This window comes from Trichosurus vulpecula, chromosome 7 (assembly GCF_011100635.1).
Source record: "Trichosurus vulpecula isolate mTriVul1 chromosome 7, mTriVul1.pri, whole genome shotgun sequence".
Taxonomy (NCBI): Eukaryota; Metazoa; Chordata; class Mammalia; order Diprotodontia; family Phalangeridae; genus Trichosurus; species Trichosurus vulpecula.
Genome location: NC_050579.1, coordinates 32,382,114 through 32,499,894, shown reverse-complemented (window position 1 = coordinate 32,499,894; position 117,781 = coordinate 32,382,114). Strand labels below are relative to the sequence as shown.

Here is a 117,781-nt window from a genome sequence, read left to right as displayed (position 1 = left end):
CTTGGGCAAGTCACCTAACCCCAATTGCCCTGCCTTCCCCTCCCCAAAATCCTTCATAATGGGAGTGATCTGGAGAACCTGGTGTCTTTCTGTGGGGCATTTACTATGGCCGCCAGCCACAATTCTTGATTGACTTGGATCAAAGATGACTGGCTATAGATTTAGTAAGAGCTGCCCATTCATTGGGGGTGAAAAGAGAATCTAAGAGGAAAAACATCTCATTTGGAATGTATCCAGTGCTTTCTGTCCTTTGAACTTCCAGTAAGGGGAGAGGAGGGAATTTCTCTCCCTTTCCCCCAGTAGCAATGATGGCCAGACACATACTTGCCCTAAGGAAGTCATCATTCCCTGACCACAGACCAGCAATCATTTCCTGCTCTGGCATAACTTCATGTTGGAGTGGTTGGCTCAGGTGTTAGCTGCCCAGCACACACACACACACACCCCAGAAGAATGCTTCAGCTAAGAAAGCCTGTGCCCATGATGGCCAGGAGATATGGCCCTTGTGAACTGTGACACTGTGTTCCTGAAGGGAATATCAGGTGCCCTTGGTATCTGTTCAGTGGGTCCCACAAAGTTGTCTTTAACTCCCTGGAGAATATAATGAGGGTGATGACTTGTTGCTTTGTGGATTTCTGCATTTGTTAACTCATGCCTTTGGGTTCTTTTGTGTCCTGAGCATTTTTAGTGGTGGAAGAAATAAACTGACTGTCTTGTAACTGACATCTCTATTGTAGACTGAGGACCTTTTTGAAGGACTCTGTTATCCACATGGTAGAGAGAGCCTGGATGTGAGCCAAATTTTGTTTCAGAGATGTCCCTAGAATTACTCCAGTGGGAAGACAATGAGCAGACATTTAAGTAAAGCCTGAACCCTCCTGAGGTGGTCAGGCCCCCGCGGGATGCACTCAGATCACTGGAGTCCAGAGCAGAGCCCTTGTGGGAGATGGTACTAGGCCCCATAGCGACGTGAGTGTCAGTTATCATTATTCCCTTGTTATCGTTGGCATTTTTATTGTTTTATTTGTTTGTTATTAATTACCTTGAACATGCTTCCTCCCCGGATCTCTCAGAGGACTTTGGTTTTCATCACTCTAGCACATCATTTGTTGACACTGGCCTCCAAAGACACTCCATCTCTGGACTCCTGGTGTGAACTACCCCATGGCTACAATGCTCTCCCTCCTCATCTCCATCTCCTGGCTCCCCTGGCTTCCTTCCAGTCCCAGCCAAAATCCCACCTTCTAGATTGGGAAACCTTTCCCAATCATTCTTAATCACAATTGATTCTGCATGTAGCTTGTTTTTTGGGCAGCTAGGTGGCACAGTGGATAGAGTGCCAGGCCTGAAGTCAGAAAGACTCATCTTCCTGAGTTCAAATCTAGCCTCGGACACTTATTAGCTGTGTGACCCTGGGCAAGTCACTTAATCTTGTTTGCTCAGTTTGCTCATTTGTAAAATAAGCTGGAGAAGGAAATGGCATACCACTCTAGTATCTTTGCCAAGAAAACCCCAAATAGGTTCACAGAGTCAGACACAACTGAAAATGACAGAACAACAAGTTTGTTTATGCTTAGTGGTTTGTATTTCATCTCCTCCATGAGCTCCTTGAGAGCAGAGACTATCTTTTGCCTTTCTTTGTATCCCCAGCCCCTTAGCACAGTGGATGGTAGGGACATAATAAATGTTTAGTGACTGAGCAAGTAAAATTGTGTGTCCTGATTATCTGTGTTGGCATCTTTTCTCATTAGCAAACTAAGCTTCCTGAGGGCAGGCCTAAAGTTTTATCTACATTTTGTATCTTCCCCAGCACGGGCCTTGGCAGGCAGTTGGAGCTTAACAAATGTTTATTGAGCAAATGTTTCTATGCCTCTTACTCAACCATTTCCCCAGATTCATTGTGTCTTACTTTCTGTTCCAATCTTTTTCTTTCTCTGAGATTTCATCATCTTGGGATGTTAATGAGGCCAAAATCATAAGTACAAGCCCTGCAGGGGCCAGTTAATTTTGTTCTTTTCCCTAGAAATGTGCAATTATTCTTAAGGGAATTGTTATGAAAAGTAGGAAAGGCTGAGCATAGCCTACATCCACAAATCTCCTACATCTCTCCCCTTCACCCCACTCACAGGATTACTCCCAAAGTGCACGATCACTCCCCCAGTTCAGGCCCTCATCCCTTCTCACCTCAGATGACTGAAATAGCTCCCTTATTGGTCTCTCTGCCAGAAGACTTGCCCTGCTTTCAACCATCCTCACATGGTCACCAAAGTGCTGGCCTGTTCATGCCACTTCCTTGTTCCCTATCACCTCTAGGAGCAAATGTAAACACCAGTTTGGGGCTTTAAAGCCCTTCTAACTTGGCCTCAACCTACCATTCAAGCATTATTATACATTATCCCCTTTGTGCCTCTACAGTTTGATGAAACTGTCCTTCTTACTGCTCCCTATATCTAATCCCCACATTTCCCACCTCCTTGTCTTTACACTAACTGTTCCAGATGCCTAGGATGCATTCCCTTTTCAGCTTTGCCTCTTAGAATTTCTATTTTTCTTCAACACAGGCCAAGATCCACTTTCTCTGTGATGCCTTTCTTGTCTCCTCCCCCAACTGCCAGGTCCCTCCTCCCAATTACTTTGTGTCTTTTTTGTATATTTGTAAATGCCTTATAATATATTTGTCTACATGTTGTTCCCTCTGATAGAATGTAAACTCCTCGAGGGCAGGGGCTGTTTCATTGGCCTTTATTTCCTTAGCTCCTGGCACAGGGCCTGGTATATGGTAGGTGAGTAATAAAGGCTTGTCGATTAATTCAACTCAAAGACAGTTAGCAGTGGCTTAGCTGAGTTCTCTTTCTCTTTTATTTTCCCAACCTCCCACTGATCTCCTTGGTTTATTTTTCAAGGGGAAGAGGAACAAACATTTGTTGAACACCTATCATGTGCCAGATACTGTGCTAAGTGATTTTTTAAATTAAATTTATTTATTTTTAGTTTTCAACATTCACTTCCACAAGATTTTGAGTTTTAAATTTTCTCCCCCTTCCTCCCCTTCCCCCTCCCCAAGACAGCATGCAATCTGCTATAGGCTCTACATACACATTCATATTAAACATATTTTCACATTAGTCATGTTGTAAAGAAGAATTAGAACCAATGGGAGGAACCACGAGAAAGAAGAAACAAAACAAAACAAAAAAAGAGAGCAAATAGTCTGCTTCGATCTGCATTCAGACTCCATAGTTCTTTCTCTGGATGTGGATAGCATTTTCCATCATGAGTCTTTTGGAGTTGTCTTAGATCATTGTATTGCTGAGAAGAGCCAAGTCTATCAAAGCTGGTCATCACACACTGTGGCTGTTACTGTGTACAATGTTCTCCTGGTTCTGCTTACTTCACTCAGCATCAGTTCATATACATCTTCCCAGGTTTTTCTGAAGTTGTACTAAGTGTTTTAAAAATCTTTCATTTAATCTTCACAAACAACTGTGGGAGATATATGTGATTATTATGCTCATTTTACATTTGAGAAAATTGAGGTAGACAGAAATTAAGTGACTTGCCCAGGGTCACACAGCTAGTTAGTGTCTGAGACCACATTTGAACTCAGGTCTTCTGACTCCAGGCCCAGCACACTCACCTAGCTAGCTGTCTCTTTTGATGCTGTTTACACCTGTCTATGTTCCACCATTCTTTTTTCCCTTTTTCTCTCTGTCTGCTTATTTCTATCTTTAAATCCATGTTTCTTTTTCCATCTACCTTCCTTTATTTTTAAAAAAATTACCAATTAATAACTTTTATTTCTCTTTTTAAATCTCAGAAATCATTTCCCGATATACTCCCCTACCATAAAAATCTCCCTTGTAACAAAGAAAAATTCAATGATTGTGTCATTGAATAATCCTCATAGTCTATACCCACAGTCCCTCACTTCTACAATGACCCAACTGGCCATTGGCAATTAATTCAAGTTACTTGTTTCTTTATTTCATTCTTTCTAAATCTTTTCTATTTATCTTTTGCTCTGAAACTGTTTTCTCATCTATAAAATGGGTGTGATAATAGCTACAGTGGTATGTACTTTGTAGTTTTCTTGTGAGATTGCCCCTGCCATTTGTTACTGTTTCACTCTCAGGCTCCCTCTCCCTGTTAAGGTTTGTCTCCTAGTGTGTCTCTCAGACGCTGACTCTGCTCTTTTCTCTCTCTCTCTCTCTCTCTCTCTCTCTCTCTCTCTGTCTCTCTCTCTCTCTCTCTCTCTCTCTCTCTCTCTCTCTCTCTCTCTCTCTCTCTGTCTCTCTCTCTCTCTCAGTGTTTTTTTTTTTTATTTTTTCACTAGTTCTCTCTCAGTGACCTAGTTTATGGAGCTGTGTTCTTAGGAAGCCTCAGCTCTGCCTGGCCCCTAACTTCTCTCCCTCTGCTTCTTCATTAGAGAGGTCATGCTCCCTTCCCTCCTGCTGCCAGCCTGGCCTCTCTTACACTCTCACTTCTCACCTACAGTAAAATTACCAGTCATCCCCGCCCCATGTTTAGTCTGCCCGTTGTCTGGCATGGAAGTTGAGAAGTAGCCAAAGAAAGGCAAGATACTCAGACTAATAACACTGGTGCTGGACAGAGCCTTAGGAACCATCTACTCTCCACCCCGGTCATTTTATTGAGGAAACTCAAGCCCAGAAAAGGAAGTGACCAATCTAAAGTCAAACAGTTGATCGGTGGCAAAGTCCAAATCGAATCCGGGTCTTTTGCTAACCAACCCGTAGAGCTCTTTCCATTACACTGCCCTGCCTCTTGCTAGCCTAAGCTACTGCCTCAGCCTTCTCAGCCCCAAAGAGCTGCTGGGACTTTGGCAGAGGCAAGAATCCAAAGAGCCAGGACTGGGAAGACAGGGGGATGTCTGGAGCCCTGGGCAGGGCACAGGTCACATACAGTCACTTAGATGTAGAGCTGGCAAGGATCCTAGAAGCCAATTAGTCCAACCCCTAATTCATACAAATGAATAAAGAGAAGAGAAATGATAGTACTGAGAAATGGAATGGGGCTTCAGATCAAAATCCCATGATCTTGCCACCAGATTATAAATAGGCTTGGAGTAGGTAGGGCATTGGGCACAGCCTTGGAAGTAGCAATGGGAATAGTCCAATCAGGGAAAGGAAGTCTTCCCAATCACCTCTAGTAAGTCTGCTAAACTGCTTTTGGTATTGTTGTTCAGTTGTTTCAGTCGTGTCCAACTCCCCACAGCCCCATTTGGGGTTTTCTTGGCAGAGATACTAGAGTGGTTTACCATTTCCTTTTCAGCTCATTTGACAGATGAGGAAACAGAGGCAAACAGGGTAAAGTGACTCGCCCAGGGTCACACAGCCAGTAAGAATTGAGGCCAGATTTGAACTAAGGAAGATGAGTTTTCCCGATTTCAGGGCTGTTGAGCTATCCACTGTGCTAAACTGTGTTAACCCTTAAAGCACTGCTCATGAGTCCTGAGGCTTGATTCTCTGAGGAGGCCCAGACCACATCACATGGGATCCTAACTCTAGAGTCGGGAGGGCCCTGAGAGGCCATCTAGCCCGACTCCTTCATTTGATAGATGAGGAAACAGACTCAGGGACTTACTCAAGGTCAAATACTTATTACCCAAGGCCATAAGTGTCAACCCTTCCCCATTCTTGAGTCCCAACATATCGAGGGGATGACCCTGTGTGTGTGTGTGTAATGGAATGCCCAGATGCATATATACCCACATTCACATACATTCATCCCCTTCCCCCCCCACTTCCCCCCCACACACAAATGCACACACGCACATTACCGAGGCATATCCTTCCAAGCAACACATTTAAAGAATGAATGACAAAAGCATGTATTACACTCACCCCAAAACAATGACCCTCGGTTTCAAAGGCTTTAAGGTTTACAAAGCTCTTTCCTCACAACCACTCTGGAGGATACAAAGTAGTACAAAATTATCATCCCCCTTCTTCCCGATGAGGAAACTGAGTCTCAGAGAGGTTAGTTGACTTGCCCAGGGTCACACAGCTTGGATGTATATAAGTCAGGAATTGAACACAAATCTTCTGACTCAAAGGCCAAAACTCTCACCCATACAGCCATAAGTATGTGTGCCCAGATTGAGAGGCTGGTTTGGCTTTATATGTAGATGAAATAGGTAATCACCTACCTAAGGTAGGATTTGTCATGGGGTGTAAAGGAGGAGGGGACAAGGCCTCTTATTTCCCTCCAAGTAATCTTCATATCACTGTTCCCTTTGAGGAACTGTGTCTGGGTCAGGCTGGGTCATTGTATTGCTTCCTCACATCTCCCTTTTTTTTTCTGATTGGCTGCTTATCTGGGTTGATAAAGAGCCCAAAGTTCCAGTTCTGATGATGGGCTGAGCTGAGGAGCAGGGAAATCTGCAGGGGAAGAGGAGTTTTCTTTCTCTGAGTTTCTTTCACTTAATCCTGCTCTGACCCAGACCCCAACTTCTCCTCTCACTAAAGACTGAAGGACATGTTTGAGTTTGAGTTTTTGTTCTTTCTCTGGATATCTTCTGGTTTTTACCTAACCTCCATTTCCTAATAAATTCTGCCTCCATCCTAAAGCAAAGATCCCCCCAAAAGGGGGAGAGGGGTGAGCCATTGAGCAAATCCAGCCCCCACGCTGACCAATGCCAGCAGCGTGCTCCATGTTTCATCCACACAGTCCTCCCCACCCCCATTCTCATATCACTTTTTCACACCCAGCCTTGGCCATTCCAATCTTGGCATTCATTCTGGGTGGTGGTCTTCTTCCCATTTCCTCATCATTGGGCATATGGGTTCCCTGTTCTGCTGACTTCATTTGCATCCATCCATAGAAGTCTTAGGCTTCTTTGCATTCATTGGATTCATTTTTTTCTTACAGCACAGTCTATGACATTCATATCCCACAATTTCTTTCACCATTCCATATTTGATGGGCATCTGCTTTATTTTCAGTGCTTTGCGATTACAAAAGGTGCCCTATTTCAGGTAATAGGGGACCTTTCTTTCTGTCTTTGCCCTCCTTTGGGCATATGGCTGACAATGAGATCACTGAGTCAAAGGATGTGGACATTGTGGTCATTTTCTTAGTGGAATCTTTTTAAGGTTTGCAAAACACTTTATTTTTTAATTTTGAATTTAACAAACACCAAATAAAGTGAATGTTTTTATTTATCGAGTGGGACAGAAGAAGAGGATTGTACACGATACTACAAGTCAGCATCATGTAGAGATTGCTTTTCCTTTCAAAGCTGTCCTGCTTGGGTGGGATTCTTTCTGACCTTACTTTTATTCCCTTCTACTCATCTAAACGAGTGTTCCAACGGCCTCTTTCCTTTCTTTTCCTTTTTTTCCTTTCTCTCTCTCTTTTTTTTTTTTTTTTTTTTTTGCCATTTTATCCCCCCCTGGTCTTCCCAGCTGCCTCATAAGATTTTTTTGAAAAATAAAACCCGACTCTTGCAGCAAATATACACAGTCAGGAGAAACAGATCCCCACACTGGCCATGTCCAAAACTATGTGTTTCATTCTGTATCTTGAGCACGTCACACTTTCTTGGTGTCATTCCACTGGAAATTGCTTTCCACAATGGCTGGACCAGTTCCCAGCTTTCCATTTGGTGGGTTCTTTACACATGGGCATTCTTAGGGTCATCTCCACCACAGAGCCATAGCTCAGAAAAGAACAGGGATAGCTGAGGAACAGCTTCTCAGGTCTCGGATTGTCCCCTTCCTGACTCCCTGGTGTCCCTGAAGTTAGACACCCAATTCCCCAGCAATCTCCCTGACTGCCACCCAATCTTCTTTAGAGCATAACTGGCCTAGGGCAGATGGTAGGCTTTTACAATTAAGAGACTAAACCTAGAAGAATGGAAGAATCTTGAAGGCCGGCGCTGATTGGTTTCTGTCTTTATATTCTAGGCTTTTCATGAGTAGGGGGTTTAGTCAACCAGTCAACAAGTACTCTTTAAGCAATCACTGTGTGCCAGGTTGGAGATACACCGAAAGTCAAAAATATGGCGCCTGGCCTTGAGTTCACATTCTAATAGGCAAGAGTACATGCAAAGAAGTGTGTGGACGCAAGACATATAGCAATAATGGGAAATGATCTCTGAGAGGAGGCACCAGCATTGAAGATGTGGAAGTGAGGAAGGTGAGCATTGTGGGGGTGGGGCAGGGAGATAGGGATGGAACAGAGCCAGGGAAAAGGCACAGTTGGGGGGAGAGGGGATGGATTGTTGAGGTTTAATAAGATTTTTTTGAATTGAATCCAGAAAGATCAAAAACAGCCTTTGTAGATTATTAATTTACCCCTCCCCCCTACTATGAGCAAGGAGTGTACAAAGTTAAGAAATGAATAATAGGAGGTATTCCCATTTGTAACTCCCTCCATTCAAAGAAAGACCCAAAAGGATTATGGTCAGAGCTATGCTGGTAAATGTTTAACAACCAGGATTATGGTCAGGGATCTACTGGTAAATGTTTAACATTCAGGTTGGGGGAGAGAGTGGTAGGGTCTCCTTTGAAACTTAATCTGAATTAGTAACATTTTCTCCATTACTTTCTGAAGTCTAGACTGTCAACGAAGCAAGAAATCAAGCCCCATTTGAAGTCTGCAGATTTTCAAGATGCAAATACATTGAAAATTTAACAACCAGCTCTCCCAAACCAGTCCAATTTGGCTCTAGCACACACCCTAGGCTTGGATAAGGGAAGCTCACTCCTTTCGTGGTCTTGAGCAAATCACTTCCCCTTTTGACCCTCAGTATTCCCCTATGGAAAATGGGAGGCTTGGAACAGATGATCTCTCAAGTAACTACAGAGTCTAAACCTATGATCCTACTATCTAGGCTCTAGGCAAACTGGCCTACAGGTGTTCCCTGAACTTGGCATGAACTCTCTCTCCCTCTCTCTTTCCCATCCTTCCCCCTCAGGGCAGCTACTTTCCCATGCTTGGAATTCACTCCTTATTTACTTCTGCCTCTGGGAAAGCCGAGCCTCTTCCAAAGTTCAGCCAACATTTACTGTTCTGTCCTTTCAGTCATGTCCAACTCCTTGTGACCCCATTTGGGGTTTTCTTGGCAAAGATACTGGAGTGGTTTGCCATTTCCTTCTCCAGCGTATTTTACAGAAGAGGAAACTGAGGCAAACAGGGTACTGTGACTTGCCCAGGGTCACACAGCTAGTAAGTGTCTGAAACCAAATTTGAACTCAGGAAGAAGAGTCTTCCTGACTCTAGGCCCTGCATGCTATCCACAGCATCACTTAATGGCCAGTACCTTACTGCCTCAAATGATACCTCCATTTACCTCTTTATCCATTTACATACGTATTAGGGAGGTGCACCTCCAGCAGAACATCGTCTTGGTAGATCTAGCACAATGCCTTGCACACAGTAGGCATTTAATGAATGTTTGTTAGATTAGATTGGATGTAGTCTAGTCCCCTCATTTTGACAGATAAGGAAATTTCTGCTTAAAAAATTGTTGTGAGGTTGTCTCAAGTCTATTAAAACCCATTCTTTTGGCTTGGGAAGCTTTTCAGGTTTCCAAAGTGTCCTATTCGGGGAGGCCTTGGGGAGCGACTGGAGAAAACCCTCAGGCATCTTACCCATCTTTGAGGGGCAGTGTGGTACATTGGACACTGCTTCCTTTGGAACTGAGGACCTGGATACAATTCCTGCTATGGACCCTCCGAACTGTGTGATGAGGACCAAGACATAGGAACAGACATTTAAAGGCCAGAAGGGACCTTAGCAGCTCAATGCTCTCATTTTACAGATGAAAAAAGCAAGAGCCCAGGGAGGTTGGGATGGGTCCAAGGTCACACAGGGAGCCAGCAGGTGGGGAGGGATTCTGTCTCCAGGCCCCTGGGTCTTTCCACCACAGCCCCCTCCCATGTCCCTTGAGAGTTCTCTAATCTACTAAAGGGAGCTAATTACACCCTAAGTGCCTACTTCACAGGGTTGGGAGGATCAAAGGAGAGCACGTAAGCAAAGCTAGAAAGGGCCACCCAAAGGGCGGCTATCATCAAAGCATATCTACCAAGAGGCATGAAGCAATGTGGCCTAGTGGATAAAGCATCGGACTGGGTGGCAGGAAGACCTGGGTTCCAGTCCTATTGCTAATCCTTACGTGACCCTGGGCAAGTCCTTGGGCATCTGGGGCCTCTAAATTACAAGTAGATTGTCTGTATTGGCAGTATTCTTGTGTGTTCTTGTGATATCTCAGTCAGGGATGCTTAACTTTTTGTGTGCCATGGCCCCCTGTTCGCAGGCTGGTAAATTCTGTGGACCCCTCTCAGAATCATCTTCTTTTTTGTTGTTGAGTCATTTCTCAGTCATGTCTGACTCTCCGTGACTCCATTTGGGATTTTCTTGGCAGAGATACCAGAGGGGTTTGTCATTTCCTTCTCCAGTTCATTTTACAGATGAGGAAACTGAGGCAAACAGGGTTAAGTGACCTGCCCAGCATCACGTAGCTAGAAAGAGTCTGAGGCTGGATTTGCACTCAGAAAGACAGTCTTCCTGACTCCAGGCTCAACACTCTCTCCATTGTGCTACCTAAATACATGATTACAAAAACCAAAAGTTAGGGAAAATGAAGCATTTTCCCCATCCCACTTCATAGATCCCCCTGAAATCTATTCTTAGACCTCTTGGGGGTGCGTGGGCCCCAGGTTAAGAACCCCTGATCTACACCAAGGGCAACAATACCTAAAGGCATGAGGAGGGGAGAGGCAGAAAAGAGAGATGGGTGGTCTTCCCCCACCCATTCCCCCATTTTGTGATGACCTGGCTTTGGTCAGAGGACAGCAGAGTGGGGATTGTGACCAGAAGGGAATGGGAGCTCCTTATCGAATCAAGTCTCTCCGGTGCTTTCTGAAGCTCCTCTTGGGCTGGAGAGGAGGCCCACGTGGCCCTAGGAAGAGCCAGGGAGGTGGGGAGTGGAGAGCGGCCCTCGCTCAGTCCTTCAATTGCAATCTGAGCCACCGATTCACGGAGCTGACAAGCTAGTTGGCCACAAGAGGTACCACACAGAGGCAGACACTAGTACCAGAGGCCACAGAGGCAGGTTTATTGGTGACAATTATCTAGCCACATGGTGGGGGTGGGGTGTCAGCATGCCATGGGGAGACAGAGCCACAGGCCACAGGGGATCTGAGTCAGACTATGTACCTGGGGAGAGCAGCAGCAGGTCTTCACAGGCATTTATGCAGGAGAGCTGCCACCCACTCCGAGGGTTCAGTTTCTAGGAATCAGCCCAGAATTATGTGTCCCTAGGGCTGAGGGCAATGCTGGCCTTCTGGAGACCCAATGGGCAGAACCCCAGCCCAGTCCAAACCTGCCTTCGCAGACTATTGCTGGCAGTCTCCTTCCACAATATACTGCCACACCTCCATCTCTAGGCCCTGACCTTCTCAGTCTTGCCTTGCTCACTCACTTGTCCATCTGAAGAAGTAAGTTAAACAGGACACTCTTCTGAGTTCAGCTCTTATCCTAAGGCATACACATGTGGACACGTACATGTATGTTCACATGTGGATGACATACACAAGCCCACTACTTGCTCACCTTCCCCCGGAGTGGGAATGAGACCGACCAGACAGCTCCTGGCATCCCATCTCCCCCCAGTGCCTTGGCTGGTCTCTCCAAGAGCTGACACCCCTTTGGGGACAGGTGTGCTCCCCCATCTCTACCTGCCTGCACATCTGCCCATGCCCTCTACCGCATCCTATCCTGACTTGCAGATGTGGGTTCTTTCCTGGTTTCCACAATTTTCGTCTTCCTGTTCTCATGCTTCCCCAGGTCCTTCTCCAATGTCTCATCACGGTGGGACAGAGACCCAGGGCAAGCCAAGGCTATGCCGGTAGAGCCCTGGCCCTTACCAGTTCTACTAGGCTGGAAAGATGGCTTTGAATACAGACCCAGTGCTAGACAGGGTGAGGGTCTGCCCAAGGACAGCCTGATGGACTTGAGCCCAGAGAGGTTCATTACCAAACCATTAGCCACTCAACAAGGACATTGTGGCCACAACCATTCCTGAAGACTCTCTGCTAAGGGGGAGGGGGATCTGAGTCACTGTCTAAGTGTACCCAGAACACCCTGGGACAAAGACCCAAAGTCACTGCTTCTCTGCCAGGGTCTGTCCTGGCTGAAGTGCCTCCTGCAGGACAGGGCCAGGCCTAGGGCTCCCTTCAGAATCCTCACTGGGCCACCCTCATTGCTAGAAGCATAATATATAACAACACATAGAGATTTCACAACAACCCTGTGAAGCCGGTACTACAGGTAATGCTATTTCACAGATAAGGAAACAAAGTGTTCAGAGGCTAAGTGACCCACTCAGGACCAGCTCCAGGCACTTTCTCTGGCTGTCCTCACTGCTGGCATGCCTTCCTTCCTCATCTCTGCCTACACATGTCCCTGGCCCCAAATCCAACCCCACCTTGTAGTGGAAGCCTTTCCCCACCCCTTCTCTTTCCAGGGCCTTCATGCCTCCTCCTGCACACAGCCTGTTTGTACACAATTTCGCACATTGTCTCCCCCATTAGTGAGTTCTGGGGAGCAGGGCCTGCCTTTTGCCTTTCTTTGTACTTCCGGCTCTTAGCACAACTCGGACACAGAGTAGGTGCTTAATATGTTTTTTGGCTGACAGCTCATGTCAAAAATAGTTTGTTTTTTGTTTTTTTTTTTTTTTGCTTTTTTGGCAGGGCAGTTGGGGTTAAGTGACTTGCCCAAGGTCACACAGCTAGTACATGCATCAAGTGTCTGAGGCCAGATTTGAACTCAGGTCCTCCTCACTCCAGGACCAGTGCTCTACTCACTGAGCCACCTAGCTGCCCCTCATGTCAAAAATAGGCATCAAAACCAGGGACTCTCTCCATTCCCATTCCCCTTGGACTGTATTCTATTGCTTCTCAATGAATCACAAAGAGCTTTTGATGATGCTAATGCTGGAAAGAGGGAGGCCCGTGAGGAAGAGGCAAAGGAGAGAGAAAGCAATTGTTTCATGAGTACCTAGAACTGTCCTGCCACTGTTTAAAGGTTCTGACAACATCCTGGATAGTGGGCTGGAAATCAAGGCCACCCTGATTATAATGGGCACAAGAAGGAGGCCCCTACAAAAGAAAAGGCTTGAAGAGGAAGCGGGGTTTTGTGGAGAGAGGCCCAGACTCGGAGGCAGTTAGGACTGGGTTTAAATCCCACCTGGGACACTAGTTGAGGGATCATGGGAGAAACACTAAGCCTCCATCTCTTCTGCTTCTGCAAGATGGAGATCATGCTTTTTGTGACCTCACTGGGTTGTTGCTCAGGCTCCTGAGAGAAAAATTTGAAGCTGGGGAGATAAAGAAATGGCCTCAGAGCCTGAAAGATCTGGCCCCCAGTGCCATCCTTTGACACAAACTGACCCTCGGCAGGTCCTTCGACATCTCAGTGGGCCCTGGTGATCTGTTAACACTAGGGAACTCAGGAGTGCTGATCAGCCCGGGTTCAGGGAGACCCCTCTTCAGGCCCCCAAATGGACAGCACTTTGTAAACTTTAAGGTGCTATGTATTTCCTCCAGTTATCAGAGTTGGGAGTCCAGTCTCATGCCTCACAGCTTAACAAATTTAAAAGTAACTGGGAGGGAGAAAACCAATGTGCAGCTGTGGACAAACCCACCTGCTTGCTTCTTTTTTTTCTATCCCACAGAAACCTGATGATGGGGTAGCAGGTCAGGGCCAGAGTGGGCCTTAACTGCTCAGGGCCTGTTTCCTGTGGCTTCCCCCAGCCTCCCTAGGACACTGACCACTTTCTCTCTTCCAGAATTACAGTCCCTCCCACCTCCCAGGTGACCAGGAAGATCGATGTTCCCTCTGGCCCCCCCGCCTTCACAGACCTTCTCTCTGCTTCAGGATTGATGCCAGGCCTGCCCCACCTAAGAGGAAGAGCCCCTGGTCACAGTGTAATAGCCCTATGGTGGGGGGGGGGTTGGGGGGGGGAGCTGGCTTGGGCACAACCCAAGTCACTGGCAAACAGGATTAGGAATCACAGGGACTTCACTCCCTGTCCTGGTTACATCCTTCCTGAGGCTGCTGCAGCTTCCTGTTCCAGAAGCCTTGACCTTGGGCTTCAGAGAAAGAGGAAGGGAAGCCCTAGGAGATGTTCACTGATTCTCTGTTGATCTGAACTGCCCTGAGGAGGGGTAGGGGAACTAGGGCCTGGGGTGAAGGGAGAAGTTGTTCCCGGGCATATGAGAAGCAAAGGAAGCTCGGTGGAGACCCCCGAGAGGAGCTCGATGCAGACTGTCCAACCTGAAAGATCAGTGCAGAGCTGGACCTGGTTCCTTCAGAGGGGCAGAGGATAGTTACCAGTTGAGTGGAAGTCACCTTTGCCACCCTCTGAAAGGCTCCCTGCATTGCTCTGTGAGGGCCTGACCCCCAGCTGTCCACTTGCCTGAAGCTTGGCCCTGTCAGTGCCTCCTCTCTGACCCAGCTCCCAAAGGCCCCCAGCAGTCTCGGCCCCTGGCCTGACTCCCAGTTCAAACACTAATGGTTCTCTGCTGGGTTTCCATCATTTTTTAAACCAATCAATAAGCATTTAACCAGCGCCTGCCCATTAGGTGCCAGGCAGGCACTGGGCCCACAAAGAACTCATACTACCCCATATACCCTCCTCAGTATCAAAGCAGCAGCACCTAACCTTGAAGGAGACTCAAGAACTATGTGCCTCTGGTCAGTCAGTCAATATGCACTTAGTAAGCATCCTACTAAGTGTCAGGCACTGTGCTAAGTGCTGGTCAAGCTCCGCAGCTTCTAAGCCTCAATTTGCACATCTATAAAATAGGGAAGGCAGTACTCATAGGACCTACCTCACAGGGCCCTGGTAAAGTAAATGCTTTCTAATCCTTAAGGCTGTATAGAACGACCAGCTGGCAGGAGAGCAAGAAGCTTCTAAGTTAAATTTTAATACAATGAACCCATGGTCTCTATCACTATACAGTTGAAACCAACAGAGAACAGTAAATACCTACTAAGCATATAGGCACTGTGCTGGGGATACTCAGAGAGAACACAGACTCTGCTCTCAAAAAATACAATTTAATCTAATTTGGGGGACGACTACATAAACACCCACAACACCAAGGGGCAATAATATAAGTACAAAGGACAGGTCCAAGCAAAGGTTAATTAGAAACATGAGGGAGAAAAGATAAATTTCACAGGGCAGGGGTAAGGGAGTGGGGTGGGGGAAGATGATGTCAGGGAAAGTTTCATAGAAGAAGTGGCATCTCAATTGGGCCTTGAAGGAAGGACATCAATGGTTAGATAAAAGTATTGGGGGGAGTGCAAGGCAAGGGTTCATTTCAGGTATGGGGGTTGATATGAGCAAAAGAACAGAGATGGGAGACAGTTAGTTGGGAATAGGGAAAGGCCTGGCAGGTAGAAACATGTATGAGATAAAGCTCAAAAAGATGCAACTGTTTGTGGAGTTGTGAGCTGATTCAACCATTCTGGAGAACAATTTGGAACTATGCCCAAAGGGCTGGAAAACTATGCATACCCTTTGACCCAGCAATACCACTTCTAGGGTGGTATCCCAAAGAGAGCAAAGGAAAAGGATGTATGTGTACAAAAATATTTACAGCAGCTCTTTTCGTGGGGGCAGAGAATTGGAAATTCAGGGGATGCCCATCAATCGGGGAATGGCTGAGTGGTGGTATATGAATGTAATGAAATACTATTGTGCTATAAGAAATGATGAGCAGGGAATCAGGATAGGCAAAGAAGAAACCAAGTTACTACTCTCCTGTCAGACTGGCTAACATAACAAAACAGGAAAATGATAAATGCTGGAGAGGATATGGGAAAATTGGAACACTGTTACATTGTTGGTGGAGTTGTAAACTGATCCAGCCATTCTGGAGAACAATTTGGAACTATGCCCAAAGGTCTATAAAAATGTTATATCCTTTGACTCAGCAATACCACTTCTAGGGATATATCCCAAAGAGATCATACAAGGGGAAAAGGAACCCGTACATACAAAAATATTTATAGAATATATTTATATTTGTGGTGGCAAAGAATTGGAAATCAAGGGGATGCCCATCAATTGGGGAATGGCTAAACAAATTGTGGTTATGAATGTAATGGAATACTATTGTGCCATAAGAAATGCGGAGCAGATGGACTTCCTTATAACCTGAAAAGTCTTATATGAACTGATGCTGAGTCAGGGGAGCAGAACAGGAGAACATTATACACAATTACAGACGCACGGTACCTGTAAGGACTAACTTTGATAGACTTGGCCTCTCTCATCAACGCAAGGTTCAAAGACAGACCCAAAAGACTCATGATGGAAAAAGCTATGCACATCCAGAGTATTAGGGAATCTGAATGCAGATTGAGGCAAACTATTTGCTCTCTTTTTTCCTTCTTTTTTGGTTTCCTTTCTTCTTTCTCATGATTCATTCCATTGGTTATAATCCTTCTTTACAACTGGACTATTACGTAAATAAGTTTAATTTGAAGATATATGTAGAACCTTTATCGGATTATGTAGTCTTGGTGGTGAGGAGGAAGGAGAGGGAGGAAAATTTGGAAACCAAAAACTTAGAGTGTTGTGAACTAAAAAAATAATTTATTTTTTTAAAAAATGAGCAGACCAACTTCAGAAAAACCTGGAAAGACATATATGAACTGATGCAGAGTGAAATGAGCAGAACCAGGAGAACACTGTACACAGTAACAGCCACAGTGTGTGATGACTGCCTTTGATAGACTCAGCTCTTCTGAGTAATGCAATGATCTAAGACAATTCTAAAGGACTCATGATGAAAATTGCTATCCAACTCCAGAGAAAGAACTGAATTAGTTTGAATACAGATTGAAACATACTTTTTTAAAATTTCATTTTTCTTGGGTTGTTGTAGTTTAGTTGGTTTTCTTTCTCAATGTGGCTAAATAGTGATGGAGTCTGAATGCAGATCAAAGCATAACTTTTTTCACTTTTGTTTTTCATGTTTCTTCTGTTTTTGTCTGTCTTCTTTCACAACATGACTAATATGAAAATATGTTTTGCATGATTGCACATGCATAACCTGTAACAAATTGCTTGCTGTCTCAGAGAAGGGTGAGGAGAGTAAGGGAAAGAACTTGGAACTCGTTAATTTTAAAAAATTAATGTTAAAAATTGTCTTTACATTTAATTGAGAAAAAATTTAAAAGAAAAAAAATTTATGTCGGTACAAGTTAGATTGTGGAGATCTTTGAACGCCACAACCAGTTTATATTTTATTTGGTAGACAACAGGGAGCCATCCATGATTCTCTCTGAGTAGCAGCATCTGGAAATGATTTCAGAGTCCACTGAGTCTAACCACCTCGCTTTACACCTGAGGAAACTAAGGCCCAAGGAGGTTGGTTGATCTGGCCAAGGTCATGAAGGTACTATGTGGGACAGCTAGGATTTGAATCCAGACCCTCAGATTCTTCTACTCAGCAGTGAGTCATGATGGTGCATTTGGGAGGTTCCTTGGGAAATGGTGTGGAGCTTGGATTAGAAAAGGGATAGACTGAAGCCAGAAAGACCAACTTGAGCCTGATGGGGGGAGGGGAAGTTTGAAGTGGAAGGGCCTGATTCAAGAGATACTGTGGAGGTATGAATGAATGAATGCAGTAGATAGAGACCCAGGCCTGGAGTCAGAAAGACCTGAGTTCAAATGTGACCTTAGACACTTAATAGCTGTATGACCCTAGGCAAGTCACTTCACCCGGTTTGCCTCAGTTTCCTCATCTGTAAAACGAGCTACAGAAGGAAATGGCAAACCCCTCCAGTATCTTTGCCAAGAAAACCCCAGATGGGGTCACGAAGAGTCGGACATGGCTGAAAAAAGGCTGAACAACAAAAACAGTTTAGCAGACCCTACCCCCTCACTAGAGCTGAACGACAACAATGAAGGAGTGATAGGGCTTAGGAACAGACTGGGTGTGAGGGGAGAGAAAAAAGAGGTAAGGTTAACTCAAGGTTCTGGAAAGGATTTGTTTGTTTTCAGGAGGATGAGTTGGATCTTGGACGTGTAACTTTAAGGTGCTGGTGAAACACCCAAGTGGAGATATCCATAAGGGAACTGGAAATACCAGCACAAAGGTCCAAGGAGAGTCTAAGACTAGAAATCTCCCAAACACTTGTGCAGAAGTCAGAGTTGGGGCACAAGTGGGAAAGAAAACGGTAACACAGGAGGGCCTAGGACAGAACCTTGAGAAACGTTCACCCTTAAGGGTCCAGAGAGAACTTAGCAAAAAGATGGGGGAGGAATGGTCAGAGAAGTGGGAGAAGCGTGAGAGCAGGCAGTACCACAGAAAGCCGATCACGGGGAGACGGTGTTCACAGTATCAGATGCCACAGAGGTCAAGAAGGATGAGGATGGAAAAAGGACTTTGGCTACAGAAATAAGGTTATGAGGGATCTGGCAGTCAACTAGTTCAGGTGGGGGGATGGAAAGGGAATTATAAGGATCTGAAGAATAAGGCTCCTGGAGACTTTACTTTCTAGGAGGCTGGCAGGTAGTAGAGAGGTGAGGGCCTATGGGTGCAGAGCCAAACATACATTTTCTGACAAGGCCAATGTGTTGATTTGTTTTGCTACACTGTACTTAATTGCTACAAGGAAGGATCCAACTGAGGGATATGGTATCCCTGGGAAATGAAAGTGAGGCCTATTTTTAAAAAGCATCCACAAAACATTGGGTTTTGGGGTTTTTTGCTTTTTTTGCAAGGGTTAGATGAACTGGGAGAATAGGGAGGCATTTCAAGGGTTGAATTTGGTTCCTCGGTCTCATAATCTTTAAAGATTCCATGAAATGGGGCAGCTATGTGGCACAGTGAGTAGAGCACTGGCCCTAGAGTCAGGAGGACCTGAGTTCAAATCCGACCTCAGACGCTTGACACACTTACTAGCTGTGTGACCTTGGGTAAGTCACTTAACCCCAATTGCCCTGCCTTCCCCACTCCAAAGAAACAAAGATTCCATAAAACGCCAACAAAACACACAAGGCATATGCAGGCACTTGGTGCCAACAAGGTCCCAGGAACTTAGAAATTCCATAACAATATTTTGCAAGTCAAAAATCCATACTACAGCCTAACAAAGGCTCTCCCTTTTGCAAGACCTCATTCAGAATAAAGTTTCATTTAAAAAATAAATGGAACTGCTTTGGAAAATGGGAGGGGGGTGTATGCAGTAATTACAAGGCATATGAATACATCCAATTTGACTTTGTTATAGGGGAGACCATCCTTTCTCCTTCTTGAACCAATGTCATGGCTGGCCGAGCTGTAGCCACCAGCAGACTCCACACATGAGCACTTAGGATTGGTTTTTATTATTGTTAGATGGTGAGACGCTAACGGCCAGGCAGGCGGCTGAGCACACAATCAGAAACCCAGAGCCAGAAGGGACCCTCAAAGCCATCTGGTCTAACCCCTCACTGTAGGGACAAAGACCAAAAAAAACACACAAAAAGACCGGAGGCTCAGATGACTGATTTCACCAATGACATTCACATTAATCAATAGCAAAGGCAGGATTCAAACCCGCTTCCTCTAGGTCCAAATCCAACACTATTTCCACCATACCAGGACATAAGAACAGGGTCCCTGGTAACAGTCTAAGGTGGTAGGTGGCTCTTGCTATCTTGGGTAAAGTCCTGAGCACGTCAAATCCTGTGACTCATCTATATTGGATCTCAGAGCAAGTGGGTGAATGTTGGCATCATGGTCTCGCCTCCACCCTGATGGGCAATACATTCCCACTTGTTGTAAACACTTGGATGGTGCAGTGGTTAGAAACCTGGACTTGGAGTCTGGTTGGCCTGAGTTCAAATTTTACCTCTTACCCTTTCTAGCTGTTTGACCCTGGACAAGTCACTTAAAAACCTCTTTTGTTCCTCAGTTTACTCATCCGTAAAATGAGAAGCAGGGGTTGACCTTCCCAGTTCCTAAGCTCCCTTCTGGCTCCCTGAATCCACAATCCCATGACTCTTAGAGAGGCCCTCTGTTTTTCTGAAATGTACTGTTGGGTTACTTTTTTTTTCTCCCCTATCCCCGCCCCCCCCCCCAGGCCCCCTTCCTCCCCCCTTGCCCTTAACCACAACAAAGTTCCTCAAGTCCTAGCTCGGCTTCCTCCCCAGCCCTTCACCTTCTGATTCCAGACCTGCATTCTTGTTCCTGTAGTCAGACATCCAGAAGGGAGTCTGGAATTTATCTAGTCCAACTACCTCTTTTCCTACGGATGGAAGAAAAAAAAGAAGAATGCAGCCCGGAGAACCGAGTGATTGAAGTGGCGCAGCTAATTAAAGACAGAGCTGGGATTAGATCCTGGCTCTTCTGACTTCCCCAGGCTGGTGCTTCTGTCTGCTCTTGCTCACTGTTTCTCAAGTTTCTAGGCCTAGACCATAGATCCAAGATGCATTTAACTCAGAAGTCATCCCCGGTCCTTCTGATCAACAATGGAAACCCATCAGGGAAGAAAGACAAACCTAAGTGTACTACTTCCCTGCAGTCCTCGAGGACCTGAGGGGATCCCAGGCTTGCATGGGCTGCCAAAAGTGAGCCTAGGATGGCCCAGTTCTGACCCTGCTCCATTGGCTTCGCTTCATGCTGGGCTAGGCTTGGGCCTGTAGCCAAGGGAGCCACTATCTGTATCTGGCCTCCACCCCTTCCAGTGAGGCAGGGGTGTGTGGGGTGGGAAGGCAGGGCTGGGGCAATGCCTGGCAGGTGCTCTGGATAAGCACCAAGAGGTAGAGGGGACACTGGAATCTGTGGTCATCCAAGAAGGAATCAAGCAATCTGAGATTTCAAATTTTCTGTACCAAGTCCCAAACTGGCATATGCAAACACAAATTTCCTTGACTACAAGGAAGATGGATTTATTGCTTTATAATAAAAAAAAAGTTTGAGAAAACTTTAAAATAAGACAAAAAAAAAATCCCAAGCCCATACCACTTTTAGACCTACTAGGAAGCCTCAAGAAATAGTCCTTTTAAAAACAGGTAGCAACTGACGGGTGCGGCAGGCGCACACACGGAAGCCACATCCTGGGCCAGAGCCCCAAGGGCAGCACCTGTTTCCCACTGCCCAGCTGGAGCAGGGATAGAAGGGAACAGCTAGGCCAAGAGGGGCCCCTGCATTCCATAAAGGGCCAGGACAACTTTGGAAAGCCTAACGCCAGGGGGCGCCGTAGATCTGCAGCTGCATCACTCCATCTCACACAAACCAGCCCAGGGGCTCTGGTCCTGAACACACACACCCAGGCACACACTCACATAATTCCAAAATCCAAACACACGATTCTTCCCCCCCTCCCCCAAAGAGTCTGGGAGTCCAACAGGCCCCCTCCCTTCATTCTCTTCCCCTACCCCCCCAAATGCCCCCCATTCTGCAAATGGACCCTGCCCAGGGCTGCCCAGTGAGGCCCCACCCACCCAACTGCCCTCTAAGGCCAAGGGTCAGGCTCCGGGGCTCCCTGTGAGGTCTTGCCTCGTGTCCCCTGACCTTTGCCCCAGTCTCAGAGCAAGGCCATTCCCTCTGTCCTGGCCAGCAGGGACACAGCAAGATGCAGGTGACAGGGGTCCCCCATGCACAGGATAGCAGAGACTCTGCAGGGCGGGGATGTGGGACAAGAGCAGAATCACAAGGGAGTTAGCACCAACAATGACAAGAGGGCCCTTCCTTCCTCAGACAGCTTTCGTGGGTGATGGCCATCCCGGGTGCCACCAGGCCAGGAGGTGTGTATCTGGGTCCATGTGGAGCGGACAGGCCTCAAAAGCCTCATCGTGGGTAGACAGTGTGCCAGCATGCAGCAGACGCAGCAGCTGGCCTGACTCACGGGGGGGGGGGGGGCATGGAGGATGGCCCCCTTCCTAAAATTTGGTGAATGAGGCGTTACCCAAGAACTCAGGAAAGGGGGCCCACTAGGCATCCGAGTTTGGTGCCAACCCCACAGTATCGTCCTGGTCAGTCCGTTGTGGCAGAAAGCAGAGAGCCACCAGACCGGTCCTCCGGGAGCACAGAGATGGAGCTGGGAGGTGGGCAGAGGGTAGTACCAGCCTCATGGGGATGTAGCTCCTAAGCAGCTCTGGCCAGAAAGACCAGGAAGGCCCACCCTAACAAGGATGAGGCAGTCAGTCTAGTACCAGGGGCTGCTGTCTCAGGCCCTCAGCATCCATCCCATCTCATCCCAGCTCCTGGTGAGGGCCCAAGGGCCTGAGCTGCAAACACAGCTGTTGAATCCCAAGAATGTCAGGGTGGACAGGGGCAGAGGCAGGGTGATGTGGGATGTATGCTCCGGCCAGGCCGGGGGGTGGGGGGGTCAAAGGCAGCCATGGTCAGAGTTGGGGAGGAGCTGTAGAGTGAAGCGTGGGGGGTGCCACAGGCAGCCACCGCCTACACAAAGGCTTCCTGATTGGGGGTGCCATTGATCTTAAGGAAGAGTTTCTCGTCCTCCCTCTTCTGGTCCAGCTGCCTCTGCAGCTGTCGCCGGTAGAAGATCAGGTAAAGAGGCAAGCAGAAGCCCAGCAGGCTCAGCCCGAGGAGGCCCATGTTGACCTGGGGAGGAATGAGGGGGAGAGTGAGTCTCCCAAAGGAGGGGATGGGTGGAGGGGGGAGGGGAGAGGGTTCTCAGGTACCCAGGGACTTCCTAGGCCTAAGGCTGCCTGAAGCCTTCCTCCCTTCCCCTTCTGGAAAGCAGAGAGAAGGGAAGGAAGAAGCCAAGAAAGGAAGTTGCTCTCCCAGCAGAAAAAGCCAAGCTCAACAGACAAGCAAGGAGGAGAGAACACAGACCCTGGAATCCAAAGAGTTGGATTCAAATTCCACCTCGGACGTTTGCTACATGTGACCTTGGTCAAGTCACTGGGCCTCGGACTAGCAGAGGTTTCTAACCTGGGTCCTGTGAACTCGTCATTTTTGACCCAGTGATCACTGTATTCCAATCTAACTGGTTGCCTTTGTGGTCCTATGTGTGTTACTGAATGCATTAAAAAAGTTGTTTCTGAGCAGGGGCCAATAGGCCCCACCAGATGGCACCAACATGGTTCTGAACCTCGGGCTGGAGGCCTTGGTGGTTCCTTCTAACCCAAAGCTGCTGGTAAATGTTTAACGCCCAGTTCTCCAGAAAATCCTCATCCGTTTTGTCTGCATTCTTTGAACCTTCTCCATCACCTTCTTATACCAAGATAATCCACAAAACAAACCAAGCCCCGCTTTGTGACATCTATCAAATCCCACGGTGTAAATCCCCAGCTGAAAATTTAACAATGGCCCTCCCAAGCCTGCATGCTGAGCTAGCCCCAGCACACCCCTGCTTCCAAGCTGGAAAAACCTTCAGATCCCGCCCAGCAGAGCCTCTCCATCTTTATGGACGAGGAATGGGGGCTCAGTGAGGACAAATGACTTGCCCAAGGTCCTGTGGAATAAGCAACAAGGAAGGGTTTGATTCCAGATCCTCTTGTTCCAAAACCAGTGCCCTATTCACTGGACCACCCTGCACCGGCACCCGCACTGTCTCAAAATGCTAGCCTCCCCCACCTTCTAAATGGCTTCGAGGGAGAGTGCTGATGTCATGTCGGCCTGGGAGGTGGCAGCTCCCTGCCCCGCCCTGGCCACATGAGCCTTCCTGGTCCAGCCTCCACTTACCCAAAACGGGTCTCCCTGAAGGGGCCCCATCATTGCCACAAACAGAGGCTGCTGCAGGAGAGCAAAGAGCGCGCTGATCAGGGACTGAAGGCCCGTCAAGCTGCCAAACTGGGTGGAGGGGTACCTGCCCAAAGCAAACCAGAATCCTGTCAGTGAGGGCTGGCCTCCCCTCAGGACAGAGGTCATGACCCTCAAAGGCTGTGAGTTCAACACCCTCATTTTATAGAAGAAACCGAGGCAAACAAGGTCACAGCTACTAAATGCCTCAGGTGGGATTTGAACTCAGGTCTTTCTAACTCCCAGACCCCTCTCTCCTCATTTCACCCCCTTGCAGACTCTTAGGCAAAGGCTCTGTAGCCTAGTCCCATCAGATGCAGTCCCCTCCTCGGAGCCTCTGAGAGAAGGCTCAGGACCAAATAAAGGAGGGGCCTGTCCTCCTTGACGGGATGGGGAAGGGTCCCCAGAGAGCAGCACCCCCCCATCACATCCTGCTGAGTCTCCGAGGTCTGGCCTCTTTGAGTTCTAAACTGGGCACTGCCAGGGGTGGATTCAGGGTGTGTGCCCGTGTGTGTGTGTCTGCACGTGTGTGCACATGCAAGAGTATGTGTATGTACATGCGCATAAGTGTGTGAGAGTGTGTGTGTGTGTGTGTGCGCGCGCGCGCGTGCGTGTGTGTGCGTGCGAGCGCGCTCGCCTGCTTGAGCACCTGCTCAGCATACTCCCATCACAGCCCTTGGTCCCTGGGGACATAAACAGCCAGCCCAGAGGCTGAGCAGTGAGTGTATATGTGGTGTGTGTGTGGGGGGGGGGGGGGGGGGGGGGGGGGGGGACTCTGGGGACTGGCAGATCCTGCTGAAAAGGATTTCATAACACCGAGGCTCCCGGAAAACAAGCCGAGGAGCGTGTCTGAGCTGTGGCCTAGTGTTCCCGGAGCCTGAGTCCAAGGAAAGGTTGTGTAATCACAGACCCACGGTGATACTGCCAGGCTCAGATGTGAGCCCCGGGCAGCAGCTGCCTCGCCAAGACTCAGCCACCGTGATGGGCGGCCCTGGGCTCGGTCCTGTCTCAGGGGGCCCCCTCATGCCCACACATACATATATATCCTCCCCAGTACCCCACCACATACCACCCCCACCCACCCACCCACAGTATCCACACACCCCAAATACACATATACTGTGCCCCACCTACCCCTCCCACACATATACAAACACATACACACATAAACATACACCACTCCACATCATCCGCACACCCACACACCACCAGACACACATCATACATGTATACCCTAAGAACAGGACAAACTGGGAGTAAGCCACCATAGTCCCCAGAGGCCAGGGCCCATGACAAGCAGATAAAGATCCTAAGAGTCTGGGGCTAAGCAAGGCTCGGGCCACAGAGCAGGGGGTCAATCTGGGCTCCAAATGGATGGCGTCACTTCTTGGAGGGCTATGGGGCCTTTTCCAGCTGGGGCCTGACATGGCTTCTGGCTCCAGGATGCTGAGCTCTCTGGGCAGCCTGGGAGAGGGTTTCTGGATGTACTCTGTATTCAATTATCCATACTGCAGCAGCCAAGCTGAGTCTTTAAAACTCCCCCAGCTTGTGGGGAAGGCCTGGTGCACTGGGCCTCCCCTCTCATGCTCCCAGGAGGCTTCCTGTGACCCTCCCCTTCCTCATTCTGGGTCAGCCCTGAGGCGGATGGCCATGGAACGTGCTGCAGTCACGGGCCCTAGGCAGATGTCATGACCTTGTTCGCAGGCCTGGCTCAGGAGCATCTAACTCTCCTTCAAATCACCTTTCCCACCGATTTTACTGCTGGTCACTCCGCTTTCTGGGGCAAAACAAACATATCTCAAAGGAAGCCAGGCCTATCTATGGGGGAAAGTCACAGGCTGGCCCTGAAGGACTCTTGACTTCACCCTGACCCTCTGTCCCTTTAGTCTCAGCAAGCACCAACTCACACAGCAGCATAGAGACCCCCGACGGCAGAGTGGATGAAGCCCCGAACGATTGTGTGCAGGATGAAGGACAGAATCTGCAGAAAAAGCAGAAGGTGAGTGTCCATGGACGGTCTGGTCTCTCTGCTCTCCTCAGACAGCCTGGTCCCTCTGCTATCCTTGGACAGCAGGACCAGAACCTTCCCTGGGCATCTCACACACGGTGGGCCCAAGCAATCAGGTAGCATTTATGAAGTGCCTACTACATGCCAGACACTGGGGGATACCAATACAAACAGCTAAACTGTCCCCATTCACAAGGACCCCGAACAGAACTCCACTTCTGTCCCCACAAATATGTCGTTTGTCAAAAATAATGGTATCCCTCTGCCCCACCCCATCCCACCCCCCTGCCAGGTTCACAACCTTGGATGCTTCCTGGATTCTTTTCTTTCCCTTGGAGCTCACATCCAGTGCCTGACTACCTCTGGCATCTGCCCCCGCCCCACTTTAGGTCCTCGCTGCCTTCTGCCCAAGAGGTTCAAACAGCCTCCTAACTGGCTCCCCAGCCTCCAGTCTCCTCCTCCAATCTGTCCTTCACACAGCTGCCAGAGGTCTGATGGTCTCTCCTCATTGGCTTTAGCATGAAGTTGAGATGTCTCTGTTCAGAGCTTAAATTGTCTTTCCAAAGTGAGCTCACAAAATCAACATTCTCACCAAGTGACCCACTTGTGGCTCCCTGAATGCAACACACCATCTATCTCCCTCTTACATGCCTTTGCCCAGGCTGTGCCTGGAGACAGCCGCAGGATATTCTCCCTCCCCCCATCTGGCTTTCTTCAAGGGAGCAGCGGCAGCTGGGGTGAGTGTCGGACAGTGGCAGAGTAGATAGGGACTGACCCTGGAGCCTCTGACCTAGCTGGCTGGCCTTACCTCCAAGAGCCCCCCAGGAAACCCCTAAAGTTCTAACAGATGCCTTGGTTAACGAATAAGCATTGTCATTACAATTAAGCTGACAATTTGCTTCAGTGGACGAAGTTTCCATATTGGGAGTTACTGAGGATGGTGAAATCACCTAGAATGCCGCCCCTCCAAGTTAAATAAAATAAAACAGAGCGAGACATCAAATCCCTGAACTACTTCTAAACTGCGTGTTGTAAGGATCAAATCAACTAATTATTTAAGTGCCTACTATGTTCCAGCAGGCAAAGTGCCTACTATGTTCAGATATACAGGCAAAAGGGAGAAGAGTCCGTGCCTTCAAGAAGCTCCCATTCCACCATGGGACACATGCAGATGAGATCACTGATGTGACAGCCCAGGGCAAACTGCTGAGGATCAGATGGGTGGGAATGATTGGGAATCAGGCCCTCTCCAGGTGCCCACCCCCTGCCTGCTCTGCCCCCAGTCTTGGGAAGATCCTGGCTGGGGCTGCCCCCGCCCCCGCCTGCTCTGCCCCACTGGTCAGCCCCACACGGGCCCAGTATGCTGGCCAGTTCTTGTTGACGATTGCCCAGGGGCCTCTTCCATTCGAGAGCTTTGTTTGTAAAGGCTAAGCATTCAGAAGCTTTCTTTGCACACAGCCAGCAGGCCCACATCTAGTCCAGTAGCCAGGACCTGTTCCCAGGAATGTGGGTGCTAGAGGTGCCAAGCTCAGTCTGCCCTTTGTCATGCTGAATAAATCCAAATAACACACACACACACACACACACACACACACACACCTGCCCAAATGCGCAGTTTCTGCCATCACTGCCCTGATCCTTAGGAATCATAGCCTGACGAGCTGCATCCTCAGGAGGTAACACCCCACCGATGACAAATGTTACTGAGACAACAGAGCCAAAGAGGGGACCAGAGAGCCCTGGGCACAGCCACAAGGGCCCAGAGTATGGGGCTCGGCCCCACCTGCCTCCCTCTGTTGGCCACTCTGTAAACTCGGGAGTTTACCCAGAACGAGCCAGTCCCTTCTCCCCTGTCTCCTACGTTTGCTCTCTCGTGCAGGGTGAGAGAAGTGTCACCCTCCTGGCCCCCTGGTCTGCCACCTCACCGTTCTCCCTGGCTCCTCACATCATCCCTTCTTCTGCTACCCACCCACCAGGCCTCACTGTCCAGTCCCTTCTCTCCACACAACAACCTTCTAACGAAGTCTCCCCACCGCACTTCACCCTCCACTCGGCAGCCAAAGTGATCTTCTTAAAGCCCAGGTCCGACAATGTCACTGCTCTGCTCAATAACCTGCAGGGGCTCCCTATTCCTTCTAGGATCACAACAAACCCCTCTGCCAGTGAAATCCTCTTGCAGCCTGGCTCCGACCACATCCATCCTCATCACTCACTCTATAATCTAAACACAAATCCAGCCTTCCCCACTGTTCTTACACATACCATTCTATCTCCAGTCTCTGGGCCTTTGCACCAGCTGTGCAACCCTCATGTCTACAATGTATTCCTTCCTTACTTCTTAGAATTCCTAGTTTCCTTCCAAGCTCAGCTCAAACCTGATCCCCAAAGTGGTCAGTTCTTCCCCGTCTTGTATTCATTATCTACCCAGTACCATAGCAGGATGTCCCAAACCTCTTAGTGTGGCTTAAGCCTGCTCAAACCCGCACTAAGATATTTGGGACACCCTGGATGTTTATACATATACATGTGGTCTGCCCCTCCTAGAGGCAGGGCCTGTTTAATTTATGTCTTTGTACCTTCGGTGCCCAGCATAGGGCCTGGCAAATAGTAGGCACTTAATAAATGCTTGTTGATTGACTGGAATCCTTCTGACCCAGGACAATCACTAACTCCAAAGTTAGACGTTACTTCTCAGCACGCCCCCAGCCCTGGCCCTGACCACCCGCCATTACTGAAATGTTCTCAGCACAGAGCTGCTTTCTCTCTCCCTTTCCTTTTTATCTTTTACGACAAGGGATGGTTTGGGGAGGGGAGGGGAAGGACAGATTTAGAAATTAAGGTGGTACAAAGCCTAAATATATCAATAATTGCTTTTCGAAGAACAGAACATCGTCAGAGCATAGGAAGGACGACGTTCTGTCCAGCTCCTTCCCACCCCGGGAGCCAAACACTCTCAAGCACCACGGTAGGAGCAGAACCAGAAAGACTCCCTTGGGTAATGGAGTTGACCAGGCCTCTCCTGCTGCCCCAGTGGCCCAGGACAGGAGGGCAGCAGCTGCACACCTGCCCTCTGTGGCCATATCATGGAGGTCAGAGGGGCCTTTCTGGACCCTCAAATCCAAAAGCCTGGGCAGACCCCTTAGGAGTAGCAGCCTCATGCAGTGGCTGGACAGCCCCATGCTGGGAGAGGGCCAATGTGGTTCCAGAACCCCTCTGTCCTTTCCCATCCCCTCCACCCTGCTGAGTCTCCACTTAGGTCATCAACCACCTCCTCCTACCTGCAGAGGCAGATTGTGAATGAGACACGTGATTCCAAACCCCAACAGCAGGAGGTTCGTAAACGCAAAAGCCCTCATGGCATTGGTGATCTTCTGAATCTGGCGATCTCGCTTCTTCTTCTTCTCCCCTCTGCAGAGAAGCACAAATACAGACATAGGTGCCAGGGGCTGCTACTGTGGGTAGGGGATCCTCCTGATGTAGGCTCAGTGCTAACACTGCCTACTTGGGACCGACAGGTACCATAGTAGGAAATGAGAATCACGCCTGCTTCAGGGGGTCCCTCTGGGCTGAGCCATCACGGAGGATATGCCAAGCTCCACCCTCTGGCATGGCCTCTCAGACACTCACACGGGAAGAGCTCTGAGGAATGGAGAACAACTACATACTATGAACTGGGGAATCACTGGCTCAAAGAAGATTTAGATTTGCAAGGAACCTTCAGGATCATCTGGTTTGACCTTTCTTTTTACAGATGAGGAAACTGAGGTTCATAAGGTTGAGGGACTCGTCTAAGGTCACCCTGATGGTAAGTGGGCCAGGATTCAAACCCAGGTCTTCTGACTCCAAATCCATTTCTTTTCTCACTTGCTAGCTCCCAGGGAGGGTGTGGGGAGGGAAAGGAGAGGCTGGATCATGGGTGGAGAGGTGGGAAGAACAATGGCAGGGAACAAGGACAAGCTATGGATAATCCCAACACCATTGATCTTAACCTCTTCTAGGCCTTCTGGGAAGCTATGAAGAAAGAGCATCACTAAACAGCTGGCATTTCCCATTTTTCCATTAATTTTCTTCTGTTGTTGGTGCCCGGAGGGGAAAGAGCTTTGAATTTGGAATCAGAGGACTTGAGTTCAAATCCCAGCTCTCACTATCTCTGTGACCCTGAACAAATGGGTCTGCCTCTCTGGGCCCCTCAGTTTTGATTTCTAAAGGTCCCTTTCAGCTCTAACCTCGTAACTCTAAGGAGGAGCCAACTAGCTAGTGAGGAGGAAGAAGGACAGGAAGGGTCTCTGACAGTGAGCCAGCAGGATATTCCAGGTAGGACCACTGAGTCTGCTGGAATGAACTTCCTGCATATGTCATCAGGCATGCCCCGATGGGGGCCCGCTCCAGGGTATGGCTAGCTCTAAACAGGTTTCACATCCTCCCCGACCCCACAAGCCTCCAGTTCTCCCACAGTCCACATACTGGTCACCATCTTTCTCCTCGGCCTCTTCAGAGCCATCGTCACATTCCTTCAGCCTCCAGTCCATGATGTATCCAATGACAGGGGCCGTCAGGAGGCAGAGCAGCTGGAGCCCACCAAAGATGGATGTGTAAAGACCCACTAGGGAGAAAGACAGCCCCTATTAAAAAAGCTACCTCCTACATGATGGCCTTAGGGACACTGGGCTGGGCAGAGTCACTGGTGGCTAGCCTGCCTCAGATGTGACTTGTCATTGCAGGGAAATCCAGATGTTTCTGCTATCAGGGCTATGCAATTTTCTACTCCCAAGCCCCTAGAAAGACAAGATGCCTTAACTACTTATGCTAAGAACCCTAGAGAGACAATCCAACTTTCAAATGAACTACAAAATGCTTATCTCCCAGACAATGAAAAAAGCCAACAAATTAGTGATGAGTAACTGCCATCTGAATATCAGCTTTCCACTCACTGCCTGCAGAAACTTCAGAGAATCTCCTTCTTTCCTTCTGTGGAAAGAGTGGACTGGCCTAGGTGATCTGGAACATCTTTTCTGGCTCCAAATCCCACGACCTTATAAGCAAAATTCCTTTTTTCTTTAATTAAATAAATGTTTATGCTCAAAAAAAGCAGCAAAGTCCTCCCCCAGTTTTCATCGACAGGCCACAGCACATCCTAACAAGACTCATTGGGCATCTCTGTTGGCTTTGCCAAACTGCTTTATTCTTTGTGACAAGGGATGGCTCTCCTCTTCAGGGAGTGACAGGAAGGTGAGAAGTTTGGAAATGCAGGTGATTTAAAAACAAAAGACATCAACGCAAATGCAAATTTTAAAATGAAAAAAAGATTGCACATCCAGAACGCTACCAGAGACAGGCAAGTCACAGGGACTCCAAGTTAACATGTTGGGCCTGCCACGTGTTGAAAATGGCCACTTTAGCTGCCTGCCCTTGGTTTTTGTTTGGTTTTTCCCCCGCACTGGCCTAGCCAAGGGTGGGCAGGGAAGACAGGTAAGAGCCAGAGAAAGATTTTGAACATGGCGGACTTTTTTGATGAAGAGATGTCAAGGAGGAAGGAAAGGGTAGAAAGCCATCCCACTTACCTGTAGCCATCACTGCATCAAGGGAGCAAAGGGAGAAATGCAGAAAGGAAAGGCGTTAGAAGCAGAAATCTCAGCTTACAAGAGAGGGGTAGAGACAATCAGCCTGGGGCTTGGCAATGCCATGCTGTGCTTCAGGACCTGACCCATAGACAGCTCCCTGTGGGAGCAGCGGAGAGTCATCTGATCTCCAAACAGGCCACAGCGGAGTTGGGGGTACGTGTACTGGCAGGGAGCAATACGGTCATTTCTCCTCTTTCCCAAGCTGCTGCTGATGTAGCCATGTGAGGCCAGGCTCCTACGTCATCCATGTGCTGGTGAATCAGTACAGTGGCTAAGACTAGGATGGGGAAGCAACCAGGGGAAGTGAGAATGGGGGCCACCTCAATCAGAAGATTGCTCTAAGGCCGGCTTAGTCACCCAGAAATGAGAGGCAGGGAACGGAGGAGGAGGAAGAAGAGGAAACAGCTCTAAAAACAAGGCGTCTGCCAGAGCAGGGCCTTCCTCAAACAGAAAGGGGCCTCTGCACATCCCTGGCTCAATCATCTTGAAAGTGCCACGTCCTAGAAATGGGATTTCAATACAAGGCAGAGAAATTCATATGAGAAATGAGAGAAAAACCAGTCGACCTAAGCTGAACTCTCATTAAGTGGCCCCAAACAACAGCTGATGAAGCACACTCTTTTCTCATTAACAAGGTGATGGGCTATGGGTACAGAATGGTGCATATGGTCAGGTAAGGTTGTTTTGGTTAACTGTACAAGGGGGAGGAGAGGAACTTGTTTCCCCGCAGTGGTGCCATGATATTTAAAAAAAAAAGGCATTTCCCCCACCCCTGGGGTGGGGGGAACCTTTAAGAAAACAAAAAATAAAATAAAATAAAACAGTGGCCTATCAACCATCTCCCATCTCATTCCATTAAAGAGATAGAGTTTATACTTTCTGAAGGGGAAAAAGGTAAACTTCCCTGGGGCCTTGAAACAGCTCTCAGCATTTCTAGTGAAAAGCTCAGAAGTAGGAGTCAGAAGCCAAGGGTTCTAGTCCAGGCACTGCCCCAGAAAGCTGTGTGACCTCAGCTGACCCCTCCCTCACCCACTCTGAGAGGCATGGGCCAGATGAGCTCCAGGGCCCTTTTCAGGTCTAAGAAAATAAAAACCTGTGGATCCCTTTAAATGCCCAGCCCAGTTTCCCTCTGCAGAGGAGAATACAGTTCTAGCAGCTCAGATCAATCAAAGCAATGGGCAGGACCCCAAGATCATAGATTTAGAGCCAGAAGGGACCACGGAGTGTCATTTCTAAGATGAGAAAGCAGAGGCCTGGGCAGGTAAAGTGATCTGCCCAGGGTCACACAGCTAATAAGCATCTGGGGCAGGATTTGAACACAGGTCTTCCTGACCCCAGGCCCAGAGCTCTAACCACTGTGCTACCTGTTGCCTCTACCTTGTGGCGTACCTTGGAGAAGAATCCTAACACAGAAATCACCCCCCCTCCCCGAGTCTCCCTGCACATGCCCATCCACCACATTCAGTGTGGGCCAGGTTGTGTCCACTGGGATTTCTTTATGGAGTGCACACCTCTGAACAGCTGCAGCAGACCTCATGTGCTATTCTGTGAAAGCAGGCCTTGGGGTCTGCACATTTAGTTCTGTAAGCCTCGGCTAACAAGTCCTGACTGGACCTGGGCCTCATCTGTTACCTAGTTCAGGACCTTCACACACAAGGCAAACAGCAGCAGCAATTCCTAAGCTTTGGCCAAGGGATCCTAGGATGGGCAGGCCCTCAGGACACAAGGCTGGACAGCAGCAGGCACAGCTGGAGCTGCCAGGACCCGGGGAGTGAGATCTCCCTCTGGGAGCTTCCACCTCCTGCTTCCTTAGGGAATGTCTCAGTGCTGATGTCCAACTTGGCACCTCTGCTAAGGATGAGGCCCAGGGGGCCACTTTCCTCCTGGCCCCTAATAAACCAACCATCCCTTCCCTACTGGAAGGAAGAGAGAAAGGGGGGCAGGTGGAGAGAAGGCAGAGTGACGGAGAAAGAGAAAGAGACAAAGACAGAGAAAAAATGTGAAAGAAAAAAGAGGGGGAGAGAGAAAAAAAGAGAAAAAAGCAAGGGAAAGAAAGAAAGGAAGAGAGAGAGAAAGCAGAAATCTCCCACTTGCACCCACCCCTCAGCACACTTTCCTAACTCTAGGCAGGACAGAACCTGACAGGCTGGATTTGATGAGCTGGGGCCCCCTGCCATTCAAACACTCCCCTGGATTTCAACCACTCGATGCCTTGCTGGTGGGAGCCAGCAAAAAGGATTCCAGGTGGTCAGCAGAGCCTGTCTGACAACAGCAGGTCAGGAGGCGCCCCTCCCACAGCGTGGGCCATGCCCACCCCTGCCTCTGTGAGTGATGAGACAGCGGAACGGGTGCCACCCCCAGGCATGTGGAGGTCGGTTGGGGTGGGGCTGGGACAGTGGGCGACATTTCCCTGAGGCCCACCTGCATCCTGGCTGCCGCCGGCAAGGAACTTGAGGATGTTGTTCATGGCACCCATGTAGAAGATGAGTCGGAGCTGAGTGACGCACATGGTGACCAGGCTGAGCAGGAGGATGGGGCTGAACAGGCTGTGTATGAAGGAGGGGGCTGCTGCAGAGAAGCACAGACAAGGTCAGATAGGAGGCTACCCAGGGCCCATCACTGCCCTGACGGGGTTGGAGGGAGGAACCACATGGACCAAGCCCCCAGGAAGACGGCAGGGCAGGGTGGGGCGGGTCAGCCTCCTCCCTAAGGAATGCCAATGCATCTGTGGCTTCTGTGTCCTACGTACAAAAGGAGCTTCACAAGTGCTTGCCAGACCAGCTTCTACAGCTAAAGTTAAAGCTCTGGATTCACTGCCCCCCCCTCCCCAGAGGCTTAAAGAAATGGGGCCTGGGGACCAGGAAGAGCCCAATGGGTGTCCTGCTCAGAGGAAAAGCAGGAACAAGGACGTGTGACCATAAGAGACCTGCAGAGGAGATTTGTGGATCCATTTCCAGGAAACTCAGCCACAGTAACATGGTCTGGCCCTGAAGTTTCACCCACACAGGGACTTCCCAGCAGGGAAGCTCCCTCCACACATCCAGATTGGCCACTTGTCTATCCCAGCAGTTCCGGGTCACCTGGTCACAATCAGAGGAAGGACTTGGATCTAGGCCTTCCTGGCTCCCAAGCCAGAGCACTGAGAACTACACTACCCTGCCTCTTTTGCAGTGGGAGTCAGGAGACCCGATTCTAGCTCTATGTGTCCTTGAGCAAATCTCTGGCCCTCTCTGGGCCTCTGCTCCTGTCTGCCCTGCCTTTTTCTGTTGCCCAGGTAGCCATGCCCTGGGCCTGGGTGGCTCAGTACCTGCATTATCTGGCTGACACTTCACCTCCAGGTCGATGGTGGACAGACAGAGCTTGTTGCCCTCCTGCAGGGCTGCTTGCTCCTTGGTCTGCTTCATGGAGCTGCCCACGCTGAGGCGCCGGCCCACTGTAGTCACCTGCTTGTAGAACTGCTTCCCGGTGATCTTGTGGTCAAAGCCCAGCCAGCTGAACTTGATCTTCACTCTGTGCAGGGCCAGCGGGGAGGGGATCAGCCCCACCAAGGGGGCCCCCGGCCCCAAGCCTAACACCCACCCAGTACCCACAGGAAGAGCTGAGCAGGCCCCCTCCAGCACCACTCACGTGTAGTCCATGTCCTCCGGTCCTGGGAAAGGCTCCAGGGGCCAGTTTAAGAAGCAATTCAGGAAAACGAGCCCAGCACAGCCAGCCCAAACAACCAGGATGATGATGAAGGAGACCCCAAAGTCATAGATCACCTGAAAGAAACATGACAGCCACAATGTGGTACGGTGGGTAATGTGCTGGCCTTGAAATCAGGAAGACCAGCTTCAAACCCTGCTGTGTGACCCTGGGCCGAGTGACAGCCTCTCAACCACAGTCTCCCCATCTGTAAGATGGGGGCTTCCAAATCTAGAACCACGATTCGGTGACTGGAGCAGAGAAAGCCGCTGAAGGTGCCAGGTAAATGAAAGGGACAGAATGAGAGAGGTGGCAAGAACCTGAGAGACCAGCCAGACTGACAGAGAGAAGCCCCATCTCTGCAGCCAGAGGTGCAAGCCTGCTCCAGGGTTGACAGCCTGGGTGACTGTGCTTGGCCTAGACACTGCTCCTTCTGAGCCTCAGTTTCCTCCTCTGTAATATCAGGGACTTGGGCCCATGACATTGAAGGACTAATGCCTCTGGCCCCCAGAGCAGGAGCCCAAGGAACCTGGAGGGGTGGGTGGGCACTTCCTGCTCCGTTGGGTTCACCTGGACCTGGCTGCTGGGCTCAGGGCTAGGGCCTTGCCCCTCTGGGACACTTGGGATTCCAAACCACCAAGACTCAACTGAGTCAAGGACAAGGTGGCAGAGAGGGGCCAGAAGCCTGAGAAGCCCCCTTCTCCCCATCCTAACTTCTCTGTCCACTTTCTCCTCCATTTTGAAAGAGGGAGGGGTTTTGGTTGCTCCTGCCAAGGAGGCAGGAACAGAGGCGGGGAGAGCTGGGCCGAAGAGGGGCCCTACATGGTCTGGTGTTTGTTTGGGATTGTTTGGTTTGGGGTTTTTTTGCTCCCTGACTAGGGATGATTGAGAAGCATTCAAACTCCTGCTCATGGGGGAAACAACTGGACCAGAGGGCTGAGGATGCCCCTGGAGCTTAACCTCAAGCTGGGACTTTACACCAACATGAGCACCAGGAGAGAAGAGATCCACGGCTGGCACCCTCAGACTCACAGCAAAACCATGGCACCCAGTAATGTGGTGTCACACTTCTCATCCCCCACACAGATCATGGTTATTCCAGCCCTTGCTATGCCAGTCATGTTCAGAAGGATGATTAAATCCTGCCTCTTGCCACTTAAAGCTGTGTGACCCTGGGTAGGTTACCAGACTTCTCTGAGCCTCCATTTTCTCCTCTATAAAATGAAGATAATACCCATAATACCTGCCTCAGAAGGCTCTCGTGAGGCTCAGTCATGCCCGTCTGTTCCCAGGTGTGTCCTGTTGGGCCAGGGCCAGCCCAGCCCAAGGCCTGCTGTTATTTATTTCCTTCTGCAGGGGCCACGGGAGGGGAGCCAAGAGCACACATGCTTGGGCACACCCCCTGCCACGACCCACGCTCCCAGGGATCCCAGGGTGAAGCCTCACCTTGACTGCTGGAAAAGTCACCGCAGAAGAAGCATAAGAGCCGATCATTAGAGCGATGAACGTGGACCGAAGGTCACCAAACATGTTGGGCAGCTGGAAAACAGAAGTCGAGCCACGGTTAGGAGGCAAAGCAAGGCGCAGGCAGGGGGAAGGAGGATCTCCTCCGGAAGGAGAAGGGGGTGGCCACCATCTCGCCCCATGTCTGAGGACTGGACCCCAGGACAGAAAAGCAGCACGAATGCCATGAGAGAAGCCCAAAGGACAAGGAATCAGGAGAGCTGGGTTCAAATCCTGGCTTTGATACCTACTACTTGTGTGACTTAACTTCTCTGGGCCTCAGCTTCTTCATCTGGAAAATGGGGCCCAGTGGTCCTTTTGCACTGCCTACCTCACAAGCCTGTTGCAAAGAAAACTCTTTGTAGACCCAAATGTACTGCGTCCATCTACACTGTCCTAAATGAAGCTAACCCAAGACATGAATCACCCATTGGGAACTGACTCGGGCAGTTGGGGGCCCATGGGCTCTCAAGGCCACATGCTGATCTCTCCCCTCTAAGTACCCGGGAGGCAGGACCTTGGGACCTAGACCTTTATCAAGCCATACCAGATCTCGAAGTACACCAACGGAGGGCTGGAGGCCTCTCCTCAAAGGCAGCTAGCTCATGGGAATGAATTTAATATTTATTTGGGCAGGACAGAGAATAAATGGAAGTCAAGAGGGAAGGAAAATTAATACAGATGGCAAAATTATAAAGAGCAAACTTGGCCCCAAAGGAGAGACGAGAAAAGGTATCCCTCCCCCTCTTCTTGTCCCCCAGTGGGGGGGTTCACCTGGACCTGGCTGCTGGGCTCGGGGTGGGGACTTGCCCCCTCTGGGAGACTCCCACCCAGTTACCCAGCTAGGAAGTGGGCACCAGGCATGGGCAGCTCCCATCTCACTCTCCTCTACCTCCCTCCCTCTCTACCCACACTCTCCTCTCTCCTCCCATGGGGGGGGGGGGGGGGGGGGGGGGGGGGGGGAAGCGTCCTAGGTCTGCTGAACTGCTTCCCCCTCCCCCCACTCCCATTCTTATAAGAGATGGCTTACTGGGGGTGCAACCGGAGAGATCTTGGGAAATGCAGAAAACTAAAAGATGGTATTGAGATTGTTTTAAAGATGACGGGGGAAGGCCTGGAGCTGAGATTTCACTGGGGGATTTCATTTTCCGATGAGGAAATGCCTTCTGCTAATGGAGGCCCATCTTTTCTCTTCCATTTAGCCTGAAAAGAGATGTCTGGAGCGCTGAGAAGTTGTCAGTCAACAAACACTGAAGCCCCTACTATGTGCCAAGAACTGTGCTTAGTCTTGGGGATACAAAGAAAGGCCCCCAGTATGTATCAGAGACAGGACTTGAACCCAGAACTTCTGGGAGAAGGAAAAGACGGAGACGTACAAAAATATTTGTAGAAGCATTTTTTTTGTACCAAATAAGTGGAAACTAAGGAGGCGCCCATCAATTTGGGAACGGCTCAACCAGCTGTTATGAATGTCACAAAATATCATTGTGCTGTAAGAAGTGACAAAAGCGATGGATTCAGAGAAAACTGCAAAGACTTCTATGAACTGAGGCAGAGAGAAATGAAAATAATTAGGAAGATAATTTATATGATAATCACAAGAATAGAATGGAAAATAACTGAAAGACTTCCTAACTCATTAACTCAATGACCATGTCTGCCTTCTCCCTCCAGACTCAGGGCCCTGGGGTGCATAATGAGAGCGAGTGGAAGTGTTTTCTTTAACATACTTATCTGTTACAAGGCAGGATCTCCATTTGGGTTGGGGAGTGAGCTAATGGGAAGTGACAGATAGGGGAAAACAAGAAATAAGGAGCAATAAAATGTTTTTAAAAATACACTGAAGAAAATAAAACGTTCTGAAAGGGCAATGTTGTTACTACCTTGTTAAATCTGATACATACTTCTAAAGGCCAAACTGTAAGTCACAGCTTCCTGTAATTGTTTTTTATTCTTTTCATTTTGGAATGTTTGTGTTGACAATTAGGTTCAAATAAAAAATAATTTTATTAAAAGTGGGGAAGGGCCTCAAATTTGGAAAAATTAGGAACCACCTGCCAAGACCACAGGAAAAAAACTGCTTTCGATTACGGTCCAGCAGAAGGTCTTTGGAGACAGCAATGTCAGCATTTCACAATCCCACAAAGGCTTCCTGAGGATCATGGTCAGCTTCCCCTCTTGATTTGTAAAAGCAAGATGGGAAAATTTTCTCACTACCCAGAATGATTCACCCTCGGAGTTAACTTCAAGATCAGGCTGGCTCAGAGTTTTCCCAAAAAAATCGTCACTGAGACACATGGATAGGCAGGTCTCCCTTCTCCCACAGGGTACAGGCCCAGCCAGATGCACAACAAGAGAGTGGAGACTGGGACTTGTTCCAAGGTGCTGACATTGGTAGGGGCACACTTCTCCTATTCGGTGGTCCTGATACTAGCTTAAAAAACAGCACCTTTAGGACATTCATCATACTTACATAAACCTGGAGAGAAAAGCCTTCCAGGTTCAACAGCTTGGGGTTTGATGGGTATCGTCAAAGAGAGGGGGGCAGGAGGAATTCCTACCCCCTCCTCTATATAAATCCATGCTCTGCTCTGGCTGATCTTCTGTTCTACCACGTGTCCACCCTCATCCTGGCACAGGAAACAAGGAAACCTGGCATCTGCACATCCCCCTCCCCCAGCACAACCACACATGGATGCCCTCCCTTCTGCATCTTGGCTGAGAAGCTGGCCAAGTGCACTGGGACCAAGTGGTGCCATCCTGTTTTTGAGTCAGGCTCTAAGCTGTTGTTACTTTAATACTGAACTTGGGACCCACAGGCCTGCTCGTGGGTTAATCCCTCCAGCCACAGGGCCCAGGTCTGCAGCTCCATCACCAGGGCTTTCAATAACCACCTCAGAGTTCAGAGATGAGCTCTGAATGTCTAGAAGGGGAGAGCAGCTCTGGGTACAGGATGCTGTTATGAAAATGAGAATAAAGAGAGGAATCGAGGAGGAGATCTGGAATCCAGCTGAGCAGCAGGATGACCAGCCAGACGTGTACCCACAGCCGGATGGCCACAGCCTGTGGCACAGCATCAAGCTCCAAGGGTTTCCTATCACATGTCAGGGGTTCAAGCTGTGCCACATGGCCGGAGGAAGAAATGGACTCTCTAGGCTTCTTTTTATACCCAGTAAGCTAGGAGCTAGGAAGACCTGGGTTCAAATCCTGCTTCTGCCCCATCCATGCTGGCTGTGTGACTCTGGGCAGCTCCCAAAGATGATCTAATGCACAGAAAGTGCCCCCTTACATTGGCAGAGGAAGTCCCCTCACCTGGGAGTTTCCTATGCTGGTGTCATCACATGTCCAGCCTGGCCCTGCCCTCCCACATCCATAGTAACCAAAGGGTCTCTCCCCCAATGACTGAATGGCCCAACAACTGCCGCAGCGGGGCCCAGCACAGGCCCATCCCAAGAACAGTCATGCCATAGGAGTAGCTGGGCCTCCTGCACACAGTCTTGGCCTTCACCCCACAAGGGGCTGGAGAAAAGGGGAGACAGGCCCTAGGACAGAGGTTCCCCCAATGCTGTAGCCGGCAGCCAGCCCATTACTCCAAGACCAGTCACCACAGGGAGGAAGCAGCCCTCTGCCTCCCTATGTGGCAGTCACAGCTCAGGCCAAGGCCGACTCAACCTGAACCCAGGATTCAAATTACCACTGGAGCTGTGCCCTAAGTGAGGGAAGCCTCAGGCCCGCTACTTGACCTCTTCAATCTTTATCCAGCATCTGAGTAAGACCAGAGCAGGACAGGCACCCTTGGAGGGAAGCGCGCACGCGTGCGTGCGTGCGTCCCCCCTAGCACAGCCTCCTCCTCTGTCTCTTGATTCTGTACCTCAAAGGGGGGAGCGGGCTGCATCATCCAACCAACCAGAAAGCAGAGTAATGTATGTCATCAAAAAACATATGGGAGCAAGAAGCCAGGGGCTTATTGCACAGTCAGACAAAAGGACCACCAGTGGATATCCCACAGGCACCACCTGCATTCCTCCTTGGAGGCACAGGATCCGGGTTCAAATCCCACCCCTGACGGCGAGTCTCTCAATCTCCCTGGCCTCACCTTCATCTGTAAGGATTAGGGGGCAGGGCTGGGTGGTGGCCTCCGAGGCCCCTTCCAGCTGTATAGCTATGATGCCACGAATCTGTGTGACCTTAGGAAAGTCCTTGGCCCTTAATTTCCTCATCTATACAATGAGGAATTAGGACCAGCTGCCTCTGAGGCCCTTCCAGCCCCAGATCTAGGGGCATCTACACTCCTGGGGCAAAGGATTTGCAGCTGATGTCCACTGTGTCGAAACTTTCTGGCTGCCCCCAAGGCTCCCCTCCCACATTCTGATGATGCCTTCTCAAAGAACTGGACACAGAGGTGATTCCCCCCAATTTACTGGACCCCAGGCCAGCTTGGTGGAATCTGATCACTTTCCTTGCTTTGAAACCAACTCTGGCTTCTTTCGCTCTTCACTAAATCTCTGTTTAAAAAATAATTCTCAATTATAAACCCACTAGCCACAACAAAGAAAAAGGATCAAAGCAGCCTTGAGGCCAGTCCGTATAATCACGCAGAGCCTCGGCCACTCATCCTTGTTCGTCAGCCTCTTTGCCCTCCCTGACAGCTGTGTCCTATCCACTCCAGGCCTTCCCTGTTGTTCTGCTTCTCACCTAGAAGGCTCTCTGGCCTGGCCCTCCCTTAGTGAAGACTCCCCTCCTCTGGGAGGCATTCAGTACAACTCTTAGGCACCTAGTAGTGCTAAGCCCTGGGGTAAAGAGTCCCTGCCTTCAAGGAGCTTACAGTCTATGGGCATATTAGGGAAAGGAGAGGGACAGAGACTGAGCCTGTAAGTCCTCAGGTCCAGGAAAAACCCAGATGAGAAAACTCTCTGCCAACGCAGGGCAGCATCTTAAGAGGAAGCTGGAGCCCCTGGGACTAAGGATAGATTTCAGGGGGCTGGTGAACTTGGAAGAGAAAAAACATGACAGCCTTATTTTCACTAACCTCTAGCTAAAATTATTTCCTTTGAGTATGAATTTAAAAAGTAAACAACAACCCCCACCACTTCTTCTAAGAAAGACTTCAGTAGCCCCCCACATGGCACAAAAAAGGCCAAGAACCCCCATGATCTCATGAGCGCGTGGGCCACTGGGGCACTGAGAGGTTAGGTTCACACAGCCGGGATGTGTCAGAGGGGAACCTGAATGCAGGACTCCTCAGCTCTGAGATCAGCTCCCTATTCATGAGGCAACACTGACTCTCCTCAATCTATACATAATGTACAGAGTAAAGATGTGTCTTCCCAAAATGGGGCCCCATAGCAACACACTGGCCTTCATGTCTCCTTGAGCCACTTTAGGGCCATACTGGTTGGGGGTGGGTCTGCACACATCTTGTCTGGTGGTCATGTATCCATCTCTTCCCCCATCCAGACTCTAAACCAAGGGCCTAGAAGCCACCATGTAGCCCTCTAAGTCCTCAAGGGAAACCATTTCACTGAATTCTTTTCCTCACTGGCCTAGGCTCCCTGAGGGCAGACCTACACCCCTTTCCTCTTGTCCTCCCTAGGACAAGCATGACTTGAGGTCCTGACAGAAGATGCTGACCAGCTAAGAGCCCAAGCCATTGTGACTGGAGCCTAGAGAGGCTTCATCTGCCTGCTGGGACATCAGAGGCTGGGCTGGGCCTCACAGACACACAAGGAACCCACTCAGCGGGAGCAGCTTCCTGATTGTTTAAGATCCCCACATCCAGACTTGTAGCTCTGTCAGGGTCTTTAGTGACTCCCCAGAGCCATCAGGCCCAGGTCAGCTTCAGGCCCAGGTCAGCAGGCTTGGCCAGAGGTGACTCAGCCCAGCTTTCCACACTCTCCCCACCCCTCCTCCTGCCTCAGCGCCCACCCTCCCAGGGACTGGCTGTTCTGATCCCCGGCTCTGCTCACACTGGAATGCCGCTGACTCACTCCCTTGCAGGCAGCTTCTGGAGAGCCGTAAACAGGCACAGGCAGCCTGACCTTCTCGGAGGGAAATAAACAGCCAGCCTGGCCCCTCTCCCGGCATCTCTGCAAACGCTCAGAACAAGTTCCATTCCAGAAAGGCCCCAGCCCCTCCTCCTGGCAGTCCTAGGTCCTACAATCCCAGAGGGCCGCTGGGCACCTGAGGAGAGGCAAAGAGACCGGCTAGGAACTCCTGAGTGAGTAAACTCTCTCTGCCAATGCAGGCCGGCACCTTCCATGCAGCATAGAGCCTTGAAGAGCGGCCTAGAGCATGGGGAGGCCAGTGACTTGCTCAGGGTCACACAGCCAGAAGGTGTCAAAGACGGGATTTGAGCCCTGGCCTTCCCAAAGCCTATGCCAGCTCTCTGTCCACCGAACCTCTCACCAGACAACCCCTGGTCTGACACATGAGGAAACTGAGACTCAGCCAGATGGAGTGACTTACCCAAGGTCACTGAGAGACTGAGAGCTCACAGCCCAGCTAGGATTCAAACCCAGGTTCTTGGGACTCCTCCCTCCCCGCCCCTACCCCAGGCCCAAGGAGGCCCAGGAGAGATGAGGCCCCCACGGTCAACAGGCCACATTCTTGCGGGGAGATAGTGCACAGCGAGTGCTCTGCAAACCCCACAGGGCTTTAGAGGGATGACCAAATATAGCAAGGCCATAACATATGAAGAGACCTCCCATCTTAGTGAGTGGCACAGAACCTCAGGCTGCGTCCAAGAAAGGAGGTTTACAGCCAAAAAAAAGATAAAGGCACCATGGTGTGGTGAAAAGAGGACTAGATTTGGAGTCAGAGGTGCTGGGTTCAAATCCTTGCTCAGCTGTTTACCTACGGAACCTTGGGCAACTCACTTCACGTGCCTTGACTCAGTTTCCTCATCTGTAAGATGAGGGATGAGCAGAGGCCATACAATGACCAGCACAGGTCGGCTCAAGAACCATCAAGGACCCTCTAGTGCCACGCCCCCCCCCCCAAGATAGAAACAAACCCTTCTGTTTGGCCTCGGGCACCCTTCCCTCTCTAGCTCCAGCCTTCTTACCTCGGATTATTATTTATTTACTATCCTCAGCCTCATGTATTCCTCCTCACCATTTTCCTGCCTCCAGCATCCCGGCTCCTCCCTCCATGGCTGCAACATCCTGGCTCCTCGTCTCTACTCCTTGGGATCCTTTCCCAGCACAGCTCCACGGGCCCCTTCCTCCAGGAAGCCTTCCATCCCCCCATACGCTGTGTTGACATGTTGTATTTATTTCTGTGCTCAATGAGGTTTTCTTTCCAGGACGCTCCTTGAAGCCAGGGAGTACCAGAGTACATAGAACACTGGACCTAACTGCTGGTCAGGAAAACCTGAGTTCAAATCCTGCCTCAGACACTTGGAACCTACAAGACTTTGGGGTAAATCATTTAACCTGTTTGACTCAGTTTCCTCAACTGAACCCCAGGGGGTGTGGAGGATCAAATAGGATGATGTTTGTAAAGTGCTTAGCACCATGCCCAGCTTACGAGCAGCAGCGGCCGGCCGTAGGAGAGAGTCTGCGGAGTCTCCGTTTGTCACGTTTTATGCAGGTGACACATGCTTGCTAAATCCAACTGCACTGAATTGAATTGAGGTAGTTGTACTAGCCCAGGTCCCTTCAAGCAGTAAGGCTCCAACCCCGGCCCTGCCACTGGTGGCCTGGGTGGCCTGGACGTCCTTCCGGCTCTAAAGCTCCTAGGAAGATCCAGGGGCCTAGGGCTCCTCTGCCATAAACAGGAGCCAAGCCCAGGGTGTGAGGCCCTATTACCCGGAGTGACGAGCACACACCCAGCGTTTGTATGTGTGTGCCCTGCACAGGTGGAGATTCAGGTGCCAGTCTAGACAAGCAAACCCAGCCAAGCCGTATTCTTTCATAACCTCCACAGCTGGAAACCTCTGTGCCAAGAGCCACGTCTCACAAAGACCCTGTGGCCATCTTTTGGCTTGCCTCATAACCATGGCTTTCCTGGCTGCTGTTGGTAAGGGGGTAGGGAGATAAGGCTCCAGACCTGCAAGCGGCCACTGCCCCAAGTGCACAATTCTGATATTAATCGCCCGGTGAGTCAGGTGCTTTGGCAGAGCCCAACAATGGGCACCTCGGGAGGCCGACACCTCGCTGGGCACAGAGACCTGCAAGCAGGCAGAATCAAGGCCCAAGGGTCTCACAGGGTTCTTGGGAAAGAGCCGAGGCAGCACAGCCAGGAAGACAGCGAGAGGATGTGGACTGAGACCTGGGCTCTGCCTCTCACTCCCGGGACATCCATTTACTAGCTTCCCACTGAGGCAGCTAGGTGGCCGAGAGCACCGGGCCTGGAACCAGGAAGACCTGAGTTCAAATCTGGCTTCAAGACACTTACTAGCTGGGTGACCCTGGGCAAGTCACTTCACTCTGTTTGCCTCATCTGTAAAATGAGCTGGAGAAGGAAATGATAAAGCACTCCAGTTATCTCCACTGATAGGATAACAAAGATTGGGACAGGACTGAAAGGGCTGCCAAGAAGGAACAAGACTTCATGACCCCGGCCTCCTCCTTGCTTTCCCTGGGCTTTACACTCCACTTCAGAGTCTTAGGATGCCTCAACTACCCAAACTGAACTTTCGTCCCCTGGCGTCCCCCGGCGGGTTAAGACAGAAAGGCCCCTGAGGCTGCTCTGGCCGCAGAAAGGGGCCCAGGAGCCCTGGAGCAGCCCAAGGCAGGGGATCTGTGCTCTGGAAATCCTGCAGGGCTGAATGGCAGCGGTCTGGGGAGCCTGTGGACCCTTTCTCAGAATGGTGTTCTGAAATTCAGAAGGTTCCAAAGGAAGCCAACTGGGCTGAAATGCACTTATCACAATACTCCACCCAGCTCCCAGCTGCCAGGTTCAGAAGCCCTGCCCTTTTATTGGACACGCCAGGATGGATCTTTAGTCTAGAGCCCACTCTGCTCACTTTCTACCACCCTGGCCTGAGTGCGAAGTCAAACTTTTTTCACTAAGAGACTGGGCAGCTCTTCAGACCAATTTTTTTCCCCTGGGAGGTTTTCATCTCAGAACTCCCTGTTCCACCCACCCTGACAAAGGCCAGAGTAATGAGGTGGAAAGGAGATTTTTTAAATGCTGGCAGTGTCAGCTTCCATCTCTAAGCAACAGAGGCTCCAGACCTCACAAGGCCGTGTTTGCACGACAATCGATGAACTCCGTGAAGGCTAAATTGTATAAATGGAAGGAATTAAGCAAACAAACCAAAGTTCACTTCCCAGATGGAGAGGGAGAGGATGTCGGGCAGCCCGGAGCTTTAGAAGAGGCTGTGGCACTGGCAGTGCCCTGGGCAGGAGCTCCTGATGGGGCCCAAACCGAGCCTGGCCATGGCCCCTTGCTGGAGGCCAAAGGGGCAAGATCACGGGCTCTGGAGTCAGAGGGCCTGAGTTCAATCCTACCTCTTACGCTCACTGCCTTGTGTGACCTCAGGCAAGTAATTCTATGTCTCAGGCTTGTTTCCTCCTCTGTAAAGTGAAGGGGTCAGACTGCATGGCCTGAGGATCTAGGATCCTATGCTCCCTGGGGGGTCTGAACACTCTGATGGACACCCTGGGAGACTGAGCTCAATACATCAGCTGCAAGGTCTAGACGTGCACCAAGAGTTCCTGGGCGTGCTAGAGAGAAATGATGCTGAAAACCAGAGATGCCTGCCAGGACAATAGAGCGACCACTCATGTTATTCTAAAATGTCCTCAACTTGCCTTTATTCACATGATAGCCCAAACCTCTCAGGGATGGGGAAATCCTCAAATACCCAGAGGTGTTCCCATGCAGGGGCCCTGTCACCACAGTGCAGGCTGCCCTGTCCCAGGGCAAGAATAATCCTGGAGACTCCTGATGCCCAAGTAGTTCAGATGTGGGCAGGAGAGAGGCCCAGAGAATGCTGCTCTCCTTCTACCCTAGGACCTACGGTAGCCGATTTCTGCATTTCTGCTTTTCTCGGCCCAGCACAAGTTGACAAAGCAGTTTTCTCTGCCTCAGCAGAAGTCACAGGCAGCCCAAGAACATTGCCCAACACCCCTGATCCCATCCTTAGAGCCCTGACCCCAATTCCCCTTTCAGGGCCAACTCAGAAAGGCAGAAAGCCTGATCTGCGAAACACATCTCCACTGCAAACCTTGCCTGTAGTCGTCAGCTAACTTGACACGAGCTGCCAACACTATGGGCACAGACCCCCAGAAAAGGCTACAGAGGGAGCCACTGACTTGCCTGAGTTAGGTCAGGAAAATTAATCACTGGCTTACCCATGTGACTATACCCCCAGTTCTCTCTTGCCCCTTGTGTCTTTCCAAATATAGAAAGACTCCTGGACATGCGATCCCTCGATGGGGGCTTATTGGTATCCCTTTCTCTGAGCCACCCAGAAGGAACAGTAGCATAGACTTGCTAGACACAGGGATGGGGACGACATCATCACCGCCACTGCCCCAGCCCTCTTTCCTCATCCACTGCTTCCCTGTCAGCACAACTGGGGGGTGAGTGTTACCTTGTACCTCTAGAGAAAACAAGATACATGGAGGCAGATCAGACCGCAAGGTGCTCTAAGGACCCAAGCTTCCCTTACCCTCTCTTGATAATCCTTTCACTCCCACAAACTCCGTGGCCATCTTAAGATGATTGCCAGCTCTAGAGATGGAAGAACCCTCAAAGGCCACCTTGTCAACTCCCCACTTTTACAGAAGAGGAAACTGAGTCCCAGTGAGGTTAACTCACTTATCTAAGCTCTTACAGAGAAGCAAGATTTGAACCCAGGTCCTGTGACCCTAGGCTTGCCCCACTAAGCCTCTCCTCTACTTTCCTGGGGCTGAGAAGCTGCGTTTGGTTACCAGGCTGTCCTCGTTTCTGAGAAAGCCTCCTCCTGCTTCAGCGTTGACCACTTTCAGATGTGAGCCCCCCAGAGGCAGACACCATTTCTTCTCTTCACAACAGAAAGGCAGTAATGACACATGCCAACGTACCCCGCAGTGCCAATGATAGCAATGGGGGGGGGGGGAGGTCAGTAAGATCTGGCTTATCAGGAAGCAGGAGCTGGATCCCTTCAGGCTCCAGACTTCCACGCCCAGCTCCTGCCGACCCTAAGGCTAAGACCAAGGCCCAGAGAGGTGCTTTCTAGGTTTTAGGAAAGAATCCTTTTGCTTTAGGAAAAAGTAAACAGAAGGAATAGTTAGGAAGCTGGTGGGGGGCTGGGCAGCAAAGGGAGACTTACAGCTCCTAGCTCTACTCACCTAGAATCAGACCTGGGGATTTTACTAGCTTTGGCCCCAGATTCTGGCTTCAAGCCTACAAGGGAACTGTTAATGAGATGCTAATACCAGCCTGAGTATTTAATGAGAGGATAAGCACACTTCGAGTCTTTAAAGGGCCCAAGGGTTTCCCTTTAGTCTCCGAGGGGGGTCATGACCTGGGGCAGCTAAGCAATGGTTCCCTGTCAGTGGGGGCTCAGAAGCCGGTGAAGATGAAGGAGGGAGGAGGGGAGGCCCAGGGAGGGACAAGGGTGTAGGCTCAAGTGCCAGCAGGTCCAAAGGGAGAGGCTCAATTTTAACTAGGCTCTCAGTTATCACCTGGAGGTGTTAGGAGGTGGATGAACACAGGTGTACACACAGCTTTGAGCCTGCTCGGAGATTTGGTTCTTGCCCTTCTACCAAAGCAGGTGAACTAACCAGGGTAGTTAGGACCAAAGGGATACATTCCTATTTAAACAGGTTTGAGGCCCAGGGGTGAGGAACCTGTGGCCTCGAGGCCTGGATTCAGTCAAAGGGCCATACCAGAAGACCTAGAGGACCATATGTGGCCTCGAGGCTGCAGGTTCCACACCCCTGGTTTAAGCCAACTTTTTATTTCCTCCTCCTTCCTGGCCCCCTTCCCTCAACTGTTTCATAGGCTCCCACTGGCTTTTGCCCCCCTGCATGGGCAAGAGTACAACTGTCCAACTGCCCTAGGGTATGCCCCTTCCAGGAGAATAAAGCCCTATCCCAAAGAGCACTCTCTAATGGCAAAATGCTGCTCCTTTCCCTTTTTTGCAGAGAGGGGGACTATGGATGTGGAATGCTGAATACACACACTTAGCTGAGGTGTTTGTTTTGCTCAACTGTTTCCTTCCCTTTATTTTCTTTTGTTCTTTGTGGGTAAAGGAGAAGAGGAGGATACGTTCAGAAATGAAGGTGACATAAAAATGCAAGGTACTGATTCATACTTGAAAAATAAAGAGAACCTTTAGTCCTCTGTCTAAATAATCTCCTTATCCTCATCACTTTCCGAATCCTCGAGCTGCCTAAACTGTTGAGGACGTCTTCTCTGGCTGCCCCATTGTCTGGATCTGCTTCCCTTCTCCTTTCTTAATGCATTTTCTCCTGGGTTTCATTTTTCAAACCTGCCTCTTCCAGGAACAGAAGCCCACTTTCATCATAACCTGGTGTTGCTGTAAAGGATTGAGGACAGGCTCAGCATCAGGAAAGCTACTCTCCACTCTCACTGCCCTAGGGTAGGTGGTGCCAACTTGGAAAGAAAACAGGTCCTCTCTTACCTAAGTCTTCCCTCTTAGTTTCATAACAAGAGGCAAGGCAAGGGTAGGGTGTGGGGAGGTTCCAGCCAAGGTCTTTTTTTAGGCTGCGCTGCTAGTCAGTTCTCCCGAATATCATGGTGGTAGTTGTCAGAGACAGATAAGAAGGAAAAAGGAGAAGACAGAAGATTTTCTGTCCTGATGCTATGTGACCAAAAGGCTAAAGACCAACTCTAACAACCCTTGAGCCAAGGACAAGCCAACTCCCTGGGTCCAAGTGGAAGGAACTTGGCTTCAAGCTGACTGGGACTTCAGAGGGCATCTAATCCAATCTCCTCTTGTTACAGAAGAGGAAACTGAAGCCCCGAGAAGGGGAGCGACTTGTTCACTGTTACACAGTCAGCGCACAGTAAGTGGCAGAGCCAGAATTCGAACCCAGGTCCTTTGGCTCCAAACCTAGCATTCTTTCCACTCTACCTCCCTGCATCCAGAGGGCCACAGACTTCATCTTTTCTTCAGATGCAAACTCCTCCCTTGGGTTTGCACTCGGACTGAGCAGGAGAGATGCCCCCCATGCCAACTTCCTGTTGGTTTGTTTCATGAGTCATAGATAGATGTATGGTTGGAAATCCAACCCCCCATTTTATGGATGAGGAAACTGAAGCCCCCAGAGGCTGAGTGATTGGCCAAGGTCATACAGTTAGTGTCTTTTATTTCTGACTGTGAGTCCAGAGACAGTCCAGTGTCTAACCATGACACCCCCTCACGAGGTCCTGGCAGCAAGCTCACCAAGTGCACCGAGTAGTGGAGACACAGACCCCAAGAGTAATGTTTTTTGTCATACCCAACAACTGGAAACAAAGAAGGTGCCCATCGATGGGTGAACAGTTAAATAAATTGTGGTCGAGAAATGCGATGGGGTATTACTGAGCTACAGAAAACAAACAGCAACTAGAAAGAGCACAGAGAAGCTTGGGAAGACTTATGGGAGCTGATGCAGAGTGAAGCAAGAAGAACCAGGAAGCAATGCACATGATGTCTGCTGGGTAACCATAATGATCCAGCTCAGACCCAGATGGATGAGAAAATATGCCTCCCTCCCTTCCTGGCAGAGGTGGACAGGCTGCAGGCCAGTGGCAGACTCTGATGATGTCCTGGTGAGTTTTGCCGGCGGAAACGAAGGTGATGCACAAACCAAAGTAATCTTACCGTCAGTGATGTGAAGGTCATACACATCCCGCCGAAGCCATTCAGAGCCAGGGAGATGAAGATGAGCACAGAGAGGGCTGTGGGGCAAAGGGAGAACACTGATGTGAGTGGAGGAAGCCAAGACCAGGGCCCGCCCAATGGGGAGGGAGGAAGCCCAGACTGCCCTCCTTGTTCCCTTCCTTCTTTGACATCTAAGCAGTCAGTCTGATTGAGAGGAGTCTTGGGAAAGGGGAACACAGAGTCTCTCTCCTCAGAACATGGCTTCCTCTCTCTTTCTTCCCTTAGTAACATCCCAGAAGTGAAAGCTGCATCCACTCAACTCAAATATATGTGCCCCCAAACTCTACGTCTAGGCCTGGAGAAGTTCAGAATCTGCCCTGCCTCCCTCAGACCTTTAGAATCCCTTCTATCATTCAAGCCTCCGGTCAAACATCATGCCTAAGAACACAAGGGCGCTCCTTGGCCCCTTGAGCTACCCTGTATTGTGTCTGTAGGTATCTACACTGGTTGGTTGTTAACTTTCTTTCTCAAAGAAGATCAAAACATCACTATGTTAGAGTCAAGTTACAGTGCGCTGGACTGTGGCTGATCGGACCGATATAAGCTCAAAATGTTCTACCACAGGTCTGGTACAACTAGTCCTCCATGTGAACATTTGGGGTGGATTCTCTAAATTTGCACATCCTGTGCTTCCTTTGAGCTGTCTCAATTCTGCTTTGCTCATGGAGCACGGCACCTTCTCTGGTGTGGGCATGCCGTGCTGAGCGGTCCTGTGCCAATGTCTCCCATGTCACACAATCAATTCCAAAGTTCTTAAGAGAGACTTTGAGAGCATGCTTGTATCACTTCCGACCATGTGAATGCGTGCCCTGTGTGAATTCTCCATGAAATAGTATTTCAGGCAAGCATATGTTTGGCATTCAAACAATTACATACAGGTGGCATGTGGTCTCCCCTGGTTAGAATGTAAGCTCCTTGAGGGCAGGCACTGGTTTTATAGCCTCACAGTTGCGACAGTGCTGTATACAGTAGGTGCTTAATAAATGCCTGTTGGTTGACTCTCTCCCCGTAGAGCACATCTGCTCCATGAGGGCTGGGCTTGTCCATCATGCCCTTGTTTCCACAGCATAGTGCTTGGCACAAAGGGAGTGCTGAGGATTTTAAAAGGCTTTAGCTCCCCCGACAGCTGGAGAGCAGGCAAGACCAATGATCTCAGGGTGCCTCTGGACGCTTTCCGGAGGACTGACCTGGAGCGTGCCACAAGAACTGCGTCCCTGCTGCAGCTGGATGGGTACCATTCTCCACTTGGCATCCCAGAGTGGCCAGGGCCAGGACTGGCTGAACAATACCATTACATCCTGCTACCTTCCCTGGGTCGGTGACCAGTTCTCCTGCCCGGCTGGCTACATGAAATAATCAACAGGGCAAATTCCTACTACCTCCACCCCTTGACCCCCAAGTTCCTCCCGGGCCTCAGCACCCATCTTTGTACGGTAGCAGGGTGGCAGGGGACACGCCTGAGTCCTCCCTCTTGCCCAGAACACTCACAGTTTGGGTTGCTGGCTCCATAGGCGATCATCAAGCAAGAAACAGAAAAGCAGGCACTGAAAGAAATGGGAACTATCAGTCATTGCTATCGAGACCCTTCGAGGCTGGGGTTGGGGGCAGTGAATGCAGGGAATGGGAAAGATCACAACTCTTGGGCCTCTACCACTGGCCTCTAAATGTTACACCAGAATCAGAGGCATCAGAGAGATGGAGGCCCCTCACCAGCTTGGAAAACTGAAACCACATCACTCCCTCTAATCTGGAGGCAATGTGATGGTGGGGAACTGCCCATGCCCAACCAAAAGGAGTAGAGTGAAGTCTGCCTCTGCCTTTCACTGGCTGGGTGAGCCTGGCCAAGGCCATTTCTTTCTCTGATCCTCCCATTTCTCACCTGTAAAATGTGGTTGCTCACACTTCATAGGACTCTTGTGAGGGAGGTACTTTATAAACTCTAAAGCATTATAGATACCATGCCCCAAAAATCCTGGTGCATTTTTAAGCGTTTGACTTGGGGGACACACCGGATAAATCTGGGTTGCTATAATCATCGATGAGTGTATGGAAGCCTTCGAGCATTAAATTTTTTAAATTTTCTTTTTTTGTCATAAGCTTAATCGCCAGCAAACATGACCCTCTCAATATACAAAGCACAAAAAAGAGAGTTTTATATGCAATGATTGGGTTTTTTTAAACTAATGTGTTACATTTTAACCCTATACTAATAGCATTATTTACATTTCAGATATTACTCAAAAGACTCCAGGGGTGGGGAACCTGCGGCCTCAAGGCCACATGTGGCCCCCTAGGTCCTCAAGTGTGGCAAAGGGGTGCACCTGAGGACCTAGAGGGCCACATGTTCCCCACCCCTACTCTAACCCTTCTCGATTTCATTGGATACATAGTGCCCACTGGCCTTTACAACAAAAACTTTCAAAGGAAATACTCAAGAAGACTCCTCATTTAGGTAGAGACTGGTAAACCTGCCCATGAAGCCCCAAATGGAAGCCTACTAGACTTGGGAGATCATGAATGGAGAACTAGCAAAGACCCTCAAGGTCATGTGGTCCAGTTTTCTCCCCCTTCCCTTGTTTTGCAGATGAGGAAACTAAGGCCCAGGTAGAGAAGAAACTTGCCCATGGTCACACAGGTAGGAGAGGTAGGATTCAAACCCTGGTCCTCTGACCTTGGCCCCGGGCAGGCGTAGAATCCACCGTTCTCCTCTCTGTCACCTGCTCAAGTGCCAGGCCCATGGCTAAACACATATCACAAGGGCTCAGCAAAGTACCTGGTGACCGACTGACTAAGCTAGCCCACGGGGCAGGGCACAGCTGCTTCCTACTTGAGAGTACCATGCTTACTCTAGGTAATGGGCTTTACCAGGGATATACCTGTGCCCACTCCGGGTTTTTCCCATCAAGTTTCCCAAACCTGAACGCCAAAGTTCAGAGCAAGGAGGGTGGGCCCCATAGCTAGATAACTGGCTTGGGATTACTGGATGGCCTCCATTCAGAGGTCCTTAATACTAACCTGCCAAGCAAACGCAGCTTACGAGGCCCATATTTGTCCATGACGATGCCTAGGGGAAGAGTGATGGCGCTAAGCAGGAAGGAGCCCACTGTAAAAGCCAAGTTCAGCATTTCATCCTGGGCCTTACAGCTGAGCCAATTGTTCATCCAGCTCACCTCTTCCTGCTCCATATCTTGGGCCTGGACAGAGCTGTTGGTGATGTTCTCTGCAAGATGGAAAGAAGAAAAACACCGAAACACAATGATGAGGAGGAGGGCAATGAAGCGCTTAGTACGGCACTTATTCCTTGCCGAAAGGGTGTCGAGGCATTGAGGAAGGCCCCCGGTGGAGGAGGAGCCAGACATTTCCACCAACTGCCACCCACAGGGCAGACAGGCTTGGCTGGCCTTGCTGAAACCACCAGGCACCTGAGGTGGACACAGGAGGCAGCATGTTGACACTGATGGGGATGACCTGGGACCTTGAACCCAACACCTGGGGGAATAGCCATGCTTCCAGCAGAGAGCTGAGATGCAGCCTGGCACCTGCTCCTACAGATACTATAGCCCCAGTAATGAAGACCCAGAAAGGAAGCTTTGTGCCCCCAAAGTCCTCGCCACTGTCAAATGGTTCACTATCAGGGCCCGCCATGACTATTCATGGATGTGACATGCAAGAAGAGGCCCTGGCCTCTGCTTTGACCATGACACTCTTCCATCTGGCACCTTCCATGGATGTTGGGATGGGGGAGTTCCTGACAGCAGACTGGCTTCCTGTTCTCCTCATGTCTCCAAGGCTTAGCTTGGGCTTTGCACATGGGAAGGGCCCAATAAACACTCTCTTCATTTATCCTCTTGCTCTCATAGCCCACCTGAGGCCACTGCAGTTCTGGGGGGCCTCCAGAACCTTCCTTAGTGCTCCAGGGCAGCTCTGGGGCATCCAGACTAGCCCCAAGTCACCCCCTAATCCCAACACTCCTCAGGTGTCACTGTTGGCCCCCTGCCCTCTCAGAGGTGAAATTTACTTTATGACAGGCCCAGGGCAGCAAGTTTGGCCCCAAACCCCTACCTTGAACGTGTACAGTAACCCTACCTAACAGGTTTCCCAATTCCAGCTTTGCCAGAGTGTTTGGCCCCCAGGCACCAGATAGGACCCCACCACCCCCCACCTCCCCCAGTCATAACACCAATGGGAGAAAGCAGGTCAGCTCAGCCCAGCCCAGCCTGGATTAGTCCAGACTAACCGAGGTCAAAGAGACAAGATCAATCCTGGACAAATACCTAAGTCAAAAGGGCCTTATCTCATTGCCTTCAACTGTATTGGTGCAGGATGGGTCACATACCAAGGTCAGTGACCCACCCCAAAATAATGCAGGGAACAACTGCCCAAGGGTCAGACCTTGGTTGGAGTTTGGGGAAGTATGGCCATTACTGCCCCCGCCCATTCAATAAATGCAGAGAGCAAAGGCCCAGCTCCCTTGGGGGTGAAAAGGTGGGGGAAGGATGGAGTGGGAAGGGAGGGGGAGGGAGAGAAGCAGGGATGGGGGGAATGGAGGGGGGAGAAGCAGAGACTGGGTGGGGGGAACTCTTCCCTGGAGCCCACATTCTTTTATAAAAGTGCCAGACAGCCCTTCCCAGTACACTTCCCAGTCCCTGGCTGAATCTCAGAACTGGGCACACTTGGCTGCTGACCTCCTGATGATTTTTTCAGCTCTACCATGGCTTTCTTCACTCCTTTCATGTCATAACTGTGACATAACTAAGATGAGTGTCTTGTGCTTTGTGTCAGAATTTCCATTTGCAACTTGAACAGCCCCCTTTTTTATAGAGGGGGAAGGAAGTTCCTGCTTCATCGCCTTCACTTACTTAATTTGTCTTGGCTGCCTGATTTGTCCCTGTGTGGATACACCTGGTCACAGTTCATGGTCCTATGGAGCTGGAGGTATGGGCCACACCAGTGATGCAGTGACAGCCCTAGACTGTCACCTCCCAAGATCAGAGTCACCAAGGCCCAGAAATAGGAGGAAGAAGAGACCTTTGAGGCCTAAGGTGAAAGGAACAGTCAGCTGAACTCCTTAACCAGAATGCTGACTAATCTTGCCACACCAGGCCAGGCCCTCTGATTAACCTGCCCTTGTAAAGGGACTTACTTAAACAGCCAAAGGAGTAGGCCTTTCCATAGGCCTAACATCACAGAAAAGTGGACTGTCGGGGAAGCTGCGGATCTCACGGCGCTTGGCTGCTTTTCTTTCTAAGTCTATACCATCAACCTGTAGTGTTCCCAGCTCAACTGCTTGTCTGGGAGTCTCACAGTCTTTCTTTTGTTCTCCTTTCTGAATGTTTTTTTTTAAAGATGCCCCAATGACTCTCTTTCCCCCTTTTGCTACTCTAGCTTGCCCTTATGCCCCCCTGAAAGCCCACTTTCCTATCAGGAAAAGGTGAAGAGAATTAAAAAGAGAAGAAAGCCTTTGGAACACCGACACAGGCAAACAAAACAGGTTCCTGTATCGGCCATAGATGTCAAATTCGGCACCTTGAGGGAAGGAGAGAGTTTCATGCTTCACATCTGATTTGATGCTGAGGGAAGGGCAGGAAAAGGTTCTTAAGCTAAGGCAGCCTAAGCTGCCTCTTCCACTGTATCCAGGTGGGGACCAGGCCTTTCGAAAACTAGAGCCTCAAAAGATCCCTGCTGAGAGATGCCTGAACAGAAGCCACCAGCATGGAAGGAGGAGGAGAATCCAGGCTCTGCCAGCCTCTGGGTAATTAAACTATGTTGGTGTGGTGCCGGCTCAGGCCTCAGAGGCAGTAGGCACAAGGTAAGATACCGGCCTAGAGACAGGTCCGGCTGGCCGTAATATCTGGGCCCACAGATTACATCGGAAGTGTGTGTAAGAGATTAATTATAGCTAATTAATGAAGATAAACAATTAACTAGACATGGGAGAACCGGCTCAGCCCAGCCATCAGTCAGAGAAAAAAGAAAATAAGGCATGTTGTTTGAGGGAAGAGCCAGGAAGGATTTGAAACAGATAGAATTCCCAGAGCTGAAGACACAGAGCCAACATCAAGGCTGACGGACCTCAATTCTCTAGTTTTCCAAGAAAGCTGCCTTGTCTAACCAGTGGCCAAAGCACCTGGGCCCCACCGTGCTCCAAAATGGTCACATGCAGTCTAACCCTGCTAGGCCATTTCAGACTCTGCCTTGGCTAACTAGCCACACTCTTTCACATGACTCCTCAGATGTTTTTAAATGCATAAAATACATAGGGTTATGAAGGAAACCCATTATGTTGAAATGGTTATCAAAATTAAAAAACAAAAACCATTCAGGAACCCCCTGAAATCTATCCACAGAACCCAGGATAAGAACTCCTGCTCTAATCTACTATGATAGAAATGTATTTTTTTTAAAGACAGAGCTCTTCCTGTGTGCCAAGACAGCTCTGCTGGCACCAACAGGAAGGAAGCAGGCCTTCATTGTGGTCCCTGCGCTGACAAGGTCGCTGTACAAGGTGGACCTGCCAGGTGACCTGGGCCAAGGGGAAAAGAGCAGAGGTCTAGGGATGAAGAGGCAGATTTACTATATAGTCTTGGATCAGTCTCTTCCCCTTCCTGGACCACCAGAGGCCTCGGGAGCCCCTGCCAGCTTTGGGGCCAAAGTCTTAGAATCCCTATATGGAGCCTAGTACAAATTGGCCTCCCTGTTAGTCCCACCCACTGCTAACAGGAGGGCAAGCAGATGGAGGCCAAGACCCCTTCCTTAGGCCTCTCCTTAAACACTGGAACACAGCTTTCTGGGGCCCTCCAGAGCCTTCTCTCTCTCATTCCTTGTTACAGGAGATGGCTCTCTGGGCAGGAGGAGAGGCAGATCTTAGGATAAGCAGGTGAAGGAAAAACAAGAGACATCAATAACATTTATTTACTAAACAGGGGAGGAAGGGGGAGGGGGGAGGGGGATTGACAGCCAAATGCTGCTTTTTGTCATTCACTCCCTGGGTGACCTTGGGCAGATCCCTGAACCTCTGGGAGGCCTCGTTTCCTTAGATGGCCGAGAAGGCTCCTTCCTGCTCAAGTCTAGAATGTCCTGAAGGTGCCTCCCAGTTAACACAAGCTATAATTTATGTTCTCTCTCTCTCCCCCTTCTTCCCTCCCTCTCCCCCCCTCCTTTATCCCTCTCCCTCCTTCACTCCCCCCCTTTCTCCCCATCCCTTCTTCTCTCCCTCCCTTCCTTTCTCTCCCCCTCCCTCCCTCTCCCTCTCTCCTTTATCCCTCTCCCTCCCTCCCTTCCTCTCTCCCCCTCTCTCCTATCCCTCTCTCCCTCTCCTCTCTCTCTCCCCTCTCTCCTCCCTCCTTCTCCCTCCCTCTTCTCTCTTTCCCCTTCCCTCTCCCCCCCCCCAAAGTGGCAAGACCATGAGAACAGATGGGCAAAGAAGGCAGAGAGGCCCACTTCTTCCTCCTGGTTAGGCTGGGGATGGCTTGCTGGCTGCTGGAGCACTCCAGACAGCATTCTAGGACACCGTAGTTTTTCAATGCAAACTCTTGCTCTAACCAGGTGGTAGGTGATGAGGGGAAGGAGGGCGAGGCAGAGGTGCCAATCACTGAGTGGAGAGAGAGGTGGTGCCAGGTGGACTACCCCTACCCCCTTCTCAGACAGGTACAGTAGTGGGCCCACAGCCAGGGGAAGGGCATTGGCAGGTGGAGGGAGGCCAGGCTGGTGAAAGACCTCACCAATCTGCCATCTGAGGACCTCTTGAAAGAACTTCAGGGGCCTGGCCCAGAGCAGATTTAGGAGGGGACATGATAGCAGTGTTCAAGCAATTAAGTGACTAGTGCTTCAAGAAGAAGTTGATTTGTTCTACTTGGTCTCCAAGGATGATGGATAAAGACAGACTGCCATTCCTAACAGCTCACTACTTGGCACCTTGGACACGTCACTCAATGCCCCTAAGCCTGGTTCTGTAAGGGGCTTCTAAGGTCCCTGCTGGCCCAAGTCTCCATCATGAATTCAAAGCTGGAAAGGACCGCAGAGGCCGACCGAGTCTAACTCTCTCACATTACAGGCACAGAAACTGGGGCTGGGGGTGGAGCAGTAACTGGCCAGAGTCCCAGAGATAGCAAGTGCCCAGTGGCAGGATTTGAACCCTGCTCCTCTGACTCAGACTCAGCACTCTTCCCACTGCAAGGAGATACCTCCTAATGACTCGCTATCAAATAGAAGGCAGCCTGTCAATGGGGGTCTTCAGACAAAGGGTCATGGGCTTTATAGCTAAACGGGACCTCTGTGTCCAATTCCTTTTATACAAACAGGAAGCAAGGCCAAGATAGAGGTCTGGTGACTTGCCTAGGGTCACACAGCTAACAAGTATCTGAGGTAGCATCGAAACTCAAGGCCCAGCACTCTTAACAACCGCTGCCTCAGATTCCAGGATGACCATCTGCAGGACATGCTGGAGAGTGAAATCTTGTCTGGGGGTGGCCATCCCTAGATGGCCAGGGAGGTCCCTTTTAGGCCTCCAGTGAGGCAGAAAGCCACCAATTCACTCCCAAGGCAGCTCATTTCGCTAAGTGTTAGGATGCTGCTCAGAGAGATCATGGTAGGATGATGAGAAGTGCACTAGGCCTGGAGTCAGAGGACCTGGGTTCAAATCCTACCAATGACACTTGCTAGCTCTGTCAATTTGCTTCCAATCCACCTGGAAATGGGGGAAGCTGAAAGGGGGTTCACCTGCTGGTGTTGAGCCACAAGGGAAGCAGGGAGTGCTATCACATGCCTAGAAATCCACACCTTGTGTTGGCAGCAAACAAGGTAAGATCATCATAAATAACCCAGAAGAATGCCACAGCAGCACCCCACCCACTGTGCCATCCCACCTGGGGCTCTTTGGTTGGGCTACCAGAAAGCTGAAGAGATAAGGCCCCAGGAGGTGCCACCCCCGAGGAAGTCCCCTCTGCCTTCTCACAGCCAGCAGAGCGTGGCTGGGTCACCCCGCCAGCACATCCTCTCCTTGTGGTTCCACTGGCTATCCCATTCCACAAAGGGGGAAACAGAAAGAGGACTGGTAGAACCAGGCCGAGGGAAAAGCAGAAACAGGGCTGTTTACCCGCAGGCCCAGAGGAGGGAGGAGGAAACAATACAATGCTCTGTTCAAATGAACTTCACCATAGCAGAGTCAAAGAAAGCATGTCTGTGCCAGATGCAACAGCCATCAACAGCTCGGGAATGAGCGATACCACTGGGGCTCCTCTGGGGAGGACTCACTCCCAGCTAGAGGTTTCTTAGAGGTGACAAATGTCGCCTCACCCTGAGCCTCACCCAATCTGGGGCACCAGCGGCTATTATCATCCCCTTTTTACAGATGAGGGAAACTGAGGCTTGGAGCTTAAATGACTTGCCTGGGGTCACACAGCTAAAAAGTGTTTTAAGCAGTAATACTAACCCAGGCAGCACTGCATAGTGAATAGAGCGAGGAACTTGGCCTAAGGATGGAAGGCCTGGGTCAAAATCCTGCCTCAGTGTGTGACCGTAGGCAAGTCAGGCTAATCTATCCACAAGTGCCTACTATGTGCTAGATACTGGAAATACAAGTACAAAAAACGAAATGATCCCTACACTCAAGGTGCTTCCACTCTAATGTAAAATGAGGTGGTCTGCCTGTAAGGTCCCTTCTTGCTCGAAATTAATGAAGCATCTCCCCAACTCCCAAGTCAACCACTCAACCCACCGTGTCACTGGGCTTCCCGTGATTCCCAACAGATCCAAGAGCTTTTTCTTGAATCCCACCAAATGAAAAACCAATGACAAAACAGTCAGGGCCCTCTGGGATTACGGAGCTCACTAAATTTGGGAAGTCCTTAGAACAAAAGAGGCCCTTTGATTAGAGCTTTAGGCCCTCGGCCTGGCTTCCACACAGCTCCTTCCCCACCCCCACCCCCATGGGATGCCAGGCTCCAAAAATATATTGCTGACTGGGCTCAACCTGGACAATCCCACCCCAGGCTCTCCTGCCACTCTCTGAAATCCTCAGTCCATCCTATCCGGCAACAGGAAACATCTCAGTTCACCAAAGGAGATGTGGGGGAGAGGTCAGTCTCAGACACTGAACAAACAGGAGAAGCCAGACCAGAGAAATAAAGGGTGGTCCCCTAGCCAGATAGAGCCTCGCCATTCTCACATAGCTGTGTGTGAATACAACCCCCCTTCTTGTCTTGTCTCAAGAAAAAAGTACCCAGAACAGGGACGGTCAGGTTGCTGTAAATATCCCCATTGTTTGGGGGCAAGAATAATCCCTTGATGCTGCTCAGCATGAAGGGGGATGTCACAAGGCCATCCACAAGGTCCCTGAGAACCAACACTAACCAGACAGAATCTTTCTGGGACATGGTAAACAAAGGGAAGCCAGCTGATGGGGGGAGGGGAACTGACTGGGTCATAGAGAGTAAAGTCAGGCAGAGAGAGTAAGGGGGAAAGACAGAATTACCAAGGGGATGCTGGGTAATAAGGAGATGTCACTTGTCTAGAAGGGTGGCAGATCTCACTCCGGGCAATGTGTCCACATCATTATGCTGCTGGTTCCATCCCAGGGATGGCGTACCCACTCCCTCGGTCCAGGGGCAGCCACACAATAGCTGAGCCATCCATGGCTTAGTTTCCCCATTTGGGGTTCTGGGATAGGAGCAAGAGCAGGAGACAAGAGCCTGGCTCTTCAAGATCCAAGCCAACAATGGCCTCCAGGCCCTCTTGGAGAAGAGAGAGGCAGAAGCTGTGGCTTATAAGATGAGGAGAGGCAGGGGAAGAAAGGCAAAGGGACAGCACAATGGCCTCAGGGCTGGCCTTAGCCTCTGCCTGTGTGACCCTGGCCAAGTCACTTCCCTGGCTCTTGCCCTAGGCACCTAAGAAAAGAGTTCTTAACCTCTGAACTTCTTTTTGTTCCATTATTATGCTGATCTCTGCATTTCAACATAACTGGCTTCCTTTGTAATCCGATGTATTTTATTTTACGTATGGAAAAACATTATTCTGAGAAGCAAGGGTCCAGAGGTTCCACTGGACACCCGAGAGTGGCCACTCTGTAATGGCAAAGGGAGTTTCCTCACTTGGAGTTCCTACGCTAATGAAATCACTGACTCAGACTCAGCAGTCCCGCTAGCTACTTCTGGTAGATTTCTGCCCCGGTCCACCACGCCCACAAAATAGAAAGATAAAATATGTGACAAGCGGTCATGTAAACCACAGCAAAAGTGAAAGAGTACACTTAGGAATCCTGCACCTCTGGCCTAAAAGGATGGGAGGGCTTCGTAAAATGGGTGTGCCCCAAAGCATCACATCGAAAAGTCTACAGATTCCATCTGAGGGCAAGGGGAGAAAGGGAGAGAGACTCAGAGCTCCCTGCATCCCCTGGTCAGCCCCCGTGACCTAGGTGACCTAGCATGGGCCATCGCCAGTGTGTACAAATCATTCGGGTGCCCCAGACCAGCTCAGAAAAGTGCCCCCCCCAACTCACCCCACCTGTATCTCTTCCAAAGCCTCGGCCAATCGCCCCTGATGTGGAGACATCATTGTGCAAGAGACTCCACTTATCAAAAACTAAATACCTAGGTAGCAGGGCAGCGGAACACTCTGGCATCAAAAAGATACACCTTTACGGGAACATAGAAACAAGTTTTCTGTTGCATGTCCCTGCCTGTTTTGTCCTAGGCAGCCTTGGGATCTGCAGTCTTAGCCCGCTCTCGCTGCTTCCCAGACGGACAGCACCTCTCTTCTCTCCCTCTCTCTCCATTCCCTCTTCTTTCTCTTTCTGCTCTCTGTCTCTCTCGTCTCCCTCCCTGTCTTTCCCTTTCTGTCTCTCCCTCCCTTTCTCTGTCTCTCCCTCCCTCCTTTTCTGCCTCTCCCTCCCTCCCTTTCTCCATCTCTCCTCTCCCTCACTCTCTTACCTTCCCTTTCTCTCTCTCCTCTTTCTCCCACTCCTTCCCCTTCTCTTCTCCTGCTCTCTTTCTGTATTTCTCGGTCTCTGTCTTTGTCTCTTGTGTTCTCTCTCTCTCCTCACCACTCCCCCAAGAACATCCTAAGACCTCAGAGGATGTGGGTTTGAGCCCCAGCTCTGACGTTCACACCAGCTCTGTGGCCTTGGGCATCTTTCAGGGTCTTCAGTTTCTTCCTCTATAAATGAACATCACAAATCGCTGGGCTCTCTGCTTGAGAGGCAGCTCGGTGCAGTGGAGCAAGCTGGCCTCAGAGCCAGGAGGCCCTGGGTTCTAGTCTCACTTCAGAACCAGCCTTCCTGTGTGTCCCGAGGCAATGTGTTTCCTTTCTCAGCCTCCCAGGCAGCCCCTCCCTAGAGGGGATGGCAGAGCAGGGGAAGCCCTGTTTTGGGAGATGGGGCTTCCTCCCTAGAAGTCTCCCAGGCCAACAAAATCACAGGCTGACCCCCCGCCCCGATCCCCACCAAGACTATTAAGGACTAAAGATGAAGGGAGGATGAGAAACTCACAGGATCACAGATTTAGAACTGGAAGAAGGCTCGTTTTATTTACTTCTTTTTCCAATGAACAAGCCCTCATCCCAATCTCCCCTCCTCAACACACACACACACACACACACACACTCCCCATCTCAAACAATAAAAAAGGAAAAAAACCCATTCCTATCAATTCCACACAGTCAGTGGAAGCCCATTCCTCCATGGGCCCGGCCCCCAGCCCAGGTCTCCCTGTGCTGTTCAGGCCTGCCCCACCCCCACTTTCCCTTCAGGCCCCTGGTGGTCATGGGATTGCTCTTTCTAAGCTGTTTTTCCCTACGATGTTGCTGTTATTGTATAAATGGTTCTCCTGGCTCTCCATCTGTTCCCAGAGGTCTGCCCAGTTTGGGGACTGAGACTGTCCACGTTCCCACATCTTATGGTACAATAATATTCCATGATACTCATAAATCAGCATTTGTTTAGTCACCAATCTCACTTTATGCCTCCCTCCCCCCATGAATAAAGGAGTCACCCAAGGTCACTGGTAATAAGTGGCAGAGGCCAGGTTCTGACCTGCATACTGTGATTCCAATGGAAGGAAAGCAGACGGGGTCAGAGAGCTGTCCTTGGAGTCAGGAAAAGCTGGGTTCAAGACCTGCCTCTGGCCCATCTGGACTGTGTGACCCTGGGGAAGTCACTTCCCCTTCTAAGTGCCCTCCAGCAACTCCAAGACTATAGATGTCAGAGAAGGTGCCAGCTTTCAGCGAGTAACAGAGGGAGTTTTCTCTCCCAAGAGTTCCTTCTAACGATGAAATCACATAATGAGGTATCTGACAGAGTTTTGGGGATGAAAAGGCTTTGTAAATGTTCAAGTGTGACTCTGTACACATCTCATCTCCTCCCCTAGACAATAATAAGCTCTTAGGGGCATGTATAAAGTTTTATACAACCCTGTATCCACCACAACCACAACCCAGGCTATGCCTCATATGCCGGAGAATGGCCCATTTGAACCACAGGCCTGCTCAAACTGCATTCCAAGAGACTGGACCCTAGAGCACAAGAGACTAGAAGAAGGAAGAAGGCAAGGCAGCCTGGACTGCAGTGTAGGGGAAAGTACAAATCTGTGTGGAAACATCATTCTCCGTGGCCGAGGTCCCACGGTGGTGTTCTGCCAAGGCTACATCAGAGCAAAGGGAGTCAGAGTCACCAGGGAGTCTGGTGTCTGATGGAGACCATGACGCCACAGACAGGCACTGGTCTCTTGGGTCCTCCAATTCTGCCTTTTCCCTCTCAAGTCCCAGGAAGAACAGGTCACAGATTTAAAGGTGGAAGGAACCTTAAAGGGTAGGCAGGTGGTAAAAGGGACAGGGTCTTGACTTCGAGTCAGCAAGACCCCAGATCAAATCCTGCCTCCAACATTTACCAGACACATCACTTAACCTCTGAAACCTACACGTGTGAAATGGGAGTAAGAACAACACCTCCCTTAGAGGATCAAATAGGCTAATAATTGTAGAGCTCTTTGTACACCTCAAAGCCTCACATAACTCTAGATCTGATCTGACTCAACCCCTCGTTTTCCAGATGAAGGATCAAAGGCTCAGAGGAGTTTTATGACTTAACCAAAGTCACTTATAAAGCCAGCAGCAGATCCAGGATCTGAACCCAGGGCCTCTGACTCTTTCCACTGAACCACAAATCGTCCCTTGACACTGACTACCTGCATAAAACTGGGGAAGGGATGGGCTAGCTGGCCTCTGTGATCCCTGCCAGCTCTGGGGCTCTGACCCTGCGGCAGGCAGTAAGTACCTCCCCCTCACCCATTGTACCCACTGCACTGGTGCCTTCCAAGCTGAATGTCAAAAACAAAACCCAAGTTCAGCCTGGCTCTGGCCCCCATGGATGCCTGGCCAGGCTCTGAAGATCATTCAGAGAAGGAGAAAAGGCTTAACAGGCTCCGGCTGACTGTCTCCAAACTGGTCTTAAAAGAAAAACAAAAGAAAGTTGACAAATGTGCATTTCGCCCCTTGTAAATTGGCTCCTACATTACAGCTTTCTTTCAGAACCAATCCTCCAGAGGCAGCTAAAGTTCTCCATCTAATTGCCTCTTTATCACTGCCAAGTTTGAAGACTTTAAACCTATTCGACAAAAGATCTGAACCATAAATCTCCCCATCTTAGTCAGAGGCCTGCCATGACTTCTGGTCCTGAAAGCAACAGGTCAGAGCGATCTCCCAGAAGTGCTGATAAGGAACGCCGACCCAGATAACCCGCCCTCACTCAGCAGGAATTCCAGAAGAAGATGCTGAATCAACAGGTTAGGGGCACAGAATCAGCAGAACCAAAATTCAGGTGGGAGCAAAGGGCTCCTAAGGAGCTGAGCTCTGAAGACAAGAACATCAGCTCATGCCTGGGGAGATCAAAGGCCCACGGCCAGCCGTTCTGTCCAGTGTGAGAACATGCTTTCAGTTCAGTTCAACTGATTCAACGACACCAGCATTTTCTTGTACCTACTGCGTGTTAGGCACAGACACAAAACTGGCCGGGTTCTTAACCCAGATAAATTCTTGAGGACTGTTTCTCCACATTAACAGGTTTTCTTTGTAATCCTATGCATTTAAAAGCAGGATTCTGAGGAGTCCAAAGGTTTCACAGACTACTATCAAAGACACCTAGAACACACACAAAACGAAGAACCTCTGTTCTAGGGTATCACTAAAAAGAATCTTCCTGACCCATGTGGTCTCCGTGGGGGTGGGGTAGGGAACCAACCACTCCTGACCATGTTGACTGGATCAGACAAAATAGTATTACCATTTGGTGCTTAAAAAACACCACCACCACTACCCAAACTTGGTAGTCTAAGCCTCAAACCCAATGAGAAAGGAGGTAGCCAATCCAGGTATGACGGGTCAGGAAAGGGAAAAGAAAGAAGTCAGGGAGAAGAATGTGCCAACTGACTTGGTCCTTTCAGAGTAGTCATTAATCTCTCTGGTAACATTTCTCGGACTTAGAAAAAACCACCTGTCTAGAGAACAAGGTCTGCCTTTTCCATCACCCAAGATTTCTGCTGATGAGGGCAAAGCCTAGCCAACAGCCCTTAGGCTGTTAGGAAATGTTTTTTGAGCAGCTAAAGGTCACGGGTTACAAGTGATATACTCTCTACCCTTTTCCAGGTATCTATCCCCCTCCCCCAGGCACTTTCCTGCCCTGAGCCTCTTAAACTTGGCTTCCTTGATGAAACAGAGACTCTGGCTCTCCTAGGGGACAATGGGAGAACTGGGTGCTGGTTACTCCCACAGCAAGCCTGCCTGCCTGCCTTGTTTTCTCCTCACTCGAGCTAAGAACTCCAAGATCATATTGGCAGAAGAGGAAATCAGGCCTAAACTCATTAAGGGTGCTGTGCCTGGATGGCCTCCGGAGGAAGAGTGAAGTGTCATCTAAATAGCCAGTTTTAGATTGGGTAGGGTGTGGCTGAGATTGAGATGGATTATCTCTTATCTAAATTTTCCATCCCTGGTAAGTAGAGAGACTTGGTTGGGGGGATGTCACTTCCCCCAGTTTCCTGGGGGACCCTAGGGGTGTTATGCCCATCAGCATTGTCTAAGATTCCATATCTGAAGTGAACAGACCAAGAGTCATCATACCTGGGTTCCAGTCCCAGGCCTCCCTACCACCAGCTAGCTGTGTGATCGGGGTCAAATCCTCTTTTTCCTCTGGGATCATTTTGAAGTCCCTTCAAGTCTGTGACCCTGAGGTCCCAAGCTATGACAATTTAGCCAAAATTATGAAAAACAAAACAAAACCAAAAAGCAGATGTTGTGACCTTACAGGTACAACGGTCATCTTTTGGAAGCTCCAAATCCCAAGTGGTTTGGGTCAAAGGGCATTCTTTTTTGCAAGTGCAGGGAACAGAACTGGATGGGAGGTTTCCTTCGTGTGGTGACCTTCCAGAGGAGGTAACTCCTTCAGCCAAGGTAGCCCTCAGCCCTTTTGCTGTGATTTACAGTCTCAGAGAGTTGTTTAGGACACTAGAGGCTAAGTGACTTTCCCAAGGTTACCCAGTGAGGCTTGAACTCTGGTGTTTTCTGACCTTAAGAATGTTTCCCTTTCAAAATCTCATTTAATGGTCACTTTCCTTCCTTGAAATCTGGATAGTACTAGCAAATTCCGGTTAATTGGTCTCTACCTACAGGATATGCTTCCCCAATTTTGATAACCACACAGCAGCTAATATTTTGTTGTTGTTCAGTCATGTCTAACTCCTCATGACCCCATTTGGGTTTTTCATGGCAAAGATATTGGAGGGGTTTGCCATTTCCTTTTTCGGTTCATTTCCTTTTTCGATTCATTTTTACAGATGAGGAAACTGAGGTAAACAGGGTTAAGTGACTTGCCCAGGGTCACAAAGCTGGATTTGAACTCAGGTTTTCCTGACTCCAAGTCTGGCGCTCTATTCACTGCGTCACTTAGCTGCCCACCTAAAATTTTACATAGGGCTTTAAAGCACACGAGGCCCTTTAGAGTCATTATCAATATGATCCCCACAACAAACCTACCTACATCGTAAACACTGCTAGTATTATTTTCATCATTTTACAGACAAGAAACTGAGTCTCAGAGAAGTGAATTAACTTTATGGTCAATGGTGCAGCCAGTAAGTACTGGCTGGAGTCACTAGACCTCCCTAAAAGCGAACAACCCACAACCCAACTAGGATCCTACAAGGTTAAAGAAGCCTCAGAATGTCCAAATGGGAAGGGTTTTAGAGACCCTCCCTAACCCCTCCCCTCCATCACAATCCACAAACAGATCAGCCACCCCCAGCACTACAACCATCTCTTTAATAGCCTTTGAACATCACAAAGCAACTAGACTCATCAGCTAGTTTCCAATGGCACCATACCCTTAGGGAACTTGCATTTCAAGACCTTTCCCAGTGGGCCAAAGTCCAGCTCCTAGATGGCAAGCTTCCCAAGGGCAGGGGCCGGTCTCATCTGAACTCTGCATCTCCTACAGCGCTCTCCATAGAGCAGGAGCTTAACAGTGTACAGTGACGACAAACCAAGCCTAGGAACCACAACTTCCTCTCAACATCTCTCACAGACTCGTCACTAAATCAAAAAGATTCCCTTGCCTGAAGACACTCTGAACTGAACAAACCTGGGCTCATCTGAGCAACCATCAGAGACCCACCAAGCACCTGCTGTGCGTGAAGGGTAGTCACAGTGTGATCACAGTCTGATCACAGCGAAAGGCCAGATTCTGGAGTCAGCAGACCCAACACTCGTTGGCTGGGGGGCCTTGCTCACCTAAGTCTCTTCGATTTAGAACTGGAAGGGATCTGATAGTCGGCATGACCCCAGAGTTAGAGCCAATGGGTCCCTTTCGGTCTTCCAGGTCTAACTTCTCCTTTCCAAGAGGAAGAAACAGACACTGATAAAGGGAACTGACTTGCCCAAGACCACGAAGGCAGTGACAGAAGGTCAGGATTGGAACCCAGGTTCCCAGATTCCAAATCTGAGGTTCTTTCCACTACATCTCTTGACCTTAATTTGCTCATCTATAAAGTAGGGACAGCAAGGCTTATACCTTCATGGTATATCAATACCTCCCATCCATATTGCTTCGATTCCCATTTCCCCCTTTATCTGCCTTGTGGCCTACCCTCTGTGGGTCTCACCTTCTTCATCTCTACAATGGGGACAGTATCCCAAACCCTCCTTTACAGCTAGCAATTGAGAGGATGTATATGTAGGTTTTCCAAAGCACGGAGACAACTCTAAGTGATCATATACCCGGCACTGTGGGGGTGGATACAGAGATTATAGAAATACGGACTTCCCTGCAAGCCTCTGAGTGGTGGGAAGAGCTGGCTAATCCCGCCCTAGCCGGGCTCGATGATATCACCCCATTTTAGAGCGTACCCATAAGCCCCAGACCCCCTCCCCCGCCCCGCATTACTTACCTGGCTCTGTACACAGATAGGAATAGAAGCCCTCCGACTTGAGCATGATGAGCAGAGACCCCCAGCCCAGGAGGACAGCAGAGAAAAGAAGATTTTCCACCACGGCGGTGCAGGCCATCCACCATCGCCTCCGGTGGGCAGTGGCCAGAGTGGGAGCCATGGCTCAAGGCGGGTGGGTGAGGGGACAGCCCAGACCGAGCCCAGGGGACAACCTGGAAGGAGAACTCCCGGTCACAACCTGGGTGCTTTGATGGCAGGGAGCAGTGGGTGGCTGGCGCACCTCCCCCTTCCCAGCCTCTGCAGCAAAATGCAAACTATGTCACCCCTTCCACGGAGGCTGCCGCAGGTGGGGGAAGGAAGGAGGGTTGAGCAAGAGGCAGGCTCAACCCGGAGAAGCCAGGAAGCCCGGCAGGGAGCTCAGATCTGGGTTTGAGGCCGCTCATCCAGAGCCGGAGCCCGCTGCCCACCGCAGCATCGCCCCCCTCCCCGTGCCAGTCAAACTGGAGGCTCCCCGACCCTCCATCCCATTTAATGCATGGGGAAACTGAGGCACAGAGGGAGGAGGAATAAAGATTCCGGGGTCCCTGGGTCCGAGTCCCCTGCGAGGGATGGACAGAGCCTGAGAACTCTCAGGGGCTACAGCCAGACACAGCGCCAGGGTGCAGGGAGGGAGGGGACCCCCGACTCACCTGCGCCGGTCGCTGTCCCAGCCCTGAGCCCTGAGGCCCGAGCACGCCCGCCCGCCCGCCCGCTAGCTCGCACACAGATCCTGCTCCGGAGGGACTGCTCCTTTAACCACAGAATCAGCGCCCGGAGCCGCGGGACAGCCCGCCTCCCCTCTCGCCCATTGGCTCGGCGGCCCGGAGGAGCCGCGGCCCCATTGGCGGATCTCCGGGTCGCTAGGTGCTACGGGCACGCGAGCCCCGCATGGGACGGGCGAAGCCGGTTCGAACCGGCGGCGCGAGCCGCCCGATCGGCCCCCCCTCCGCCTCCCCAGGCTCCAGTCCTGGTGCCTCGGGCCCGGTGCGCTGCCGGTACCCCGGCACCAGACTCCCGCCCTTTCCCCACCTTATTCATCTCTCCCGCCCGGCCTCCGAGCCCTGCGCTACGCCGTCGTTGTCCCCCGCTCCCACCCCGCAAACAGGCCTCCTCCTTCCCTCTTTCCCCCGGGCCGCCCGGAGCCCCTCGGCGCCGCTCACCCAGCTCCCACCCGATGTGTGTCGGGCCCGCCCGGAGCCTTTTCTGCCCCCCTTTTATTCCAGCCCTTTTATTCCGACCCCGAGAGGAAAACACTGCCACGCGTTGATTGGTCCAGATGGCGCTAGAAACAGGCAGCAACCAATCAGAAGCCGCCCGCCCGGCAGCGAGCACGAGCCGGTTCCGGCCGGACCGAGAGACAAACAAGAGAGCTTCGGGGAAGGGGAGGGAGAGGGTCGGGAGGGGAGGGGGGAGAGGGCTGCGGGGACCCCGGGCTCCTCGCCCCGCCCCCCCCTGGACGCTCCCCCTCTGTCCTGGCTAGGGCTTTGCCCGGGCCACCGCACCCCGCGGAGACTCCCCCGCCCCAGTTATACCGCCCGACCCCCCAAATGTGCCCCTTATCCCCCCTTTATAGGCGTGACCCCCAAATGTGCAGTCAGCTGCAGCCCCTTCACTGCCTTGACCCCCGAACGCGCGCCCCTCCCTGTGAAGTCACTGCCTAAGCACCCCTTATACCGTCCTGAACCCCGAGGTACCCCCAGCTGATTCCCCTCTGCTCCCCTTTACAGCCTTGACCTCCAAATGGGCCCCCTCCCCGTGCTGTCCTCACCGACCCCACTCGTCTTGGACCCCAGATGTTGCCCCGGTTTTGTCTCCCAGCCCCATTTATCTCCTCGCCCCCACAGTTCACCCCCAGTTGTTTCCCCTCCCCCATGACAGCCTCAATCCCCAGATGTGCCCCTCTTTCCAGTCTTTCTTCGCCGACTCTGCCCGTTATACCACCAGCTCCCCCCCCCCCGCCCCCAGTTTCGCGATCCCTTACCTTCCCCCAGCTGTCTTCTCCGCCCTCGCCACCCCCCCACCCCTCCCCCGCCCCTTATGTCACTCATTGCCTTGGATGTTACATGTCCTTTCCTGGGGTTTTGCCCTAGTATGTTTTCTCTGCCCATATTCTTTTATACCACTCTGACCCCCAAATGTGTCCCCCGGCGGTTCCCACTTGTGTTTACTGAGCACACCCTATTGTAACACCAACCCCCCCCATGTGCCTTTGGTCCTGTCCATCTCTCTGTGGCCCCTCTATACTGCTCTGAACCCCCTTCTCGGCCCCCCAGATTGCCCTCCATACTGTCTGCCTCTCTGAGTGGCCCCTCTATACTGCCCTGACCCCCCGCCCCAGTTCGGTCCTCCCTGTGTGTTCTCCATCCGTACCTCCTCTACTCCCACCAGCTGTATGCTCTCCATCTCTCCAAGCACCCTGCCCCCATGTCTCCCCCCTTCATGATCTCCCCAGCTGTGTCCTCCTTCCTCTGGATACTCCCTCCCCAGCTATGTCCTTTTGGCCCTGCTCTTTGGTCTTTCTTCCCCTGGAACCCCCCACACCAATCCTTCAACTGTGTTTTGTCCCCTGGGCCTTTACCAATATGCCTCCCCGTACCCCATCCTTTGTGCTACCTCCATAGCACCTCCTTGTCTGACATTTCCCCCCTCCCACCCCATCCCAAACTCTCAGGGCCCAGCTGCCTCCTCTTGCTGGTTTCTCTGGCCATGGCAGCTTCGGGCCCAGTCCCAGGAGCCAGATGGACCAGAGCCTGGCAACCAGGTCTCAGGATTCAAGCCTTACACTTCAAGTCCAGCTGCCGGACAGAGCAGCTCCAGCTTCCATCCAGCTCAGATAGCCCGAGGAAGGACTGTGGGGGCCTCCTGCTGCTGCCCCCAGCCCTGCTCTCCCATCACACCGGGCCACCCGCCTTCTCCGCAGGGGACCCTGGCCAGGGACCCTCCTTCCTCAGGGAACCCTAAAACATCTCCCGGTTTCTTCTGCCTCTAGTCCTGAGGCCAACGTGCTCCCTCTGCTGGATAGATGGGCATCTCACACCACTGGCCACGTCCTCCGTAGAGCCGGGGCCATCGTGGGAACCCGGGGCTGAGCTGGAGAAAAGTAGGAGGCAGAGGCAAAGTCCAGCAGGCAACCCCAGGGCTAGTTCTACGGCTACTCAACCAAAGAAGCCCTGAGTCTAGGTGTTGCAGTGTTGAAATAATGGAGACCTGATTTCAAATGCTGCCCAAACGCTCTGAGACTGTCACTTCATCTCTCAGCCTCGGTTTCCTCATCTGTAAAATGAGGGTGATAATTACCCCTGTGTCAGAGGGTTGTTATCAGAATCAAATGAAATAACACTTTGAAAAGCTAGATAAAATGCCAGCCATCATTCTGATAGTTTAATCTCATGCTATCCCCAATGGTAACAAAGGCACAGACCTGGGGCAGCATATGTGCAAACCTGGAAACCTTCGAAGGCTCCTCACTGCTTACTGACTCCAGTCCAAACTGCTTAGCACAGCATCCGAAGGCCTCCTTCAGCCTCCTTGCCAACCTCATTCCCTGGCTCTGCTTCTTTGCTGAGGCTCCAGCCTTCCCCCCAATTGTGCCTGTGGCCGATCAGAGGGGAGGTGATTAGAGGGAGTGGAGATATTTGGAAGCATCGGACTCAAGGTTCAAATTCTGTTCCTGTCCCTGACTTGTTTGACCTTAACCTCAAGTGCATCCTAAGATGACCTCGAAGGCCTCTTCCAGTTCTAAATCTATGGCCGTCCTGCCCTTCAAAAGTCAACTGAAGTGCACCTTCTTTCTCCAGCCAGTCTTTACTGTGGTTATTTGTGGACTCGCTTATTATGTCTTGTTCCTTGGACCAGATCTTCTCCATTTCTGTGTTCTGTGTAACTACACTGCCCCGCCCCCCCATCACCATCACCAGGGCCTTACATCTAGGGAGGTGCTCGATAAGGACTATTTGGATGGATGAGCAAAGGAAGAAAGGACAGAATCATTTTTTATCGTATTTTTTCTTTTTTTGCTGGGGGAATCCTGGAGGGAGGGATCCAACCTGCCTGGTTCCCATCCTTGGGCTATGGGTTCCCATCCCTATGGCGAGACTGTTGAGCAGACTCCAGAAAGAAGAGGAGAGGACTCTGACCCATTAGCTCAGCCCCAATAGCCTTTTATTCAGGAGGAAGCATGACCACATGCCCCAGTCCTCCTGTAGGTCCCTTTCCCATCCTCCCCACTCTGGTTCCCCACCCCCAGCCATGCCTGGGAGACCTCAGGAATTCAAGGTGACAGAGCCTGGTTTGACATTCTCATACTGTGGTTCATCCTTGACCTCCTTTTCAGCCAGCTGCCCAGCCTTCTCCAGCACCAGGAGGTCATCCCCTCTGGCTCCCCCGGTAATGTTCCCTAAGCTCTTGGTGCCCTCATCCTCCAGCCTGCCTGTCTCCTCCTCCTGGCTGGCTTTCCTGAGTGCTGCTGTTTGAGAAAGCTCCAGGCACTGGGGGGAGTCGGGGCTGGGAGCAGGGGAAGGGATGAGGGTGCCTTTATCCCGACTCAGAGCCCGGCGTGGAGGCTTAGGAATGCTACCCTTGGCCTTGGCCTCCACCCGGCCCTTCTGGAAGCTGCCAAAACGTCGGAGGACAGCCCGGACGGGCCCCTCGACTCCCCTGGGAGTCCCTGCCAACATGTAGATGGTAGTCACAGGGCCTGGGCTTTTCCTGCTGCCACTCTCAATGGCCTCCACCCTCTGGGCCACAGTCCTGCCCCCAAGAGGAAGCCTCCGGTGGCCGGCAGACAAATCCCCCTGAGCGGCAGTGGTGCTGGGAGGCTCTTGGAAATCAGACTGTGGGTCCTCTGGCCCCTGGGGACCCTGAGGCCCCTCAGCCTCCTGTCCCTCAGCTTGGGTCTGGCCTGTCCGGGATAGCCTCTTGGGCTTCCTTGAGGGGCTGGCCAGCTCCCCAAAGCCCTGGGAGTTCTGGGGCCCGAACTTGGTGCCTTCAGCAAAGGAGACAGATGGCCGCTTGGCTCGGGCCAGGCTGGAAGTTCGTGGGATGACAAAAGGTGTGGATGTGTCATCTGGTGCAGAGATGGGTTTTCCTGCCTCTTGGAGTTCTTCCTCTGTGAAAGGGATAACAGCTGAGGGAGGGAGGAAGGGAGAACCGGGCCCAGGGCCCAGACCTCATCCCTCTGCTTTCACTGTCTCTTTCTGTTGCTTCCAGTTTCTCTCCCTATCTCCAGGTTTCCCCAGACTCAGGCTAAACTGAGGCCCAAGGGGAGGGGAGATGAAGAAACTAAGTCAGGGTGAAGGGGGTGAATCCCAGCTGAGGGGTGCAGGGAGGCCAGGCTGAGTCAAGAGGCAAGACTAGCATGGTGGTTTAGGAGGATGTGATAGAGGAGGCCCTACCTTGTTGGGGGGGCACACAGTAAGCTGGCCCCTCATCCTCTTCCCCAGAGTCTGGATCAGAAGAGAAGGAGTCATCTGATGCCCAGCCAGCAGACGGGGGCTCAATGAAGCTGTGGTTGAAGGGGATCTCTGGGTCATGGTGGGACACTGTGGGGAGAGCCAGGTCAGGAGAGTCAAGCAGGGAACCCCTTCCCTGGCAAGGCCCAGGCCTCCCAAGGCCCCCCTCTCTCTACCCACTCCTACCTGTGACCCGAGGCAGTTTGTGATTGCTGAGGGAGCCACAGGGCAGCGCTGAGCCCAGGCTGCTCAATGCCCCCCTGACCTGCATCTTTACTCGAGACACGGCATCCCCATCTCTGGCCGGCCTGAGGATAGCAAGAGGAAAGTCAGGCAGAGAGGAAACCTGGTCAGTGAGTAAGTAAAGTGACCAAACTTAGTAGTCCTGGAAAACAACTTTCCCTCCTTCCCAATAACATAGGCAGAGTCCATTATGGAAAACTCTTAGCATTTCACTCCCATGCTTAAAAACATTCAATGGCTCCCCATTCCTTACAGGATAAAGTCCAAATTCCTTAGCTTGGCATTCAAGGCTTTTCCACCTCACTTCCAATGACTTCCCTGTATGAACCTGTACAACTCTGAAGCTTTCTTCACATTATTCCTGCCAGCCAGAATCCTGCCAATTCTCAAGGCCCATTTCAACGTCATCTCCTACAGGAAGCCCTCCATGATCACAAGTGATCCCTCTCCACTCTGAATTCCCATGGTACTTTGCTGACAGGTACACTGACTTGTATACAAGTCATCCAGGGCAGAGAGGTGGTGTTCCTTCCCTATAGTCATTTCTATGGATCTTATTTCTTCTCTTTTTAAAAATGTTTTTTCTTTTTTTTGATCCTATTTCTTCTATTAGCCCCTCTAAAGCCTATGAGGGGCCTTGCTTCCCTTGTCCTTATGTCTCCTTCGGGGCCTACCTCTCTGACTTGAACATATAGTAGGAATCCCATAAATTGTGAATTAATGAATGAATGAAGTATAAGTCAGGAGATCTGGGTTCTGGTCCCAGCTCAAACCGTAATTAGCTGCGTCACCTTGGACAGATCATATACCCTAAATGGACTTTTAGTCCCTTTAACTATGAAATAGAGCAAATGACTCCCATCCCGCCTCCCTCACAGGGTTTGGGGGAGTTTAAAATGGCAGAATAGTTCAAACCCTGTCTTGAGAAAGACAAAAACATCACTAGACAAGTTACAGTCACTCAGCCTTGGGCCTCCTTCCCTCCCATTACAGTAGAGAGAATGCCGGGCTTGCAGCACGCAGAGCCTGTCTCAGGAGCTGGAAGGGACCTCGGGAGCCATCTAGCCCAACCCCCCTCACTTTATAGACAAGGACACGAGCTGGCTTGCCTAAGATGACACAGGGAATGAGCCCCAGAGGGAGCATTTGAACTCCTGTCCTTTGGCTCCAAAGTTTCTACTCTACTGATTAGATTCTTCCTCGCAAATCCCTATCCTTAGGTAACACTTATTGGCCAGGCGACTGCCTCAGTTTCTCATCTATAAAATGGAGATAATCACAATAAAAGTCTTACTTCCTACCTCCCAGGGTGATCGTGAGGGAAGGACTTCATAAACATTAAAATGCTATATACATTTCAGTTTTATTGTTTGCTAAACCGGCTAGAGCCAACATTTCTTATCTTTCTCTTCTCTGGGAGATTGCGGGGCTTTGTCCCTCCCTCTGCCCAAAGGCATCTAGGCTCAGGTCCTGGACCACCCCTCCCCTGAGCAGCTATGGTGATATGAATCATCAAGTTCGTCCCTTCTTTCCTGTGCCCATGGCTCCAAAATCAAGTTGCTTTATTTTGGGGAGAGAAAGGGAACACATCCAGCAAGTTCTTTGGGGCTCCTGCCAACATTTGACTCTGTCTTCCCCTTCCCTGAGAGCTGGGAGTCTCAGTACCTGAAGTAAAGGCAGGCAGGTAGGCAGGGAGACGGCAGGGGCTGGAATTATAAGGGTCCCCCTTCCTTTGGAAGTACCTGCCTTCTTCCCTCTCCACTCACCTCCTTTTCCATTGTCCTGGATTCTAATCAGCATCTCCCCTCCTGCACACGGCCTCCCACATCCACACCCTGAGCCCAGAGCCCTGTCAACCCTGATCAACCCTGGGGAGGAAAGGGAAGTGAGACCTGTCTTTGGGGTCAGGCTGAGCCGCCCAGCAGCAGCAGAAGACACAGGCCACGATGCCCAGGAGCAGCAGCAGCAGGGGAACCAGGATACCAGCAAGGAGGGTGCCCTGGCCTTGAAACCCTTTGGGGAAGAAGAAGCCATTGGGGACGGGAAAAGGGGGGCAAATCTTTCATGTCCCTACTGCTTACTGTGGCAAATCCAACCTCCACTGCCTGGATTTTTAGGCCTCCATAATCTGGCCCTGGCTGACTCATCCTCTTTTACCTCCCACTGGGTTCCTAGTTAGGACTAGCTCCCCACCATCCCAGGATAGACACAGTACCATTAATGAGGCTTCAGGGTCCAAGCACAAGCACCCAAGCACCATCTCTCATCCTATTCCCCTTTAAATTTTTTTTGGACAGGGCAAGGCAGGGTAATTGGAATTAAGTGACTTGCCCAAGATCGCACAGCTAGTAAGTGTGTCAAGTGTCTGAGGTCAGATTTGAACTCAGGTCCTCCTGACTCCAGGGCCAGTGCTCTCTCCACTGCCCCCCATTCCCCTTTAAAGACCTAGAATTTCATAAGTATAGGGCATTCTGCCCCCAGTGCAAATCATTTCTCTAGAACTGAATATTCATCCTGGGCCATCCTGGCGAGTATCAGGCCACTGGACCCAGATGGCTCTGGAGGAGAAAGCGAGGCTGGTGACCTTGCACAGCCCTCCCTCCCTCAAATCAAAGTCAACTTCAAGTCACGTCATCGTTTCCCTGATGTCACAAAGGACAAACACAAGTGCTCTAAGCAGAAGGAGAATTCCTTTGGGGTGGAGCAGTTTACATAGGCTATCTCATTTGATCGCATAACAAGCCTGGGAGGCAGCTGCTTTTGTTATTCCCATTTTTACAGAAGAGGAAAGCCTCCTTTTACAACTAATTATTCTGGCTAACTCTGCCAGACAAGGCCGGTTCTCTGCTGTGAAAAGTCCTGTCAATGCCCTCTAAATTCCAGCACCCTGTGGCAAAGCCCCCACTGCCCCACTCTAGTTATGACTATGCTTCTGGGCTCAAAGCCTTTCCAGCTTAGTAGGGCCTAGCAGAGCCTAAGCTCCTCAGGTGAAGTGTTTGAAAACCAAGATACTATCCATGCACTTCCATTCGCTGGAGCAGGACTTTAATCCTCCCCCTTCCCATTTAGGACCTAGAAATTGGGCTCATGGCAGGAGAGAATGTAGTGACTTAAAGTCTGCCCTTCTGTTCTAGATCCTACTCATCCCTCAAGACCCAACTCAGATCTCACCTCCTCCATGGAGCCTTACCTGATTTCTCCATCCCAAATGAATCCTCCTTTTCCTGAATTCCTAGAGTTATAATGTCACAGTTGACATTATAAGATCATAGATTTAGAGCGGGCAAGGACCCTAGAAAACATCGAATCCAGCTCCCTCATTTTACAAATGAGGAAACTGAGACCTACAGATAGTAAATGTTTGGGGTGCGATTTGAACCCAGGTCTTCCCAGCTTCCTTTAAATCTCAGTGAAAATCTCACCTTCAGCAAGGAGCCTTTCCTGTTCCTCCTTAATGCGAGCACTGCCCTTTGAGGTCATTTCCAAGTGATCCTGTGTATAACTTGTTTGTATACAGTTGTTTGCCTGCTGTCTCTCTTTCTACCTGCATTAGACTGTGTGCTCCTTGAGGGCAGGAACTGTTTTTGCCTTTCTTTGCATCCCCAGGACTTAGCACATAGTAGGTGCTTAATAAATGCTTGTCGACCTGCCTTGACTTTGTGGTTCCAAGTCCAACACTATTCACTTCACCAGGGGTTCTCAAATGGACCCCTTTATACTCTTAAAAATGATTGAGGACGCCGCCCTTCAGAAGCTTTTGTTAGTGTGAGTTATAGACAGAGATATGATGGTAGATATTTAACTACCACCTCTGAATGTAATACAGTATCTACTTTTTTAAGTTCCATGGGCACAATTGCCATTTCTCCATCACTTTCTTAAGTTTAGACAATTTGCTGATTTCTGAGATGTAAATGCTTCCCCTGGTAATCTAAGCACTGGCTCTGGAGAGCCGGTGTGAGCTGGCCCCAGCATGCCTCTGTATAACAGCAATCACCATTTACTGTATTAGAAATGTAAAAGTCTCTGTATTGTTGTGAAGATGGTTTTGACCTCACAGGGACACCAGACCACATTTTGAGAACCAAGGCATCGTCCTAGGCTGCCTCCATCACACAGTTTATCACTCAGTTGAGAATGTTCCGTTTTGATCCTTTCCCCGCTATGTGGGTTAGTCTTCACTTCTCAAAGGAACTGTGAGGTCTCACAGGACAGGGGCACTGTCCGGAGTTCTTATGGCATTTGGCAAGGGACAGGCAGCGTGGCCTGGTGGGTAGGGTGATGCACTTGAACCTGACATGAATCCTGCTTTAGACACCACTCGCCATGTGCCCATTCAATTTCTCTGAGTCTCAATTCCCTTGTCTGCCAAATGGGGATGATGATAGTGCTCACCTCCCGGGATCCAGTGAGGGATCCAGTGAGGGTCCTGGGAGATCATTTCCATAAAGGGTGATGGAAATTGCCAGTCGTGACCGGCTAGCACCATGTCAGGGGGCACAAGGACAGTGATTTAGATCTGGAAGGAATCCGGGAGGTCATCAAGTCCAGCCTACACATAGGAGCGGTGGAGAAAGGAATCCCCTCACCCCAGGTCACCTGGGTTACACATAACAGCTGCTGCTTTCCCCTTGGGCCCACGTGGACCAGTGGAAAGAGCCCCAACTTTGGAGTCAGGAGACCTGAGTTCAAGTTCCACCTCTGGTCCCTTGGTCCTTCCCTAGGCCTCCAAATGAGCAGGTTGGACTAGCGGGCTCTGGGTCTCCCTCAGCTCCAGAGAAGTAAATGGAGTTAGCCAAGCTGGAGGCACCTGCCCCCCAGACAAGAGGAACAGGCCTGACATCAGGTATCTATTCATAAAGTGCTTCTCAGAAGCAGCTAAAGTATTATAACAGGGAGTACTATGGACTTACAGGAAGGAAGACCTGAGTTCAAATCCTGGATCAGACTCTTATTAGCTGTGTGACCCTGGGCAAGTCACTTAACCTCTGTTTGCCTCAGTTTCTTCATCTGTAAAATGGGGGTGATAATAGCACCTACCTCCCAGAGTTGTGAAAGCCACGTGTGATAACATAGGTCAGTCCTATGTAAATGCTAGCTACCATGATTGCTCCCTTCCAGCGCCTTTCTCCCTCCCCTCTGCCAATCTTACCCAGCTCACAGGCCCCAGAGGCATGGTGGCAGGGCCCCTCTGGGCAGGGGCAGGGAGAAGAACAGTTGACTCCATAGAAGCCAAGGGGGCAGGAAGCATTGCAGCTGGGGAGGAAGAAGAGGGAGGCTTCAGGCGGGGCAGCTGGATACTAGAGAGGCCAAGGAAGCCCCTGCCAGCGGCCTCCAGGGAGGCCCTCATCATCTCCCCTGTCCTTCCCTTCTCACCTGGGTCCCCAGTAGCCCGACCTGCAGACACAGTCTCCAGTCACAGCGTCACAGATGCCCTCGACGCAGGGTGGGCACAGTGACCCACAGGCCTCCCCGAAGGTGCCGGGGGCGCAGGGCTCTTCACACCTGGGGAGAGATGGGACCCCGAGGAGGATGAGAGGCCCAGGGCTGGAAAGCACCTTAGAGGCCCGGACTTGAGCCCACTCATTTTGCAGATGAGGTCGAAGATCACCCAGGTAATAAGGAGGAAACATCCAACTCTTTCACTTTACAGAAAAGGAAAGCCAAGACCCAGGAAGCCAAGTGTCTACACACATGGAGACAGAATTCCTCTTGTTCCACTGCCCTCCTACTACCTGCCTCCCATGGCCTGGCGCATTCACTCCTCACATGGGCTGATGGCAGAGATTGCGGAGGCCTCTCCTTCCCTCCCTTCTCTCCAAGACCTGAATTCCTTCCCCAGGAAACCAAATGGTCAGGAGGTGACAGCGCAAGTTACCTTCACCCTAAAGGGTGAATGACATTGGATCCCTTCCTGAGAGCAGGGAATAGGGGAGAGAGAATGGGGAGCCTGAACTGAGGAGGCAGAGATTCTGTGGACATTGAGGACAAGCCTGTTCCTTCACAGGAATGATTATTATTACAATATTAATTTGCATACATGATTTGTACACACAGTTAATTTGCATACATCATTTACATACAATCCTATTATTACAATGATAATAACTATTATTATCAGCATTTATTCAGGCTTTGTACACGTGACCTCACTGATCTTACCACAAGCCTGTGAGGAAGATGCTAACAGCACAAGATAATAATATGAACCTCATTTTACAAATGAGGAATCTCAGGCAGAGACAAGAGTACTTGCCCAGGGTTATACAGCTGTTAACTGTCTGAGACAGGATTTGAACTCAGGCCTTCCTAATTCCAAGCCTAGCACTCTATCCACTCAACCACCTCGCTGAAAGAGAGAGATGTTTCCAAAAAGGCCCCCTAACGTACCCCATATTGTATCCCAGTCCCTCCCAGTACCTGCCTACGTCCCATCTCTCACTGATGTGAGTAGGTTCTGCTCTCCCAATAGCGGCCCTTACGGGGGCCTTTAAGAGAGGTGGGGAAGATGGACTACCCCCCTGGAGGAAGTTGCCAAGGGGTGGGGATTATCCTGGAGGACCCACACCTAGTCCTGTCTTGCCCATCTCTGATCATCCACTCTGGGGGCATCTCAGGGAAGGGGAAGAAGAGACTCTCTCTTACCTGGGTCCCGTTCGGCCTGGGTCGCAGTGCCGGCAGTGCCCACTCTCTGGCTGGCAAGCCTCACCTTGCCAGCACTGGGGGCACAGCTGCCCACAGTTCTCCCCGTAGGTGCCTGGTGAGCACGGCTGATCGCAGCGAGTTCCGTTCCAGCCAGGCTCACAGGCCAGGCAGGAACCTGTATCAGGAGAGCATGGCTGGTTCTGTCTGCAGTGGCCACAACTAGGAAGGCAGGGGTGAAATTGTAGATGCAGCGGCTGCCCCAGCCCTGCCCTGCTTCACAGGCCCTAGACCCTCCTCTCCCCCCAGTCCCCTTCACCAGCCTGCCTGCTCCCACTCTGTCCTGGCCCTGATCTCTCACCCCTCCAGTCCTCCAACCATTAGGAGATGCCCCAACAAATCAAGGTATATGATTGTCAATAAATAATATTTATTGTGCCACAAGAAATAACCAAAGAGTTGCTTTTTCAGAGAAAACCCAGAAGACCGGTGTGAACTGAGTTAGGAATGTGCAGAATCAGGAGAACCATTTATACAATGACAAAAAGAAAAGATGGATGATTCTGAATGAATGAAGGTCTCTGAGCACCACAATGACCGGCTACAATCAGCCAGGCCCGCCATGAAGCCTACCCCATCTCCTGACTGAAGAAAGACTCAGGGCCTATGAGGAGAGATACACTTTTAAGACCAAGGTGAGAATTCATTTTGTTTGACCATGAAGATGTTGCAAGAATTGTGTTTTGTTGTAAATGGAGGACAGAAAGAGAGAAAATAAATGCTCGTCAACTGAAAAAATAAGAAATAACAGATCTCGAAAAAGAAATCACAAGGACTTGGTGAAATTGAAGCGAGGCTTTTGCATCAAAATTAATTTGAATGTAAATAGCAATTTAAACATATGTAAATTAATCTCAAAAATTGAGAAAGAACCCTACTGGCATCTTTCTATGAGACAAATACCATCCTAATACCTAAACCAGAGAAAGATAAACCGCAGAAAGCAAATACAGTTGCTTGTACTGATGTTTAGTGTTATTTCTATTAAGTATCCCTTTTTTTTAAAGTAGTCACCCATCCAGCCTCCTCTTGAAGACCACCAGTGACAGGAAGCTCACCACTTGTTCGGACATCCAGTCTGTTTTGGACAAATTATCATTAAGCTTTCCTTTGTATGGCACTTCCAAATCTGTCCCCTCCCAAATCTCTTCCCAACAAAGCTTCCATCCATTGGTCCTGGTTATGTTCTCTGGATCTAAGCTAAGGCAGCAAGAAACTCTTACGTCTACTATGTGGCAAGCACTGTGCTAAGGGAAGGCAAAAATATGTTCCCTGCCCTTGAGGAGCCCACATTTCTAATTCACATTTCATGTGCAAACCACCACGTGCAAAGACAATATCAGATAAGTTGAAAGGGATCTCAGAGGGAAAGTGACAGCAGTAAGGGGGCAAACAAGTCTAGCTACTATTACTAATCCCCTTTTCTGTCCCTTCTTCCTCTTTCCCCCACCCCCATCCTTCCAACCTCCTCCCTTCCTTCTGTCCTCCACCCTGGAGGACTCCCCAGCTTGGCCTCCCTGATCTGCATCTCTCACCTGTCCAGGCACTGGACTCCATAGTGGCCTGGAGGGCAGGCCTGATCACAGGACAAACCTTGGTAACCTGGGTGGCAGGTGCAGTGCCCATTGGTGGGATTGCAGTGGCCGTGCTGGCAGGTACAGGGCTTCTGGCACTCCGGCCCCCACCAGCCGGCCCGGCAGATGCAGCGTCCTGTGTTCTGGTCGCAGGCAGAGTGATGGCAAGAACACCGAAAGCTGCAGCGTCTACCCCACCAGCCTGGCTCGCACTGGCAGGCCCCTGTCATCTGGTCACAGCCCAAGGAGTAGGAGCTGCATTGGCAGGCCTTGCGGCACGTGGCCGTCCACCAGCCGGGCTCACAGCGGCAGGCTCCAGTCAGGGGGTTACAGTGCCCGTGGAGGCCGCATGGACATAGGAACTGGCAGTTCCCACCCCAGTGGTCAATGTTGCAGGTGCACTGACCTGTGACGGCATCACACTTCCCATTGGGGTGGCAGAGGCAGTTCTCTCGGCAGTCAGAGCCCCAGTACTGGCCAGGGCAGCCTATGAACAGAGAAACAGGCTTGGGTTCAGGTGGAGCAGAGAGGTAGGTTGAGGTACCTGAGCCCCAGGTACCAGGGGAAGTCATAAGATCACAACCTTTAAAGCTGGAAGGGGCCTGAAAAGATCAGCCAGGCCAACCCCTTCATTTAACAGATAACAAGGTTACTTTATTAGTCCAAGACCACACAGTCAGTAAGTAGTTCCAAGATCCTTCAAACCAAAATCCTTCTGACACCAAGTCCCAGACTCTCCTGTACACCTGGAAATTTCACGTAGGCCCTTTCACCACCCCCACCACCTCCCCTCCATTTTACAGAGGAGGAACATGAAGCCTGGGCAGCTGAGTTCCCTTGCCATTGTCACAGAGCCAGCCAAGGAGGAAACTGAGGCAATGAGGCCTCAGACAGCATCTGGGTTTTGTGATGCCTGTGATCTGCCTGTTTATGGGCACCCAGTGACCATCACAGCAACAACCAGTCCATGAAGGAGTCCACTTCTCTTGGAAGGAGAGTCAATATCTGTCCCATCCTCCCAAAGGAAAAATGAGGCTGGGAATCCCTAAGGAAGGAGCAAGGTGTCCAATAACTGGTACTATCCATCACCCCAACCCTCAACTGGACCCTGTGGGGTCATGGGTCAAACATGTCTGCAGCCTGGAAGGGAGGTTTCCCTAGCCAAGGCCTTCCCTCCTCAGTCTGATTCATTCCTGATACCTTCCTACCATGCTTTCATCCCTGCCACCACCCACCCCCCTCCATTCCTGGTGACTCAGATCTTAAATACCCTCCCTGAATTGCTACCCTCTGCTGGTACTTCCTCCCCCCTCCTCCCCCTTCTAGCTCCCTGTTCTGGATTGTACTGTTCTCTGCCCCACTAGAGTCCAAAGCCCTCCCCTCCTCCCTCTCCCTCCCCTGTGTTCCCACCCCTACCCCAGTGACTCACGGGAGCTGCACTGGGCCCCGAAGAAGCCAGGTTTGCATCGACAGAGTCCTGGTTTCACACATACCTCTTCTTCCCCACAAGCATCGGGCCCCTCACAGATTGCTGCAAGACAGTCCTGATCAGACAATGCTGGACTGGTGTTGGAAGAGGAGGGAGCAGGCACCAAGGAACAGCCCCTCCCCCTAATTTTCTACTCGTTTCCAACTTGGTGTCAGCATCTAACAAAATGTTATGTGCAAAGTAGGGCCTTAACATGCCTCTCGATTGATTAGGTGCCCATGGTAGAGGGATCAGGCCTAGACACTGGGGAGGGGGTTGTGTACCCTGGGAGGGGTAGGGTAAATTGAGAGAAGTTGTGTTGCGGATCAATAGAAAGTGGGCTAGATCTAAGGAGTCAACAGGAGTGGAACGATGGGGTTGGGAATTGGCAGGGGTGGGGGACGGGGCAGGCTGGTTCCAAGGTGGTGATCAAGCTGTTCTCTCTAAGGACACTGAGGGTGGATTCCACCCCCAACCCCCAGGGCCTGGAAGGTTCCTTGATACTCACGGCTTGTGCACTCCTGGCCCTCCTGCCTCCAGCCGGGACAGCACACAGACTTAGCAGGGGAGCTAAGGGGACAGAGACAGGGTCAGAGGGGTGGGGGACCAAGTAGCAGAGGTTAAATGTCAGAAATCAGGGCTTCTGGGACCAGCCTGAATGGCCACTTTGTCTCTGGGATCACGGGAACTGGGGTGTAGGGGGGACAGCGGGGGCTCAGAGGAAATGCCCTGCGGCTTGCGTATGCAGGCCTAGTGGTCCTTGCCTGGCCCATCAAACGCATCCCCACATTCCAGCCCCCAGTAATTACAGTCTTGTGGGTCTTCACAGATGGGGCTGTCTTGAAGCAGACCCCCTCCCCAATCATTCAAATAAACATCAATCCTGCTTACCGACCCCTCCAACATATTCAGTAATCCCTCTCCCTTCCCACCTTCCCAGCTGCCTGTCAGCCCTCCTACTGATCCCCAACATAATACCCCCTTTACCAATTTACCTCCCCCAACCAGTGCTAAGGCTCCTTCCTCCCACTGACCCAAACACAAATCCATCATTCTTCCTCGTATCACCATCTCTACCCTCCCTCTGTCAGCACCTCCTCTTTCTTAGCAGTCCTCCAGACCTACCTTCCATCCAGGCAGACGTGCCTCCCCATGGGGTCCAACTCCAGCTCCCCCAGGACACCCCCAACCCAGAGCAGTAGCAGCGGCCACGGCCCCATAGCAGCCAGGGCAGGCTCCGTCAGTCTGACTCTGCCCCCCCTTCCCATCCCCCACCCTATTTCCTCCCAAGGCTTTTCCTGAGGAAGCTGCCAAAGGGGGCCCTCCCTCCCCAGGGTGAGGGGGCGGAACAATGAGAGCTAGGGGACTTCCCTGGAGGTAGGAAGGTGATGGGACAAGGGAAGCCTCTCGGTGGAGGTGGGGAGAGGCTGGGGTTTGATAATAGGAGAAGGGGGACCAACTAGATCAAAACAAATAGAGTAAAAGAAGATAGAGGAAAATATACCTCCTGTCTCTTTCCCCAGAGAGAATAGAAGTTCTTTGAGGGCAGGAAGTTCCTGGCCCATAGTAGGTCCTTAAGATATGCTTGTTGATTGACTCCTTTCAGAGGTGGGTGTCTGTGGGTGTGGAACAGCACATGCATTGTCAGACTGTGTTGGATGTGCTGGAACTTTTTTTTTTTTAATTATAAATTTATTTTTTATTTTTAGTTCACATCACTCAGTTCCACAAGTTTTGGGGTTCCGAATTTTCTCTCCCTCCCTTTCCTCCCCCCTCTCCCCCAAGACGGGGTGTAATCCAATGTAGGTTCTACATATACCTTCACTTTGAACTTATTTATATCATAGTCCACTTGTAAAGAAGAATTATAACCAATGGAATGAATCATGAGAAAGAGGAAACAAAACCAAAAAAGAAGAAAGAGAGCAAATAGTTTGCCTTAATCTGCATTCAGACTCCGTAATTCTTTCTCTGGATGTGCATGGCTTTTTCCATCGTGAGTCTTTTGGAGCTGTCTTTGAACCTTGCATTGATGGGAGGAGCCAAGTCTATCAAAGTTAGTCCTTACAGATACCGTGTCTATAATTGTGTATAATGATCCCCTGTTCTGCTCCCCTCACTCAGCATCAGTTCGTACGAGTCTTTCCAGGTTGTAATGAAGTCTGTCTGTTCCTCATTTGTTATTGCACAATAGTATTCCATTACATTCATATACCACAATTTGTTTAACCATTTCCCAATTGATGGGCATCCCCTTGATTTCCAGTTCTTTGCCACCACAAAAAGAGCTGCTATAAATAGTTTTGTACATACAGGTCCATTTCCCACTTGTGTGATCTCTTTGGGATACATGCTGGAGCTTTTGTCAAGCTTAGTCCTCTCTTTTTAAATTTTTGTTTACAAGGAACAGCTCTCTGAATGGGGATAAGGGAGGGACGTAATTCGAAATGAAGGGGATGGAAAACCAGAAAATGTCAGCAATGTTTTAGAAAATTAAATGAAGGTGTGTGTGAGGGGGGAGCGGGGTGTGATGTGAGGACTAAGGAAGCAGTGAGGCTAGGAGGGACGGAAAAGGGGGTGGGGGGCAGGAAGGGCAATGTTTGGAGAGAAGGGGCACTGAAGAGGAGGCTTTTCACCCCAAGTTAGGAGAGGAGGTGCCAGGCCCTGCTCATCCCTACAATGTGTGTGAATGCCAAGGTAAGCCCCACAATGGCAGAGAGTTTCAAGTTGCTCTCTTTCTTCCATCCTCCCTTCCTAAGACATCCTGCTCCACTTAGGGACTTTTCCACTCAGACTTGGGGGGCTTCTGTCTCCCAACCCAAGTAGTAGGGCAAGGCCAGCATGTGAAGGGCTCAGAGCAGAAGGGGATTGGACCCAGGGGAGAGAGGAGCAAGATACATGGGGATGGAGTCTCCAGCCCAGAAAACTACAAGCTCTGAGCTTTAGATTTTAGTTCTGTTCCAGGGAAAATTGGAGGACAAAGCCACTTTCAGGTCAGTAGTGAGCCCCCCCTCCCAAATCCAAATTCCCTTCCTGCCCCTCCCCCTCAAGGAAACAGACACATTAAAACAGGTCCCTGTTTAAGAGTTGAGGCTACAGAGATGGGAATCAGTCTATAGATCAGTCAGTCAGTCAACAGCATTTATTAGGCACCTGCTACATGCCAGGCATCCAAGGGGCCTAGCTACAACATTCTATGATGTTTATTGAAAGGACTGAGCCAGGGCTTGGTCAAGCTGGGTGGTCATGGGGTCCCTCCAAGGGCTCGGAGGGTGGTGGTGGTGGCTCCTTTTCTTCCACCCTCAGCTCTCCCTGGGAGCAGGTGGGGTCTCCAGTTTGTGGGAGTTCTGCAGAGGGCTCTGAGATTCCCCGATACCAAAGGCTGAAGCTAGAGGAGAGCCAAGAGCCCGAGTCATGAGGAGGCTCACAGGGGTCATAGCTCTCCAGCTTGAAGGCATCTCAGAAGACATCTGGATCAAGCCCCTCATTTTACAGGGGAAGAAACAGGCCAAAGGGAAGGAAAGTGACTTAGCCAAGGTCACACCAAAGAAAGAGATGTATGATGGAGTAGGAATAAGGCAGAGTGCTAGGGCAGGCAAGGCAAGTGGTGAGTTGGGGAGCATGAGAAAAGAGAGAAATCATGGGGAAATTTGGGAGAAGCAGTGTAAAATCAAAAAACTCTGGGGTAAAGAAACCCAGGGTGGGGAGAAAAGCCCTAATTCAATCTCCCTCTTTTTCCTTACCCAAGGAAGTTCCTACCCACCCTTGTTCCCCCCAACCTCAACATACAAACTCCTGATTCGGGATTCAGGGGGCGCAGGTGGGCTTGCTCCATCCACAACAGAGGGTGGTAGCCAGGAGGCTTCATCGTCATCTTCGTCATTGTCACCACTGTCACTGAGGCAGAAGAGAGAGGCCGGATGAGGGCCAGAGCCCACCTACCTGGTTCAGCCCTCTCCCTGCCTCTTAGCTGTTGTAGAGTTCTTTGACCTGCCTATTTATGAGGGCCCAGTGACCATCCGTGTAATACAGGCTACACACACACACACACACACACACACACACTCATGAGCCTTGCACAAGTTCTGGGAGCCTCAGTTCATCTGTAAAATGGGTCTAACTCAACTTGTACTAGCTATCTCACCTGTGGTTGTGAGGAAAATACTTTGAAAACCAAACCATGTGGTATCATCTGAGTGTTAACTATCTAGCAATTAAGGTGTTCCTCATGGGAAGGAAGATCTGCATTCTCCAACTCCTATCCTCCTTCCCTACTGGGCTGAGGATGCTCAGAACCGAGGAGAGGTTAGGGGGAGTCAAAATTAGGGGGCATTTGATACAAAAGCGAGGAGCCTGGAATAGCCCCCAGCCTGGGTCCAGTGGGAAGATGGCTGAAATTGAGTCAGTGATGAGGAACTGGGCCAGAGTCCACCAGCTGGTACTTAGCCACGCGGCTGGGTGACTCTGCAACATGTGGACAGTATAAACCGATGGACTCAGAATCAGGAAGACCAGAGTTCAAATCTTGCCTTAGACATAGACTAGCCCTGTGACCATGGGTGAGAATCTTAACTTATCTCGGTGTCAGTTTCTCCATCTGTAAAATCCGGATAATGACAGCGCCCACCTCCCTGGGTTGTTGTGAGGGCCAAATGAGATAATTTGTGTAAAGTGCTACGCAAGCCTTCATTATTCATCCCAGCCTCAATTTTCTCTTCTGTAAACTGGAGATAATAGCACCTGCCTCATACTGTTCTTGTGAGGATGAAATGAGATCACTGTAAAGGTCTTGGCAAACCTGAAGGCACCACAGAAGTGCTAGCTATCACCACCACTATCATTACCGTCACCATCGCTAAAAAAAAAAATCTCTTAGCTTCAGTTTCCCTCTCTGTAAAATGAGGCCTATAATCATCCCTTACTGCACAGACTGGTGAGTGTCCAACAAGATAGCATATGGAAAATGCCCAAGTGTAAAAACTGCCCAAATGTAAGCTGTTATCATTATCATTGTTAGGGCACTAAGTTTCAATTTTCTTATCTGTAAATTGGGGCTAATGTTACTACTTGCACCACCTGCTTCACAGGTTGCAAAGAGAACTCGCTGACAACTTGAAAGCACTATTAAAATGTAAGTAATTAGGCCACTGGGGGATCTCCCCCCCTCAAAAAGAACAGAGACTCCATAAAGAAAGTGGCACAGCACAGCTGGTGATGGGGGCCCTTCTTGGGCTTTAGTCTAGGCAGGCACTGACAATCCAGGCTGAACTCTGGAGGGACCGGGGAGGGGCAGTGGCAGTGTCTCTACCGCCAGCCCTAGGACCCACAGTTCAGGAAGGCCTCAATCAGACAAAGTCCCAGCCCACACCTCCTTCCCTGGCGGGAGAACGCAAGGCCAACTCAGAACCGTGTTAGCACCTTAAGCAGTAAGCAGGTGTGGCAAGGGAAGGCCAAGAGGTACACTGAGGCAGGAGGATGAGGCAGGGGGGCCAGGCAGGCTGGGTGAGGCTGCCCTCACCTGCTCCCTGGCTCGTCAGTGGTCCCCAGCATCTTAGCCTTGATCTTTCTCCGTTGTTTCTTCACAGTCAATTTCATAGCATTAAGCAGGAGCCTGGGGATCCGCTGGTCAGTAAGCAGCTCCCTAGAAGCCAGAGAGGGAGGGGTCAAGTCTGGAAGTCTAAAAACTCTAATGAGCTCACCCTTGGGGCCCTGAAGCATTCTGGGAGAAGCATTTCCTAGGGAGTCTGGGCATATATTGGACTCAGTGCCAACTAGGGTGCCAAAGAAAGGCTATGACTGCCCCCTACTGTGGTTTTTTGGTGAGTCACCTTAACTACAATGTGCCTCAATAACTAATGTGAGTGATAATGAGGGACCTGGCTTGGGGGCAGAGGACTGCAAAGCTGTAGTAGGCACAGGGAAAACTGGGGTAACCGAGGGCCCCACTTGGTCCCAGGAGAAGACAGTGGGGGGGTGCTAACGATTCACTGCTTGGGGCGCAAGGCTCTTTTCTAGGGGCTGGACGACGGAGAGCTTGGGGGGAGCATCCCAGCCGCCCTTCTGCCCACCACCCACCGATGGTAATAATTCAGCTCTTCCTGCAGTAGGAACACGTTGGCTTTGAGCTCATTCCGCTCCTGCAGGATCTGGCTGACCTCCTCTCTGCTGAAGCCATCGGGCTTCCCCTGGCCCAGAGGCTCAGCGTCGGACAGACGGGAAACAGCCTGGGGTGACAAAGGGGAAATGGAAGGGCCGCTGGAGCCGGAAAGAGGCGCGTCCTTAACACCTGCCTCATCTCGTACCCCCTCAGTGGTGGTCATGGTGCTCCTGGTGGGACGTTGTGTGGGAACTAGGAACCAGAGATGGGGAGTACCCGGGTGACAGAGAAGCTTTTGGCAGCACCGTCCTAGGAGCTTCGGGGAGAATGAAGAAAAGGAAGGTACGGAGCTGGCCCATGCCGGCTGGTGGACGGCTAAGTGGGGCACCGTGAAGGGAGCTTGGAGACTCGGTCATCTCCCCCCGGCCCCCCCGCGTTTGTTAGCTAGAATTGCCCACCTCCAGGGACCAGACACCCACGCGCACACCTCGGGCGCCTCCTGTGCCCCAGTCTGAGCTGGGACTTCCTCCGCGTCGGCTGCCCTCTGAAGCGCCGCCCGCAGCTGGGCCTGCACGGCAGCCAGCTTGCACCGGAGCTCCCCGTTCACCCGCAGAAGTCTCTGCAGCTGTTCCTGCAACTGCGGGGAGGGGGCGGGTGGGAGGGGCAGGGATGGGGTAGGCACGGCTCAGGCCAGCCGCGGTTCCCGCCCCCCTGCGCCTCGGCCGTGCCCCCTGCTCTGCAGCCCCACCCCGCCCCCTTCCCCGGCTTCCCCCCTAAGCCTCGATCTCACCGCCTCCGCCTCCTGCACCCTCAGCTGTAGCTCCCGGCTCTGCGCGCGGATCTGGTCTCGTTGCCGGTCGGTCACTTGCTTCAGCTGCCGCAGCAGGAGCCGCTCCTCTGCGGGAGAAGTTCGGGCTCAGGGCTCTCCAGAGCTGCGCTGCGCTCCCCCTCCCGCCTGCTCTGGCTCCCGGCGGCCACTCACCCCGTGGACCGTCCCGCAGCCGCCCGCGGAGCTGCTCGTTCTCGTCCCCCAGCTCTCGCGGGGGGCTCCTCGGGGCCCATCCCCCCGCTCCCTCCCCTTTCTCTTCCTCCTCCTCGGGCTCGAGGGGCGTCCCTGCCACTGCCGCGCCCTCTAGCAGCTCCAGCGCCCGCACCACATAGGGCACCAGCCGGGCCACCGCTTCGTGCCCGAAGCGGCTAGCGAGCCCCTGCAGCTCGGTGCCCAGGGCCCCGGCCAGCTGATACACGAGCTCCGGGCTGGGCCGGGCCGCCCCCGGGGGCTCCATGAGGCCCCGACCAGTCAAGGGCTAGGGCAGAAGGCGCGATCAGCCCAGGCCCCAGGAAGCCGAGGCCTCTGGGGCCCGGAGGCGGAGCCCTGGAAGGAGCCGCGGCCCCGCCTCCGGGACAGATGAGGTGGTCAGCCAACTGTCCCGTCCAATTCCTAGGCCCTTAGCACATTGGCCAAGGTTCCAACCCAGGCTCCACCCAGCCCTGACCCGGGCACAAGGACCGGAGCCCGGACCGGCAGGAAGAGGTAAGGTCCTGTGGGCTGACAGAGGTGAGGGCCAAGTGGCCTGTCCTTTGACCACTAGTGTCAAGTGGGGCAGGGGCTACCCTTCAGATGTCTTCTCACCCCCAAGTGCTGGTCCTGGGGTCAAGGTCAGCCTGGAGTGGTGAAGAGCCTGAGGCAGAATAAGGGAGACCCCAGCAAAGCTGCATCGCACCCTCCCCCACCCTCCCAAAAAAGGCTGAGACACGAGGAATTTGTACAAAATTTATTGTCACTGCTCATCTCCAGACTACAGACGTCGAAGTTCCACAAGACACAGAAACACAAGCACAAAATACATTAAATGGAGCCAGACTGCTGAATGTCAACAGCGCTGGGGGGCAGGGCGGTGGGGCGGTGTCCTAGGCGTAGAGATCCTCCCGGTCTGCCGAGTAGACCTCGCCCTCCTGCAGCAGGGCAAAGTTGAGGAAGTGGGAGGGCCGATGCACTTCGTGGTAGAACTCTTTGGGGTTGGCCAGCTGCAGCTCATACTTCATGTTGGGGTCGTGTCGTACGCCTGGAGGGGAGCACGAAGTCCAGGGTTGGCCAGCCTCCAGCTAGGGCCAAGGCTCACCCACCCACCGAAGCAGCAGCCTGTGCCATGGGCAACGCCAAGGCAGGCCTGGACAGCGACCCAATGGTGGGGGGGGCTCCCCGGCGGCCTCGAAGGCGTTCTCCAGGGTCCAGACCATCAGAGAAGAGGCCAAGGGAAACCCGAGGGCCAGCCCTCCCCACCCAGTCAGCTTGGAGCTTGTGACCAAGAAGGCCCAGCAAACAGTCAGAAAAGGTGGTCCACACTGAAAGGAGCACCCCCTCCCTTTTAAACTAAATGTCCTCTTGGACTTTTTCTTTCTTTCTTAATATCTATTTCTTCCCAATTATATGTAAAAGAAGTTTTAACGTTTGTTTTTGAAGATTTTGAGTTCCCTCCCCCTCATTAAGAAAGCAAGCCATGTGCTCTCGGTCATTATACATGTGCAGTCATGCAAAACCCATTTCCATATCTGGCCTACTTTTTCTAAAAACTGTAATTTGTTCATGAGGATCTTTGGGGAGGAAAGCGTGTGCTGAGACTGTAATGAGGAGCCAGAAAGGTGAGGTCCGTCCGTCTGCCTCAACAGCCTGGTAGTGGGATGGAGGAAATCTTGGCAAGGCACAAAGCTCGCTCCTCCCTGACCTGCCTCACCCCTGGAGCATGCCCCACCTCACCCTCTGCCACACTCACCCATGAAGTTGTAGTTCCAGGACGCCTGAGCAGGCACCATGAAGAAGCCCAGGAAGCGATCGGACAGCAGCATCTGAACCCGCTCGTAATGGGAAGGCAGGTAGCCCTTGGGGTTGTTGCCCTTGTCTGTGTTCTGCCGACCCCACTCATAGCCACTGGGAGTCAGCTTGTAGGCAGTGAGGGTACAAGAGCCTGGGGTGAAGCTGGGAAGAAGCCAGGATGGTCAGGAGAAGGGAGCCCCAAGCCCCTCACCCAGCACCAGAGACAGGAGGGAGAGGACCCACTCTGCCTCAGCCCAGCCTCTTTACCTGCAGGTGATGATGATTGTCTTCTCCCCATCCCATGAGGGGTTGTCAGCCATGACCTTGGCATGGGTGGTGACATCCTGGGGCGAGAGCTGCGGGGACTCATTGGGCTGAGTGTGGATCCAGCCAAGGGGTTCCATCTCCTGTGAAGAGTGCAAGAGAAAGGATCAGAGCAGCAGTGCCTCCCAAGGGCCCAGAAATCCAGATCAAGCCCCTGTGACCCATTTCACTAATGCCACGCGAGCACCCCCCCCACTCACTTTGAGGTACTCGTGCTGGGGAAGCTGGCCCGGCAGGTGCACTGTCTGGTGGGTGCCCCACTGAGGCACCATCACAATGCAGCGGATCTCCTTCACCTGAGGGTTATCTGGAGGACTCACTCCATAGAGATAGCCTGCAATCTGGAAACAATGGGGTTAGGGATTCAACAGTGAAGAGTTCCACAGGGTATGGATAGAGCACCAGCCCTGGAGTCAGGACCCGAGTTGAAATCCCGTCTCAGACACTTGACACTTGCTAGCTGTGTGACCCTGGGCAAGTCATTTAACCCTGACTGCCTCACAAAAAAAACCAAATGAACAAACAAAAACACTGAAGGGTTCTGGCCTGGCAGCAGTGTGTGCTCTTTTCCTGTCCCCCAAGGCCCATGGTGGGGTCTATGCCCTTGCCCACCTACTCACCTGGGCCCGAAGATCAGAAATGCAAATGAATTTCTTGAGCACATTCTTGGGAAGGATGTAAGTGTAGCCTGTTTCTTTGATGTCATCTGATGACACGTAGATGTGGTTGGTCCGCAGATGTAGGTTGGCAGCAGAGATGGCCCTGAGATATAAGTGGGTAGTCAGCATTACGTGAATGACCCTCTCCCCATGCCTACACACAGACTCACTCTCTCCCTCCCACTTCATTGCCCTCAGTTCTCCTCGGCCCTACTCCGTTTTCTCCGCATTCCCTGGGATGGTACCTGACCCTCCATTCGGTCTTGGAGGAGAAAGTCTGGGTCTCATAGTTGCTGGTGGTGGAAGTGATGATCTCATCACCATGCTTATTGACGGTTCGGGTCTGTGTTGCTGTCAGCTGGGACTGCTCCTTGGTCTGTTTTTCAATTTCAGCAATCTGTTGCCGCTGCTGTGAAGGAGCTGAGATCTCCATGCCCAGGATGATATCTCGGATCTCTGACTGTGTTAGTGAGGCCACATTGACACTGTGGGGATAGAGATGTTCACACCACACCCATGGGGACTCTATCCTTTGTCATCATCAACTCAAGATACAAGTGAGCACTGGTCTGCTTGTATCTGGTCCCCAGACAGTCCCCAAATTCCCCCCAATCTTTCCCCTGAGATGGATCAGGATGAACTGGCACCACGATGTATGTGGACATCTGCAGGGCACTCCCAATCTCTCCCAGACCCAGGCTTGCCTGACCCAAGGGGGCAGCCCTCATCTTTCAGAAAAATCTTGCTAAGCTTCTGAGTGGCACTCTTGCCCATGGAGTTGAAGAGGAGGACGTGTTCCACGCTTCACTTCTGTCTCTCAGCTTTTTGGTGCACTAGTAACATGCTGTAGAGCCTTGCTAATCCATCAGTCCTTGAGCACAGCCCATGGCTGAGGTTCTCTGTCCTCCCCTAGTCCGGCCTGGCCCTTGGTGAGCTCTCCTCTCCTCCCCCCAGCACCTGCCCTCAGCCACAGCTCACTTGTTCTTTTTGCCATAGTCAGCCAGGATCAGGTCCTTGAGCTGCACCTCGACCTTAATCCACTCCTCGTCAGTCAGGGTGGGCCAGATGTGGTGCGGCTCTGTGATGGTGGTCTTGTCTGGCTTCAAGATCACCTTGGCCCGGTCATTGTTCACGTGGAGGGCACGGAGGATCAGAATGAGGCGGGAAAAGGCCTAGCCATGAGAGAAGACTGTCAGCCCCAAATGCCCACGAAAGAAGGCTTTTCCCCCTTGATTCTTTCTTGAGAATGAACAATTTCCACCATAGACTTGGACATCCCCAGGCCTTGACCAGGGCCCCAAGTCAGGCTGTCCTGGACTTCAAATTCAGATTATCTGAGGCCAGAAAATCTGAGCAAGGTTTGGGCTGAGGATGAGACCTGTCCCTGGGTCAAGATCCCCTGATGCAGCTTCGCACCGTGTAGGATGAGATGGTCCTGAGCCAGTCATCATAGAGATTGAAGAGAACCATCTGGGGCTCGGTGGCCTTGAGGATAAGGTCCCCAAACTTCTCCACTTTGAGGCAGGCCTGGAAGGGCAGCTGCAGCTCTGAGCCTTTGATCACAATATTGGGGAAGTCTAGCAAGTGCACCTGAAACAAGGTCAAGGTCAGTGGCACAGCTCCAAGGTTTTGGGGCCCAATTCTGCCCAACTCCCTCCACTGCTTCCTACCTCCAATGGGTCCAGCATGCCTTTCCTGGTCACGATGATCTGCTTGGGCTGTTCCTCCACAGGTAAAGAACGGATCAGGGCAGCCACTTCCTCAGCTGTCTTCCACTTGGCCAACTAGGAAGAAGACAGAAGGGAGCGCACAGAGTCACCACACTGAAGATGAGCAAGGGAGAGGAGAGGGCCGGGGACAAGGAGAAGATAGTAAGGTCCCTGGGAGCACGTGCAGAGAGGGCACTGTCACTAGGGGCCATAGCAGTAGAAATGAGGTCAGAGAGGTAGGGTGTGCTGCCCAGGGATTCTGAGAATCCATAGCATGTTCACAATGTGAATGGGCTTCAGAGATCACGGACTATGTAACCAAAGCGATCATATTAGGAGACTGCTCAAGTCCTGTAGGCAGGAGGTGGGGGCCTACATATCCTCTCCCAGGTTCAGGCCACTAGTTCTCCAGCTGGTATCCTAATGGGATGCCAAAGCTGATGCCACAGCAGAGGAGGGAAGAGCAAGACAGTACACCTGGGGCCTTTGATCTCGAGCATACCTGACCTAGACGCTTCTGTCCAGCCCACACAGATGTGTGGATAATCTTCAGGAAGAGCTGTCCTGTTCTTGGATTGAAGATGAAGATGGCCCCATTGATGGGCTTGGTAGTCAAGTTCCCTTCAAAGGTCTAAGGCAGAGAAGCAGACACCCCTCATTAACATGAATGAGACACATACCTCACCCCAATGACTGAGACACAGAAAAGCTCTGTGTCCCCTCCTAGGCAGGGCTGAGTGTCTCCCCACTGACACCCCACTGCCTGTGCCTACTTTGTGAATGGTGACTCTATAGACGTTGGTGTCGTCCACAAACCAGATGATCTGATTAGAAAAGAGCTCGCCGTAGTTCTGTGAGGAGAGGTAGGGTTCAGTGGGCTCTGAGGAGTACAGCTGCAGCCCCTTGCGTATTCGCTCTCGAAGCACATACAAGGCGGGGTTTGCCTTCATGATCTTTGCCATAGCTTGCTGGATCAGGGGCTTGCTACCTGGAAACCAGTTTCCATAGGCGCTGTGAAGATGGGAGAAGGAAATGAGAGGTAAGGCCAGATGGAAGGAAAGGAGGACTGGGCCCACCAAGGCAGGCTGTAGGCTGACAGTGATCAACATGGCAGGTAAATAAAAAGGAGTTAGTGATCTGGGGCAAGGAGGGAAGACCGGAGACAGCTCACAAGACAGAATGACAGCAATGATTTAAGTACTGAGGAGGGCTGGGCCTTGCTTCCTCCTCACCTGTGCAGGTTGTACGCTAAGTCGATGGCAATAAGCACACCCGTAGGCGAGGGATAGATACTCATGTTGTCGGTGGTATAGTCGAGGAACTTGGCCCGAGCATAGCGTTCGATGTCATGGGAGTCATAGTCACCCCAACGCAGCTGGATGTCGATCCAATACTTCTGAGTGGTGGTACTGTCCATCACATCTCTACCAAGAGAAAGAAGTCAAGGGCCCATGCCCTAGTGAGCAACGGACAAAAGAGATCTTCCTCATAACATGACAAAACTGCAGGATCACTACTTATGATCCCCAAGACATCCTTTTCGTTCATTAAGAACCCCCAGATATCAGCATCCCTGGCAAACAAAGAGTAGGAAAAAAGGGTACATTCAATCCCAGAAAAGGCTCTGGTGCTCAGAGTTCAGAGCAAAGGCAGAAGGTGACCCAGCTTGGAACCTTGTGTAAAGTAAGAAAAAGATCACAAAGGAGGTCTCTGGGTTGAGCTAGTCAGGCACTTACTTAGAGTCAGCCAGCAGTGAGGGCCGGGACACATTCCACTTATAGGAGGCAAAGAGCAAAATGTCTGCACAGGAGGAGTTCATCTTATAGGACTTTCTGGGGTGAATTGTCTCCTTCTGCACTGTCTCAATTTCCAGGGCATCTAACTCTTGGTCGAATACCTGAAGACAGGAAGAGAATTTAGGGACATGTTGATGATAGGTGGCTTGTAGAACAAGGAGGAAAAAGTACACCTTCCCCATTAATGCACAACCCCCAGAAAATGGCACCCTAGTCTAGGAGCTTACAAGGATTCCTCCTCCCACTACAGAGCTGCTGCCTCCTCATGCCTTCTCCCCAAAGCCCTACCTGACACAAATCCATAACAATACTCTCGTGGATCTTCTGCCATAAATGGGCACGGAAAATCTGAATGAGAGAAATCTTCAGCGTGGGGATCTTGCCATGCATGAAGATGCCGGTAAGGTCTAGTTGTACCTGGAAGCCTACATACACCTGAAGGCAAGAAGGCAAGGCGAGGTTATGAAGATGGTGGCCAGCTCAAAAGCCTGAGCCAGGTAACAAAGATACTATCTCTTTCAATTCCTTTCCAGCCCTTCCCCCGGTCCCCCCAGGTAAGACTCACATTGGCTCGGTTAATGGTCGGTGACCACCATAGTGTGAAGCGACGGTTGGGGATCTGGTTCAGCCCGGACCTCTGGGCATTGGTCAGCTTCTTCCACTTCATTGACTCCTCAAAGCCACTGGCCTTCTCCCTGTGTGGGCCCAAGCAGCCTGATTCTCAAGGTTCTGCCATCTCTCCCTCCCACCCTGGCCCCAGCTGTTCTGACCTCATGGGAGTGCCTAGCTGTGCAGGGTAAAGATAGCAGAAGTACATGAGAGATGTCATTAGGGATGGGGGAGAGGCAGCTGTTGAGGGAGGAAAGGGAAACGGGAGGCAAGAAAAGTGTATTCTCACCAGAAGAGACCCTCCCAGGTGGGGAAGTAAGTGCCCTTGAAGAGGGTGTGCTCCAGGATGCCCTCCACGCCGCCCAGGGCCTGGATCATGTCTGTGCGATAATTGTTCAGGTTCCAGAGCTTCCCATCATGCCGCTGGTGCGTCCACCAGAATGGGTTTTGTTTTAGGACCTGAAGGGGGCAGAGGAAATAAGGAAAAAGATGTGAGTTGGTAAATACCAAGCATGTGACTAAATGAGACCAACAGGAGCCAAAAAACTCAACACCCAAAGCCACGACCACAAGTTAGCAGCTTCTCCTCCAGGATGAGCCTGCCCGCCCTCGCCTCCACCAGCACCTGGTACTGCTTAAAGTCAGTGCGGACACGCCAGCCCTTGTCATAAGCCAGTGTATGCCGGTCCTTTTGGAACAGAGTATTGATCCGGGGAATGCCTCGGTCCCATGAATCCTCCAGGTCCTCCAGGGTAAGCCGCCTGCCCGGGAAGGAAAAGGGAGAGGTGAAGGAGGGGAAGGAAGGCCACAGTCCCTCTGAGGTGCTCAGGGTTACCAGCTGCTCCCTCATCCCGGCTTCAGGGAGTGGTCCTTAAAGTAAGCAGTATCTGCATGCACATAGTCTGACCTTGGAGCCGCTCCCTCCCTGGCTGGGCCCCTACCTGTTTTGAGCGATGGCCTCCTGTCTCTTGAGCGCATACTCAGCCCAGACCCGCTGGGAGTCAATGAACTCACTCTCCCAGGGCTGGATGTAGCGGTACAAGTTAGGAATTAGCTGGTCTTCTTCATGGCTCATCCCAGAGCGGAAGTGTGTGATGCCTACATCTGTCTGCTTTGACCACCTGAGGTCAGACTGGGGGATGAGCACGTGGCCCATGGACAGCATGCCCAGCCCACCAAGCTCTTTAGGGGTATAGAACACGACTGGGGGGAAGCGACTTGGCATCTTGGAGTTAAGCCCGATCTTGATTCGAGTCTGGATCTTGTTCTCACACTTCACCAACAGGTCCAGCAGCTCCTGGGTGTTCACCACAGCCTCACGGAAGTATGTCATGAGCCCAATGAGAGCCGTGTTCCACTTATTCACGATCTATGAGAACAGAAGGCAAAAAGGCAATGAAAAGATGAAGAAAGTTAAAGATATTAAATATGAGGGGAAGAAAGATTACAAGTAGCAAGAGGGAACAGTGAGAGGCAGCAGGAGAGTCCCACAGTACCTTGGTGAAAGTGGTAGAACCAGAGGCCATCAGGATCTGACGTACACGGTTGTGAAAGCGCTGCATGGACTCGTCATCCACACGTAGGAAGCACTGAGCTGTTCTCTCCTTAGTGACCTGAGCCAGGAGGACGGTTACAGAGGTCACTCATCACTGGGGCTCAGGTTGCCTCTCCCATATCCCCCCTGCTAAATGTCCTATCCCTGATACCCAAGGTCTCTACCCACCCCAAGTGCCCCACCCTACGGGCTACGCTTGGGTTGACCCAGCCAGCTTCCCCCCCCCAACCCCAGCACCTCATTCTGTAGGTTCCAGACGCCATCCTTGTGGGTGAATTCCTCATAGCTGGTGCGGCATTTGGGCAGAATGCGGCACTCGAAGCCACACATGTTGAAGAGCAGGTTGGGATTGTCTTTACTATACACTGACACAAAGCTGTTCTCCCACTGCACTGTAGTCACTGACCGCGGCAGTCGGTTTTTGATGTCCCAGAACACTGCTCGGCCCCTGTCCACAGAAGGACACAGAAGTCAGGTTCCCGGGTTAGGACCTTCTCTGGGAGACGAGCTCCAAGACCCAAAGCCTCCCTCTTTCCAGCAAGGGAGCAGCCTAGGTTCCCCATTCCTGCTCACCCGGGATGTCCCACTTGCCTTCCCCACAAACTCACAAGTTGACGTCATGCTTCATGAGGCGCATCCGAGCGTCGCGGGGCCAGCACTTCTTATTGTTGTAGCCCACAATGTTCTCATTGTTGGGGTCAGGGTGCTCAGTCAGGTAGCGCTGGATCAAGTCCCGGGCCTCATCTGCAGTGAACCTGTAGCAGCCAGGACCCCAATGACTCAGCCTAGGTGTGGTCCTTACTCTGCCCCAAGACAAGAGACTCCAAGCCCCATCCTCCTCACCTGGGGCCAGAGGCTACCACCCCACCCAGCTGCAGGGAAGATAGTACATACCTGAAGAAAATGTGGATGCGGTCAATATATCTACAGAAGAGGCGGATGGGGTGGGCAGCTTCTGTGGCAATATCTTGAAAGCTAAGAAAGTCGTTGGGCATTTGAGGAGGCCCAGCCATCTCACTGGCCCTGTGTAGGCCCAATACAAGAAGGTCCATTACCAGCCCGTAGTACTGCACAATGAAGGAAGCAAACTGGAGCCCTCGAATGATTCCATATGAATTCGTGTGGTTCATATCCTAGGAAGAACAGACTATTACAATGCTGGCCCAGGCCCACCCTCCAGTCCCCAGCCATCAGGGCCTCTCTCCACCAGCCCACTCTATGCCTGCCTTGTAGTTGATGACCACGTTGTTCTTGGCTGTCATGTAGTCAGCAATGTTGTGGTCCACGATGAGGCGGAGGAGCCTGTTCAGGAGTGTCAAGTCAATCTTCTCATACATCTTCTCAAAGCGTGACTCCAGCATGACGTTGCACTCTCCCTCACTTGTCTCCCACACATCCTGTAGATTATTGATGCCTAGTGGGAGGAGGAGATGACTCTATTAGGCCCGGGACCGTTTTCCAGGCCCTTCAATTCGGGGGCTCAGCACAATGGAGGAAGACAGCCCACCCTTGGATGACTGCTTTGGGAATGGACCCAAATTTGCCCTTTCTTCCCTGGGGCAGCCCAAGAAGAGCCTCACCTTGGCACCACTTATACACAAGCAGAGGAGGTGGCTCTGTATCAGCAGGTTTGATCCAGGGAGGGAAAAGCCGGCGTTTGTCAGCTTCATACCACAGGTACTGGTCTAAGTAGGCATCTGTGATCTTCTCGAGAGGTTCCACATCGTACACAGGTACCAGATGACTGTACAGGTCCATGAACTCAATGCCCACCTGTGGGGCAAGGTGTCAAACTCACACCAGGGTACAAACCAGCTGGGGTCACTGCACTTCCCTCCTCCCACGATCCCTCCCCAGGAATGAAGGAAAGCCACATCCCACTCACCTCCTTGAAGGCTCTCTGTGTAAGTAAGTGACGCTTAATGCGGGACAGAGCCTCATGGGGGTTATCATAGGCTTGCTCAATCAGGCCCAGCTCCTCCCTCTGGGATTGGTTCAAACGGGACTTCACACTGATAAAAGGAGAGGAGAGGCCAGACAATGAGAGCAGATGCACAAGGGTCAATGACTGAAAATGAGGCTCTTTCACCCAGGTCCCAGGGAGCTCCCCCTCAGCCCCACCCCCAGTTCCCCCCAAACCTTCACCTATAGGCTTCCTTGAGCCGTTCCAGGGCCAGGATAAGTAGCTTGGTGTCATGCTTGTAGGACAGTGGGGGAAAAGGGATGGGAGAGAATCTGCGGCTCTCCAGCCAATGCACAGTGGTGGTATAGACAGCCACTGCCTCTTCTGCTGTGATGTACGGACCATCCTGGGCAGAGAGAAATCCAATTCCACATGCTAGTCTGTGCTAGAAAGTGGCACAACCTTGGGCCACATGCCTGTAGTCTCTTTCCACATTCTGCTCTACTCCCATGGGTCCTCACCTTTAGGTAATTGTGTTGTCTTTCCTGTTCAGCCTTCAGATAGAGTCGGGTGAGCCGACCCAAGTTCTTCTTACAAACAGTCTTGTCCACAGTGGCCCCACGGCGGATCCGCTCTCGGTTGTAATGGGCAGTGTTGGTCCACCAATCAGCCTTAGCCTTCACATAGCGCAGGATCATGTTTTCAATGGGTGTTGGCAACCCCGGAACCTAAATAAGTGAATGGAAGAGTGAGAAGCTGGGGCAGGAACAGAATGACAGGAGGAAGATACCTGATGAACTTATGAACAGCCACACACACACACCTTCCAGGGAATGTTGGCCTTCCAACAGCGCCAGGCCTCACTGAGGTGCTGCAGGATCGTCCTGGCTTTGTTCTGTTTGATGCCCTCGGGCATCATGTCCAAGATGTCATGCATCACTGCTGCCCGGAGTTCCAAGTCAAAGTGAGACTCCACTCGCTGCTTGGTCACGGTCTTTGCCACCCCCTTTGAGTGACGTCCTGCAGGTTAAATGGGGCCCAAGAAGGAGAGTAAAAATACATCGTGAGGAATCTACATCTGCGGGATCTACATCCCCACAGCTCCTGGGACGAAACAGAAAATAAGCCTCCACTCTTCATAGTGGTGTCAAATCAGTAGTTATTTACCAGGGGCCAGCACTGAACCTCTAAGGAAATTCCATTCTTAAGTTCAGATCTATGTGAAAAGGAGCACAGAGCAAATGTATTTTTTTGTATGTCTGTTCATGTTTGTTTTCACTTTATTAAATGTTCTGTGTTTGATGCAAGATTTGATTTCTTGCTTTAGATGACTATCCAACAGTAATTCCTTGTCTCACAGGGGAGCAATGCCCTGAAAGCAGATCCATTCCATTCCCCCCCACCCCCAAAAAGAACCACCCTACAAAAGCCCCAACAACCAGCCAGCTCAACTCTGCCTGGAGATGTGGGGGGAAGCCCCAACTTCCTGGGGTGCCACATTTCATTTTCTGTGGCTGCATCTGTCAGGAGATTTTTGTTATTTCCTAAAAACAGCAACTCTACATCTCCTCCTCTACCCACTGCTCCTCGCGCTGTCCTCTCAGGCTGTGCAGAATAAATCTGACCCCTCTTTCACAGTGAAGGCAGCTAACATGGCCCTGATGAACCTCCTCTTTTGCAGGATTAAATACAATTTTGATCAAAGACCCTCTCCTTGACCATCCTAGCTAGTCAATATCCTTCATAAAACTCGCCACTCAGAATCAAACACTGCTGCCCCAAACGGGCAGCCAGGTTCTTCTCTAGCCAGACCACCAGCCCCCTCCACCTGGACAAATGGTTACGTGTGACTTCTCTAGCCTCTTAAATCTTTGTGGAACTTAACTTTGTCTTCTCCATCAGCTGTCCTTCCCGGCAGCTCGGTGTTTGCCCACCTGACAGGTGCACACTTTTACCTAAGTTACTCGTGAAAAGGTGGACCTGCACAAGACCAACCGATAAAGGACGCTCAGGGGCATCCCCTAGAAACCTTCCTACAAGGTGACACAAACCCATTTATGATCACTCTGCAGTCCAGTAATTCATCTGGCTCCTAATAACTCTATTACCATCTAGCCCACATCTCTTCAGAGAGAAGCCTGAGTCACCCAAGGCTGAAGATCTGACTGGGGAGGGATGACCCCAGTAGTGTTCTCTGCATTTGCAACATCACAATCCAAGGAAGGGGATCACGTTCACCCCAGAGAAGATGGAGGGTAGAAAAGTATCAATATGACGACCACTCTAGTACCCATGCTGGAGGATAATGGAGTAGAAGCTGGGTGCTAAGAAGTTACTCACCTTCAAACTGCCGGGCCAGGAGGTTGCCCAGCCACCGTTCCAAAAGAGGGGTGATGCCACGCATGAAAAACAACCAGACTCGCCAACCAGCAGCCCAGAAACCACAGCCTGGGCCCTTCCCCACGGGACCCTAGAATGCCAACAAAACCCCCAGGTCAGCCATCTGTTGCCTCCCATGGGGAGGGGGCTCCAGAGCAAAGGCAGAGCAGACATGGAAGCCCAGCTAGTTTCTCTTGGACCCACTACCGGGTCTCACCCAGAGGTTCCCCAAGCAGAGCCCCATTGAAAGGCCAAGGGCAGGAGAGGTACCCTTACCGTGTTGAAGCGATAGTAGATAAGGTGCTTCAGGTCCTTGCACATCCGGATCTGCCGCATCAGCTTGTATTTGTAGCGGTACATTCCTGTCAGTTGTCCCACATGGGCAAATATATACTGCAGCCCATCTGCTAGCTAGAAGAGCATCACCTCCATCAGACCCTGGGCTTGGGCCAGCACCCCCCACTGCAGGCCAAACCCCCTCCCCGCTGGGGGTCAGCCCCTAGCCTCACCTGGAAGGCATCCACATTGCCAAGGCGGTACTGAACGTGGCTGTCCACCACAAGCTTGGTCAGCCGTAGCACCTCCCGACACAAGTGGAAGGCGTTTCCAAAACGGGATTTCTTCCGTTCCTAAGGGAGACACCAGGAGCAGAAGGCAAGCCAGAGTCAGGAAGCAGACAACCCCAGGCCCCACCGGAGCCAGCATCCCTCCCGGCACTCCCCCTGGTGCAGGCCAGCCCGGGCACCTTGGTGGTGAGAGTCTTGACAGGCTTCAGGTTGAAGTTGTAGTCAAGGTGCAAGTAGTTGAGATTCTTCCGGTGGATGAGGAGGTTGAGCATGTTGTAGCCCTGGCGGCAGACCTGCAGCCCCACCTCCACCCAGTCCAGCTTGGTGGATTGGAAGAACTTGGTGGCTTTAAAGGATCTGAAGAGATACCTGAAAGAGAGAAGAGAAACAAATTTTCCTTTTGTTCTAGGGCTGCTGGGGTGGGGGTGGGGGGCGGTGGGGTCAGCAGCAGAAGGGGAAAAGTGACTGCTAATGCTCCTTACCTCTTCTTCTGGGCCTTGGGGGGCCGGTGCTTGAGGGCATTCAGCACGTAATATTTGAGTAGCTTTTGGTAGGAGACCCTTACCTTCACAGGCTGCCCAGCAGGGCAATGCTCCCGATACCTGGTAGGGACAGAGACATGGCAGGACTTGGTAGATACCCCTTAACACACACTGCCACCTACTTGAAGCCCCACCCACTACAGTCCAAAGAAGAGGAAGCTTTACCAGTTTTTAACCAGAGGTATGTCCAGGGCACGCCGGGTGCGACCAGAGCGAAGGTTGAAGGGCCTTGGTGCCCACAAAAGGGCAATGCCATTGGCCGTGTTGTCTGTGTAAAGGGGTGTATCCTTGAGGAAGGGTTCCACAAACTCAGGCAGCTCAAATTCCTCATCATCATCTGGTAAAGGTTCTTGACTCTAAAAAAGGAGAATACCAAGGAGCTTAGTCCTTGCTGCTTTAGATACAGATTCGGCTGGCAGGCTTTTGAACTACAAAGGTCAGGCCTACCAGTGGAGGAGCCAGGGTGCTCACATGCTAAATGGATCTAGGCCAACAGAGCCTGAACTCCACAGGAAGCAATCACAGCCATCCAAAACAATCCCCTTCCTTGCTGGGTTAGCAAAATGTAACACAGTAAAAAGCTCTATTCCGACTAAGAACAAAATGGAAGGACAGAAATTCAAACCCAGTAAGGCCCAAGAAAAAGAGAATCTAACAAGGGAAAAGCCATTACTACCCAAAAGGGGAGACAGAGCCCAGTACAGAAATCAAGGATAATAGCAAAACAGTGATTTCAACCAATTACTGAGACTTCAATCTGTCTTCATGAAGAGGATCAGAAGTGTGTCACCCCTGAGTCTTTTGTCTTGAGTCAATACCCAGCTAGGAACAGGCAGGCATTCACAGATGAAGCCTTGAGCTCACCCATTCTGCCTCACCTTGACAGAATGTCTGTGGGAGATGGGGTTGATCAGAGGATCGAAGTAGAAGGCTGGGAGATCAGGGTCCTCTGTTTTGATGAACACAACATTGGGAGTGTGGTACCTGAAACAAAGGAGCCAGTCAGAGCCTCATGAGCAGCAGATCCAATCCCTGTTCTGTGCGCCCTGCCACCGCCTCAGCCCAGCCCATTTCCCAGCTCCTTCCCCTCCCTGGTCTCGGTTCTGGTCTCTTTACCAGGTGAGGTGGACGTGGTGCGGAAGGTTGTTGTACAAGTACGGAAATGCAATTTTATATTCAGTCCTGATAGGCTGCCTGATGATGATCTTGTTGATGTCATTAAATTCATTCCAGTCTTCATCCCTAGGCAGGGAGAAAGCAAGCTTGAGTAAATCCAACTACGTGGTGGGGCCGGCTGCAAGCGGGGCATTGACATGGACTGTGTTTAATGTGCCAGAACTGCCAGAGAACAGGGGACCCTGCGAGACCTTCTTTCTAAGCATACTTACTGAAGATTGATGTCTCGGACCAGCGGTTCAAACTTCGGGCCCCCTGGGATGGCCATGTTAAGTGCTTTTGAGGTGAAAAAGGCCTTCAGGTCAAACAGATAGAAGTAGTTGTCATCCACAAGGTCAGTGAGGAGCTGATTGGCCAAGCGGTAGAGAGTAGACATCATAGGCAATGTGAACTGCCAGCGCTGGTAAGTAGAGCCATTCACATACCTGGGAACAAGGGGGCCAAAGGTGGGAAACCAACAGCAGCTACCCGGGCCATAGCAATTACTCCTAAAGCCAGGACTTCAATCTCCCTTCAACAGACCCAAAAAGGACCAACAGCTCCAGCCGGCTGAGCGTGGCCCAGAGATCTAAGGCTGTGGGCACTCACTTCCTGCTGTCCCTTAGAGGCTGGTGGTCATAAAACCAGTCCAGCACAGGGGCATCCTCTTCAGGGTCCAGTTCCAGCTGAATGGCCTCCAAAGGCTCCACATCTAGGATGTTGTCAGCATAGTCAAGGGGTGGCTCCTCATCATCAAATGGGGGAAAACGCATGCGCTTGAAGTGCCGCCTGTCCCTCTTCTCTCGACGCATCATGATCCACATGGACCTGGGGTGAGCCATGGCACAATCAGAACCCCAGATAGAACAGAGACAACCTCTAGAACCCAAACATCCCCAGTCCTTCTTACCCCCACTGAGAGATGTAGACAGGCTCAATGACCCAAGGAATCTCATTGACAAAGGAAATCGCTCCAGTGATGTGGTACAGAACAGGTACATCCCGAATCTGTTCCCAGGGCATGGGCATGTTTTCCAAGAGCTTGAGGACCGCATGAGGCATATACTTCAGGGCACTGTGCATCAGGTAACGAGAGGGTGACAATCAGTACTCCCATGATGTCTGTTCCCTATTGCATACACTACATACACTGTTCCACATGACTCATATTCTTCCAGCAATCAATTGCCCTGGCAACTCCAAAACTCCCATGGCTCAGTTCTAGGCCAGGTGACCATGTGGTCAGTTCCTCTGTTTCTCACTGGAGGCAGTGATTTGTTGAAGTTTTGGTCACTCCACTCATGCAGCCTCCAACAGTTCAGATGGGGAGGAAGTAAAAAGGACCAGGGATCTTTAGGCAACCAACTTTACTACTTCTATGTTCTGGATACCTCAAAAGAATTCATAGTTTCAAATACGCTAGAATAGAGCAGATCTCTGGGCCTAAAGTGACAGGAAAAATCCATGCAATGATGCAACTGCAGAATATCAATTTTGGTCTTTGGTCACACAATCCTGGAGCTCCCTCCCTCAAATGGGCATTAACAATGGTACTACTGGGGCAGCTAGGTGGCGCAGTGCATAGAGCACCGGCCTGGAGTCAGGAGGACCGGAGCTCAAATCTGGCCTCAGACACCTGACACATGTACTAGCTGTGTGACCTTGGGCAAGTCACTTAACCCCAACTGCCCTGGCCCCCCCAAGAATGGTACTACTCACAGAGGTCCAGGGCTCCAACCTACAGTCAGAAAGGTAGCAATCATGACCAGAAGTAAAAATACCAAACAGCCCGGGGATACAATCACAGTTTCATGAGGACAATGGTCTAACCAAGCCCCAACTGGCAGCTGCTTGGGACTCCCAGGGCATAACCACCTCTCTACTTTCTCCACATCTCCTAATCCCCGGATCTCCTCACCCCAAGTAGACGCGCTTGTCGTGACGGAACTTCCGGTTGGTCATGTCCCCATGGTCACGAATGATCTTCCGGACATGCTCCGGGGGCATGTCTTCCTTCTGGGCATCTACAAATCCAAATTTCCGCTTCTCTGCATAGCGCTTCGCCTGCAACTGCTGCCATTTTCGGGCTGGAGAGAAAAACCAGCTTGGGTCACCATCTACCCCACGCGAATATCCTCAGTCCCAAGGTTCCTTCCCCGAAATGCTTTCCGGATGGGTCATCTTTCACAAAGATGAGAGCAACAAACCAGAACTTGAACTCTCAGGGACTACAGACAGAGCCTGCCCAGGGGACCTACAGATGGCAGTGATCCAAGCAGCACCCCACTTTCCAGCCTCAGCCTCCCAGACCCCTCACCTTTTTCCTGAAGCTTCTCCTCTGACATGTAGTCCGGCAGTGGCGCCAGAGGGCCAGGCACAGGGGTACCTGGCCCTCTGTAGGGAAACACCCCGGCCATGTCCGGAGAACCTGGGGGACAGTAACAGAACTCAGTAAAGTCTCTACAAAAGACCAAAAAGAAGGGTAAGGGCAATCTGGAATCCCTCTAGGCCCTTTCCCCAGTCCATCTCCTAGGTCTATATACGCATATTAAAATAAATGCAGCCCTCTTGTCTTCTCCCAGCTCATCCTGTAACCTAGCCTCAACCCCCTCCTCTCACTCCTGTGCCCAACATACCAAGACCCCTGACTCTGCCCACTTGGCTGTGTACACCCGCCCTGGGTGCTTCCCTAGCTCGATCCCCCTCCCCAGGCGCCCCCTCAGCAAACACTTTCGTTTGTCCCTTACTGCCCGCCCCCCATCGCTGCCTCCCAGCCTCCCTACCAGTCCTTTTACCCTCCCTCCATCACGGGCCTCGCGTCAGTTCCGCCTACACCTCGATGTGCACTCTAAGTCCCACATAGACTGTAAGCTCCTCCAGGGCAGGGGCTGCTTTACTTTGTATGTGTCCTCAGTGCCAGGCACACAGGCCTCTAGCACTAACGGGAGCTTGCCCTACTACCTTATCCCCCAGACACCACCTCACCGTGACCCTGCTCCCCAAGCCCTACCCCCTTCACCGAGAGGCCCTCGACGCCATATGCTCCCTCCCACTGCACATGCTCCCCATTCTACACACCCTTCTCACCCCGGCGCCCCCTTCTTGCCTTACTCAAGCCCCACCCCCACCGCGCTTCATTGCGCATGCCCACTGCGCATCCCCTCCCCGATGCAAAGCCCAGCGCGCTCCCTCCATCCTCACTGCGCGTGCGCGCCCCCTCCCTCAACACTGCGGCCACCTTCCCCAGCATCGGCCTCCTCCCCGACCCCTCCCTTTCTTCTTCACCACTTGGTGCAAAGCGTCCCGCTCCCGCGCGCCCCTGCCCTGGCCAGTCTCCCGGACCCCTCCACGCGCCATCAGTCCTTTATTCCCCTTTGCTTACCCCACAGCACCTAGCAATCACTGTGCCGTTTCTACGAAAACGCAATGGCGGCAACCCCACGTCCGCTCCACGTTCCCAACGCCCGGAAATGCGCAGGAGCGACCGCGGGGGGGGGGGGGGGGGGGTGGAGAAGAAACTAACATCCAATCGGCGCCGACCGAAGAAGATGGAGGGTGGGTGTAGCCAATAGTAGCTAAGCATCCGGATTAGGTAGGCGGGTTGAGGTAGCAGAGTGGCTTTGCCCCAGAAAAAAGGCGGGGAGCTCTGGGGGTAAGCCCCGCCTCCCCCACGCTCACTCCCTCCCCAGAGTAGCAGAGTAGCTCTGGCCCCGCCCCGATCTTAGAGGTCGCGGGAAAAAGCGGCTTTCCTGCAAATAAGTAGGAATTACGCTTCTTTGCATAACTTATGCAAATGGACCATATGCAAAGATTTTTTGAGTCCTCTAGACCTGTAGTCAGAACCTTAACGCTGGCCATAGGGCTGACTATGGACCTCAGAAGACCCGGGTCAAGTCCGACCTCTGACCTATACTGGCGAGGACAAATCACTTAACCCCTTAGTGCCCCCAGACAGTAGGTAGCGAAGAAGGTGCCGACCTGCCAACAAAAACAGCCACCCTGAGAAGCATGCCCACCTTCCCCCCAAGGAAGCTGTAATGAAGAGGACGATGAGGATGAAGAGGATGAGACGTCCGGCATTTGTGCCGGGTTTTAAGGTTTGCAAAGGGCATTACATGCGTTATCGCATTAGAGCCTCCTAACACCCAGGTGAGGTAGGAGCTGTGAGGTTTATTATCCCTACTTTACAGCTAGGGAAACTGAGGCTGCAAGAGTGCCCTGTCCGTAGTAGCACGACTAGTGAGTGTGGACTGCCTGTTGTCTAGTTGGCCGCCTCTCCGAGTTTCTTCGGGCTCCTCTTTTCTCTCTGCCTCTCTCCACGTCCTGATTTTCATTTCTCCCTGGGGACACACGGAAGACGCTGACCTGGTGTTCCAGCTTTCCGGAGTCCCAGCTCTTCCTCTAGTCTAGCTAGTTTCCTCTTGTGTAAGATAATAATAATAGCTCCTCTATAAGGTTTCCAGAACACTTTGCTCACAGTAATCAAGCCATCAACAAGCATTTATTAAGTTAGAGTGGCTAGGCCTGGAGTCAGGAAGACCTGAGTGCAAACGTGGGTAAGTCACTTCAATTTTTGTTTGCCTCAGTTTCCTCACCTGTAAAATGGGAGGAATACCTACCTCCCAGAGTTGATATGATGATGATCAAATGAGATAATATTGGTAAGGCACTTTGCAAACCTCCAAATGCTATGTGAATGCTGACTATTCTGATTACTTAGCCAAGAAATGGGCATGCTAAGAGAAAAATAAAATAGCCCCTGCCCTCAGGGAACTTGCAGTCTACTGGGGTGACCACATATACATATGTAAGTTCATATAGAATCTATACAACCATGCACGGTAGTTTATTTAAGGAGGGACCCCACTAGTAGCCAGGGAGATCAGGAAATGTTTCATGTCGAAGGAGCTGTTGCTTGAGTGACATCTCGAAGGAAGTGGGGTTCTAGGAGCTCGGGATAAGCAATGAGCAGGCAATGAGGGGCAGAGACCAGAGATGGAACATCACAAATGAGTGGAAAGGGTTGGGACTAGGTCCCCTGCGGCTCTGACATTCTATGACTTTTTCATTGGGTCACTGGTGTATGGGGTGTTCATGGGGATGAGCACCTGTGGTGGGAGGGCTTACTAACCACTCTTCAGGGCTGCTCATTCACCTCTGGTGTCTACTTGTCACCCAGCTCTCACCTGTGGGCTCCAAGAGTCTGTAGCATGAGCAGTGGGCACACCCTGGGTAAACAGTCTCAGCTGACAGGCTAAACCAGGTTGAGGGTAACTGACAGACCTCAAATTTGTCGATGAGTTAGGGGATGTTTAGCCCAAGCATGGGAAGACTTTCCCTGGCAGAATGGGTAGATGAGAACAATTTGTTCGAATGGCCATGAAAGTGCCTGAAGCAGGCGCTGTGGAGCACTCAGTTTGGTCAGACGTCAAAGATGCCAATGTCATCCTGGGCCATCGCCAGTCGTCCAGACTTTTGTTTTGCCACTGGACTTGGATGAGTGGAACAGTGAGGCTGATGACTTTGTGCAATTCTGCCTCACTTAAATCTAATTCACGAATAAGTCAAGATGTCTCTTCAAAAATGAAGGATAAACAACAACATTAAGTCAGAGAACTTAGAGCTGGTACCTGTTACATTAAAAAAAAATAGCATTCGTGACTCCATTTTTGTCCTTACCCACCATTTTGTGAAGCTAAAGTTTCAGCTGTTTGCAAAGTCACATTTTGGATTTTAGAGAAGTCACAAGATTTCTCCGTCTCCCAAAGGTCCCCCAACTTAAGGAATATCACAAAACTACTCTTTTCCCTCTCACCTCAATGTCTCCCAATACCCTTGTTACATTTGGAAATAAAGGTAAACTGAGAGACAAGACTCCGAACATGACCATTTTATTAAGTTAATAGTAACCAATAAATTGGGTCTATGGCCTCTCATAACCAAAGATCCTGAGGTAGGACTCACCAGCCTTCATATAGTTTTGGGAAGTACAGCATTGGGTAGGTGGGGAAGATAATGTGATTGGTCACAGGATAAACAGCATCATGGCAATGAGGACAACATGATTGGTTCCATCAAGGAAACCGGGCTAGCACCCATGTGGAGGTAGTAGCCACCCCTTTCAAACAATTAAAGAAGTTAATTGTTTTGTGGTGACCCCTTCTCATCTTTGTTAGGGGATCAAAACTACCAGCTCAAATTTAGGGTTAGGGTTGCTATCTCCTTGGAAGAGATAAAAGCTCTCCTAATTATACAAGGAAAGGCAAGTACCGATGACATGTCTTTTGAGGATGATACCAAGTTAACTTGTGAGACTTAAAGATAACAAACAGATGTCCTGGAAATGTCCCAGAGGCGACCAGTATGAAAGATGACAAATTTTCTTTTAATTAAAATATTTAAACTAACTCAGAGGGAAATCTGGATTCATCAGCTAAACTCAAGGACATAGGTGGCTTTAGGCAGATGCAGACTCAATTATAAAAATCAATGCAATATAGAATCAATTACAAGGTGGAATTAATTTGAATTTCTCACCTTCCATGAGTGAGAAACCAGATCTCTCAATTCCTATAATCCTTTTTTTTTTCCTGTTTTTCACTCCTTCTAAATTGTATATTAACTACATAGAAACCAAGCTTAGGAGTCCTTGGTTTACCTAGAGCCTTGGACCCTGTTTGTTTTGCAACCACATGCATTGCTAAATAAACCGTTTGTCTAGATGAAACTTGGTTTCTTTTTGCCCCCACCTAATATACCTTAATCCTAATTTAAAAAAAACTGTGCTAAATGTAGAATAAAGACATAGTAGGCTGATTAAAAGACAGAGACAGAAAGACTAAAGAGACGAAGAAGAAAAATGGAAAACAAGAGGTAAAGGAAGAAACAAAGGCAGAGAGAGAAGCATTCACTTACATGCACATGGACACAGCCAGGACTCTGGTGGGACATTGTGCTTAAGTGAGATTCTGTTTTAACAAAAAGATGAGAAAATTTTTACTCTGCATTTCCCACTATTCTAGGTGCATTGGGGGATACCAAAGGGGAAGGGAAGGGACTAAGCATTTATATTTATATAGCACCTACTATGTGCTAAGTGTTCTGCTATAAGCTAAGCTATGCTGGCCAAGTGTTAAGCACTGTACAGTTATTATCTCATTTGATCCTCAGAACAACCCTAGGAGGTAGATACTATTATTATCCCCGTTTTACAGATGAGGAAAATGAGGCCAACAGAGGTTAAGTGACCTACCCAGGGTCACACAGCTGGTAAGGGTCTGAGGCTGAATTTGAGCTCAGGTCTTCCCAACTTCTAGCCCAGTGCTCTGAGCACTATGGTACCCCCTAGTGGCCAGCAACATATAAGTCACAGTCCCTGCCTACGAGGAGCTAACAGAATTCACCTTTTAGGATCCATTTGCAAAATGAATCAGAATGTTATAATGAGAGGAATGCTTTAGGAAGTGTTTTATGAAGACTAATGGGGGGGGGGGGGAGCGATTAATAGGGTGGTGTGGCAATAACAATCTCTCAATTGTTAAATGCCCATTATGTTCCAGGCACTGTGCTAAGCACCGGGGATACAAAAAGAAGCAAAAGACAATTCCTGCCCTCGAGGAGCTTACAATCTAATGGGAGAGAAAACGTGCAAATATGTACAAAGCAAGTTATACACAGGATAAAAAGGAAGTAACGAAAAGAGGGAAAGCCCTGGAATTAAGAGAGGTTGGTGAAGGCTCCCAGTAAAAGATGGGGTTTTAGTTGAGATATAAAGACAGCCAATATGTTGGAGCAGGGAAAGCCTTGAGGCAGGGGGATCAGCTAGAGAGCTGTTGTCCTGACCAAGTGATGAGGTTGGAAAGGTCTGAACTAGGGCTTTAGCAGTGCGAATGGAAAAGAAGATACTCATTTTAGAGACATTTTCTCCCTCGAAGTAAAAGTGCTTTCTAAAATGGCATAGTAAGCATCATAGCTTCCCTCCATCCCGCCCCCAAATCTGGGGCAAAGTCTACCGCGAATACCCATGGCGTCAGTGGGCGGGGTGGGCAAGTGAAGTTACAGCCCATACGTTGGAGATGCACAAGACAACTTCTCTGGCCACTAGGCGGCGCCATAGTGCACAGAGCACTGGGACTAGGCCACACTGCAGCGGCTCTCTGGTCTCCAGGTGTCTCCACCCTGCCCCCTGCTGGGCACAGGATCTCTGCTTCTCAGCCCCCTGGACTGGCCCCATGAGCCAGTTCTTCTCCATAACTCAAGGCCCAACTAATCAGATTTAGAGACACTTGAGGGAGTCAGGAGGACCTGAGTTCAAATGTGACCTCCCATTCTTATTATCTGTGTAATTCTGGGCATAACTTCCCTCAGTTTTAGTATTTTCCTCTGTTGTTGTTCAGTAGTGGCTGAGTCTCTGTGACCCCATTCGGAGTTTTCTTGGCAAAGGTACTTGGCTTGCCATTTCCTTTTCCACCTCATTTTACAGATGAGAAAACTCAGGCAAACAGGCTGAAGTGACTTGTCCAGGGTCACATGGTTAGTAAGTATTTGAGGCCAGATTTGAACTCAGGAAGATGGATCTTCTTGACTCCATGCCCTGCACTCTATCCACTGCCTGCTTAGGTTTCCTCTTTATAGTGGGGTTAATAATAGCAATTACCTCCCAGGGTTGCATTGCCTCTGATTAAAATTCAAACTCCTCATCTTGGCATTTAAAGCTCACCCTTCACAGTCTGGCTCTGTACCATCTTTCCAGACTTATTTCATATTTCTCCCATTCATGAACTCTCTGTTCCAGTTAAATTGCCTGACTTGCTGTTCCTGGTATATGATATTCTATCTACCACCACTGGGCCTTTGCCCAGGCTGTGCCCCATGCCTGGAATATTCTTTCTTACCTCTGCATCTTCGAATCCTTAGCAGTCCTTAACTTTGCTCAGCTTAGGGGTAATGTCCTATCAGAAGTCTTTCATGATACCCCTAGTTCTAGTGCCCTCTCTCTCAAGTTATATTTATTTATCTTTTTTATTCTACCCTACTTATCTATATGTATTCCTTAGAGTAAAATGTAAGGTTATTAAGGGCAAAGTCTGTTTTTCATTTTCTCTAAGCACAGTGGTTTTTGCACGTGGTGGGTGTTTTAATAAATGCTTGTAGAATGAATGAATGAATGACAAGAGACAGAGTCATCAGACCGAGGTTCTAGTGTGTTTCTGCTTCTATCAGTATGACCTTGGACAAGTCACTTCTCCATCTTCTGTAAAATGAAAGTGGTTGAACTAGATCATGTTCAAGGCCATTTCCAGCTCTAGTATCTCTTGAATCTAAGAACTAGAGAAGTCAAGGAAATAGAGAAAATAACGGAGGTTATATAAGTGGGCAGGGGAACCAAGAATTCTTGTGCAATGTTAGAGAAGATCACATGGGAAACACATTTCAAGATAGGAGCAGCCCCAGGGTCACATGCCACAGAGAGGTCAAGAAGGATGAGAACCGAAGGAGAAAAGGTCATTGAATTTGGCCAACCACCAGAAAATGATACCCCCTCCCTGGCTTCCTTCAAGACTCATCTCAAATCCACCCTTCTATGAGAAGCCTTTTACTGGTGTCCCCCCAGCTGCTAATGCCTCTAATTTAATATTAGCTTCATCTACTCTATGTATGCAGCCAGGGCTATGCCCCCACCTGCAGCATGGGGTGCTGGAAGGGAGGCCAAAGAGACGTCTCTAGCCTCTTCTTCCACCACCCTTTTCCAAGAGAGACTTTAATTCCTGCCAGTAGGGCAAGCAAGACGGGGGGCCAGAGACTACTGTGCTCTCCTCAGAGAGAGGGGTTACCAGGTTAGAGTTCTATCTGCTCCTTTCAATATTATTTCATCTAGAAGATGTGATTTTCATGTTCAAGCTAACTTCTGATTGCTGTTCACTATTGGGGGAAGCAGGACCTGAAGATCTAGATCCAAGGCTTGGTCCCTTTCCCACCAAATGCCAGTTCTACAGTGAACACACATAGCAAGTAGCCAAGAAACCCATTTATTCATTTACTTTTGTTTTGATAGCAAAACAGATATGACAGAAGGAATACATAGGACAGGGATGGGGAACCTTCAGCCTCGAGGCCACATGTGGTCCTCTAGGTCCTTAAGTTCAGCCCTTTGACTGAATCCAAACTTCACAGAACAAATCCCTTTAATAAAAAAGGATTTGTTCTTCAAAACTTGGACTCAATCAAAAGGCCACACCCAAGGACCTAGAAGGCCACATTTGGCCTAGAGGCCGAAGGTTCCCCACCCCTGACATAGGAGAATACGTACCAGACAATAAAGAGTGATGGACCTCACCCACTGGGAGAGAGAACTCAACCAAGAGAGAGCATCCTGGATCTCACCCAAAGGGAGTCTCTAATGTAGCAAGCTGGGGATAGGGACATGATGGAGACCGCCAGCTCTTCTCATGGCTTTCCAGAATCTTTTATTTCAACAACCTGAAGTGGGGTTGGGCTCTTCCATCTTCTCACTCAAAGCTGGAAGTAAGAAATGCTCAAAGTCTGAAGAGACTTAGCAACTATGGAAGAAGACTCTAGACTGAAGAGATAAGCTGTCTCCCCTCTGGCTAATTCCACCCTGCCCCTTCTCCTCACCCAGGGCAGAGTATTCATGTCCACTGATGAGGAGAGTCCCATACCAATGGGCTTTGGTACTGGGATTACTTGTGTGTTATGTGTACCTAGTTATTTACATGTTGTCTCCTCCATTAGATTGTAAGCTCCTTGAAGGAAGGTACCGTTTTTTCCCCTTTGTATCCCTGGTGCTTAGCACAGAGCTGGTATGTGGTAAACATTTAATAACTTTTTATTGATTGGCAGACTGTGGTTGGAGAGACAGTAATATTGTAGGAATTCAAGGAAGGATAGAGCAATGAGAACATGGAAGTGGATGGGCAGCACTCATTCAGCAAATCTTGCCATCTAGGGTTGAGTATCAGCTCCACCTACCCTTGGGAGCCTTTAAATAACCAAGCCTGCCAGCACTGAAATCAGTTGGAGAGTCTTGCCCAGAACTAAAGCAAGTTTTCACCCAGCCAATTCCATGCTCCCCTTCCAGGTCAATCGAATAAAAGTTCTTATACTTTATGAGGAAACACACAGTGTAGATGTATCTCTTTTTAAAATACATTTCTACTGATTTTTTTCATACCACCTACATTTTTCTTCAGTCCCCTCCCAAGCAGTAATCCCTGTAATAAAGAACAAAAAAGAGGAGGAAATATTTCAGCAAAACTAACCCATGTCTTCAAAAAGCCTCTGGTCAATTTCACCTCTCTTCAATATCTCCTTCTCTCCTCCAACACTCTCCATAGTTTCCTGCCTCTGTAAATAAGTAGGAGGAGACAGTCAA

General features: G+C 50.8%; 4 protein-coding genes across 5 annotated transcripts; all 4 read right to left on the bottom strand.

Moving 5' to 3' along the window:
- Positions 1 to 20,899: 20,899 nt before the first annotated feature.
- On the bottom strand, positions 20,900 to 69,568 carry SLC43A2 (solute carrier family 43 member 2). 2 transcript variants are annotated; one of them, XM_036769343.1, is made up of 15 exons: positions 69,494 to 69,528; positions 68,805 to 69,016; positions 53,398 to 53,602; positions 51,871 to 51,926; positions 50,323 to 50,399; positions 36,501 to 36,593; positions 34,998 to 35,131; positions 34,678 to 34,880; positions 33,792 to 33,938; positions 31,311 to 31,322; positions 30,214 to 30,352; positions 29,028 to 29,157; positions 25,649 to 25,722; positions 23,685 to 23,808; positions 21,489 to 22,598 (listed from the first exon to the last, which is right to left on the bottom strand). In XM_036769343.1, the coding sequence occupies exons 2-15, from the start codon at positions 68,962 to 68,964 to the stop codon at positions 22,437 to 22,439; spliced, it is 1,716 nt and encodes a 571-aa protein (XP_036625238.1). In that variant the 5' UTR covers positions 68,965 to 69,016; positions 69,494 to 69,528; the 3' UTR covers positions 21,489 to 22,436. The 2 variants fall into 2 exon arrangements, with proteins under 2 accessions (XP_036625239.1, XP_036625238.1); XM_036769344.1 differs by lacking the exon at positions 31,311 to 31,322 and having other exon boundaries at positions 20,900 to 22,598; positions 69,494 to 69,568.
- A 3,414-nt stretch (positions 69,569 to 72,982) lies between these two features.
- Positions 72,983 to 85,552, bottom strand: SCARF1 (scavenger receptor class F member 1). Its single transcript, XM_036769326.1, has 11 exons — positions 85,406 to 85,552; positions 84,789 to 84,850; positions 84,242 to 84,343; positions 82,774 to 83,299; positions 81,182 to 81,400; positions 79,913 to 80,041; positions 79,689 to 79,792; positions 76,429 to 76,549; positions 74,480 to 74,601; positions 74,237 to 74,383; positions 72,983 to 73,950 (listed from the first exon to the last, which is right to left on the bottom strand). The coding sequence occupies exons 1-11, from the start codon at positions 85,546 to 85,548 to the stop codon at positions 73,106 to 73,108; spliced, it is 2,520 nt and encodes an 839-aa protein (XP_036625221.1). The 5' UTR covers positions 85,549 to 85,552; the 3' UTR covers positions 72,983 to 73,105.
- A 1,855-nt stretch (positions 85,553 to 87,407) lies between these two features.
- On the bottom strand, positions 87,408 to 91,738 carry LOC118856041 (Rab interacting lysosomal protein). Its single transcript, XM_036766097.1, has 7 exons — positions 91,360 to 91,738; positions 91,168 to 91,274; positions 90,865 to 91,014; positions 90,356 to 90,504; positions 89,799 to 89,921; positions 88,070 to 88,177; positions 87,408 to 87,668 (listed from the first exon to the last, which is right to left on the bottom strand). The coding sequence occupies exons 1-7, from the start codon at positions 91,661 to 91,663 to the stop codon at positions 87,512 to 87,514; spliced, it is 1,098 nt and encodes a 365-aa protein (XP_036621992.1). The 5' UTR covers positions 91,664 to 91,738; the 3' UTR covers positions 87,408 to 87,511.
- Positions 91,739 to 92,137: 399 nt separating this feature from the next.
- Positions 92,138 to 109,843, bottom strand: PRPF8 (pre-mRNA processing factor 8). Its single transcript, XM_036769433.1, has 42 exons — positions 109,772 to 109,843; positions 108,707 to 108,817; positions 108,308 to 108,476; positions 107,300 to 107,464; positions 106,999 to 107,217; positions 106,623 to 106,835; positions 106,351 to 106,476; positions 106,113 to 106,218; positions 105,400 to 105,590; positions 105,175 to 105,294; positions 104,872 to 105,061; positions 104,636 to 104,755; positions 104,403 to 104,537; positions 104,088 to 104,217; positions 102,571 to 102,767; positions 102,269 to 102,475; positions 101,990 to 102,153; positions 101,730 to 101,856; positions 101,425 to 101,617; positions 101,071 to 101,258; positions 100,739 to 100,977; positions 100,453 to 100,599; positions 100,082 to 100,292; positions 99,786 to 99,902; positions 99,231 to 99,658; positions 98,915 to 99,050; positions 98,579 to 98,748; positions 98,246 to 98,375; positions 97,969 to 98,115; positions 97,621 to 97,781; positions 97,117 to 97,308; positions 96,658 to 96,895; positions 96,387 to 96,515; positions 95,846 to 95,959; positions 95,592 to 95,765; positions 95,154 to 95,347; positions 94,421 to 94,660; positions 94,137 to 94,278; positions 93,717 to 93,857; positions 93,460 to 93,599; positions 93,152 to 93,354; positions 92,138 to 92,443 (listed from the first exon to the last, which is right to left on the bottom strand). Exons 2-42 carry the CDS (start codon positions 108,804 to 108,806, stop codon positions 92,289 to 92,291), a joined length of 7,008 nt encoding a protein of 2,335 aa, XP_036625328.1. The 5' UTR covers positions 108,807 to 108,817; positions 109,772 to 109,843; the 3' UTR covers positions 92,138 to 92,288.
- Positions 109,844 to 117,781: the final 7,938 nt, after the last annotated feature.

Bases quoted from the DNA above. Each gene is read 5' to 3' on its own strand.
- PRPF8 (XM_036769433.1), bottom strand. From the start codon at position 108,806: ATGGCCGGGGTGTTTCCCTACAGAGGGCCAGGTACCCCTGTGCCTGGC. The intron at 98,749-98,914 runs GTGCTGGTGGAG...TGCCCCCTTCAG, and splicing joins CTGACTTTAAGCAGTACCAG to GTCCTAAAACAAAACCCATT. The intron at 95,960-96,386 runs GTATGCTCGAGA...TCTTCTTCCTAG, and splicing joins GACAGAAGCGTCTAGGTCAG to TTGGCCAAGTGGAAGACAGC.
- SCARF1 (XM_036769326.1), bottom strand. From the start codon at position 85,548: ATGGGAAGGGGGGGCAGAGTCAGACTGACGGAGCCTGCCCTGGCTGCT. The intron at 80,042-81,181 runs GTAAGAGAGAGT...ATCTCTCCCCAG, and splicing joins CCAGGCCGAACGGGACCCAG to GTGTGAAGAGCCCTGCGCCC. The intron at 76,550-79,688 runs GTAAGATTGGCA...TCTTCCCCAAAG, and splicing joins CTCTGGGGCCTGTGAGCTGG to GGTTTCAAGGCCAGGGCACC.
- SLC43A2 (XM_036769343.1), bottom strand. From the start codon at position 68,964: ATGGCTCCCACTCTGGCCACTGCCCACCGGAGGCGATGGTGGATGGCC. The intron at 50,400-51,870 runs GTGAGTGTTCTG...TTTGCCCCACAG, and splicing joins TGGAGCCAGCAACCCAAACT to CCCTCTCTGTGCTCATCTTC. The intron at 22,599-23,684 runs GTAAGTGGAGGC...ATTCCTCCCCAG, and splicing joins TTCAGGGAGACCCGTTTTGG to GTCAACATGGGCCTCCTCGG.
- LOC118856041 (XM_036766097.1), bottom strand. From the start codon at position 91,663: ATGGAGCCCCCGGGGGCGGCCCGGCCCAGCCCGGAGCTCGTGTATCAG. The intron at 89,922-90,355 runs GTGGGTGGTGGG...TCTGGCTTCTAG, and splicing joins GAGCTGAATTATTACCATCG to GGAGCTGCTTACTGACCAGC. The intron at 87,669-88,069 runs GTATGTTGAGGT...GCTCTCCTCTAG, and splicing joins GAATCCCGAATCAGGAGTTT to CTTCAGCCTTTGGTATCGGG.